We start from the raw sequence: 127,482 nt of genomic DNA on the forward strand, positions 1-127,482 counted from the left end.
ATATATTGTTTTTCAAGTCTATATTGTCATGAGATTTTATTGTTGATTGGCCTACTTTTGTATGTAAAAATAAATAAAATTAAAGGCGTAAATGTATAGCCTACACTTAAAAAAACAATTCATACAAAATATCTTGACAAAAGTTATTGAGTCATCCAAAGTTGCTGTAGCTAGCTACATGCTATGGTAGCCTTCGGCTCTGAACAGCATCGCCCTCCGTGCTCTATGGCGAATCGCTTGCGTGGTGCATTGTGGGTAGTGACGCGACTGAGTTGAGATGTTCTCAACTTTATGCAAATGAGGAGCGATTTTAGCTAGCAATGGCCAATCGCAGTATGTTCTTGTTTTTCGTAACGTAGCAACCATGGTAAACATTTCTAGCTTTCAGTTTTTAAGGCCCCGTCCACACTAGCCCGGATAAATACTGTAGTGAATGATGGGGGTAGTTAGGGGAGCGGTCAAGGGGTGCGCTGACCATTAGGCAAGTGGCTGCACCTGTTGAAGGGAGGGTCGAGAGGTGTATATAAAAGGGAGAAGATTGGTAGGGTTGTTGTTGGTCTGGGAGCCGTTGTGGTGGACATTGCGAATCGACAAACACTGTACGCAATTGGGCGGTGGCGGAGTCCGCAGACCATTCAGGGCTGCCGGCGTGAAGACAGCGAGGGGGGACAGGGCGAGGTTCCAGGCGGGTTAGGGTGACCTAGAGAGCTGGGCTATAGGCGTACCCTTGTCCGCTCCCAGCCTGTGGAGGAGGCTCTCCTGCTGTCTTTGGAGCGACCTCACAAAGCGCAGACCCCAGGGGATGGTCTCGAACCCCCGGAGAGTTGAGTAAAGTGCTTTTAAACTCTATCCCTTGTTCGTGTTATATGTAATTGCTCAGGATTAGTTTTAGGAAGGTCGCCATTGTAAAGCCATATGGCGGCGAGCTAGTGTACTGCGGGAGGCAACTGCGCTCCCGTACAGCAGAGACCCCACCAGCGATCCCGATACACGCCTACCTAGTTCTCTAAAGCAGTGTTTCCCAACCACTGTGCCACAGCAAACTAGTGTGCCGTGAGAGATTGTCAGGTGTGCCGTGGGAAATTATCTAATATCTCTTCGACCCAGGTCCAGACTTAGCCATACAATAGCGTTTGTCATATAGTTTTTGTCTATCAGAAAATAGTCGAAGAGCAAGAGGAACTCATTGAACTGAAACAAGATCGTGGTTTAAAGCTAAACTTTGCTGATGTTCCTTTGGACAGTTTTTGGTTATCTGTTGCCAAGGAGTTCCCCATTTCGGCCAACAAAGCTATTTTGACATTGCTCCCGTTTTCAACTACATATCTGTGTGAGCTGAGCTTCTCAAGCTTGACTGCGATAAAAACTAAAAACAGAGAGAGACTGAGAGCTGTTGAGGAAGAGCTCTGTGTGTGTCTTCCTACCATTACCTCCAGGATTTCCATTTTGTGTTCATCGAAACAGCCCCAGTGTAACGGAGTTAGAACCGTGAAACTCGGTCCTCAGGTATGTAACAGGCCACGCGCGTCAACTGTGAAGGAATGATAACTATACTGCTAATCAATGCTGCTATTTCAATCATTACCTTATATACATATATATTATGTAATGCACTAAAACATGTATCCAATTGTGATCAATTGATTAAATAACGAACATATGCAATCATGCAACACGATGCTTTCTGTGCAAGTAAAGTTGTGCTGAAATGTATCTGTGTAAAGTAAGATCATGCTAAATTGTAACTTTAGTGTGTGGGCAAAAATTCCGATGTCAGGCAAACTGTTTAGGGAGGCGAGTTTGTGATGCTCAGGGACCACAGTGAGCACAATAGGGCCTCTCAGCTCTTGGGAGTAAAAGTGTCAACTTGGGAGATAAGGTAATGTTGGGACAGTAACTCTTCTCTGCTTAAGGACGGGCCAGATCAGCCGGTCTGACCACCTTTGGATATACTCTGTTCTGAAGTCACATTCCCTTGGAGACCCTGTCCCTGTCCCCCTTTCACACTACCCCTCCCCTTGGAGACCCTGCCCCACCTGCATTCCCTTGGAGACCCTGCCCCTGTCCCCCTTCACACTACCCCTTCCCCTTGGAGACCCTGCCCCACCTTCCCCCATACATCATCGACCCTGGCCTGGTCTGCCTCACCCCTTCTCCTGGAGACACGACCCCCCCCCCCCCCCCCCCCCGTTTTGACTTGGAGGCGCAGCTCCCATCTCCCTGTAGGCCATCAGGATGGGGCGATCTACTCCCTTCCCTGGAGCCCCCCCCTCCCTTGGATTACCTCAGACCTGTGGGTCTTGTCTGCCCCCCCTCCCTGAGTAGACCTGTGGGTCTTCTTCGCCTCCTCCCTCTCCGAACATCACCAGATCCTTGGACTGCCCACCTTGTGGCACCATGAACGCCCTGGACATTTAATTGGACTATCACATCCCCACCCTATGGTCTTCTGACCAATCACCCATCAAAGGCACTCCCTCTCTGGGGGGTACAGGACCTGTTTCCCGAGGACAGGGAGACAGAACTTGGTATGGGCAGAACTCTCTCTGATCTCTGTCATGACCACTTTCTCAACAAAGGCCTTTGTTTGTTCTATTCTGAGACTCTGTTTCTGTGAGACAGCTGTTGCATCATCTGATTCATTGTATTAGACTACGAACATCCTGGTGTGGTGTTTTCATTGTGTATCTTGTGATTGCATCATTACTTACATTAAACTACAAGTAACCTGGTCCGATATGTAACCTTGTATTATTCTCCACTACCCAGCTGAACATTCCTTAACACAACGAAAAGCTAGCTTTTCTTTGGCGTAGCTGGTAGTGGTCACGCTTGGCAAGTCGGAGGTTGTGCGTTCGAGCCCATTGAGTGGCGAACAAGCCTTGTTGTGACGGAGCGTGGTTACAGCTATTACATACACGTCACACCAGGTTTCCCACTAAGTATAAATACATTAAAAAAACTTTATTATATGGCAACGACGGTACAAGCTTTCTGATTGGCTAATGGGTAGTCATGCCAGCCGCGTATTGCCCTCCTCAGCGGTCAATACGGCTCCGTATTGCCCTCTGACGTCAGCTGCTAAATGAGCGATGAATCAGCTGCTGAGTTATACTATCCAGATGATGCTGAAAAGATTTGTCATCGAAAGTGAGGATGAAGACTAGACTCTTTTAATCACTTGTGTCGTTATTTTGTGTTGAAATTAAAGCCATTTTAGCAGAACCATGTTGTCCGCTTTCTATCAAAAGTAATGAGTTGCTAGGCAACACATGAAACACAGCGTGAGAAGACTTGAGAGCTAGCTACAATTAGCCTAGAGGTACCATTTATTTTCATTTACAAAATGAAAAGAAGCTAAAAATGCCATTTAATAAACTACTTACTAACCTCGACCATTCGGTCATGCCGGGAAATATCAAACCTCGGCTTTGCCGTATCGACCGAGCGATAGCGAGGGTTGATATTTACCGGCATGACCTCACTCTCGGTTAGTAAGTAGTTAATATTATTAACTATATATATTATAATAAAGGTAAATTAATCTAATATGTACTGTGTTAATGTCATTTTGGTTGGTGATGTGCCTCACGATTTTGTCAATGTAAAAAATGTGCCGCTCAAAAAAGGTTGGGAAACACTGCTCTAAAGTCACTGTTGTAGTTGTCATGGCCAAGTGATCAAAATACAACTTATATACAAAATACACAACTGTTTAATGAACATACACGTTGACATGTGTAAAAACGTCTTTTGCAACTGACATGCACAGTTGAGCCTGCTTGACAGTTGTGTGACGTAGGGTTTATATCATAATTGGGTTATAGTCTTTCCGCAATCGAGCCAGAGAACGTCTAATAAAGGGAGAACACCCACTCTCGGGAAACTTCCGGGTTCTGAACTGGTTGCAGTTCAACTCAAGTTCCATATGAGGGCGCTAACGGTCGAGTGCAGAATGGATGGAGGTCTATGGAGCTATACCCCTCAAAATCCACTTTTGTCAGGATATAATTTTTTGTCTAGTAATTTGAATTCTGAATTCGAAAGGGGAGGCAAAAAAAATACACACCGCTGGGTGTTAGATTTTTTTTTAAAGTTGCCTTTCCGTTTTAAAAAGCCTTTGAAAATGTCATCGACGTCATACACATCGTACGACCAGAGCTACTGCTTGGCGGCAAGCTCTGGTTACTTCCACTTTTCTCTTGAGGCATCGACAACACAGCTGACAGGTTCTCCCTGTCAATAATGCTAATGCTCTGACATTCTGGTTCTGCGTCGGATGCCATCAAGCGGGATCTCTGGTCGTAGTCAGTCCTTCACTAACCAATCAGCATTCGTTAGCAGAATGCTAGCGTGTTATGGGCAACAACAACTTACCCTGTAAGAAATCGAAAGGACATAAGTACTCGTTCATTCAACTTTTGATCTGTAATCCATGTTGATCAAGCAAAAACTACAATCAAATCTGAGATTTATCAATTACAATCAGGCGAAAGAGACAAATTTGGTTGTTTACTCCATAGACTCTTATTCATTTTTCACTCATTCATTTACACGCGATCACTCCCAGTGGAACTCTGGTGGAACTGCAACAAAATTCGGTACAATGGGGCTTAATAGGGAGTGGGCAGGCTCTCCTTGTACAGGCTCTAGCTGTGTCTACTACCGCGCACTTGTGCACTTTGAGCACTTCAAGCACAGACTTTCAATCACTCACAAAACCAGGAGAATTTAGTGCACTGAAAGTACCCGGATGGCGCACTGCAAACGGTCCAAAAAAAACAGTGTACAACAATGGACACTACTCGCCCTAAACGGGCGCCATCTTGGCTACGTAGCAGAAGAGGAAGAGCCCTTTCGGCAGTTTTTTCCACTTGGGGTGGAGAAGCGCATTCATTTAGGCAAGTTTCGCGGGTGTCGCGAGCAGATTTGCGTCCGTCACTTCCGCCAAGTGATTAACGCAAGTGTTCCATTTGAGACAGCACTTATCAACGACGGAGTGCACTGAATATGTAAGTGCACTGTTTTGCAGTGCACAGTATTGCAGTGTACTTCGTAAAGTGCGCGGTAGTAGACACAGCCTCTGATCGAGCTACTCCAGACCCAACTTCCCGACAATTTTTTTTTGTGGGCGGGGCAAAGTTGGGCTGGCAGCCAAGCTCGGTTAGCCTGACGTTGTCATACTCATAATTCTAGTCAGAATATGAGTCTGAAAACTCTCTGTTGGGCTGTGACTATGGAGCGTGTTTCAACCGAACTCACAAATGCCTCTTCGCTCAATTGGATAGACCTACAACCAATCAGAGCAACGTAACATGTTGTTTGCTGAAAACGAATTCAACCCAAGGGGTCTTTCGTGACGTTGTTGATTACGTTACTGTTGATCATCTGTACATCATTATATAAAGCTCGCCCTGGCAATTTCATTGGTCCACCCAGATCCTGGTTTTATATAGTTGTTCCCAATAGGAGACCCTCCAGACCCAACTTCCGACCAAGTTTTTTTGTGGGCGGGGCGAAGTTGGGCTGGCAGCCAGGCTAAAGGCCGATTTATACTTCTGCGTCTCCGTTAACGGACAGACGCACGCACGGAGTCGGACGGAGTCGGACGGACTGGTTGAATTTATACTACTCCGTTGGCTCTGCGTGTTGAAAACAATTCACCGCCAGAACAGTAGATGACGCTGCACTGCGATGCTAGCTAGGTTATCGAAAGGTCGGAGCAGATGAACAAATGAAACATTTCATCAATAAAATAAGCACATTTTCAGCAACTACACTGCCCATTTCTCGTCACATTTTAATTCAGATGCTGATTTACACGTACTGTTTAGCTGAAATAAGAGTTGTAAAAACTTACAACAATGGCGGTCAAAGGATTCTGTTCTCTTGTTGGTCACGGCAACCCCTGACGCAAACGGTTCTTAATAAGGACCAATCATAGCCAAGGGGTATCCGTAAAAAGACGCACGGACAGACGGACAGTCAGGAAAATCAGAAGGCACACACAGAGCTCTGCTGTTCATCCCTCTAAACAGGAACTCTCTCCTCAGGTCCCTGAAGCCGGAACTCTCTCCTCAGGCCCCTTTTTTATGTGTATCCTTCGTATTAGCACCGCCGCTGGATACTGTAGGCTATTTATATTAATAGGCTAACTTACATTGAACTTCGGTTTTAGCATAAGTCAATAGTGTTTAACAGCGGAAATTAGCATTGCGGCTAGCGTTACGTATTGCTAACATTACGAACACGATCACTGGTTTGCCCCTGGCAAGCATAGAAAATAGGTTTGGCAGTTTAGCGCCATCTAGTGGTCATTTTAGAATATCAGATTTTTTCCGTTTGTCAGCACAGCAGCTACAGCTGGCTCGGGTTATTGTTTATTGTTTCCACGGCAACAAGAGCCGGCTCTGAAATAATTCATGCATTCAATATCTATCCTTGTATTTATGGTAAATGTTGCTTCATCAATCACCACCTCAATCATAAAGATGTGTAATAATAGTACTAAACATATATTCCATATTCCAATAACGTAGGATTTAGGGCACATCGTTCGGGAAACTTAGGCTACTGCAGGTAGGCCTATACGTTTACGAGTTTACATATCCGAGAACATAGCTTTATGTATCGTTCATGAAATTCTTCATGTATCACCGGCCAAACTGGCTAGCGAGTTTTTATTAACACCCGCCAAAATGAAATTTAGCCCGCATTTGGTGGGTTGGCGGCCGCGGGTGTTAATTTAGAACCCTGTACATAACGCTAAAAGGGCTGTCGTTTTGTAATAAAACGTTTTTTACACATGTCAACGTGTAGGCCTATTGAACTCAAGCTTGTGTGATGACCCTTACAAAAAATAAGTATATTAAAGTATAGGCTACTATAAGTAGCGTAAGGGGTCCCATTATCGTCCACCTAGCTCTCGACGCTCGTTAGAAATGTTACCAAAATGTCGTTATATTTCAAATTAAAAACGTTATGTCACAGCTTTGTACTTTAATATATAGATACACACCTATATTATAACATTCCGGTTTTGAAATCCAATCAGGATATGCCTAGAAATGTTACTTTCCTGATTTTAGCAGTTAGCCAGGGGGTCCCATTATCGTCCACCCAACCACTTTCAATGGATAAATGTCAGTTTGACGCTGCGGAAGGCAGATGCTACACATCGTTTGAGAGCGTATTTACATACTCAAATCTCAAAGTAAGAAGCTGTAATTTGGTGTGCAGCAATATAAGATGTGTACATATCGATGAGTTACTTTCTTTCGTTGCTGCTGCATATCTTCTTTAAGAAATTAACGGAAGAAACGGTTGTGGACGATAATGGGGCCCCGAACGTTGGAGATTTAGAGTGGACGATAATAGGGCCCTTTACACTAAAATATGGATAGTACACTTTTAGTTCACTTTTGATATACTTTTAAGGAGTATACTCAGAAAATAGTTCACTTTTGATATACTTTTAAGGATACTTAGAAAATAGTTCACTTTTGATGTAGGCTACTTTTAAGTAGCCTATGCTTTGAAAATAGTTTACTTATAATTATCAACTGGAGTATCTATGAAAAAAAACGAAAAAGCTACTTGAGAATTTGAAGGTTTTCTGTCAAACTGACTGAAGAACGAAATAACGATGTAAAATAATGAAGATAGTTTGGCTCATTGGCTAGTCAATTCCCATGATGCAAAGCGGTAAATAGTGTGAAAATGTGCTTATAAGTTTGCTGTTTGTTCGAAATACAAATGTAACGTCATGAATTTCGTTTTTTTAAATGTGTCTGCTTAGAATGTAGTGTTTTGTTGCGTGGTAATTGTCATTGTTTTGCTGGTTAACCATTGTAACCATGAGTTAAATGACTGTTAGAATAGCTCGATTCAATTGTGGATGTCACTCATGCAAGAAGTTGCATAATTCACAATCTGCAGTGTGTTGAGGGCCCGTGAGGCCTATAAGGGTCCCCGTTTTCGCCTGTGACTCCTGATCTGTTGCATCCTAGGGGCCCCTAAACATTTTTAGGGGTTGTAGATTTTTTTTTTAGCAAGTTGTAGAAAAATTTAATGTATTAGGTTTACTACTTGAGGTATTTCCATTAATTGAAAGTGCAACTGAAAGTATTATAATGTATAGTTTGAGGCTCTTCAGGAAGTATACTTCATGAACTGAAAGTGCACTATACAGGTTACTTTAGAGTATTCCAAGGTATACTTTTAAGTACTTTAGGAAGTATACTTTATGAACTGAAAGTGAACTACACAGGCTACTTTACAGTATTCAAAATTAAACCTTGAAATACACTATAAGTGTACTAAATGACCTAAAAAGTGTGCCATTTCAGTTTACTTAGTACAAAAATAGTATATAAATAAGTACACTGCTAGTTTACTTTAAGTAACATGATAATAGTATACTTTTCATACTAAGTATACTTACAAAATAAACTTCAAGTATACTTCTTTTTTGTAAGGGGTGTTGCCGTATCGTTCATTGGTTTCGGATTATATTACAGTAAGTAAAATAGTCCGGTTCAGTACCTAAGTGAACACCATTTTGCTACCATATACCTAGCTATAGCTTAGCTTTGTTTTGCTCCTAGATTCAAACCTAGCCCTTGTAGAGCTAGCTAACTACTTGACTTCTGCCTGACATTTTACAACATTATTTATTGATTAAAGAGTTTCTTGATTGAACAACTTAATGCAAATATTGCTTTTCATTATAGTGGATTATTAGCTACATTGAGCCGTCTTGCTGTATAATGAGGATTGATCATGTTATATGCGAGTAACAGTGAATAATCATATATGCTATTGATGAGGTCAACCCATTAAAGGGGCGATTGATTGCAAAACCGATTTTACCTTGTCATAGTTGAATATCAACAGTTCGGTGGGTAAAATGAACATACAGTAAATATCAAAGTCCATTGACACGTCTTTCCTATGCAAATCTCAAAAAGAAAAAAATGTGGCTGTAAAACGCTTAGCTTTTCATCAAAGCCACCGGTGTGACGTAGGACCGGGGACCGCCCTTTTTGGCTCTGGTCTGTATCTTTGTCACGCCCCAAAATTTACCAGCCCGAGGTAGCGTCTATCTCCGATACTAGTTTGGCTGCGCACTGCTCTGTGTAGGCTACTTATAAGGAATTACAAAGAAGAACGTTTTGAATTATAACAAGGATATTGAAAATGGACCATGGTCGTAAATGCTGTGTTCCAGGCTGTACGGGGAAGGCTAACACTCACAGTCTTCCCAAGGAGCCAAACATTCGACAGGCATGGCTGCTGTTGTCTATGAGAAGATCCCGGTGAAGTTCGACACTCAATCATTCATTTGCTCTGAACATTTCACCCAAGACAGTTTTGACGACCTTGGACAATTTCAAGCAGGATTTGCTAGGAAGCTGAACCTGGAAAGAGGTGCTGTTCCGACCGTATGCTCATTGCAACCGCAAGCTGTAAGGACAGTATTATGTTGTGCTAACAGTTATTAGCAATGCTAATGTGTCCTGTATATAGCATAGGTAGAATGCTAAATACATATATATACACACATCAAATGACTCTAGCTAGACTAGCTGTAGTCGGCATTAGAAGGGAAACTTCCGAAAAAATTGCCAGAAAACGAACAGCAGTCTGGCTTATTGCTAACGCCTGTCTAGATAATCTATTTGAAAGAACTGGAGAAAGGCAGGTGCTAGATACAGGATACGTTAGCATTGCTAGTAACTGTTACTAGTAACACCTAGATTGTAGTAGGCATGTAAACTAGTTTAGCTTGCTAACGCAAGACCATAGGTAGAATGTGTGATAATTTAGCCTAGTTTATTGGCAATGGGGCTAACATTGTTTCATGTTCCTGACTGTGTTTCATTCAAATAAATAACCCGTGTCATGTAAATCTACAATTAACGATGCATGTGTGTCCAGATGTTTGTTAGGTTATTTTTCAGCAAGATATCTAGAGCTAGCTAACTGAAGCCGAGTTGAATCACGATATGGTTTGGTTGCTAAGCCTAATGTTCTACTTGGGTGGCCAAGTCAATCCAGTTTGCTTCAACAACAGAAGTGGAAACAAGTAATGTTATCATTTCAAATGATATGTAGTCAATCTGTTGAAAACAGTGTTGTGTAGACATAATAGATTTATTTTCGCGTTTTTATTTCAAGTCTCCACCTTCGGTGTGTCAGTGAGTGCTGCCATTGGCCGTGTTGCGTTTTTGCTCCCCAGCTTCACTCGTTGAAAACCAACCAATCAGCGCGCAGCTTATCTAAATATTAATGAGCATACCATAAAAGGAGAAAAGCTAGTGTTTTTTCCCGGGAACATTTCAGAGGATCTATCAGGGGGCATAGAAGAGCACCCGGGCCATTTTCAACCCAACCAATGTTTCATACCCTATTTGGAGACCTTAAGGAACAGTGTGAAATACCCCAAAAACCCAGTCAATCACCCCTTTAAATGTGCCTTCTGGGCATAAGAGTGACCAAGGTGAATTGTCTTAGAAATAAAATACTTTTCTTAATGTAATGCAAAAGTAACTTATCGCCTTACTCTCTACAGCAAGTAACCAAGTAGCGTAACTATAGTTACTTTACAAGGAATGTAACTAGTAACTGTAATTAGTTACATTAAAAAGTAACTTTACCCAACACTTGCCATGACAACTACAACAGTGATTTTAGAGAACTAGCTACATCCTACATGAATCTGTTTGAAACGCCCCCGAGTGTGGTGAACTGTGGGAAGGCGAGCGATGGCAAGCGATTCGCATCGCTGCAGTGGACAGCACTGTCAGCCCCTACTGTATGCAGTGTTGTACCTGAACTCGGTTCATTGAACGAAAGTTTATGAACTCCTTCATAATTTTGGTGAACGGGAACTGAACTTGTTGTATTACTGCCTGATGAACGATACTGCGAAAGCGTTCATTCTGGTGTCTGTGAACGGCACGTTCACTCTTTTAATTTCGTTCACTAAGGTGCCAGATTTCTAGAGATTTACAGGCGAAAAACACACCAGGGTTGCAAGTCTGAGAGCGCCGAAGTTGCGTAGAGGCCGAGAGCGGTGTTGCAGACAGATAGAACAAATGGGGGAAGGCTGTCCCTTCAATGCGAATGCAAATCCTGGTTGGAAAATGATAAAACATTGGATATGAAGATGAAATCTGACACATAGTTTTAGCGTTAAACTAATAAAATAATTGCCGTCTGTGGTTCTATATGGGCTTGTGAAATTATAGCTCGCAACAAAAAAATAACTTGAACTAGTTCATTGAATTATTTTGAATTATGAACTATGAACTGAACTAGTTCATTTTAAAATGTGTGGACTATGAACTGAACTAGTTCATGTAGAAAGTTTACTTTCCCAACACTGTATATATGTAAATATACATGCTGTTCAATAGTCTGGACGGGAGATGTTTAGTCATGACGAAGACTTGTGTAGGCAACTCTGTCAACTTCAGTGAATGTTTGGTGAACAGAAAGGTGTGCCTGTGTGTATGCTTCCAAGAGAGGGTCATGCCTTGGGGAATGCTCTGATTTCGACATGCCCCGCCTCACATTCCAAAGGGTCTGAGCGAAAACTGGATTGACCAATTGGGGAGACCCATACGGATGAGGGCGGTTTTAGGTTTATTTGGGATTTTGGAGAAAGGAGGGACTTCCTTCATGACTTCTGTTGGATGCGTTGGATGGCAGCTACTTATGAGGTGACACGTAACTAAAATTAAAGGTGCAATGTAGGCATTGACCGTCAACTCCTTCATTTATTTTCGTACAGTTGTACAAAGCCGTGCACTTGAAATTGCAAACTTAAAGACCAGGATAAACAATTCGACTACTCAACAGTTAGGCTACGTGTGTGAGGTCAGGCGAAAATCTCAGCATAGTCTTTGAAGTAGCAAAAGGAGTTCGTTGATGTGTTTTACATTCACTAAAATGCCTAATCTTCACCAAACATGTTCCTACACTTGGTAGGTGATCATTGCGTTTGATTTGTGTGTGCAATAATGCCACGGGAGTAAAGCGTAACTCGACCGAATTTGGACCTATAAGAAAGTTTACCCAAAGTTTCCGCCGAGGTGACGGGTCTTGCATACTACGCAGGCGGCAAGGAGGGGAAATGGGTAACGGAGTGTGTTCTCGGAGGCAACGGAAAATCTTCCAGTCTCTATTGCTGGTGACTGTGGTCTTCGGGATCATCTACGGGGCGATGGTATCATACGAAATGCACAAACAGTTGAAGAGGACGGAGGCGATGGCACTGAAGTACCAACAGCACCAAGAATCGCTGTCAGCGCAGCTTCAAGGTGATTATTTAGGTTAATTATGTTAGTGGTGAGGGAAATCCGACTTATTCGAGGTTACTGAAATGTCGTTGAACCGTTACAGAGCTCTTTCCAGTGGCTTCGGTTGAGTCTTAGCAGACTGACAACCTTACTACCTTACTGCGCACCCATTGTCTTCGCACAATGGAAGGTGTGGGTTTCTGGCTTTCTTACTTTGAATGGAGGACATCTTCACTGTCAGCCACATACAACATAATTATGTTCCTCCAGGGAGCGGTGATCTATCTTTTTGGTTTACACACACACACACCTGGTGGGTTGACCCATTACTCTGGCATCTGTTGATGTTTCTGAAAATAGTTTCTTACGAGGTGTACAATAGAGTCTGTGTTTCCTTGTTTTCTTTATTCCATATGCTGTACATTACACAATTGGTTCTCATCTCATGCTTAAAAACTCACCAGTGCTTAACCCTTTACTGCCTGGGACAAAATTCTGAACATTCCATATGCTGTTGAAATATGATGTTCATATTAATTTTCATATTTTATGAATTTTCATATTAAATCATACACCTTAACTGTTCATACCATATTGAAGAGGAGAACTAGGGGATTTTTATGATGTAAATAATTATATGATTACTTATGGAAAATCATATTTTATCAAGGTGGTTTTAGGCAGCCATTTTTTACAAAAAACGTTTCCATCCACCATACCTCATCAGACAACTTAATTTTTAACCACTTTAATTACGAGATAGAGAAAAACTTTGAGCAGGTGGAATATCCACAAATCTGTGGGCAATGTAGAACAGAAAACAGATTAGAAATATCTTATTTTGATTAAAAGTTATGACCATTCTAGCGACTAGTGGAGACATAGGGGAAACCGGAATTATCCTCCCCCAAAAGTAGCTAGCGCTATGGCTGGATACTCCTCTCGATAACTAAAAAACGTTGGAGATTCTTCCACGGTAGACCGAATTGGCCAAGAAAGGCATGTACATTTAGCTTACAATGTACATAATCTAGCTAGTTAATGTTGTTTTTCCAAGTTTTTTAGAAATCTGCTCAAATCGAAGCTAAACAATGCTACTACCGTCATAGCTGCCTGTCACAAACAGCCAAGCCGGACACGTCATTCTTTCCTGAAAAAACTCGCGTCACTGCCACAAACAAATTCTTCGTAAGGAAAAAGTTTAGACTTTTAATTGACAATATTGACAACACATATTAAGAAACTTGTCTTTACTCATAATATCGTCTCCGATTTCAATTCGAAGCTGTAAATCTAACACTGTAGGCAATCTCCCATTGTCTCCGCTCTGGCTCCGCCTCGGAAAACAATGGCTGCCGTTGCTGACGATGTATTTTTTCCCCCTCCCAGTAATCCCTTAACCAATGGTATGTGCTTTGAGCTTAACTTGTCATGAGTATCTGGCAGTTTTCAGAAATAAAATCGGTGATTGGACGGCAAAGATATTAAGGCGGGAACCATGGGAATTTTATTTCCCATATTTGAATGGTCCGGCAGGAAAGGGATAAATGTCATGGAAATGGGTATTTACAATGTCACTTCATAGTGCTATATTTAATTTGAGTCACTGAGAAATGTTTACTCATTAACTTACCCGCATACATGGCCTGTATTGCTAAACCTAAGGAGGAGGTGCGTGCGGTAGAAGGGGGGTAACTAGTGCAGACCCCACCTCCCTCTATGGGCATTTGTGACAACTAGGTCAGGCAGTGCTGGTTTCCATCTGTCCATTTGAGTTACTGTATCAAGAAGAATACTGTGTCCATAGACCTGAACACCCTGCTCACCTGAACACCTAGCCCACCTCACCATCTAGCCCACCCCACCACCCATCCAAACCCAACACCCAGCCCAGCCTACCCCAACACGTAGCCCTCCCCAACACCCGGCTCACTACACTTCCTGCTTGCCAATGCTGGTGTGTAGTCCTCCATGCACTCCTATAATGTCCGCCTATCTTCTACTGATCTCACTAGGTTTTGGTCACCAAGCTACAGTTACAACTCTTATATGAAACACATCACACACTCTCTTTCTCTCTCTGACCCACACACACACACTGATTTGTTATCAAGTACAGTGTGTGATCAGACACAAACCTGTCTGCTTCACTAGCCAACCCTGACAGCTCTGTCCCTAGCTCGTCCAGGAAAGGTCACCGCCAGACTGGAGTTCCTTGTTCCCTCCGACCATGCACTTTAGCACCCCTGTAAAAAAAAGAAGGAACAAGCTGTATCGACCACAGGGCACCTAGTCCCTTAAGGCGCTTTAGTTCCAATGCTCGGTGAGGTGTGTGAGGGCTGAGACGGGTGAGGGAACAGGTGTTTGTGTTCAGAAGTGCTGTGTAACTGTAGTATCTGTAGACTTAGTACTGTGTCTTCTTATCTCTCTACTGGTCCTGTGCCCCTTCTCTTCCTCAGTCTCTCTCTCTTTTTAAGGTAATTGTTTTTGGAACAACCCTTACAAAACGGCCATGCAACTGAAACTTAACATTTTCTATTTCAAAAGTAATCCTAATGCAAACGGGTTGGATGGTATGAACGGTATAGAAATATGGGTATGAATTTGCCCTACTGTATTGATTTTGACTTTACCCTGCTGACCGCAGTAGATCCTTCTGAAAAGAAGATTTGCTACAGCCCCATTTACACCAGGCACGGCATACAATTGTTGCACAGAACGCAAACATCACAAGCAATCTTCCGCATCCGCATAACCAGTATTGCAAAGATGGAGAGCATTGTTTTGTTGGCGTCTATCCTCCCGTCTTTAAAAGATACAACTTTGTAGACGTTTACAGAGACTTAAACAAAAAAATGCAGCCAACTTTTTGTAGCCAAAAAGTATAGAAGATAAGAGGCAAAGCTCTGGTGTATATTTGAGAACCGCCACTAGATGGCGAAAAGGTAGCGATGTCGCCATTTTGGACTGTGAGTTACAACAACATCAAAGAGAAGGCTATAGAAGCAATTGCTGCTTCAATAAGAATATAAGATGTTTAAGATGATGATTAACAATGTAAGATCAACTTACCAGGCTCGGATAGCATTCTTTTACCAGACATTTCCTCAGAAATGTATTTGTGCAGTTATTATCTGTAAAACATACTTGGTTTATCCTAGGCTCATAGGTTTTGGCACTGTGTATTTAACTTATTTAAACTGTATTTTTAATAATTGTGTTATAACTCTTTGAGTGCTGTTTTTTTTTTTTATTTGCTACAAAAGTTGTTATAATCCTTATGTCCATAATATGTCATATTGACCATATTCCTTTATCATACCAGTTTTCTATAAATAAAGATGTTCTATTTGATAATATACATCTATTGTTCCAAATTGACATTATGTGGGCAAAAATTGTGCTTGTATATTAGTTTTCAGAACAGAAGGACATGTTGGTGGAAAGTCGAAAGTTTCAAAGGCAGTTTAGAAATGAGAACAAGTAACATTGTAAAAGAATTGTAATATAAATGTAATCCAAAACATTTTATCTCTTTGGAGCCAGTTACTCATAATCAGCTTCCATTTATTTAGATGATCAAAGTTTAGATTTTCTACATTTTTTAATCAAAGAAGTTGAGTTAAATTAATGAATGAAGACTTACGGTTTGGGCCATGAGGGAGTAAGCAGCACGAGAGGAGAGCTCCGGCCTAACTTGATTATAACTTTCCTGAAAATTGTTTAACGCCATAGAACAATAATAACACAACGGATATATAGTCTTAATCTAACCTAATTAACCACGAACATATAATGAGCAGCTCTAGACACAAACAGTCAACGTCACGGACCACCATTGCTAACAAGCTAGCTAACATGGCCTCCCTCGCTGACGAATGCTCCTCCATGAATGACGATGGAATCTCCATGTCCCAGCTGGTGGAGGAGCTGTCCAAGCAACGTGACAGTTTAAGAGACAACATTTCAATTCTCATTCAGGAATCTGTTTGCCCTTTGCAAACTTCCATGAACGCTATCAAAGAGACTGTGGACAACTTTCAAAGCAGCTTGACTGCAATGGAATCCCTAGCAGGGGGATACAGAATACAAAGCTCCTGAATCGCATTGAGGACTTAGAAAACCGCTCTCGCAGATCTAATTTGAGAATTGTCAACATTCCGGAAGACAGTGAAGGGGGCGAGGATCCTGTAGCATTTATGTCAAAGATGCTGATGGAGATTATGGGCAGTGAGGTTTTTGACTCTGCCCCGGCTCTGGAGAGGTCGCATAGAGTGGGAAAAAAGCCGGAGCATTCTGGAAGGTTGCCTCGGCCGTTTGTTGTATGCTTCCAACGGTTCCAGGAAAAGGAACGAGTGCTGCGATGGGCTAGACAACATAAGCTGAAGTACAAGAATTCTACCCTGAGAGTGTACCCAGATTTCAGCGTCAGTCTATCAAGGATATGTGCAGAATTCAACAACGTCAAACAAGCTCTTTACGATAAGGGAATAACGTTCCAGCTAATTTATCCAGCATGCCTGCGAGTCTCTTTCGGAGGAAGTACGCTTAAATTCAACATACCGGAGGAAGCCAAGGCGTTCTACGATCAACAGGTGGTTGTTGAGTGACCCGACGGACTGGTTGCCAGTCACTGGCGACCCAAGTCGGCTTTGAACTTGTTACAAAGTGGCTAGGTGGCTGGCTTGGCTGACAGCTAGCGGCTAGTTCACCACTGTTAACAATCTCAGACTGAGCTGTGCTTGAGGAGGCGTGATGTCTTCTCCAACTGATGATGGCAGTATAGAAGTACCAACATGATCATTTTGAGGCAAATCTGTATTATACCCGGCCTGTGTGCATCCTCTCTCGATCACGACAATTAGTTTGTTTGTTTGGGGTTATTCTAAACTATGACTAACGGTGCTGGCTATAGCTGGCTATGTTATACAGGTATAAGGTCTAGTAATACATTCACGTTACCTACATGTTAAACGTTACTATCGCTACTCAAGTTTACAGTCGGAACAGTCCGTGAGGATGAGGCAAGTGTCAGACGGCAATATTGATTATTTTAAAAAGGTTTGACGTTTAACTTTTAGATGGTCAAAGGTTCTCCCGTAAGTCAACGGTTTAGTTAGGAAAGATGCATCCCCGGAAGATTCAAGATTTAAAGGGGGACCAGCGGTCTGTCTATGTTCCATCCCAACATTGTTTTCAATGTTGGGATGGGTTTACTGATTGACACAACATACTTTTGTGTATTCTGTGTTAAAAGGGGTTTGTATACTGCTAAAGTGGATTTCTGCTCATTTTGTTTGATTATCATTTCAGAGGATTTGTTGACGATCAGTCACCTTTTTGCTATGGGGTGCACACTCCACCCCCTCCCCCTTTTCCCTTTCATAGTGCATGGCTGATGGCACATTATGGTAGGGCAGACATGAGTGTGTCATCCACCCAATGTATAAGTTGGAATTTTAAAGGAATGAATGGGCCAATTAAAAGAGCACACATATTTTCCCACTTTTAATGTAGGAGTAGCATTTTTACAGGAAACTCACTTGACCATAGCGGATCACTTTAGGCTCAGGAAAAACTGGGTTGCACAGACTTTCCATTCTACATTTAACACCAAGGCACGGGGAGCAGCAATATTGGTCCATAAAAATATATAGTTTACGCCTTCCAAAACAATCTTCAATCCTCAAGGACGGTTTATAATAGTGTCAGGTTCCCTCTTTAGTACCCCAGTCGTACTTATCAGTATATATGCTCCTAATTGGGATGATGTTGACTTCATTAACAAACTCACCTCCCTGGTTCCAAATCTTAATTCACATAAACTCATTCTTGCTGGGGATTTGAATACTGTGACTGACCCAGCTATGGATCGTTCCAATCCTAAAACTTTAACACGCTCTAAAATGTTCGCGCACACATAACATTTTAGGGGTATATGCGAGTCAAATAGTTGCACTGTTGAGCCCTGAATTGGCTTATTATTGTCAACAACGGAGACTCGTTACGAAGTTGGGGTGCGCTCACCAGCGGATTGTCCTGCAAAGGCAGCTGGAGTTTGCACCGTTGCGACTCGGACACAGTCGAAGTACTGCATTTTATCTTTATCTGATGCAGGTGCTTTTTCATCGCAGTTGTTTTCCCCCCTTTACAAGAAATTACTTTAGAACATATATTGCACTTTGCTTTGTCTTTATCTTTGGCTTTAATAAAATGTAGCCAAGCCGTTGACCGTTTCGTGCATTCTGCCATCGTAGCTAGCAACAAAATGATAAATGAAGCGAGGTAGGGCGTGAGGCAATTACATTCTTCTATGTTTAGTTTAAAGGCGGTTGACAGGCATTTCAATTGAATTAGTCATTTTATTAGTCAAACATTGTATGTTTGTGCACCAGTGATTTGATTTAAATAACATTAATTGTTTCTTGAGACATAAATCAACGTTACATTATATTACTTGGTCTCGATAGCGGTATCAATAAGCTTGGACCTTATTGATATTTGGGTTTTGAGAAATTTGGAACCGGGTCCTTACAGAACCGGTTCTCGATACCCACCCCTAGTAAAGAAGGTAGAGTATACCGCCATAGTGGAATCAGACCATGCACCAGTGATTCTTGACCTTGTTTTCTCTCAAAATTTGAAACAGCGTAATAACTGGAGACTGAACACAGCTTTACTGGCAGACAAACAGTTTTGTGAATTTGTATCTAAAGCAATTGTTGAGTTTCTGTTATTCAATAGATCAGACTTAATATCACCATCTACTTTATGGGAGACACTGAAAGTTGTTATAAGGGGAGAAATTACGTCATACTCTATATCACGTCACAGAGCGGGACAACAGAGGGAGCAAAAACTTCTTAACTCTATAAGACAAATAGACCACCAGTATTCCACAGCCCCAACTCCGGAACTATATAAAAACAGAATTGCTCTGAAAACCCAGTATGATTTACTATCAACATAAAAATCAGAGAGACACCTCCTGTGGTCAAGAGGGCACTATTATGAGCATGGAAACAACATGATACAATTTTTCAATTATTTCGATATTCCTAAAATAGATGTGGCTGCTAATACTGACTTGGACAAACCCTTGCAACTACAAGAAATCTCTGACTATCCAGAAAATGCAAAATGGTAAAACCCCAGGACCAGACGGCTATCCTGTGGAATTTTACAAGAAAATATAGCTGCAAGCAGCAATGTGGTGGCCAAGCAGGTCAGATGACCCAGAAGAAACTTTCGACATCTAGTGACTGCGGTGTACCTGGTTTCCTTTGCAGTGGCTTACAGTCTCGTTAAACAGAGAATCAGAGACATGACAAGCTTGTCAGCTTTGGCTGGATTTGAACCTCTGACGTTGACGTTTCCAGGACACCAATTTATCCTAGTGAGCTATTCTCAGTGCAGGAAATCACAGATTTCAGTTACTAGGTATAAATATTAGCAGTTTTTCCTGTGGCAAGCGTGGTCAGATTTGGCCCAAGTTTAAACAGCTGTAATTCAGTTATATTTTGACGTGTCACAGTGATTGTGGTCTGAAGATAATCTGTGCCAAATTAGGTGAATTTTTGATATTCACAAAAAAAAGTTATATTTATTCATTCAGAATGGCGGCCACATCAATTCAGCTGGTATCACTATTTAACATGTCAGACACAGGATCGCCCCCTAGCGGTTAGATGACACAACCTTTTGTGGACCTCTTTGGATCAGGATCCCGAACACCTGTACCAAGTTTGATGTCAATTCAGCAAATATTTCCTGAGATAAGATCTCACTTCTTATTTTGGCGGCTTCATCACCGACTTTGATCAGCTTTACCGGAAAAACAGTTTTGAAAATCAAAAACCATGTGAAAACGTTTGTGAGGCTTGATCTGAAGATAATTGGTGCCAAATTTTAGCTTTTTGCAGCGCCACCTAGAGGTGAATCTTCAAAATTGCGGAGAACTATCTATAGAACTGGGTATGATGTCATAGTGCGTTGAACTCGTCTTGATCCAGGGAATCCAACGATACCTCATTTTGGACAATGGGGCATATGGTTCAAAAGTAACATGTGTAAACACACCTTCAATTTTGACCCATTGGTGGCGCTAGATGGTTGGAATGGGAGACATGAAACTTGGTGAAATTGATGAGGGGACTGGTCCCAAATAGTGTGCCAAAATTCACAACTTCTGACCATTTGGTTCTAAGGGCTGCCATAGACTCCCATGGCAGAAGAAGATGTATAATAATAATAATAAGAAGAAGAATACACTTAAGGTGGCTTCGCCGCTTCCTGGCTTGGCCACCAATTCTCATCTCAACTTGCTCCCATTCTTATTGAAATGTTCATCATTCATTGAGTCAATCAAACCTGCCACAGATCAAAGTATGCTCAAAGTATGCTTCAACCCTTGTAGTACAGTCTACCCTCAAAATATGGGCACAATTTAGACAACACTTCAAACTTCTGGACTTTTCTTTGTGTAGCCCCATTTCTAATAACCACCTCTTTTCCTGCAGCCAGATTGGATCATATCTTTGCACGGTGGCACAGAGTTGGTCTTATTCGATGTAGTGACTTTTATATAGATGGTCTTTTTGGCAGCTTTGGTGAGGGTTAGGGCTAACCCTAACCCTTACCAAGAAATGTAAACTACAACGGTCAGATTCCAAACATGGAGTTCAACCTTTCCAGCCTTACTATCAAATTCTGAGTTGGACGGTATATTACGATCTCCTATGCAGCGTAAAAGCCAGATTTCAAATAAATCTAACACAATCTGTTCTTTCCGGGAGATTTCGTTAGATAAAATCTGAACTGATTGGGCTGAAGAACTTGGGATGGAGATATCTGACGCAGCCTGGGACTGTGCTCAGAGTAGAGTTAATGGCACACCCTCATGTGCCCGCCTCAACCTGATGCAGTTTAAGGTCTTTCACCGTATTTATCACACCAAATCAAGACTTTCCAAAATATATTCGGACATTGATGACAGATGTGACTGCTGTAATTCTACTTCAGTGGACATGGCTCATATGTTTTGGTTGTGTCCAAAGTTAAGTGACTTCTGGTCAACTGTTTGTAAAACTTTAAATGAGGCATTTGACACAAATGTGAGGCTGAATGCAGAACTGGCCAATTTTGGTGTATTGGTAAGTGAGGTCTTACTGTCCGCTGATATGAAAAATGCATTTGCTTTTGCCTCTATTGGCTTGTGGAAGGATAGTCCTGGAGTGGAAATCTCCTCGACAACCGACTGAGTCAGTCTGATTTACTGACCGGATGCTATTCCTGAAATTAGAGAAAATTAGATGTTCCTCTAGAGGATCAACTGACAAGTTCCATAACATTTGGAATCCGTTGCTGTTGTACTTTGAAAGGCTTACCACTCTCCCCCCAGATACTATAAGGCCCTAACAACTCTGCCCAGTACGCACAGCTGCGTTGTCAGATGCCTGATGTGAGCTTTACATAGTGGGAATTGCACCCTCTCAACCTAATTCTCTCCCCCTTTCTATTTCATTTTACTAAACATTATTATTTGTATCTATTATTATATATATATACATATATATATATATATATACATATATATATACACATATACACATGTGTGTGTGTGTGTGTGTGTGTGTGTGTGTGTGTGTGTGTGTGTGTGTGTGTGTGTGTGTGTGTGTGTGTGTGTGTGTGTGTGTGTGTGTGTGTGTGTGTGTGTGTGTGTGTGTGTGTATAGAAACAATCCCATCCCACCCACACCACCCATATACTGCCAACACCAAAAAGGTAACAAACAAGTCAAAGTACTTTGACTTGTTTGTTACCTTTTTGGTGTTGGCAGTATATGGGTGGTGTGGGTGGGATGGGATTGTTTCTCATAAAAGGAAAAACAAGTATTCAAGACAATGTACCTACATGAAACGTTCTGTACTGTCTTATAAAAAAAACAAAAAAAAACATGGTTGAGGAAAAAAAAGAATTCACTAACCGTACACAGTTTAAAAAATTATGAATGAATGAAGAAATCATGTAGCCCAGTCATTTTTGTTGTTTATGTAATCAATGAAATTCTGATTCTAACAAAAGTAGCCTACTAAGCAAGTAAATAAAATACGAATATTTATGCAGGCTTTACAGGCCAATATAATAGTTTAACACGTTATTTCGGTAGAGACATTAGATTTTTTCAGTTGTTTACACGCAATTTTTAAAACCGGGTTCTTTTTTTTCAAAATATAATCACAATTATTCAAACACCACACTCAATTTGCATAATTCATAGATTGTTTGCAAAATGACACACTTCAGTCAAAACATACACACTTCAGTCAAAACATATACACATATTTGTGAAAATGCTATTAGTTTTCATTTAACCAACAGTCCTCAATGATCAGACACTATTGCAGCCAGTTTCACACTGCTGTGATAAATAAACATATTTGTAAAAAAACACATTTTAGGAAATAGCATGTGCTAGATTTTTGCATGATTACTGCATGAAGTACATACACTTTGACTCTGAAAAAAAACTACTGTAAAAGCAACAAGAATATTGTAACTATTCATCATCTCTCCGTCTGGCTGGATCAGGCCATTCATCCACATCACAGGCTGTCTTCATTGGCACCGTTGGAAGAATCGCCTCGTGTGACAAATCCACCCCTAAACAGAAGCTGCTTCGATATGATCACAGGCCTGCTCCATGGCCCGAATGAGGGGCAAACGGTCATAGCAAGGTCGTATACCCTCCACTGCCATGCTGAAAAAAATCTATTCTATTGGATTCAGGAAGGGGGGGTATGGGGGAAGGTATAAGACTTCAAATTCAGGGTGCTCATGGAACCAATTCTGGACCAGAGCTGCCCGATTGAAACGACAATGTATTGCATCTGGTCCACTTGGTTTAAAGCTGTGACAATCTCATGCAGTCTTTCAAGAAATGCAAGTATTAGATGGGGTCTATAGGGATTATAGGGTCCCAGATTTGCATGGTGGTGGAAGACCCCATTTTGTGTAATAGCAGCGCAAAGGGTGATGTAACCCCCTCTCTGCCCTGGCGCATTTGTGATTGCCCTGTGTCCAATGACATTTCTCCCTCGTCTTCTTGTTTTCGCAAGGTTAAATCCAGCCTCATCCACGTATATAAATTAATGTTGAATTTCTGCAGCATCCATTTGCAAGACTCTCTGAAACACAGTAAAATACAATAGGATGCTGTTCAATATCTATTGCACAGTATTTTTTGGTGCCAGAATATTATGAGCAGTGCACAATACCACACCATAGTAAGATGAACAATACATACCTCCACGTACTCATTGCGCAGAGTTTCACTCTCTGAATTTCTGTCAAATGGTACTTGATACAGTTGCTTCATGTATATTTGATTTTTCTTGTGGATTCGACCTAATATTGACAGAGAGACTTGTTGGATGTTATTGAAAATATGGTCATCATTGATGATATTGGCTTGTATTTCTCGCAGCCTGATACAATTATTGGTCAAAACTATGTTCACAATGGCGGCCTCTTGTGCACAAGTAAACATAGGGCCCCTTCCACCTTGGTGTCCTCGACCCTCAATCCTATGTTAAAAAAATACACATGCAGCCTGTCAAATGTCACAGTAAACAATATTGATAATAAGTACAGCAAACTTCAGTTTCAATGTACTGTATGGTTAGCTTTTTTACATGTTTTCTCGAAGTGTCCGAATTACTGACGCAGCAATATTTCTGTTGAGATTTGGTTGAACTCTTTGTCCAGCTTCCATCAGTGTCAGGCCATTGGTTGATAACATGGTCAATAAGTGTTGCACGGATTTCTTGCCTCAAATTTGGTCCTCGTCTTCTTTGTTCAGGTTTTATCAACTCTTCAAGTCCTTCTCTACCTCTTCCTCTACCTAGGCCTCTTCCTGTACCTCCTTCTCTTCCTCCTCTACTTAAGCCTCTCCGCCTATCTCCTTCTTCTCCTCTTCCTTTACCTAGGCCTTTTCCTCTCTCCTTCTCCTCTTCCTCTACCTGGGCCTCCTTCTCTACCTCCTTCTCCTCTTCCTTTACCTCCTTCATCTCCTATTTGAGCTTCCCCTCTCATTCTCACTCTTCTTCTTCTTCTAGCTTCTTCTATTTTTGTTGAAGACAGGTGAACTCACCTGCTGCCTTTTATAACACACCTGAGTGTTGCGTTTTCAAATTAGCACATGTGTGCTTCCACACCTGGTGGATGTGATTATCCAATTAGTTCAAGTGTGGTCATTGGTAATCCGGGGCTTTGTAATGACAAGGAAGTAACCTCACAATCTGTGTCTAAGGTGGGAAAATGTGTTTTGTGAGTTTTACTGTGTGTAATGTTTTGCAAAATGGGTGAAGCAGACATTGGCCGCGTTTCCCAGATTCGATCGTTCTTAAGGATTTAAGAAGGCTCTTAAAAAGGGTTCGGCTAAGAAGGAGTGCTAAGATAGGGGTGTTTCCCAGACACGTTCTTAACTGCCTTCTTAAGATCCCGCCAAAGAAGCCTCTTAAGAAGCTCTTAGTGGGAGCTGTCCACCGCCGTGGTGTTGAAACTAAATCAATCGATGCCAGGAAAATCGATTACCCACCACTTTATCAGCGCACGAATCACACACAACACCGTGTAAGGCCGTAATCATAATACATATTGGGGGGACACATCCCCCCCACTATTCAAATCTGGTCAAAATGTCCCCCCCAATATATTGATATAAAAATAAAAATGTGCTACGCTACGACAGGCAACCACGCACGCTGTCCGAAATTATCATAACAAATTTAATTCGTACCCCCCAATGTTGACTCCATGGCTACGGCCTTGAGCCCTATACATGATAGTTGATGTGTGATGGTAGTGGTAGTGGGTTTATTGTTGGGAGTAGTGGATTGGGATCAGTGTGCCATCCACGATACCGACTACCCGGGGGATCCTAGCCATGGCATGAAATCCACTGTGGACCTGGCGGACCTCATCCCGTGTGGTGGGCATTTGGATGTGTCCGGGCATGGCGCAAGATGTCACGGCTGCCACACCCCGTGAAACCGATGCCTTGCTGAGGATGGTGCCGTCCCCCACCACATCCAGGAAGCTCCCCACTGCGTAAAAACGCAACAAGGCCAAGAGCTGCACCTCCGGGTTGAGGGCAAAATTGCAGCGGGTTGCCCTCCGGATGTGTGGGGACTCTAACGTGACGAGGCGTTGGATCTCCATACGGGGAAGCCGGTACTTGGACTGGACAGCCCGGTCCGACAGCACATTCAGTGGGGAGAAGTGCTGAAGCACATAGTTTATAAATGCCTATCTGGCTTCGCGCACGGCGACGCTGTTGATTAGCAGTGAGAATATGCTATATTGCAGCCATGGTGTCTCACTCGCGTGGACTTCAGCAACGCCTTTATATATATACTGGCAGGTGGAGCCTCGCTTGATGAGGTTCCAGCTGAGTTCAATTACACCTGTCATTTTCCCTGATATCTGTGAAATACCACAGGGTTATTGATGTTTTTATATCTAATGTAAACTCATGCAGATGCCAAATGTTTGTGAAAACGTAATGAGTGATAGTAATGATGATTCATTTTATTTATGTAGCTACAGGAACACATGGGCAATTATGTATTTTTATATCGTTATTTTTCTTCTTATGCTATTATTTTTCTTGCGTCAGTGTTCTGCAGCTGTGGGCGCACATTTATCATCACGCATGGTTTTAGTATTCCTTTGTGTCAGATATAACTTTCTCTGACGCGGCTGCAGTGAGCGTTTGGTCGCTAAGAAGACTGTTAAGAGTGGGTCAGGCTGATCTTACATTTCCTTCTTAGTGAAAGATCTTCTTAAGCTAAGAACGACTCTGGGAAACACGTCCTTCTTTCACAGCGCTCTTAAGAGCGCTCCTAAGAAGGTTTCAGCGCTTAAGAGCTTCTTAAGGAATCTGGGAAACGTGGCCATTGTGTGTAATGTTGTTCAAATCTGTGAAGGTGTTTTGCTCGTTGTAGTAGAATTTTGCAAATTTTGTGGACATTTTTATTTTAGTGTGTAAACAATTGAAAAAAACTGAAATATATGGCGATCGAATATTGATAATTTTGTTTGTACATTGATACAGCTATTTGTTGGAGTGATGTTTTACTGGATTCAAAGTCCAAAATGGAGGATGTGTATGGGCGCAGATGTTGCAATGGGACGTTATATTGAGCTTCGCCTCTTGTCTTCTATACTCTTTGGTGTAGCCATGCATATAAAGATGCCGGGTTGGTTTAAATTGTGAAATCTTTAATGTAGGCCTATAGAATTGCAGGGCTCTCAATTCTCATGCATTTCAATGAAAGCAATGGAGTTGACACAACTCTTTCTCACGCTTTCACGCAACACCTCACCTCACGGCAAACTTTAGGAACTTTTCAAACTTAAACATAGTTTATGAAACATGAGAACCCTGGAATTGAGTATTCTGCCATTCAATAATTTATAATAGCTAGCTCACAACAACTATTGAACTAAGTTTTCTGACAATCGCATAAACGTGTTGTTGAAAGCTACATATTAGCTCTCCTTTGGTGGTAGCCTACATCAACTTCCATTTCTGATATCGTAGACTACGAAGCATTGTGAATTCCATTCAATTTCTTGGCTATTATCTTGCAATGACTTCTGGGAAATCAGATACGTTCTCGCTGGCCAAGTCACCAACCGATGCATCCGTTTTTCCGTTCTTGGCTGTTTATCAATCCACGTCTTTTTCCGTTCTTTCGTCCTTGCAAACTCGTTTGACATCTTTCATAGCCTAAGTACGGTTCCAATTCAAAGAACACAATTCACCAAGAACGCCAAAAATACCCAGAAGTGCCTTGATCCGCCCCTTTTATCAAGAATGCATCGGTTGATGACTTGGCCAGCGAGAACCCATCTGATTTCCCAGAAGTCATTGCAAGATAATAGCCAAGAACACACGTCAAATTGTTTTCCGTCCTCGCGGTCTTGCAAGACTGTTCTCGCAAGGACGCTTGGCAAGAACGTTCTTCTCAAGAAAGCAAGTACGTTCTTAGGATTTATAAAACGTGGTTCATGTGTCACAAAACAGTTTCAAACAAAGCCGGGAGATTTAAATGAATGGAAAGGCTCACCGAACCCATTGCAGAGCACCACAAAGATTTTTTGGGGTAACTACTGAACAGAATAATATGCGTATTGGTAGCTGAAGATGCAGGGTTTTTCCTGCATAGAGAAGATTTTGGCGCGCGCCAAAGCTGTTTTCCCGAGCGCCAATGACAAATCCCGAGCGCCAAAGGCAAAAAGAAGAAGAAAAAGCTGTGTTCATCATGCGTGCAATGCATGTCAGCGAATATGTTCTCAACAGAATATGTTTCAAGTAGGTTACAGCCAAATCCTCGTTCTGTTTTGATCAATAGTAGTTGAGTTGATGAGCTTATCTTCTTGTCTGATCAATACGCAACTGTGAGGTGAGAATCGACAGTGGCCACTAAACTGTCGTTCCGCTGCGAGGTCCTGCCCGACGTGCACGAATACACCTGTACAAATGCAAATGAAATTTCCACTCAAAATCCTGGCAAACGTTTGATTTACGATTTCAAACGCAGCCTCCATTGGTGTTCTTAACCTGGAATGATAATATATAGTGCAGTGTTTCCTCTATGGCAACATTTCTGCCGCCACGGTATCAGAAACCAGGCTGTACACAATTTTTGAAATCACGTGTGCAATGCTAGGGGGGACAGACCAAAAATTTCCCATCAGTTTTGCTCTGTTTTTCTTTAAATTCCGTATTTAACCTGACGTAACTTAAACTAATCCGAAGTCAGATTTCAGCTACCTCTATTAGTTTTCTCACAAATCCAGTTTTTAGGTGTGATTTTAGGTAATTTCTTGAAACGTTCCACCGCTTTAAGATTTGAGTTTTGTGGCACCGAGAGGCTGTCAAGCTCCCTTTAAGAACGCCATTGTTCTACGTCACAGAGCTCTGCTTCTCGCCAGGGCGGGAAATATGACTTACATTTGTCCTTTAGCAGATGCTCTTATCAGATTCTCTGTTTGTACATTGCGAGCAAATGCGGTGTCCAGTACTTCGCTATAAATAATTGTTAAATCGAGACCACAAATATGCAAATATTTGTCACGTTTAGCATTACTGCTGTAATGTATAGGTTTGGCCACTTGGGGGTGTATTTAACGTTGAACAGGGTGTTTGTGTGAGCTTGTTGTGACATTTCCCATTATTTTCAAATACCTTGATTTGAACACGTCTTTATTTAATATAAATAATATACTTTATTTATAGGGATATGAAACTTATGGTCCAAAATGTAGTCATTGCCTGTGAAAAAAACCTACAGGTTGATATCTATCAGAGGACAATTGGGAACCTCTGCATCCATGAAGGTTCAGGGGAGCAACTTTTATCTATTACTTCTATACTAGCTATGACAGTTTGGCTTAACAGGGAGTCACCCCATTACAGGGCCCCCTGTCTCATATCACCAAACTGTACTACTTCTAATCCTACCTGTATCTACTTTTATAGACAATGTCCGTTTTAATATTGCAAAGCTAAGTCTGTCCGTGCCGCACAGGCCCACTTGATCAGACAACCCAATGCTAAAACCAAACAAATACTACAACTACTTACCCAATGCAGCTATCAGATATTATGGCAGACCATTTGGCTTAACAGGGAGTCACCCCCTACTGGGGCCCCCTGTCTCATATCACCAAATGGTCCATCATGAATATCCTCAAGCTACCACAAAGCCTGAATATTACATACCGATAGCTAAATGACACACTGCAAAGCTAAGTCTGTCAGTGCCACACAGGCCCACTTGATCAGACAACCCAATGCTAAAACCAAACAAATGACTACTTACCCAATACAGCCTGAATATTTACATACCCATCGCAAGACTACAAACCTATTTATAAATCCTAACCTCATTCTCGTAATAATCTGTGAGTAATGGGTATTCTACCACTGAGCTGGCTACTCTGTCATCTTCCTCCTCTTCATAATCTATTAAGAACCCATCTTTCCCATTAAAACTAACTACTCTGCCTGGCCACCAACATACACTATCGTCCTCACTGCTAATAAACATATGCGCTATTCTTTTCCCTACAAGATCCTCTGCACTAACCGGTATTAATACTAGTTTATTTTCCTGGTATTTGGTCCATAAGGGCAACCAGTACTTTTTTCTATAGCCATCGAATTTTATTTTGAACAAAATGTCATCTTTTGTTCTTTTACAATCTATAACTGTCCCATTAAACCACCTATCTAACCCACGATCTACATACAAATGTTTAACTCTCTTACCAAGTAACTGCTGTGGCATTTCAATACTTGAAGTCTGACTATACTCAACCCTCCCCTCCTATGCCCCAGATCTTGTGCCTTAAGGTGCTGTTTAGCAGCATCCCTCAAAAACTCTACCTTCCTATCAGCAACAAGATCAGCCGGTGCAGCTCCACTCCCTTCATCTAAACTAGTGTCTACAGGCTCGATCGCATTAACTACAACACTCGAGCCTCTTGCCATATTTTGATATATTTAAAATCCCACTATAATTTTTCTGCCCCAACACAAAACGACGGAACTTTAACTGAGCAACTACTGCTAGTATTAAATCTCTCCCTAAATTACTTACCTGTTCATTAACCTCTAACTCGCTTGTCCATAGTCCACCATACTTACCAAGTTCAAGAGTGAGCTGTTGTTTCCTGCGCACTGCTTGAACCTCTCTAACTACCTGCCTATCCTGTTGGTTTCTAAGCACATGCAATCTATCTTCTCTAATTCTATGCATTCTTTCACAGAACATTGCCCTCTGCCATTTTACAGATGTCCGATCTGAGGCTAGAACTACAGCTCTTCTATCTGGATCTAACCCTAACAACCATTCCCAGGACCTATTCTGCTTAAACATGACCATACCCTCTAATGCTATTTTACTTGCCCTGAACTTTGATCTAATCAAATATCCCAAAATCCCTCTCGCATGAAACATTTGTTTTGGGCACTGATCTGAGGACATGATACTGATCTTCAGACACATCATCATACCGTCCATGTTCCAAGTGGTCCGCTACCAACCTACAGCAAACCTTCACTAAACTAGCAAATACAAGTTCTAGAACTTGTTGAGTCATTGCATCAAACTCTTCTGACGTTGACTCCAACAACTTATCTAAGATGGGTCCTCAGTTTACTTGTACCGTCTGTTGTAAGAGTGAGGTTGTCTTCCTCTATCAACCTACTTTTAATCTGCTGCAAGAATACATGTCTCACCGCTAGTGTTACATTTTTACACGTTGACACGCTAGGTAAACGCTCTGTTTCTAATCCTGACACATTTTTAAAAACGTATTACTTCCGTTGCTTTCTTCATACTTACCCCTAATACCAAAGTCAACTCCATTGCGGTCTGCCTAGTTTTATCATTAAAGGGGCAATTGACTGTTTTTTGGGGGTATTTCACACTGTTCCTTAAGGTCTCCAAATAGGGTATGTAACATTGGTTGGGTTGAAAATGGCCCGGGTGCTGTTCTATGCCCACTGACAGATAAAATATTCCCGGGAAAAAACACTAGCTTTTCTCCTTTCTATGGTATGCTCATTAATATTTAGATGAGCTGCGCGCTGATTGGTTGGTTTTCAACGAGTGAAGCTGGGGAGCAAAAACGCAACACGGCCAACAGCAGCACTCGCTGAAACACCGAAGTTGGAGACTTGAAATAAAAACGTGCAAATAAATCTATTGTGTCTACACAACTCTGTTTTCAACAGATGACTATATATCATTTGAAATGATAACATTACTTGTTTCCACTTCTGTTGTTGAAGCAAACTGGATTGACTTGGGTGGGTATACCCAGAACGTTAGGCTACAGTTTAGCAACCAAACCATATCCTGATTTTACTCTGCTTCAGTTAGCTAGCTAGCTCTAAATAACTTGCTGAAAAATAAAATGACCAAGATCTGGACAAACATGCATTTTGAATTGTATATTTACATTACACAGGTTATTTATTTGAATGAAACACAGTCAGGAACGTGAATCAACGTTGGCCCCATTGCCAATAAACTAGGCTAAATTATCACACATTCTACCTATGCTCTTGCGTTAGCAAGCCAAACTTGTTTACATGCCTACAGTCTAGGTGTTACTACTAGTAACAGTTACTAGCAGCAATGCTACCGTATCCTGTATCAAGCACCTGCCTTTCTCCAGTTCTTTCAAATAGATTATCTTTACAGGCGTTAGCAATAAGCCAGACTGCTGTTCTTTTTCTGGCTATTTTTCAGAAGCTTCCCTTCTAATGCCGACTACAGGTAGTCTAGCTAGAGTCATTTGATGTGTGTAGAAACTTATTTAGCATTCTACCTGGTATGCTATATTATACAGGAAACGTTAGCATTGCTAATAACTGTTAGCACAACATCATACTGTCCTTATAGGCGGTTGCAATGAGCATACAGTCGAAACAGCACCTCTTTCCAGGTTCAGCTTCCTAGCAAATCATGCTTGCAATTGTCCAAGGTTGTCTTGGGTGAAATGTTCAGAGCAAATGAATGATTGAGTGTCGAACTTCGCGGGGATCTTCTCATAAGACAACTGCAGCCATGCATGTTGAATGTTTGGCTCCTTGGGAAGACTGTGAGTGTTAGCCTTCCCTATACAGCCTGACACAGCATTTACGACCGTGGTCCATTTTCAATATCCTTGTTATAATTCAAAACGTTCTTCTTTGTAATTCCTTAAGTAGCTTACACAGAGTAGCGCGCAGCTAACCTAGTATGGAGATAGACGCTACCTCGGGCTGGTCTGGATGTAAATTCTGGGGCGTGACAAAGATACAGACCAGAGCCAATAAGAGGGCGATCACCGGTCCTACGTAGGACCGGTAGCTTTGTTGAAAAGCTAGCGTTTTACAGACAAATGTTTTCTTTTTGAGATTTGAATAGGAAAGAGGTGTCAATGGACTTTGATATTCACGGTATGTTCATTTTACCCACTGAACTGTCGTTATTCAACTATGACAAGGTAAAACCGGTTTTGCAGTCAACTGCCCCTTTAAATACACGACCATCTAACGCTTCTGGTCTGATCTTCAGCTTTAACACTTCGATCCTGCCAGTACAGTATTTGGTCATTTAAATCAGTCATTTTGTCCGGTAAAGCTACATCTTTCCTCTTGAGGTTTTTGCTTTCATCTTTTACCCTAAGACCTTTGCATTTGTTGTCTAGTCTCTCTCTCTGTTTTGAGCTCTGCATTTACCTGCTCAAACTCATGTGCTACTTGCAACTTCCCTTTACATTGAGCTTTAAGGTGATCTATTTGAACGTCTTTCCTCTTAATTTTTCTATTTATGTTACGTACGTTGACCAGACTTTGTCTTTCCGTAGATTTGATTAATTTAGCTTGAAGCGATAAAAAAAAAATTCTCAGCCTGGTATATTTTAAGCCCCATTTCTTTACGTTCCTTAGTTAATTTATCTATATACTTCTTGTATATATATATACTACTTCTACTTTTTGGTACTCTATTTTAGTGTTGTTAACTATGCTAACTTGTAATATAAACCAATCACTAAATCACTCGCTTCTGTAACAGCAAAAATGTCATTTTGACTTGTCTCACAGGCATCATGAGACGCGCAGGGTGGAGTTTCTACAACTTCACGCCCATATGGAGGTTGTAGCTCAAACACCTCACCTAGACATGAGTCTTTATCACTAACACTGACTAAATTATTCAATCGTTTTATCAGCTTACTAACAAAAGTATGTATTCTCTTCCATTCTCTTCCGTTATAATCAAAGTCACATTCGTGGAGTTTAAAGTTATTTTTAACTATATTAAACGTTACAAGGTGCGCAGGCATTTTAAATGCTAATTTGTGGCTACGCGTAATAATCTTGATCATGATCCCATTTGTTAATGTTTCTAATGGTAATTTGCCACAAACTCTAAGACTATTTGGATCTAAAATGATACTTAAACTTTTGCAAGTGTGTTGCTCCCCCTCACCTGCGAATGCAATTTCAGTAGTTCTTGTCTTTTTATCTGCCATATAATTTATTTTCTTGCAAAATTGATTGCTGTAAAGAAAGAACGAATATTCGCGCTTTAAAAAAAATAGATTTGCATTTTCTGACAGACAAAAAAGTGAATGATTGGTTCCGATTGGTGCTACGTGACAACAACATTTGCATATGACGACCATGAATCATTTCGGTAGAAAAATGTATTTAAAAAGTCACGAAGAGAGTGGGTTTTATATTACCAATGTTTGTTTTTTGTTCTGCACACTGAAAAGATGCATGTAAAGTCTAAAATATATATTTTTAAACCAGTGACCATGATCAATACTTGCATCCACATACGGATATATATATATATACATATATATATAACAGCTAGCAATTCCTTGCTGTGTGTAAATCAATCGGTGTGAGCATTTGAAGCAGCCTTGTCTGTGTTCAGCGTAGGAGTTTTCGAGGTACACAGGGTCTGACGTCATAGGTTGCAGAATGACTCGGGCCACGCTTTTTACTTAGGGAGAGGTGGCCAAGATGGCGGCTTGAGTACACGCTTCCGTCTAAGCTCTGCACATCAACTTTTTGTAACACGGTGAAAAGTTTACTTTAATAGATGAAAGTTAGTATCCTGCCAGTTTACAGCATCAGGTAGTTAATGTTTGAATCTATATCTAAAAATGTCACACAGAAAGAGAAGCAGCGGATCAAACACCTCGGCTAGCAACGCTAGCATTGCCCAAGTCCAGGAGTCGCGTACTGTAGACTCACGGTGTTCCGTGCACAACTTTTACTCACGGTGTTCCGTACACATCACCTAAAACACGCCAGACAATAAATATTACTGCTGGGCTATGAAGGATTCAAATTGTTTGTGTCTAATCCAATATGTAATGATGGTATTCAATGACACAAATATGTGTTCTAGAAAGAGTGGTCTGGAGTCGCAGAGGTCCGATAATATCAGCTTTAATGCAGCAGTTGGAAATCAACAAGTACAGAGCTCTTGAGCTGTCTACGTTTTCCTACCCGCAACAGAGTTTGGGTTGGTTCACGAAGTCCAACTGGCTATCTGTCCCTGCCCCAGCATATATTATACAGTGCACTTGAAACAGAAATATCAAAAAGGGTTGAGCTTGTTCTCTCATGTATCAGGGAGTTTGTTCTTCCCCACGCATCCCACCTGCTCGGGTGCTGTCTCAGCCCGGATTCAAGGTTGCTTCTGAAATGGAGAGATAACAACACAAAATACAGCCTGTTTCCCACACCCTGTGTGAGACACAATGCTTTAAGCCTGAGCACAGTTCTAAGTTCATAAGACATACATTTAATAAGCACAATACATAACTTTAATACATGCATCCTTTATAAAGTCTTACGAGCATTGTTCCCGTTGCTATATAGTGCACAGTGCCCATGATGCATTTGGTGATTAAGTTGCCACAAATATTAATAACTGGAATTATAGACAGTGCCATGCCCGTGATACAGCTAATGATTATAGTTCTAGAATTGTACTGTAATGTATTATAAATTCTTTAGCTAATTGTGTAATCGATACTGTTACAATGTTAATTTTCTCCCGCTTCCAGCTAAATCAAATTGACATCAGTTGGACATCTTCTGTCAACAAGAGCACAGTAAATAGCGAAGCTCCACCTACCGTCGAATCAAAATGGTGCCGGGAGAGGAATTTGCATAGCAGTTAGCTAGCCGGAGCCATATTTTCGTAAGGGAAACTGCTATCTAAACCTTGTTTTATCAACTTACAAATGTCTACATTAAACAAAAACATATAGAAGTATGTTTTTACGTATCATTTCATACAATTCTGTTGTTTTAAAATGACTTGTTACAGTCTTGATTACGCGATGGTGTAATGCTAGAATCACCGCCAGAAAATTGACCGTCATGACGCGTCTTTTTGAGTGAAACCAATATAAATGTATTAGTATGTATTGAATTACGTCAAACTGATGTTATTTTTATTTGATGCCGATGTATTCCTTTACAATCATTATCAAAACTATCCAATGAGACCATTAATTTTTTAAAATTACCTCAGGAAACGTTAACATAATGGGTGACTGGAAAGTACACCCATGGGCCCCACACCAACCTGACCATCAGAGTGATGGTCAGGTTGGTGTGGGGAGTATGAGGAGAAGGAGCTCAACAAGTATGCCCTGTGGATGGCAGACCATGGATGGCCATCGAGCCAGGCCACCATAAAGGTTTACGCACTGGAGATGGTCAGAGCTTCAGGGAGGGACGTTAAGCATATTAGCCATTCACTGCACGTGATCGCTAGTAAACATTACACTTGCTCTGCCCGTCTATGTTAGCTAGCTTTTAGTGCATTTAAAATGCCCAAGCGAAGCAGTCGAGTGTGGCTGTATTTCACAGCCTCGCAAAATGCAAAAAATGTTTCAAAACGATTACCTGCAAGCACGTCGAATGTATTGATACATGTTGCGACACACCGAATACTTCTTCAAGTAGAGAGATGCACCGTGTTCGACAGCTTGCGGACATCAGTCCCTGGTCCCGGGACAGCCTCCCCAATTTGTTTGCCCTTTCAAATTCATACCTGTGTGTACAGGCCTCTTCGACACTATCTGAGCGAGTTTTCTCCTGTGCAGGACATGCAATAAGTCAGGAGAGGTATCTTGCCAGAGAAGGCAAATATGGTAATTTTTCTGCAAAATAAATACTGAAGTTTGAAGCTGGTTTAGTTAGCATACAAACTCAACATGTATTTTGTTGTTATATGTTAATAGTGTAACTGTTATTTATTGTTAAATTATTGTAGTTGTGTGTTAGGTGACTTAGGTTAACTTATTATAGGCTACTTCAAAACGTTAATATATTGTTACATTTAAATAATTTTCCATTAAATACAAAACTATAAAAGAGCCTTTCTTTGATTACTTTGATTGTTTTTCAACAATCGGTTTAGGAATCGTTTAGGAATCGAAATCATTTTAAAAGTACCGGTTCGGCATTGGAATCGTATAAATCCAAACCCTACCAAACCCTATCTATTGCAGGTCAGAAAAGGGCTATATGGACAGTGGCCTGTGGCTGAAGTGGCTAGGCCACTTTATCAAACATGCCCCCCCAGAGAGGCCTCTGCTCCTTGTGGTGGACCGGGCAGAACCCCACAACAACAGGGAAGCCATCCAGTTCTGCAGGGAGAACATGGAGGTGGTTGTGTGCCTCCCTGCGCACACCACTCACGTGATGCAGCCACTGGATGTGGGGGTGTTTTGTCCTCTGAAGAGGATTTTTGACCGGGATGCTGTCCGCCTTGGCCTGGTGAGGGGGGAAACTTTTCCCCTCTCATTAAAAAGGCTTGGCCTAAGGCAGCCTTCAGGAGGACAGGCCTCTTCCCCTGCAACAGGGAAGTCTATGATAAGACCCAGCTGACCAAAGTCAGACCTGCACCCACCACGGCAACCAACACAGGCCCAGCCCCCGGCCCAGCCCCCACCACGGCGACCACCACCGGCCTTGCCCCCCCTGCAGCAACCCCTTGCTGCCCAACCTGCACCTGCCATCGACCTGCTCAATCCAATCCTTTGGTGCGAGCAGGTCTGGTCTCAGCCAAGTGGGGAGACATTTTAATGCCCCCAGTAATGGCCAACCGCCAAGACCAGCGGCTACCAGTGGTGAGGAGGAGGCCACCACTTGGTGCTCGGGTCGTCACCAGCGACCAGTACAACGAGCTGCTGGTCTGACAGGAGGAAGAGGAGGAGGAAGCTCAGCTTCAGAGGCTGGCAGAAGTGCAGAGGAAGAGGTAGAAGGCGCAGAGGAAGAGGGCAGAGAAGAGAGGCAGATGGCAGTAGTGGAGAAGCTTGGCGTACACTGCGCTGTCTGCCGTGGCCTATCCCCTCCCTAGGGGGATACAAAAGAGTATAGATGCCATCCACGAGTGGGTCCAGTGCAAACTTTGTAAGCTCTGGTTCCACCTCACTTGTTTGGGGATTGTAAGTGTGCCAGCACTAGTACCAGGACTGGTACTAACCCAAGTGCTTCCTCAGTGAGATACAGCACTTTGTATATATGGTTGCTATCTTTGTATATACGTTTGCTATCTTAGTAAATATGTTTGGCTATTTTACCCAGTTCTGTTTAATGTTTTTAAATATGTTCCGCATTTCAACAGTTTAATATTTAATCAGTTTAATCTTTTAAAATCAAGGCATATGGATCAGCGTTCTCGTCGTGCCTCCTGTCAGTACCTGTTTTAATGCAGGGAAGCTAATGGTCCTAATATATTTCTAAACAGTCTATCTCACAGTTCTCTGTTGAAGGCAGGGCTCCAATTAATTTATAATTCTATGTGTATGTGTAGGATATGTAGTTATGCTAGTTTGAGACCACAATAGCTTTGTCCACATATAATTTGTCCATTTCACAACACCTTGTATTTCTAACGCTGAGAAGTAGCCTAGCCTAAGGAATAACTTGTCCCACTCCAATAGTTGATGGATAGCCAATGGTAATCTCACGCCAAACTTTTGAGAAATATTGAGAACCCTGTGACGGACGCTAACTTTCCACCAGCTTTCATGTTGACACTCATATTCAAGGGTAACCTCTAGAATCACAGGAGCTTCCACTGTGTGACCATAAAGTATCCCTGAAAACATGTGTGCTAGCGAATAACTGATACAATCACACAAATACAAGCTCCTATTCCAACTCTCTTGCGATGAAAGAAAGTGTAATGTGTTGCCTTTCAGAAGCAAAAGGAAATCTAAGTGACTTATTTGGTTATTAGAATAATGGGAAATTATGGTCCTACTTACTTAATGCTAATAATGTATATTAGGTTATTATAAATATTATTATTATTATCCATATAATATTATACATATGCTTATTGTGTATATTATATTATGAGTATAAACACTTAAAAATGGTTTGCTGGACTCAATGTTAGTTTCCTTAAGGATCAAAGACTCTTAGACACTTGTTGGTTAGTGGTAGCTAACTGATTTAAATTGTTGTACTTTTCTACAGGTACACTTGCACTTATATCGATTCATGTTGTTTAATTGTAACTCGCTTAACTACATGCTCTTATGGTTCTTCCCTTTGGCACTTATTTTTTGGTTGTTCACAATATGTGCTTCATGTTTTGGCTATACCCGCAGTGTTTTGGGGGCTATCTTGTTGTTATTATCAGTGACCTATGCACTTTGTAAAGCTCTCTCTTGGAAGTCGCTTTGGATAAAAGCTTCTGCTAAATGAATAAATGTAAATGTAAACACATATAAATGTGTCTAACAAGTGTCTTTAAATGTTTTATCGTTGTGGTTGTCAGTTAAACATGTTTCCATCTGTTGGACCCCTGGTGGAAAGAAGCAAACGTTACACCATGAGTTAAATAATACAGCGTGAGCTACTCATGGTGTGCCGAACAAGGCCGGATGTCGCCGTTTTTTTATATTTTGACCTATATTATTGGTTCAACATCATGTCAATCATAGCTCAGAAAGTTGCCAATCATTTTCCGGCAACAACGATGCTATCAGATTAGCTGTAGCCTCATTTTTGACCGTTGCAGCCTCATTTAAAGTCGCCTACGTCCGAGTTGTGCACGGAACACCGTGAGTCTACAGTAACACTGAACAGGAGGCCAATGTCTTGATTGATAATTGCCACAACTACTCATGTCCGAGTGGCACTCTGTCTCTGAAGTCAGTGGCTGTTGAGGATTTCCCCTCCCTGCCTGTTACACCGAACAAGTCTCCGCCATCCAAGAAAAGCATAGTTGAACAGCGCGGTGCTGATTCTGACATTATTGCAACTCTCCACGCTAATCAACACGAGGAGCGACGCCATAGAAAAAATGGTTAATCTGAAGATTGAGGGATTACAAAAGACAATTGACTTTGCCTGTTCAGAAATTAAGGATATGAAAAACAAGGTGACACTCGTGGAAAAGCGCGTGGTTAAGGAGGAGGAGAAAATGGCGATATGCCAAAGAAAAATCGCGGTCCTTACTACTAAGTTACTACAGAAGGTGGAATCTGCGTCTTTATGGAGTTCTCGAATCTGAGAATGTGAGACGGGAGGTTATCAGAATTTGCCAAATGGTGTTACCGGAGGAGAAGGCTAAATTAGCAGATGTAATTGACACTGTACATCGACTCCGCGCTACAAAACCAAACGCTTCATCCTCCAGTTCACCTCACGATTCTACAGGGACGCCACATGGAAAGCAGCAAAAAAGTCAACCTTCCTTCGTGACAACAACTTGCGCTTTGCTGAGGACCTATCAATTGAAGACAGAGAAAGGAGAAATAAACTTTGGCCAGTTGTAGAAACGGCTCGTAAAGAGGGGAAGGCGGCTTACTTCGTTGGAGGGCGTGCATTTATCAATGGTTCCGAAATCGTCCTGCCTTCATAAAGATCTGCTGCACTAACAGGTGTCTGATGTGCAGCGTTTGCTGCTGTTATGACAATCGGTCCTCTCTAGGGCTTCCTTAACGTGTTGCTACTGTTGTTTTGTAATTAGCCTTTTCATGGGATTATGTCGTCAACATTACAAACATTTCTTCTACTCTATTGAGGTCGCACCTTTTGCCAGCTAGTTCAGTCTTAATAATTTTGAGCTGGCCAAATATATATATATATTTTTTGCAAATTGAATTTTAAGCTTTCACACAGTTTTAAGTTTAAATGATGTGCAGAGTTTGGGTTCATTTTCACTCGCCTACTTGATTTGCAACTGCGAACCAACTAGGTCTCAGTAAATTCTTAATTGTTCATATTGTCATTGTCTATAGTCTCGTTGAATGCAAGGGGGTTAAGGAATGTTGTGAAGCGCAAAGCACTTTTTTTATTTGCCAAACAGTTTAAGACAGACTTTTGTATTTTTCAAGAATCTCATTCAATTACCTCTGATGCCAGTTTCTGGAGATCCCAGTGGGGTAATGATCTATGGTTTTGTAATGGCTCTGAGCGCTCTGCTGGAGTCATTATTTTGAAAAATACCATTCTGGTCACTTTCTTTGTCTTGTTGTCAGTAACAACAACACTATCTATATTATTGTCAACATTTATGGGTACAACTCAACACTTAAAAATGACCAATTATTTGACTCTATTGGTAAATGTATTCTTCATTGGCTGGGTAAGTTTCCAGATGCATCACTTTTGATAGGAGAGGACTTTAATGTTGCTCCTATTAGCTCAGTTGACAGATTGCCTCCGGGACAGTCCACTGTGATGAACACACGCTTAAATGAGTTTACAGAACTGCTTGACATTACAGATATTTGGAGGGTTAAATTTCCTAATGATAGATCCTTTACATGGAGCAACAAAACATTCTCTAGGCAGTCGCGTATTGATTTTTGGTTGGTGTCCAAATGTCTTAATAAGGACAATATTTCTGTCAACATCCTTGCCACTCCTCTTACTGACCATAAGGCCATTCACATTAATGTTAAGATTTGTTCCCCTGTTACTGGCAGGGCATCCTACTGGAAACTTAACAGTTCTATACTTAAGCATGAGCTGGCCAGAATGGAAATAAGTAAACAAATCACAAATTTCTGGGACAAAGTTGTCGAGGATAACTCTTACAGAAATAGCTGGGAGCTGTTTAAATATGAGGTTGGGATGTTTCTAAGGAAATATAGTTCTACTCTTGCCAAGGCTAGAAGGGCTGAAGAGGAGGATGTAATTACTGGGATCACTGCTCTTTGTCAAAAGCCTGCTGAAAGTCTCACAGAAGAAAAGGCAAGTTTATCCAATTTACAATTTAGGTTTGATGAAATATACAAAGCAAAGGCAGATGGAGCTTTTATTAGGTCCAAGAAAAGATGGTTAGAGGAAGGTGAACAAAATTCCTCCTACTTTTTTAGATTAGAGAAACATCACTCGAAAAATAATAATATTTAACAACTAAACATTAATGGTGATATTACAGATGATCCTGAATTAATATCTAACCACTGTAGTAGCTTTTATAAAAATCTGTATAGCTCAAAGTTCTGTAGAGAATCCTCTTCTCGCTTCTTAAACTCCTTAGATAATGTGAAGTCAATTGGGCGAGTAGAGAAGGACATGTGTGATGCCCCCATTAATATTCAGGAAGTTGTTGACTCAATTGAGCACCTTAAAAATAACAAGTCCCCTGGGACAGATGGCATAACAGCTGAATTTTACAAAGCTTTTTCTGACCAGTTAGCACCGTTCCTGTTAGAAGTACTCTCAGAAAGCATATCCTGCACTTCACTACCTACCACCATGACTCAAGGTCTAATCACCTTGCTACCTAAACCTAGGAAAGATTTGCTTCTCCTTGATAATTGGCGTCCTATCTGCTTGCTCAACAATGATTACAACATTTTTGCTTCCATCTTTCCTAAGCGTATGAAAGCTGTTCTGGACTTAATTATAGATGAGACTCAATCTGGTTTTATGGTAGATAGGCAGATTTCCAACAATATCCATCTGGTACTAGATCTGGTTGACTACTCAGATCTGATCTCTGAAGACAGCTTCATTCTCTTTCTGGACTTCTATAAAGCTTTTGACACAGTGGAGCACTTATTTATTTTTAAATGCCTTGAGAAATTTGGATTTGGTGAATCTTTTAGTAAATCTATTAAAACCCTTTACACAAATGGCAACTGCTCTATTAAATTACAACACGGCTCATCCCCCAGATTTACTCTGAATAGGGTGCCCAATATCACCTTTTTTATTTTTGCTTGCTACCCAACTTCTTACATAATACAAAATAATACAAAATCCAGTGACTTGCAAGGTATCCATATTGCTGACAGAAATCTTATTATAAGTCAACTTGCAGATGACACAACCCTTTTTCTACAAACTGCTGAACAGATTCCTAGAGCAATTGATTTGATCGATAATTTTTCTAAAGCCTCTGGTCTTTGCCTAAACGTCAAGAAATGTGAATTGTTTGCTCTTAAGGACTGTCAACTGCCCTCCATTTGCAATATCCCAGTGAAAGAAAGTGTTACATATCTTGGAGTTACAATTTCTAAAGGTCAAAAGGACAGATGCTCGTTAAATTTTAATCATATTATTGATAAAACTAAAAGTAAGTTAAATCATTGGTTACAGAGAGATTTATCTCTGAAAGGTCGAGTGTTGCTTACTAAAGCTGAGGGCATTTCTAGGCTTTCTTGTGTTGCCCAGTCCATACATGTCGATGATAAGGTCGGTAAAGAAATTGATCGCTTGTTATTTAACTTCATATGGAAAAACCGCACCCACTATGTAAGAAAATCTGTCATTATGAATACATATGAGTGTGGTGGCCTAAACTTCTTAAGTTTCTCCACTTTGAATAATGTTTTTAAAATTAATTGGGCCAAACATTTCTTAAATAATCCAACTTCAATATGGAACTTTATACCTAATTTTATCTTTTCCCGTTTTGGAGGCTTCAACTTTGTACTACTCTGTAACTATAATATTGATAGGATCCCTGCAAAATTGTCTGCTTTCCATAGACAAGTTCTATTAGCCTGGTCTCTGTTATACAAACACAACTTTTCTCCACATAAATACTTCATCTGGAACAATAAGAATATACTATACAGGAACAAATCTTTATTCATGGAAAACTGGTTTAACAGCAACATCCTATTGGTGAGTCAACTTTTCAATGATGAGGGTGTATTACTAACCATTCAGGATTTTTTGACTCTTTATAATGTTCCGATCACTCCCAGGGAGTATGCTATAGTGTTTGATGCTATCCCGTCTGGAACTCTAATGTTGTTTAAAGGTATACCTAGGCCTCATCTTCATGAGATGCCCTCTCTCAATCCCATTGATTCACCCGTTGGCAAAATTTGTTTTTCTTTACTCCCCAAAAATAATAAGTCTATTCGTGCCCTGTTCCAAAAGAATATTGTTTCTATACCATATGTTCATACCTACTGGAATATGTTTGTTTATAACTTGTGTTGGCGGAAGGTTTGGCTCTTACCTCATAAATACCTATTAGTTAACAAGGTCAGAGAGGTCCTACAAGCTGATCCACAAATTTTACCCTGCAAGTCATTATTTGAAGAAATATAAAAAGGACATTGATTCCAACTGTAGCTTCTGTAGTAAGCATCCAGAAACTGTCTCACATTTGTTTTGGTACTGCTCAAGCGTGAAGAAATTTTGGAAAGATACTTGCAGATTTGTGGTGGATCATATTCTTGCTGAATTTGTATTATTATGGGAGAATGTACTGTTTGATTGTTATGGTTGTGATAAGAATAAGGAAAAAAAAATCTCATAAATTTTGTATTATTGATGGTGAAATATCACATTCATCGATGCAAATTTTCTAATAGAAAACCTCTCTTTGATATTTTACAAAGAATTAGAAATATACATTCAAACTATATTGTATTCCTTTAATGAGAAAGCTGTCAAAACAATTGATGTCTGCACTTTCTATAAGGTCTTTGTATAATTTGTTCTGTCTTGTACCCCCTTGCACTCTTGTATGTGTTTGCATACTCTGTAATTGATTGTATTTCTGCCTTTTATGCAATAAAAAAAAAACGACGCTTTTTACTCTGACATGAGAAGAGTTCAACAAAACATCCAGCAGGTGGTGGTAAACAGTCAAATTGAGATTTGATCACATTAGTTTGGAGATGTTGAAGCATGATATCTCTGTCCCCGTATATATTGACAGCATTGTGGTCAGTTTGGTGACTCTGGATCAAGTTAATATCCACGGAAAAACAGCTGCAGCGAGTGTTTACTACGAGTATAAGTGCGGTCGGGTTTGGACAAGGGTGGCGCACAGCGAATTTACCGGCGCCAGCGTCTTTTTACCGGCTCTAGTAAAGGATAAGCTACCTCTAACTTTTTTTTTTACAATATTTAGCTCGAAAGGTAAGAAGTTAAAGCTTAACATGAAATCAGTAAATCAGCTGGAAACGTGATACAATCATTTTTATCAATATTTGAAGTGGCATTTTATCAGAATGTTAGCTAAAAACCGGTCGGGATTGGACACAGTGACGTTATGTCTTTCGATTTTCTTTAAAATTTGACTGATGATTTCTTTATACGTAACCTTGCTTTTCAGGAAGTGTCAGGGTGGTGCTAACATGCGGGAAAAAGTTACAAGGGAAAAACCAACCTTTTTCTCAACAGAACGTTCAGATTTCAATGCATTCCTATGGGATTTTCATCAACATGTCTTCAACTTAAACGTTTCTCAAAATGTATATGTTTTAAAATTGACTAAATATACCTTCCTTTGAAGAAAACAACCTACTCTTTCATTTAAGATATGTCTCCCGGTGGTGCCGACCTTCTATGAAAGGTAACCAAAGCAGCAAAACGATAAACATTATTTTCATACACTTTCTCAATATGTAGGCTATTGCAACCAACATTTGATAGCATTAAGGGATAGGTGTCTACATGTTAACTGCCATGTTTGTTTTTAATATATCGATAGTAGTCGCTAGTATATAGGGTTAAGAAAAGGACGTGGACCTTAAAACTCCGGTGCCAGATTTGTCATTGGCGTTCTTAGCTACATTCAGGCTAACTTAGCATTAGATTCAATGTGTCTTCTACCGGCGTTCCAAAGTATTTGACAGTTGGTTAGCCTTGGCCAAAAATGACGCGTTCTGTTGTCCTCCCTAGCAATGCATGTCAGAGAACCCTTACAAAAAAGTATACTTCAAGTTTATTTTGTAAGTATACTTAGTATAAAAAGTATACTATTATCATGTTACTTTAAAGTATACTAGCAGTGTACTTATTTATATACTATTTTTGTACTAAGTAAACTGAATTGGCCCACTTTTTAGGTCATTTAGTACACTTTAAAGTACACTTATAGTGTATTTCAAGGTTTACTTTTGAATACTGTAAAGTAGCCTGTGTAGTACACTTTCAGTTCATCAAGTATACTTCCTAAAGTACTTCAAAGTATACTTTGGAATACTCTAAAGTAACCTTTGTAGTGCACTTTCAGTTCATAAAGTATACTTCCTAAAGTACTTACAAGTATACCTTGGAATACTCTAGAGTAACCTGTGTAGTGCACTTTCAGTTCATGAAGTATTCTTCCTAAAGAGCCTCAAAGTATACTTTGCAATACTTTCAAGTGCACTTTCAATTAATGTAAGTACCCCAAGAAGTAAACTTAATAAATTTAGTTTCACTATGACTTACTAATAAATTAAAATGTTTAGGGGACCCTCAGACACCTTAGATCAGATGTTGCGTCACATGGCGAGAACGGGGGCCCTCACAAAGTCACACTGCAGATTTTGAAGGAAGCTACTTACCGCATAGACATCAACGTTCTACGAATCCAGCTCTTCTCATGAAACGTAACAGTCATTTACCTCATGGTTATAATGGTAAACCAGCACAACAATGACAATTACCACGCAACAAAACACTACTCATTATTTCATGTTGTTATTTCGTTCTTCAGTCAGTTTGACAGTAGAACCTTCAAATTCTCAAGTAGCTTTTTCTTTTCTTTTTTTCTTTTCATTAACTCCAATCGATAATTATTAGTATAAAAGTATAGGGCTTCAGAATGTTTTGGCAGTAATTAAGGTTACAGCTTCAGTAGCAAAAAAAGATTCATTGTGCAATTCATAATAGATTTTCATAGACATGAATAATTAGAATGAGATGGATCTATAAAATGTAACCTGTAATGTACTTTAAAATGATTTTGACTGCTTTTGCTGTATAATAATAGAAAACGTACATCTTACTCCAGAAGAAATGTATACCATTTTCTGTTTCTAAGCATACTTCTTAAAAGTATATCAAAAGTGAACTATTTTCAAAGCATACTTAAAAGTATATCAAAAGTGAACTATTTTCATAGCATACTTAAAAGTATATTAAAAGTGAACTATTTTCTAAGTATACTTCTTAAAAGTATATTAAAAGTGACCTATTTTCTGAGCATACTTCTTAAAAGTATATCAAAAGTGAACTAAAAGTGTACTATCCATATTTTAGTATACTTTAATATACTTCTTTTTTGTAAGGGAATATGTTGTCAATAGTATGTTTCAAGTAGGCTACAGCCAAACCCTCATTCTGTTTTGAGCAATAGTAATTGAGTTGATAAGCGTGTCTTCTTGTCTGGTCAATACACAACTGTGAGGTGCGCGAATGTACAGAGTGGCCATTAAACTGTCGTTCCGCTGCGAGGGCCAGCCCGACGTGCACAAATATATGGAGGACCAAACCTGCCATATTTATGAATGAATGAATAAATAAATGTCCACATCCATGCATTTAGACATAAATAAATTAATACATGTACTTATTAATGCACAATTGTCAATCAATATTACCTTATAATTTACATGTAAAATGTATTTATTTGTGTATTAATTTATTTATTCATTTATTTATTCATTCATTCATGTATTCATTCATGTATTCAATCATTTATTCATTCATTTATTCATTCATTCCTGTATTTCTTCTTCTCAATATGTTAATGAGATGTGTCATTTAAAATAGGTAGCCGGTATTTGACACACCATTGGCTAACCGTTATCAACGCTTTGTATTCGATTATGTAGCCTTACATCCATCCTTGCTGTCATGGACAACATGGACAGGCTGGCCAACCTTGTTGACAAAGATTTAATTCACCATATGATATTTGGATAAACAAACATGTTATAAAGATTTTACTACGTTAGTTGTGGGCTATCACTTAACACCCAACTTCACTACGCTGACCGGCCAACCATGTGTTTACCCCGATAAAAATGATATCCGAAATGTAAAATGTAAACATTTTAAAATAAAAAATCCTGATTGTTGATTGTCAAACCAACATATTTGTCCTGTGTGTAAGAGCGAGATAGACGATCTGTCATAGCCTCCAATCAAGCAGAAGAGAAATTTGTGAAGATTGACGACACAAAGTAAATCATCGAAGATGAAAAGTAGCTTAGTCCTAAATGGAGTTGTATGCCCCACAGCACATATTTTACAAAGACTATACGGCAACAAAAGCCAAATGTTGCCATGTAATGTTGGGAATGGGATGCCGTTGCGACGGTAGTTGGAGCAACAAGTTGCCTAAATAGCCTGTAGCCTTTGCCATGTTTATGTACCATGTCAGCTTTACATGTATAAAAGGAAAGCTCAGAGAAGGTGAAAGGCTTGGTGACCAGCGTGGAGAAATGCGCTTCTAATGTGAACAGCATCGTGCCATTCGTAGCGTATTGTGGCGCTCCAGGGCACTTCGCAGCCAGTGTGTCCCAGGCGTTAGCTAGATTGAATCTATGGCTCTGGATTGATTGCAATGTCTGAACATCAGTTTCCACGCCTACTGGCCTCCTCTCGTTATCATATTGGGAACAATGAATGAATGAATTAATAAATGAATAAATACATCTCGTCTCTCGTCATCTTCCGCTTGTCCGGGGATCGGGTCGCGGGGGCAACGACCTAAGCAGGGAGGCCCAGGCTTCCCTCTCCCCGGCCACTTCCACCACCTCTTCCTGGGGGACCCCGAGGCGTTCCCAGGCCAGCCGAGTGACATAGTCCCTCCAGCGTGTCCTGGGTCTTCCCCGGGGCCTCTTCCCAGTGGGACGTCCCCGGAACACCTCACCAGGGAGGCGTCCAGGAGGCATCCTAATCAGATGCCCGAGCCACCTCAGCTGGCTCCTCTCGACGCGGAGGAGCAGCGGTTCTACTCTGAGCCCCTCCCGGATGACCGAGCTTCTCACCCTATCTCTAAGGGAGAGCCCGGACACCCTGCGGAGAAAGCTCATTTCGGCCGCTTGTATTCGCGATCTCGTTCTTTCGGTCACTACCCATAGTTCGTGACCATAGGTGAGGGTAGGAACGTAGATCGACTGGTAAATAGAGAGCTTCGCCTTTCGACTCAGCTCCTTCTTCACCACGACGGACCGATGCAGAGCCCGCATCACTGCGGACGCCGCACCGATCCGCCTGTTGACCTCGCGCTCCATTCTTCCCTCACTCGTGAACAAGACCCCGAGATACTTGAACTCCTCCACTCGGTTCAGGATCTCCTCCCCGACCCAGTCGATAACCATGGCCTCAGATTTGGAGGTGCTGATTCGCATCCCAGCCGCTTCACATTCGGTTGCGAACCGCTCCAGTGAGAGCTGAAGGTCACGGCCCGATGAAGCCAACAGGACCACATCATCTGCAAAAAGCAGCGACCCGATCCTGAGGTCACCAAACCGGACCCCCTCAACACCCTGGCTGTGCCTAGAAATCCTGTCCATATAGGTAATGAACAGAATCGGTGACATAGGGCAGCCCTGGCGGAGTCACCGCCAGGGCTCCTGAGTCCTCGGATGGTGGTCCAGAACCTTTTTGAAGCCGTTCGGAAGTCATTCTCCATGGCCTCGCCGAACTCCTCCCATGCCCGGGTTTTTGCCTCCGCGACCGCCAGAGCCGCGTTCCGCTTGGCCTGCCGGTACACATCAGCTGCCTCAGGAGTCCTACCAGCCAATAAAGCCCGATAGGCCTCCTTCTTCAGCTTGACGGCATCCCTCACCTCCGGAGTCCACCACCGGGTCCGAGATGAATAAATACATGAATAAATAAATGAATATATAAATGAATGAATAAATCAATCAATAAATGAATACATAAATGAATACAAAAATAAATACATACATAAATGTAAAATATATGTAACTATCGATTGAAAATTGTGCATTAATTCATATATATATACGTTTATTTCTGTTTAAATGCATGGATGTGGACATTTATTTATTCATTCATTCATTTGTAAATATGGCAGGTTTGGTCCTCCATACAAATACACCTGTAAATGCAAATGAAATTTCCACTCAAAATGCTGACAAAAGTTTGATTTACAATTTCCAACGCAGCCTCCATTGGTATTCTTAACCTAGAATGATAATATATAGTGCAGTGTTTCTTCTATGGCTAAATTTCTGCCGCCACAGTATCAGAAATCAGGCTGTACAAAATTTTAGGCCGTCTATCAGCAGTGATTGTTAGAGTGCATGTCGGAGAATTGCACGGACACGCGCTTCACACTGCAGTTGAGATTGCGTGTGTGCGTCCTTGAGAACTGTAAGTCGTATAACTTATGTTGTAAGTTCATTTAAGCCTGTTATTGTATAAGTCTATAGTTCTTGCAAATTTAAATCAAGTTAACTGGTGATTATTGTTGTTTGTTAAATTGCACATGTCTGTTGATTCATAGCGATTGCTGCCCTTGCTCAGGTTTGTATTTTAGGTGCATTATTATGCTGAAGTAGTTTTAAATATAGCTGCAAGCAGTGATGTGGGTTCCTCCTCAAAATGGCAAAATATTATAAAAATGTACAATGTAGAAGCAAAACGATTTCATGTTTGGCCAACAACAATAGGCTGAATGGGGATTTGAACTCATGAGCGTAGCCTAAGGTTACAATTCAGTCTCTCTATCCTCTCTTCTACACACCAACTGTTGGCAACCATGAGTGATGTCTGAGAAGTCTTGTGCAGTTGTCCCACGTTGGCAACAAATCAAACTTAACCTACTATATTCAACCGTGTTGGTTAAACAGGACTAACTAGTTCATTCACTGTGTTAATGAAATGCACTCCACGGCTACAAGCTAGCTAACGCTATACACGAGTCATTGACTTAATCATGCAAGCCCAGGTAACGAAACAATTGAGACCCATTCCCTTTTGACTACAATACCTCTGCTGTTAAGACCGTTTAAGAAATGTTGCAACAGGCTACAGTCTGAATCACGGATATAACTCTATTACATAAGTTACAATCGGGGGGTAAATTGGGGTTTGATATATGGGGGGCTCTGTAGTTTCTGGGTTTCGATGGCACATGTGTATGCAAAGCCTACCAAACAGGTATCCTACTCAGTTTAATGACTAACGCAGACTACCTAAAGCACTACCCTTCGAATAACTTTGTATAGTACTACTATGTGCCTCTTTCAATTATATCTTTAACATATAAAACGTTGAGATTGTATCATCTTGCGGAAAAAAACATGAAAAACTGAACCTAACAACAGCTAGGCTAGGCTAGCTCATAACGTTCAGTTCTCGTTCTCGCCAAACAACGGTTAGGGTCTACTGAAATTATTACCAAACTTAACTTTACGCCAGTAGCCTGACAAACTCATTCACTGTTGACTAATATATATATATATATATATATATATATATATATATATATATATAAGTTGTATGCATAATTTGTGATGACTTACTTTGATTTAGTAGTTGCTTCTCTTAGATGCTTGTTTGCCTTCGTACCTCGTGGCAGAAAATAACCGGAAATGACCAGGCTTCACACCTGTTTTTTTTTCACTTAATGATTAAATCATAGACATTCATTATTATGTCTATGGATTTAATGGCCAGACATAGTAAAACAACAAAACGTTATTATTCATCAAATGCATACATTACATTTTTATTTGGCATGTGGCAGCACAGTAAGAAAAAAGGCAGTAAACACATAACTGACAGCACACAAGCCTATAATACCAACAGTAGACTACATAGTAAATGGCAAACCAAAAGGGTAGACAAGCAACAAGTGAAACCAACGATCAATTGTGTTGACTTTCTATAGAGCAAACAAATCATGACTTTTATAGTTGTTCATTACAAAAGGCAATTCACCTTTATATTAACTATAAAATAAACAATTAAACTAACCATTCAAGTAAATTGCATACCTTTGAAAAGACTGACTTATTGTCTGTTCTAAACAAGAAATATTAATATTTCCATCAATCAAGCTGTTGTAGTGAATATATGTAATTTAGTGACTTTCTAGAAAGTTTCTGAGAACTGTAGCCTTGTGTTTTGATACTTTGTGCTAATAATATGAACAAGACACTGATGTGTGCAGGTGGCTACAGCTGTATTTCCATGTATAAAAAGCCTGTCTCTGGAGAATGTTTCATCAGATGCCGACAGACTACCCAATGTACGCTGTGTGTGTCAGGTCCTTTCTGCAAAAAGCTATATTCAATAAATACTTACTATATTCTAGCAGCTTTGGATGTATTCATTCTCAAATGTCCACCGCAATTGTCAATACCCCTGAACCATAGCAACTACCATGAGAGAGCCAGATTTAGCTATTGTGTAGGAATCCCCTCAGAATGAAACATCACCGTTACTATTTTGACTATACAGCTAGTCATACTGTGGTGTACCTGGACACCTGTTTAACTAAATAATCAGTATCACAAAGATTTGAGGCAAGTGGACATTTACATAAATACACCCCTTTCAGCCATTTTGTATTGTACTGTCCGTCTCTGGAGGGCTGGCAGGCAGTGGCAAGCAGAGCCTGCAGGCAGGCAGAGCCTGCAGGCAGGCAGAGCCTGCAGGCAGGCAGAGCCAGCAGGCAGGCAGAGCCTGCAGGCAGGCAGAGCCAGCAGGCAGGCAGAGCCAGCAGGCAGGCAGAGCCAGCAGGCAGGCAGAGCCAGCAGGCAGGCAGAGCCAGCAGGCAGGCAGAGCCAGCAGGCAGGCAGAGCCAGCAGGCAGGCAGAGCCAGCAGGCAGGCAGAGCCAGCAGGCAGGCAGAGCCAGCAGGCAGGCAGAGCCAGCAGGCAGGCAGAGCCAGCAGGCAGGCAGAGCCAGCAGGCAGGCAGAGCCAGCAGGCAGGCAGAGCCAGCAGGCAGGCAGAGCCAGCAGGCAGGCAGAGCCAGCAGGCAGGCAGAGCCAGCAGGCAGGCAGAGCCAGCAGGCAGGCAGAGCAGGCCAGCTGGATGAAGCCTTCCTGGGGTCAGGGCTGAAGAGAAGCTGCCCAGCTAGAGAGGGGTAGTCCAGCAAGAGGTCTGTGTTGCTCACAGCATCCTCTGTTGCATCCTGATAGATCTTTATTTGTCATTGTCACAAGTACAATGAAAGTAAAGTGCTTCCAGTCAGTGCAACATTCATTGGCCTAAAAATCAATGAAATGATAAAATTACTAAAGTACTCAAATAAACAAATATAACTAATAAATCAGAATACATATGCCTGAGACAGTACCATAAACAACACACCCATGTCATACATCCACAGTCATCACATAAAACATAACATGACATTGTGCACATTATTTTTTGGCAGCATTGACAGTGGTTATTGCAGTTGGATAAAAACTGTGTTTGTCCTTACCTTGATTGATCTGTACCGTCTGCCTGACGGCAACATTTCAAGCAGGGAGTGCCCAGGATGTGAAGTGTCTTTTATGATTTTCTGGGCTCTTTTGAGACAACGGGATCTGTGTAGGTCTCCCAGTGCGGGGAGAGGGCAGCCAACAATCTTTTGAGCGGTGTTGATGACCCTCTGGAGCATTTTCCTCTGAGCCACTGTACAGCTGGTATACCAAATGCCTATGCATACTTTCAATGGAGGCTCGGTGAAAGAACACCAGCAGTCTTCGTGTGATGTTACTCCTCAATTCCTGAGTATTCTCAGGAAGGACAGTCTCTGCTGGGCCTTTTTCAGCAACTCAGAGGTGTCCACACTCCAGGATAGGCTGTCCTGTATGTGGACCCCCAGGAAGCGAAAGTCTGCCACCCTCTCCACACTGATCCGGCTGATGGTCAATGGTGTGATCTCCTCTAGTCGATCTCCTGTAGTCTATTATGAGTTATTTTGTCTTTGCAGTGTTAAGGAGAAGGTTGTTGGCCATGCTCCAATTCGACAGCCGCTCCACTTCTTCTCTGTAGGCGGGCTCATCCCCCCCAGAGATAAACCCCGCCACTGTGGTGTCATCTGCAAACTTTACAATGGTGTTACTGTGATGGACAGGGGTGCAGTCGTGTGTGTAGAGGAAGTAGAGCAGGGGACTGAGCACACAGCCCCGGGGGGAGCCAGCTTAATCACTAGCTTGTGTGGGAGGATGTTGTTGAATGCAGAGCTGTAATCCACAAAAAGCATTCGCACATAGCTCCCCTGCTGCTCCAGGTGTGACAGAGCGGCATGGAGTGCTGCCGCCACTGCGTCTCCTGTGGATCTCTTCGCTCTGTAGGCAAACTGGTGGGGGTGAAGGCTGCGGGGCATCCTCTGTTACACTCCGTATTTTTTGTTGAGCAGGCCTCTGCATGACCCTGCAGACCTGTAAAAGTGAAGAAAAGATCCATGTCAGTTGTGACAAATGAAGCTTTTTACATCTACACTTGGCATAAAGTACAGTTTTGACTGTGAAATGCAATGGCATTACTTGAACTTATGGAGACCCGATGAAGTCACTCCAAACATTTGGCTCGATTCCAGGCTCTGGCAAGAGAATTTTGCTCTAAACTGGTCAATATACACATCTGACCAAAGACCAACTCGCCCTTTGCCTGTAAACAGTGATTCTGACTGTTAGAGACCTTAAAATACGCTGACCGAGTGAAACTAGCCTGGCTAACGTAGGTCGCTTTCTCAGGAAAATGACAAATGAAATAGGCTTGTTTTGAAAGATCCTATATACTGGATATCTTCAGCAGACTCTTGTCTACAAAAAGCAGCCCTCCCTGACGTTTTAGGAGTAGAATTGAGTGAACTACAATATCGTTTACACACTGCCAGTGAGTGAGCGAGCAGAGTCTGTCACTGAGGCTAAGTCAAAACAATGTACACCCGGGGACGCAGTCTCAGTCCACTTGCAAGTTTTCCACAAATCACAAAAATAATCGGAGCATCTGGCTAAAAGCACAATTCCCACATCTCCTACAGGCTGCCCTCCTCGACATTTTTGGTGTCGACCGAACTGTGAAATGGTGAACTTATGAACATGACGCGACCAAAACATGGCTGCCGCCTAAGCCTATGCGGTCTTCCTGGCACATAGGCTTATTACAAAGACTTTCACGAGCCAAATCAAAATTCTGAGCCGACAGGTCTGTGGGGAATTGCTTGTTCTCCTAAAAGCTGTCCTCCTCTAGCTTTTTGATGAATTTGCCGAGATACTACATGATTCAGTAATTACACAGAGGGAAAAAGCTAGCTACTTTTCGAGTTCGGTGTCACTTCAAACTCACGATCGGATCTAAAGGTCTCAAAGTGCTCAAACCTAGTGTACTTTCACAAACCCAATCATTGATTCTAGGTTAAAATGTATAAAAATAGGACTTACCAAACGTGGCTGCCTCAAAGCCGGCTATCAGGCGTTTCCAGTTGAAAACAACAATGCCCGCCGAAAAAGAAATTATATTCGTAACGGCGAGCTGCGATTGGAAGCGAAATGAAACAGGAGCTAAAGACCAAGGGTGGGGGCTTGGTCAGCACACCATTTCCAGAAAGAATGTGTGTGCGTCTCGCCAAGCTCGCGCGTGTCAAGTAGTGTGACCACCTGTCCCTATTTGCGCTGTATCGCACAGCATATTTAATATGCAACGTGCGGAACAAGGGGTGAAAATGCTGAGCGTGCAACACAACGCAAAGCGAGACAGGTGGTCACCCTAGTGTCAAGGAGCTGGATGAGCCTGTGACAATTTGGAGTGCGCGCTGTGGAGCCATTCAAATGAATTAAATTATATATAGACTTACCAAGGTGAAATTGTTTGTGGTACTTCAGAGTGATGTCATCTTGAACCTTAATTAGGTTTGAAAAACCATGAGTCAAAATTATATTAGATTTATTGACACAAAGATATTGAGGCAATGTGGACATTTACATAAATACATCCCTTTCAGCCATTTAGTATTGTATTTCTTATTCAATTTGACCATTTATAAAAACATGTACTTTACACATCTGGAACAAATTTCAAGTCGTTTGGATCTATGGTTCATGAGGAGAAGGGTTTTGAAGGTTGTACCAAATTTGGACAGTAAAATAAAATTCATAAGTCTGACAATATGGGTCCTTGAGGCTTTTTTGTTCCCCGTGAACATGAAATAATTCATGTATACCAATTTTCAGGCATTTTGGAGTAATGGGGCGCTGGGGAAATCAAGTAGACTTTGGGCGTGTTTTATAGTGCCACCTATGGGTGCACATGGGCCACTAGCCGTGTGGGAGTAGTGAGGGACCTGTTCATTGGGCCAAATTGGAAAAAATCGGGTCCAGGACTTTTTGAGCTATTGGGCCATTTAGCGGAGAAGAAAAATAATAAGAATAAGAATACTAACAAAAACAATAGGTTTGCTCCTACCGGAGGAACCCTAATTAATGAAAACTGGGTTTATTGTTAATATTTGCTACAGAATGCTTAGCCTATCAAGATCAAATGAAGCAAGCAGTGTACATGCTTCAGAGTGGCCTACCTTAATCAATAGGCTAGGCTACTGACCTTTTACAATAAGTTATTTTGTCAATTATTATTTTGCTAATGTCCTATGCAGAGCCATAGAAAGAAATGGCTCTGGTCCGCCTATCCGCCTATACTTTTCCCGGCACGTATAGCATACAGCCACACTTGGTATCAAATGTATTCACATCTCCAATATGAAAGGTGTACTGTAACTTAATCTCTTCATACATTAGCCAAAAGTACATACCATGACTCTTTGTCATGTGAATTCTAGTGTGCCTCTAAGTGGCTATATTCTAAGATGACACCTGCAGTCTTGCCAGTTCTTGTCCTTTAGCAGTGACTTGGCTTGTCTGTGATCACAAGGCCTATGGATATTAGCTAACAGGGTTTCCCACAGCACTTTGTAGTTAAGGCGGCCGCCTAAGCAACACACGCCTGCCGCCTTAACTACGTTGATGATATTTTTTTATAAACAATATCCACCGTGTTACTCTGTCCTGTTTTCTCCCTATCATTCCAAACCGTGACCAACCCCAGTCTCCCTTCGCTGCAGAACGCATTTGAGGAAAAACTTTGCCCCGCTAAGCCGGCAAACCCCCCCCTCGGTCTGCCGGCAAACCCAACCCTACCACCTTAACTCACAAATTTTCAGCGGGAAACCCTGAGCTAAGCATTAATGATTGCTAACGAGGTAATGACACAAGAGTCCTTTAAAAACATGAAGGCTACATAATTGTTCATTATTTCATCTGTCCTGTGTAATCCTCTCTTTACCTGTTCTGCCCCGTCAACCTGTCCTCTCTTATTTCCCCCAGAAATACAAATTGATCCTTAGAGCAGGCTGTGCTGTCAGCTCTTCAAGAGTTGATTAGTAATGCCTGTCCAGGAGGTGTGACACTCCTTTTTCTATCCCAGATCTGTTTCTCTTCCCTATTACCAGTGGGTGGGGATGATGCATCCATGATGAGGAGAGCTGAAAATGGTGGGGTTTAGAGGAAAAGAAGGAAAGGGCTATGTGCAGAGTTGAGAGGGGAGAGGGGGACAGGTGGAGAAGAGGTGGAGGTAAGTGCTGAGTCTGCATCTCAGTACGATCACAGTGTTGAATTCATCACCTGCTCGTCAATGGAGGAGCATGGCCATCACACACACACATGTTAGACAAATATAAAACAACCACAGTGTATAATCCAAACTGTACTCACATTCTTCGTGTGTGTGTGTGCGTGCGAGTAAACATTTTGGCTCATCATCATGTCTCTGTTTAGCTTAGCACTCCAGATGGCTTTGTAAGAACATCCTCTCATAGTAACTGTCTGTTGTCTGCTCTCTACCCTCCTCCCTCTGTACCTCCTATATTTACCTCCTTCCTTTTGTCTATTCTCCTTCTCCTCTTTCTACCCTCCTCCCTTTTGATCTCCCTCCCTCTCCATCTCCCATTATATCCATCCCTCTTTGCCTCCCCTCAGTGGTGTACGAGCACCGCTCCAGACTAGAGAAGTCACTGCAGAAGGAGAGAGTTGAACACAAGAAGGCCAAAGAGGGTGAGAGACCAGACCTCCATTCCCTCTTTTGTTTACATGGACAATTTAAAGCTGACCTTTTTTTTGTCCCATCAGATTACCTGGTTTATAAGTTGGAGTCTCAGCAGTCTCTGAACAAGGAGAAGGTAGGCAAAAGTCTACCTATGAATGAGTTGAGTTGAGTAGATTTTATTTGGACATGGATGAACCAGATGCATTGTTTACAGTGTGTTAGCATAACGTCTGAAGTCTATGAGGTGATGATTGGCTGTGTGTTGGTGTGTCATGGAGGACGGGTGGAGGTGATGGTTGTCTAACCTGTGTGTTGGTGTGTCACGGAGGTGATGGTTGACTAACCTGTATATTGGTGTGTTATTCAACAGCAAGACGCCAGCAGTAGATTCAACTCCCTCCATGTACAACATCAGATGCTAAAGGTCAGTCACTATGCACGCAGTAGACACTGATAAAAAAAAATCTGATATTTCCGACAATGTTTTATACATAAACACACACACAACCAATTTCGTGCCCGTGTCCCTGCTGTTGCAGAACCAGCACGATGACTTGAAGAAGCAGTACTATGAGCTGCAGGAGCAGCACCAGATCCAGGGAGAAGACCACGGCCGAGCCCTGGAGGAGCACAAGGAGCGCTATGAGAAGCTGCAGCAGACCAAGGACCTGGAGATGTCCAAGCTCAAAGGTACAGGCAGATATAAACAAGTCCTTGGCACAAATCAATTGTTTAGTATCAAAGGCAGTCAAACATGTGACCTCATACAAGGCCTTTGTCTCTCTTTTCAAGCTGTATGTGGTAATGCGCCCAACTTACAAGTTGTTATTTAAAAACACCCATTGAGGTGCAGTAGTCTCTCCCTTGAATGGCTTCCTTGGATGTGTGTTCATGTGTATTATATTCTGGTGCTACCACTGTAGAGAATGTGTACAACCTGCGGGAGGAAAATAAACAGCTAAGGAAAGCTCACCAGGACATCCATATTCAACTGCAGGATGCACGTGTGAGTACCAAGGGCGAGGACTGGACAGTAGGGTTAGTGTGTGTGCCGTATGTACTTATCCATGTATTTCCCATTAACCGTTGCCAACGCTTCATGCCATCCCAGATCCAGCACATGGACCTGAAAGCTGCTCACGACCAGCTGGCACTGACACTGGAAGACCACAAGAGTGCCCTGGCCACTGCTCAGGTAGGGACAAAGAGAGAGAGGAGGGTGTGTCTCAACAGCCTCTTGGGGCCTCCACCCTCACTCACCTGGCTCTTTGAAGAAACATCCGAGAGGGAGGTGGGGCACAGCAGAGACAGACTAGCAGTTGTAACTCATTAGGATTCCTCCGTCAGGAGCAAACCTATTTTTTTTTGTTTGTTTTATTATTAGGATTTTTCCGTCAGGAGGAAACCTGTTGTTTTTGTTTGTACTCTTATTATTAGGTGTGCTTGCTCTTAATGAGGTACCCTGGTGTTATCTTGCATATATATATACACATACACACAGTATATTAGATTGGATCATAACAAGCTTAGAAAATGTTATGTTGGAATATAGCCCGTTTTGTTGTGACTGACTGAAGACGTATTCTTCATCTGACTGCAAATTCAGGTACGGACGTACCATTTTATCCCCATAATTTTTTATTTTTTTTTAAGCTTGTTAGCTATGATCCAATCTAATTTCCCACTGCACAAACTGCATTGAAACAACCTAGATCAGAAACATTGCAGATTCACATTGGACCACCCAGACGGCAACGTTGGTCAGCGTTATCAAGAGATTGATTTGAATGTAAGCACAGGAGTTGGGAAGACGTAATGTTGGACAACTTATGTCTTTGGTACACAAACTTGTCTGTCGTTTAAGCAAGCATAAAACAGAATGACAACAAAATATCAGAAAGGCCCTAACTCCAAACAACCATGTATCCCATGACTCACTGCGTCTTGAAGGGGCAGTGTCCACTTTAAACTTTGAAGTGAATTATGTAGTCCACATCACATTTACAGTAGGGGTGGGAATCTTTTGGTACCTCATGATTCGATTCAAATAAAATCTTGGGGTCACAATTAGATTTTTGAAATATGTGAATTGCTTGAAGATTGAATCGCGATTCATATGTGAATCTATTTTTTTTTCCCACCCCTAATTAACAGCACATTAATTCATTAACATGTAAATCAAATTTAGCATAATAGTTCATAGTAGCAAGAAGCAACGGGGTGTGTGCAACGGACACTGTACTCATTATGATTCATCAATCATGACTCACTGACTCATTACTTACTTTTAATGAATTAAATAATAAAGGACTTTGTATGAAAGAGTTGTCTGGATGTTGTGTGGAGGTTGTCTGAAGGTTGCTTTGTGGTTATTTTGCTTCTAGATGCAGGTAGATGAGTTCAAGAAGCTGAAGGAGAACTTAAACAGAATGCCCAGACAACACGCTGACCATAACCATCCTCAACAACAAAGTCAGCCTGCAGTCTTATTGGACCAGGCCCATGTACAGGACCCCCCCCCACCCCAGCAGGAAGCCCTATTGGCTGAGACACACAAGGAAGAATATGCCCATGAAGATGATCACCTAGATACACAATCAAAAGTATGGCAGTCTCTGATGAAGTTGTCTTGTTTTTAGTGGTGTCAAACAATTAAAATATTAAATGTAATCGCCGTTAATAATGCGTTAAACTGACAGCAATACTTGTTTTACTTGGGACACAGACACACACCCACAAACAAACAAACACACTAATCATCTATTTCCTTAATCACAGTTGGACCTGCAGGACAACGGGGAGGGACCTAAGATGGATCCCCAGTCTCAGCTGACCATAGCCCACAATGCCTTGCCAGAGAAAGAGGGAGATGTGGAGGGAGAAGGGGAAGCGGAGAGGAGGAGAGAGCTAGCAGAAGAGGAGATGGAGCAGGCAGGGCAGCCCCAGAAGCTGGAGGAGGAGTCTGACCAACCCCAGAATGAGGAGCAGGAGGGGGCGGAGCTAGAGCACGAGCATGAGCTGCCAGATGACAATGCTCTTGACCGTCAGAGACGCCAACCACAACCGGTTAGAACGATAGTAGAATCTCTTAGAACCTTGGTAGAACAAACACAATATGCAAGTGGATGTAGTTGCTGAAATATTGTACTGCTCAGAACCCTACCAATGTTTTCAAACACTCTCTGTTTAGTTTTTAATAACACTTTGAAGATGGTCTCCTGACTCATTTTTGCAAATTTTCCACAGGACCCCCTGGTGGAGCTCCACATTGAGGCCCACCTCCATCAGGATGCCCACTCTGAGGTGGAGCATGTCAAATCAGCCTATGAGCAGCAGCAGGAGCAGCAACGCCTGGAGGCCCAGCGGGCCCAAGAGCAGAGGGCACTGCAGTTGCACCAGGAGGCCCTGCAGGCCCAGAGGGAGAAGGAGCAGAGGGAGAGGGAGCACCGTCTGAAGGAGCAGCAGGAGAAGGAGGCACAGCACAACCAGGAGGCCGACAGACAGGAGCAACTCCTCAGGGAGGAGCACCTCAGGTCAGAAAGGGAAGCAGTCATGTGGGGTTACCTAGTGGCCACGGGGAGTTGAGAAAGATAATGCATACTTTTAGTACTTTTAAGATGGTCTGAGACATTCAATACTGAGGCCTAGAAAATTCCTCCTTCCTGATATGCTGTGGCAGAATTGTGGGATCTCTATAATATTCATGGTATATGGTAAACTAACTAAAATGTGTAAATAGTTGGGGCATTAGAACAAGATGGCGGCATAATGTGATTGCTCCACACAGCCTTACAGAATCATAATATAAATCCCCAAGTTATGTTTAGTAGCTTAACAGTAACCACGTCAAAAACTGCGTCAAACAAGGAGGGTGATATTTTCAAGCAAGCAAAAAGTTTGCAATAGCAGAAAAATTTGACAATAATCGAGAACGAGGAACAAGCTAGTAGGGACCAAGCCATGGCCACCGTGCTAACAGAGCTAAAGACACTTTGTGCGGAATTCGGTGGGTTTGGTTCCAAACTGGACGGAATAGACGGACGGCTCTCCAAGATGGCCAACTTCAAGTTCAAGTTTAAGTATTTTATTTGTCAAGTACACAGAACAACACAAGGTTAGACAGGGCACTGAAATTCTTAAGACAAGACAACGCAAGCACCTGGCATAATATAACATATATGTGTATGGAACATAATATACATCTATGCTGAGCTTAAATAAGTGAAACTTCCTAAATATACAGATAGCAATAAATAATCGACTATACTAACCCTAATACTAAAACTTCCTAAATTACAGATAACAATAAATAGTACACTATACTAACCCTAAATGTACATAAAACCTGTTTCAACCCTATAACCTATTCTAACCCAAGTGGAGTACAGTACAATAGTGCAAATTTGCAGATCAGTGACTAAGTCAATGACCATACAGGAGCCTGGTGGCGAGGTACAGTGAGGTACAGTAGTGCAATGTTACTGCAACCAGTAGCTGAAAGTGACAGTGTATAAGTGACTAGTGTGCAGTAAATCAATGTCCATATCAGTGTCCATTCAGAAGCCTGATGGCCCTTGTGTAGAAACTGTTGTCCAGTCTGCGTGTGCGCGACCGGATGCTGCGTTAACGCCTGCCAGAAGGCAACGGGGTAAAGAGACTGAAGGATGTGTGGGAACAGTCTCTTAAAATCCTGCTGGCTTTCCTTAGGCAACGTGTGTGGTAGGTGTCCTGTAGGGCTGGTAGCTTCCTGCCGATGATGAACTCAGCAGAACGGACCACACTTCGTAGGGCCTTGCGGTCCCTGTTTGTGCAGCTCCCATACCACACTGTAATACAACCAGTCAGAATGCTCTTGATAGTGCATCTGTAAAAGTTAGTGAGGATGACTGCATCCATACCAAATTTCTCAGGAAGAAGAGGCGCTTAGGGGCCGCTTCGACCAACTTGTCTGTGTGAACAGACCAGATGAGGTCGTTGCTGATGTTCACCCCGAGGAACTTGAAGCGGCTGACCTTCTCCACTTCAGAGCCGTTGATGAGTAGGGGTGCATGCTCCTCCTCCTGCCGCCTCCTATAGTCCACAATCATCTCCTTGGTCTTGCTGATGTTGAGAGAGAGATTATTGTCCTGACTCCATGATGTCAGGGTGTCAACCTCCTCTCTGTAGACTGACTCGTCACTGTCAGAGATGAGGCCCACGATGGTTGTGTCGTCAGCAAACTTAACAAGGAGGTTGGAGCTGTGCGTTGCCACACAGTCGTGAGTGAACAAGTAGAACAGGAGAGGGCTGAGCACACAGCCCTGGGGGGTGCCTGTGTTGGTGATCAGTACGGATGAGGTGCGGTCACCAATTCTCACCACCTGTGGAGTCCCCGTCAGGAAGTGGAAGATCCACTTGCAGAGGGAGGTGCTTAGTCCCAGGTCCACAAGCTTGGAGACCTGTCTGGAGGGGATGATGGTGTTGAATGCAGAGCTGTTGTCAATGAATCCAGGTGGGAGAGAGCGGTGTGCATAGTCAGAGTGATGGCATTGCCTGTAAACCTGTTAGACCGGTATGCAAACTGCATAGGGTCCAGGGTGGGGGGCAGCGAGGAGCAGATGAATGATTTGACGAGCCGCTCGAAGCACTTCATGATGACAGAGGTCAGTGCTATTGGGCAATAGTCGTTCAAACATGTGACCTTGGTGTTCTTGGGCACAGGGATAATGGTGCTCTAAAGCAGGTGGGGAGTACAGACAGGTTAAGGGAGAGGTTGAAGATGTCACTGAAGACCCCTGCCAGCTGGTCAGCGCAGCCCCTGAGGGCCCTACCTGATATGCCGTCTGGGCCAGGTGCCTTGTGAGGGTTGTTCTTCTTAACCCTTGTGTTCTCCTCGGGTCATTCTGACCCATCAGTCATTGTGACCCACCTTCGTTCGCGACAACTTTACCGCATACAAAAACATGGTGAAGCATTTTCTTTTAACCGTTGGGCTGTCTCAGACCCCCCACATTGCGAAGGTTAAAAGAAAATAATTTGTATTTGCTTTTGTATTGGGTAAAATTGGGTAAACACAACGATGGTTCGTTATGAACCTTTTGGTCATGTGACCCGAAGGCAGCACAAGGGTTAAAGCACTGCCTCACCTCGGCTACAGTTAGTGTAGGCACACCACTGTCTTGGCCTTCAGGTAGCTCCACTTCAGGGGGGTCACTGTCCCTCTCAAAGCGAGCGTAGAAGGAGTTCAGCCCTTTTCGCGGCTTTGATGGCCTTCAGAAGGTCGTATCTGGCCTTCCTGTACTCATCAGGGTCCCCAGAGTTAAAGGTGACAGTGCAGGCTCTCAGGTTGGCCCGGACCACGGCATCAACCCAGGGCTTCTGATTTGGGAAAGACCGGACAACCGTCTTCGGGACAATGTCATCAATGCAGTGCTGGATGTAGCTGGAGACAGTGTCTGAGTATTCGTTAATGTCCCCATCTGCTGCCTCCTTGAACATCAGCCAGTCAGTGGCGTCAAAGCAGTCCTGGAGGGTCGCCACACACTCGTCACTCCATAGGTGAATTGACCTCTCAACCGGTCTGACCTGTTTTAGCTTTTGTTCATATGCGGGGAGGAGAAGAATGGAGGTGTGATCAGCCTTCCCAAAAGCAGGGCGGGGAAGGGGTTTGTAACTGCCCTTGAATGTTGTATAACAATGGTCAAGGATCTGGTCTCCACGTGTGAAGAAGTCAATGTGCTGATAGTACTTGGGCAGGACTTTCTTTATGTTAGCTCTGTTGAAATCACCAACAACAATGAAGGCTGCCTCTGGGTGCACATTTTCCAGACCATTGATAATCCCATACAGTTCATCCAAAGCAGCGGCCTTGTCTACCTTAGGGGCGATGTAGACTGCACTCATGACGACCGCAGTGAATTCCCGAGGTAGATAGAAGGGTCTGATTTTTACAGTTAGCAGTTCAAGGACCGGAGAGCAGTGAGATGCTAGTACCGCTACATCCGTAGCCCAGAAAGAGTTAACCATAACACAGACCCCTTCGCCCCTGCACTTCCCTGAATCAGCTGTTCTGTCCTGGCGGTATATGGTGAATCCCAACGGTGTAACCGCTGCATCGGAGATCTCCGGAGACAGCCAGGTCTCGACGAACGCCAGTACACAGCAGTTCCTGATGTCCCGTTGGAACTTGACACGAGCGTTAAGTTCATCCATTTTGTTGTCGATGGACTGAGCGTTAGCTAGTAAGATGGTTGGAAAAGCAGGTTTGAAGCACCGTTTCCGAGTTGGAACAAGAACTCCAGCACGCCGGCCTCGTTTCTTCTTCTTCTGTCTCGCAGGTAAACAGAGCGGCGGAACAAAAAAGGGCCAGCTGCAGTCCGAGCTCGCACTCCGAAAAGTGGAATTAAAGTTCGTAAAATAATCCTTGCCAAGTGACAACTTAATGTCCAGAAGTGTCTGCCGGTCGTACTGAATAAACGACAATATAACATTGACAAAACAAGCAACAAACACTAAAATGACAAACAAAAAGCTAGGTTTTTGCGGAGCTGTCGTCGGCGCGGCCATCTCTTAGGCGCACCGGATGTCTCCCAACTTAGTTGAGGCTCTAGAAAATAACATGAATGAGGTGAAGCGGGACAAAGCATCCAATATTGCACGGTTGGAGAAAGCCAAAACACGCATCATGTCAACGGAAGACAAGTTGGAGAACACCATGACGGGCCTGAATAAAGCTTCAAGGCGGATCACGTATCTTGAATCTAAAGTTGAAGACTTGGAAAATCGCAGCCGGAGGAAAAATCTATGAATGTTTGGACTCAGAGAGGGGGTAGAGGGAAACCGACAACTGTTGGACTTTTTGCAGGAGATGTTGCCGGGCTGGTTGGGTACTGATAAATCCATCATGCTGGAAAGAGCTCAACACCTGTGTTACGTCCCAACTGGTTCCCAATTTAACTGGTTCCCCAGCTGTGCGTGCACCTATCAGTCTGCCTCTATCACCAGATTCGTCACAAATTCACAAACATATTACTGGCGACTAACCCAGACAATACGATCAAAATACGCGTAACACAACATGGAAACATTCGTTTCCTATGCGATTTCGTGTAGCCTATTGCTGAGTGTTTCTTCGCTATATCTTTTGAAATCAATTCATTTCATAATTGTATATTCTGAACAAATGGTGGTTGTGGTTAATATGGCTATTGCCTTGAGACAACTCCAAATACGTGATGAGTAGCCTACATTCTGGTAGTGTCTACGGTAACTAGTTGATTCAGAAGAACCAAAACAACTTGTTGCCTGAAGGCCAACGTGGTTAATAAGTCTGTGACTGAATTCATTGATCACCCACGTGCTTCAGTAGCTCACGGTGCAATGCACGGGATTGTCACTTTGCATCTGTTTTTGCTCGCGGGATCGAATATCTCTCGAATCTTTTATTTGCTTAGCTTCCATTTATTGTGGTGTGAATGGCTGTAATGTAGTGCTCAGTACATTTGTTCAGAATATACAATTATGAAATGAATTGATTTCAAAAGATATAGCGAAGAAACACAAATACGTGCATAGTAAGCCTACATTCGGGTAGTGTCTATGGGAACCAGTTGAATCAGAAGAAGCCAATTCAAAATGTTACCTGAAGGCCAACGAAGTTAAGAAATACCTAACGATTCAGCGACATTTGTGAGCTGATATAGCTCGTGGTGTTAATCAATGGATACTAGTACGAACATGTTTTTACTCTAGTGCGATCGAATCCCACTTCATGCGAGTCTGCAAATGTTTTATTTTGTCACCATTTATTTTGTCGCGAATGGTAGCCTAATGTAGTGCGCACGTAGCCTATAGGCCTACTTTCATATTTGGCGCAGCAAATATGAGATCCGACTTGAAAATCGCCAGTAATATGTTTGTGAATTTGTGACGAATCTGGTGAAAGAGAAAGACTGATAGGTGCACGCACAGCTGGGGAACCAGTTAAATTGGGAACCAGTTGGGACTTAACACCGGCAAAGCCGAACAAAGACAGGGCAGTCCTCATTCTCTTTCTGAAGTTCCAGGACCGGGAATTTGTTTTCAGCTGCTCTAAAATGCGTGACATCAAACACAATGGAAGCAAACTGTCCTTCGCCTAAGACTTCTCCGCTGAGACAACGCAGTCAAGAAGCTGTTTATGAATGCTGGCTCCTTCCGAGGGTTTCAACAAAATCCATGCAGGATGAGATTACTCCACAACGGCAAGATTCATCTCCTCTCGTCACCGGAGGATGCAGAGTAATGTCATCGCGGGATTTGAGGACATGGGTTTGTTTACAGATTCAGATTCAGCTGATGTCTTTCGAAGAGGTACTGCACTAACTAATGTTTACATGTACATGTATGCATTTAGCAGACGCTTTTATCCAAAGTGACTTCCAAGAGAGAGCTTTACAAAAGAGCATAGGTCACTGATCATAACAACGAGGTAGCTCCCTTACAAAAAAGAAGTATATTAAAGTATACCATAAGTATACTAAAATATAGATAGTACACTTTTAGTTCACGTTTGATATACTTTTAAGAAGTATGCTTAGAAAATAGTTCACTTTTAATATACTTTTAAGTAGTATACTTAGAACATAGTTTACTTTTAATATACTTTTAAGTATGCTTTGAAAATAGTTCACTTTTGTATACTGCAAAGTAGCCTGTGAAGTGCACTTTCAGTTCATCAAGTATACTTCCTCAAGTACTTCAAAGTATACTTTGGAATACTCTTAAGTAGCCTGTGTAGTGCACTTTCAGTTCATCAAGTATACTTCCTCAAGTACTTCAAAGTATACTTTGGAATACCCTAAAGTAGCCTGTGTAGTGCACTTTCAGTTCATCAAGTATATTTCCTCAAGTACTTCAAAGTATACTTTGGAATACTCTTAAGTAGCCTGTGTAGTGCACTTTCAGTTCATCAAGTATACTTCCTCAAGTACTTCAAAGTATACTTTGGAATACTCTAAAGTAGCCTGTGTAGTGCACTTTTAGTTCATCAAATATACTTCCTAAAGAACCTCAAAGTATACTTTGCAATACTTTCAAGTGCACTTTCATTTAATGTATGTACGTCAACAAGTAAGCTTCTAAATGTAATTTTACCATTATTTACTAATGTATTAAAATGTTTATGGGCCCCTCAAACGCCTCAGCTCTTGAGTCACTTGGCGGGAACGGGGGCCTTCATAATAGTTTACTGCAGATTCGTAGCTCTTCACTACGTACTTTTAAGAAGTATGCTTAGAAACAGAAAATGGTATACATTTTTTTCTGGAGTAGGATGTATGTTTTCTATTATTATACAGCAAAAAGTCAAAATAATTTTGAAGTACATTATTATATGGCAACGACGGTACGAGCATTCTGATTGGCTAATGGGTAGTCATGCCAGACGCGTATTGCCCTCCTCAGCGGTCAATACGGCTCCGTATTGCCCTCTGACGTCAGCTGCTAAATGAGCGACGAGTCAGCTGCTGAGTTTTACTATCCAGATGATGTTGAAAAGATTTGTCATCGAAAGTGAGGATGAAGACTAGACTCTTTTAATCACTTGTGTCGTTATTTTGTGTTGAAATTAAAGCCATTTTAGCAGAACCATGTTGTCCGCTTTCTATCAAAAGTAATGAGTTGCTAGGCAACACATGAAACACAGCGTGAGAATACTTGAAAGCTAGCTACAATTAGCCTAGAGGTACCATTTATTTTTGTTTACAAAATGAAAAGAAGCTAAAAATGCCATATAATAAACTACTTACTAACCTCGACCGTTCGGTCATGCCGGGAAATATCAAACCTCGGCTTTGCCGTATCAACCCCCGCTATATCGCTCGGTCGATACGTTCCAGCCTCAGTTTGATATTTCCCGGCATGAACTCACTCTTGGTTAGTAAGTAGTTATTACAGGTTACATTTTTTTGATCCATCTCATTCTAAATATTCATGTCTATGAAAATCTAATGCGTTGCACATTGAATCTTTTTTTGCTACTGAAGCTGTAACCTTAATTACTGCTAAAACATTCTGAAACCCTATACTCTTATACAAATAATTATCAATTGGAGTATTAATGGAAAAAAACGAAAAAGCTACTTGAGAATTTGAAGGTTATACTGTCAAACTGACTGAAGAATGAAATAACAACGTGAAATAATGGAGATAGTGTGGCTGATTGGCTAGTCAATTCCCATGATGCAAGGCGGTAAATAGTGTTAAAATTTGCTGATAAGTTTGCCGTTTGTTCGAAATACAAATGTAACTTCATGAATTTTGATTTTTAAATGTGTGTGCTTAGAATGTAGAGTTTTGTTGCGTGGTAATTGTCATTGTTGTGCTGGTTTACCATTGTAACCATGAGTTAAATGACTGTTACATTTGACAAGAACAGCTGGATTCTAGTAAAGTTATTGAGTATGCAGTGAAGAGCTACAAATCTGCCGTTAACTATTATGAGGGCCCTGTTCTCGCCAAGTGACTCAAGATCTGAGGCGTTTGAGGGGCCCATAAACATTAAAATACATTAGTAAATAATAGTAAAATTACATTTAGAAGTTTACTTGTTGACGTACATACATTAAATCAAAGTGCACTTGAAAATTAAGTATACTTTGAGGTTCTTTAGGAAGTATACTTCATGAACTCAAAGTGCACTACACAGGCTACTTTAGAGTATATTCCAAAGTATACTTTGAAGTACTTGAGGAAGTATACTTGATGAACTGAAAGTGCACTACACAGGCTACTTTGCAGTATTCAAAAGTAAACCTTGAAATACACTACAAGTGTACTTTAAAGTGTACTAAATGACCTAAAAAGTGGGCCAATTCAGTTCACTTAGTACAAAAAAAGTATATAAATAAGTACACTGCTAGTATACTTTAAGTAACATGATAATAGTATACTTTTTAATACTAAGTAAACTTACAAAATAAACTTGAAGTATACTTCTTTTTTGTAAGGGCCCAAACATGGCAAGCAGCCAAAACATGAAGCATACATTGTGAAAAACCAAAGAAGTGCCAAAGGGAAGAATCATAAGAGCATGCAGTTAAACAAGTTACAATTAAACAACATGAAACCCAAAAGGTGCAAGAGTGTACCTGTAGAACAATTAACAGTAAAATATTTCACAGCGATTACAGTTCAAATCCGTTATAACTAACCAACAAGAACAACAAATCTCTCAATAAGAGTCATTGTGAACCTGGAGGAAACTAACATCAGGTCCTGCCAAGTATTCCTAAGTGCTGTTGTACTCGCAGAACAAGTGCGTCTTGAGTCTTTTCTTGAAGGTGGGGAGACAGTCAGTGTCCCTGATGGAGGTGGGGAGCTGATTCCACCATTGGGGGGCCAGACAGGAGAAGAGCTTGTGTTGGGACCGGGCACTCTTGAGCGGTGGGACCACCAGGCGGTTGTCAGAAGAAGACCGTAGGTGGTGGTGTAAGGCTGGAGGAGAGACTTGATGTAGTCGGGTGCAGCCCCGTTCACTGCTCGGAAGGTCAGTACCAGAGTCTTGAATCTGATACGTTGAAAGCACAGACCTGTTGAAGAAGTCTGTGCTCTCAGTTCCATGAACAGGTGACCTTACTCTATTCAGTAGACATAAGGACCTACATTATATAAGGAGCCTGGGAATCATTTTGTTTCTTTGATTATGGTTATCCGACCTGACTAGCAAGAGGTCGCTTGTTTACTTTCATTTATAGATATGGTGCACGAGGTTGCTATAGTTTAATTTAACCCAATTATTTCCAAGGCTCCACTTTAAACTTTATGGACACTAACATGGATAGAAGACGTGGGTTTATTTACATGTCGGGTTAACCAGCTGATGCCTTTTGGTGGGTCATTACCGTAAATATTGGAGAAAAGGACTAGGGAAGTTTGGACTGTACTTTCTGATTAGTGTTCGTTTTGACTGCATGGTTTGTGGACTTCATTTATGGTTTGCTTGGGATAGGTTTGCCAGTGAAGCTACTCCTCAGTTATATGGATCGGCATCAAGTCCTACAAGTGTTATAGGTTTTGGAGGGAGATGGAGAGAAGGGGGATTGGAATGGTTCAGGGGTCCACATTGTTGTGGGACATGGGGGTTGTTCTATCAACGTTGATTAAGGAAAAGCGAGACTTAATTCGACAAGTCTTGCTTACTTCAGCGAGTGTCACGTTAAGGGGCTTATTCTAGTTCTAGCTACGAAACCAAGGTAACTTATACTTCTGAACTAGCCTGCTCCGTGTCAGGCTAAAAGTCGAGCTAAATTAAGATGTGTTGCAAATAATTTCAACAGGCAGAAACACAATCTCAAAAGAAAGTTCAGTCGAGTAAATTCCTGTGCGCAAAGCACCTTAGTCCGTGTTCGGAAACATAAGTGCAGACTTTTTGAAGTGCAGACATGTATGAATTTACGTGTTCCCCAAGGGTCTTCAGAGACAGAAGTAATGCTTCCCTGACCAGTATCTGTGGAAGAGGTTTTTTTAGATTTTTTAGGTGTTTTAGATTTTATTGTCATTCTTAAAAAAAAATATATATATATATATATATATACACTTTAGCAACTCTTAAGGATGGCAACGAACACATAAGAGCAGCTTACCATCCGTAGTAGAAATCAACTATAATGGTAGAAAGGAGGGTAGTAGACTGCGGTCTATGTAGGTTGGCCTAGACCAGGGTTTTCCAATCCTGGTCCTCGAGGGCCGCTGTCCTGCATGTTTTAGATGTTTCCCTGCTCCAGCACACCTGATTTAAATGAATGGTCATTACCCGGCTTCCACAGAGCTTCAACAACCCATTCATTTGAAACAGGTGTGCTAGAGCAGGGAAACATCTCAAACATGCAGGACAGCGGCCCTCGAAGACCAGGATTGGAGAACCCTGGCCTAGACGACGTAGTCTGCTGCAATCACACACAAGGACGCAAACTCACTGTAGCCAAGCCTTGACCACTGTTCAGTATGTCTGCATCTGTGTGTCTTTGCATGTGGGACATTCTTGAACAGGGTTGGTGAGTTGCTCCAAAGCAGTACCTGAATATTATTAGTTTTCCAGGTAATCTCGAAACGCAAAGAATCAAGGAGACTTTTTATTCAATTGTATTAAGTATTTTCATTGTTTATAGTAGTGTATATGTTGACAAGCCTCTATTACTTCATCCTCTCCTTCTGGTTTCCCTAATGTTATAGGTGCAATATACTGTTGCCATGGGTGTATCCAGGCCCACTGGAAGACTTGGGGTGACTGCCTGGTGCCCCCAGGGTTGAAAAAGCATTGCTAAAATGCCGTCTAGAGTGGAAAAAATTAGGCCAAGTGCCCTACTGTCTCCCATTCACATTGAAATATGCTTGAGTGGCCAGGATGCCCCTTAACGCAATAAATGATGGTTTTCCCTCCAGTGTTGTAGTACTTGAGATCGGTCTTGGTTTCAAGGTCGGTCTCAAGACCACATTTTGAAGGTCTTGTCTCGGAATCGACAGCATTTTTACTCAGGATTTTATTTCAAGACCGGTCAAGACCACAACTGCGGGAATATGACTAAATTGCCTGTACATTGTTTAATTTCTTTGTTAATATTGTTATTGGATGTAATAAGTCACACTTCAAATGCAACCAATAAATTAACTAATTTGAAATTACCCACCACCCCTCCTCGCACCCCAAAAGTGAATGAGGAAGATAGGCAAAACTGTGGCTGTCTGAAGTTGTTGGCCCAATCAGCTATAATTAGATTTGGTTAACTGTACCACAAAGAGTTTACAATGACGTCCAAAAGAAAACACTACCTTGTGCACGCTTGCAACTAGCTGTACATGTCATACTTTTCGACAACCAGTCGCGAGCATAGATTTATATGGTCGCCAGCGTGTGAGCTAAGGCATTACAGTGGCAGAATGGGGTACAAGTCCAATAAGAATCAGAGACATGATGCAAACTTCACGGGAATGTATGCTGTTACTGTATAGTATTCCTTTCACTTTGTTTTTAGAAATAGCCTATAAGGCTAAATATAGGGCTATTCTAGATGGAACTCATCAAATATGTTGCTTTTTTTCTTCGTGATACGAGTATGATTTCCAACGCATTGTATCGGATGAAATAAACTGTTAACCTGAACACCTAGCTCCGTTGTTATTCTCGCCAGGCAAAGAAAGCTTAATAGTTATTTTGGTAACCGAAATCTTCCATAATGCAGACTTCTAACGTTGTAAACAGTAACGGACGACGTGCAGGTTAACGGAGTGAAGCAACATTGACGCGCAAACAACCGTGTAAACTCGCCTTGTCTCCCCCTACTCCATGGCGAGTTACATTGGGTGGGGGGGGGGGGGGGGAGTGAAGCTCGCGAAAGCTCGCCTCCGCACCACATTTCGCGCAAAGGTTTTTGAAAAAGAACAGAACCACATAACTCAAGCCATTTCTCCCTGTGCTCATTCAATATAAGTCTATGGCTTATTCAGCTCAATATAAATCGGCTATCGGCCAATGTGAACTTTTGTGCTCGTGCCCTGTTAGTATCCGCGAACACATTTGAAGGCAACTTTTATTGACGTCGGCAAATAAATGGGCTGCTAGTTTACCCATTTCGGATTCGTTTCAAACTTAGCGAAAATCAGGAACAATTATTCTATGAAAAAGCTAGTAGTATGAGCCAGGTTTGAGAATCAAACAAAATTTTTTGGGGGAGATAGTTTAGTAAATTTTGACTGGAATTAATAGAATAAAAACAACCGGAAGAGTCGGTAGTCAAACACGAAATGCAATACCACCTACATCCACTGGGGCCGTTGCTTCAAGCCGAGGGGTGGGGGCTTGGTGGTGTGCTGTCTTTGTCAAATCATGGCACACCTCATACTGTAGGATCAAAACGGTAAAATCTAGGATTTTTTGTCTTCATGTGTGTGGTCTCTCACAGTTTGAAGATCTTATAAGATCACAAAAATTGTTTAGTGTGTCCCCAGCATTAGTTAGCCTATGTTATGTAGATTTGGTAGGCCTACAATTTGCGAATTTAAACGGTCAACAATGTTTTGCCATATTGTATCCCTGTAAGTATTGTATGTTGCACTGTTAATTGCTGCAGTATTATAATTTTTCGGGATAACAAGGTTTTTTAATAAAAAATTCCAGTTACCCTGCTGCTGAAAATAACACCGCTCTGCTGGTTTATGCTCTGCTTTTTGCGACATAACTCTCATTTTTGACAATCGCCTGATCTGGGCTTATCCTTATTCACTGGACAATACCATTGCAGATTGTTAAAGCTATCCAAGACCTAGGTGGAAGATATGTTATCGTCCAATGCAATCCTATCAATTATATGGAACCTAGTGAGTATTTATGGTCCCAATGAGGATAACCCCAACTTCTTCAAGAATATCTTTCTTGACTTATCTACTTATCTATGAGCGGATTGTTTATTTTAAGAGGGGACTTCAATTGTGCTTTAAATCCAACAATAGATCATTCAACGGGCTGTGACACGGGTAAAACTCAAACCAGGGCTCTCAAGTGTCACGCATTGAGCGTGACAGTACTTACATTTCAGTCTTTTGTCACGCCCTCCCGCTACACATTGTATTTCTCACGCAGAAAAAATGTAATATGCCGCAGAACCCAACCAAAATTCCTCTGGCCGCGCCACTCACTGTGGAACCGGCAGGAATCAAGCGTCTCCCCTGGAGTTCTTAGTCGAGCCTGCCACTTATCAGCCAATCAAAAAAAAGGAAGGGTCTACACAATAGCCAATCGGAAATAGCAGCATTGTATCTGGGTAAGATTTAATGGAAAAAAACCAATGGAAAAAAAGCGTATCCTGTAATTTTTCATGTGATTCTGCCACAACGTCTTCCGAAAGTTTTGTTCACCTACAGAGCAAACCAGTGGAGCTCGAGCATCACTTTGAGCACAGAGTAGGCTCAGTCATGATCTCCTGTTTTAATATTACAACAAATTCACAACTTGTTTGACACAAACAATGACAACTTGACTGCTGTTAGAAAATGTTTCCCAGAGAATTAGCATCAGTTTTTCATGAGTGTCTGTAACTTAACCAACAGTTTTACAGCCTGTTCACTGACAACACCTGTTCAGAACAAGTAGTTCATAGACGTAGCTGGTGTGTATCGGTGAAACTCACTCCTCGGGTATGTAACAGGCCACCCACGTCGTCGGATTACTAGCTTTTTGTTGGCATAGTTGGTAGCGGTGGCATTTGGGATGTCAGAGGTGGCGCCCAAGGCAAGATTTATCCCTAGCATGTTTTGTGGGACTTTAGTATCTCATGAAAAAGAATCATCCAAAGACAGGTTAGAAGCATGGAAAGCCGATATTGGAGAGGATATACTTAAGGATGACTGGGAAATGGCATGCTTAAAGGCACAGCAAAATACAATTAATACAAGATTGAAACTGCTCCACTATAAATAGCTAATACAAACGTATATCACTCCAGTAAAGTTGAATAAAATGGTGGGTAGGAATGTTCCCCTTTATGCGAAACTTTGTATCATGGGTATATACCCTGGAAATTTGGTTGTCAATTCTACACAATCAATACTGATTAGGATTCCTCCGTCAGGAGGAACCCTATTGGAATTGTTGGTATTATTATTAGGGTTCCTCCGATAGGAGGGAACATATTGTTTTTGTTAGTATTCTTATTATTAGGGTTCTTCCGGTAGGAGGGAACCTATCGTTTTTGTTAAAATTCTTATTATTATTATTAGGGTTCCTCCGGTAGGAAGGAACCTGTGTTTTTCTTAGTATTCTTCTTCTTAATTTTCTTCTCCTTGCGCCTCAATGTCCCTGGTCATAATTTTTCTAATTTGGCACATTGATACTACATCCAAGTGGGTACCCCCACACCAAATATGGGCCACATTGGACCATAGGGGGCACCACAGGCCATGCCCAAAAGTCTAATTTTTAAAGTGATGGCTTTTCCACCCCATTGCTCCAATTCTTCTGAAACTTGGTGTGCATGCTTCATGACCCATAAGGTCCGCCATGATGGATTTTCCTATACAGTGATAATTTTGGAAAACCTTAAAAATTCCTCTTCTCTTGAACCAAAGGTCTAATTGACTTGACATTTTGTACAGATATGTATCATTGACGTATTTAAAAACGTTACTTAAGGCAATTGAATCAAATACAAAATGCTTAAAGGGGTGTATTTATGTCAATGTCCACATTGCCTCAATATGTTTGTGTCACTAAATCAAATGTATTTTTGAAGAATGGTTCAAACCTAATAGGCTTTAAGGTGACACGCCCCAGAAGTACCATGCAAAGTTTCACCTTGATATGTCAAATATGACTGAATTACAGCAGTTTAACTTGGACCAAATCTGACAATGGCTCCTTTTTTTTTCTTTTTTTTTTTTTTGACAGAACGGTTTCTAGTCTTCCTGTCAATCCACTTTTATTTGTGTACTTTCTTTGTGTGGAGATACCCAATAAAGTATTTTTTAATTATTTTGGCTTGCTAGCTAATGTCCTATGCAGAGCCAGAGAGAGATGGCTCTGGTCCTATGTATGATACTTATCCCGGAGCCTAAAACATGTATGTACCCTCACTTGGTAATAGTATCAATGTATTCACATCTCGAATATGAAAGCTGTACTGTAACTTAATCTCTTCATGCCTTTTATGTATTACCATTGAAAGTAACTTGCATACAAGTCATTTGTTGTACATACATCATTATTAAATCTTGCCCTACTGTCAAAGTCATAACTGACTTTGTAGTACATTGTTTAATTTAGCAAGATATGTTATTGCTAGCTAGCATGACAATTCTCAGTACTAACAATGTTAAATGTACTAGACTACTACTGCCATTCGACTGTAATAAGATTTAAAAAAAGATTGAACATGGTGCAAATTTAACTTATTACCTTCAAACAGAGTTGTCATACAGCTGTTTCTCAATGACGCAGCTGATTTGTTTGGAACATTTCTGCAGCTATATTGGAAAAATTGAGTCAGGCAATGGAGTTGACACAACTCTTTCGCTCTGTGCTGTGGTTTACAAAGGAGGAGGAGCCAGTACGAGAACATGGACAATGACATCGCCCAGGGAGAGGATGACCCCCATGCAGATGAGGAGGAAGGTGAGGGACGGAGAGAAAGATACTCACACCTCCTTTGTACTGTTCCAACTTTAGACTCCTAAAAAGGCTACTGTGTGTGTGTGTGTGTTCAATCGTGCAGAGAAGGACACACATTTGCAACCTGAGGAAGGAGATGAGAAGCATGATGAAGAGGGGCATCGAGTAGCAGCACATCAGGAGGTTAGATTATTCATTCTTCTATCTATCCAAACCCTTACTCATCCATCTAGCCATCCAAACCCTTACTCATCTATCCCTCCAAAGCCTCACACATCTATTCATCTATCCATTCAAACTCTTACTCATCCATACAAACCCTTACTCATCTAGCCATACATCGAGCCATACAAACCCTTACTCTTCCATCCATCCATATATCCATACAAACCCTTACTTATCCATACAAACCTCAACTCATCCATTGATCCATCCAAAATCTTACCAGTGTTTCCCACATAATTAGATTATATTTTTGGTGGTAGGCAGGGGTGGAGCCAGACGTTGTAAACATTAGGGGCTTAGCCCAAACCTTGGACCTTGTATTGGTTTGATGTGAGTGTACATTGAGACTTCAAGTCATGCAACCGGGCAGAGCGTTCAATTTCATTTTTGTTGCATTAATTTGAGCGCAAAATAGTTTTTGGAGCTTTATGTAATACAAACATTATGTTGGACTCATATTGTAATATTTGCCAAATGTAGTTAACTATGAATATTATTATATTTAACTTGAATGTATCAGTTTTGGACAAATTTGTGCAAAGAATTATGATACAAAGGCCCAATCCCAATGTCCCCTCCCTAAGCCCTGAACTGTCACATAGGGTATGTAACAGTGGTTTGGCTGAAAATGGCCCGGGTGCTGTTCTCTGCCCCCTGATGCAACCCTGTGAAATAGCCCCAGAATGAAATGCTAGGTTTTCTCATTTTATGGTATGCTCATGAATATATAGATGAGCTGCGCGCTTGGTCGGTTTACAGTGAGTCCACATTCTGTGTTTGATATGATGCTAGTTACGGAGATAATGCGAGCGCGCAAAATTTTGGGGCCTTTATTTGCGTGCATAATAGTTTTTGGAGCATAAACAAAATATGTAAAATAAACAGCCATTTTTCAATTGGTGAAACCTTGTCTAGTGAAGGTGATGTATTATGATGTATTATACTTAAATTTTCAGCCCCACCGTTACGTTTCTTAGCATGGTTTTCCAAATTAATTATAAACATTTAAAACTGAAAGCATGCAGCCAAGGAGCTCTCCACCTTTTATTACTCATTTAAAAACTATTTGATCAATTGAATATAAAAGCAACATAGAATGGACAGTAAAGTAACATCTAGCTGGCGTCAGTTATTTCAAATACATGGATAATGTTTAACAGTAAAATCTAAATTTAGTTTGCACCTAACATATTTGAGTGTGCAAAAATTAGCAATAACGTCAGCTAGTTCGAGGTGTATGCATATGTAACAAAGTTGATAACTATACTAAATGGAAGGAATAGGCCAATTGATCAGAAGAAATTAGATGCGAACAAGAGGTAGCAGCAATACTGAGTTGCAATATGTATTGTGATTTTTTTACTTGAAGACAAAGAAACGGTCTTACATGCGTTAATAGGACAATCTCCTACAGATATCAATACAATCAATTACTTTCTGGGTGCACCCTTTGACTCTAATAACATCCGTATTACACAATTTGGATCACACAGAAACATAAAACAATATTCATAAATGTTGATTCCAGCTCAATTAAATTATACCAAAGAAAACAAATCACCACCATTGGTGGTTTCAGAATCAGCTTGTTACCAGTCCAATATGAAAGAAGAGAATAGTTCGTCCTCAAAATGAAGGCTCCAAATCTTCCAGCTTTATCCTCGTGGGTTGGCTCGCCATCCAATTCAACGTATCCCAACAAAAAACCTGACCTAGATGTGTGGCAAGGTCAGAGTATACAAAACAATTTATATTTTGCTATTAATTTTGTCTTCCTTCAAACAAAATAACCTTTTAGCCAGAGCGGAACTTTTAACACAATGCCTATGCTAACCAACATTATATCGGCCATGAGCTATGCGCCAAAGCCCTGTTTTCATGAGATATGAAAAAAATAAAATAAAGCTAGCGCCTATTTTGAGCAGGCTCTTTAGCATTTTAAACCCTTGTATAACAGTCTGAACTAACCTACAAGATTTCACAACTAAACCTTGTAATCATTTTAATAAAGAACGAACATCAACTTGTGTGTGCATTGTGATATTCATGCTAGCATCGTAGTTCAACGAGTGAAGCTTACCAAGACGGTCAAAAGTGTGCAATTGCTGTTTCCCAATGCCGATGGTTCCAGGCTCTAAAAGATCAGTCTCTAATAATAATAATATGTTTGTTATTATTACTTAGTTTGAGCACTTTGATTTAGTTTATAATCGTTTTCTCTTTTTTCCTTTAACATACATCCAGCTCTTTGAAGGAAATCTTCCGGTTTTTTTCTCCTAGGGTTTTCCCCCCGCTCTTTTCCAAGGGCGACCCTCAATATAGGTGTCATTTAATTGGCCCAAACCCCCAACCCATCTCAATCTGATAGGTTAACTCCACAGTCAGTTAAGACTAACATCCGTTTAACATTAACCCTTTAGTTTCCCTGCGTTACACACTCCCCCCTTGAAGTCATGCACGTCCCTGTGCATGTTGGAAGTGGCTGAACTGTCACTACTCCTGGTAAGTCATTTGAAAAAGTATCAGTGTACTCCAATGAATTTATAAGGGCCGTACTTAGTCCATGGAACAAAGACTGTACTACAGAGATCAATGGATTCCCATATCGGGAATATGCAAGTCGATCAGGCTGCATTCTCTGCCGAGTAGACCGTCTGACAGAAGCTTCAGAAGTATTCTCTGTTTGATTTGTAGCAAGTTCTATAGCATCCTGAAGTCCAGCAGAAGTTCCTTCTCCACTCTCTCTGTCTTCCAGGGAAGTAATGGAGTTGTCTCCATCAGGAGTAGCATTAGGTGGGTCACTTTCTTGGGAAATAACAACAGGCAATCCAACATCCGGTGTGTCATCAAGCAAGTCATCACATGGAACTCCTAAGTTGTTGGCATCGTTGGGGAAAACGAAAACGGCAGGATCAATCATAGAATCATCCATCTCTTTGCCCGGACTGGAAATGTCATGAACAGTAGGGAACTGTACAGGTTCAGCAACAGATGGATATTCCAACCAACAGGTGGGGTCTTCATCTTCGCCATCCGATCGAGATTCCTCATCAAAGGCCTTTACACCTGGATTCAAACGTGTCTTGGGTCTGGAGGCAGGTTTTGCCAAGACCGGTTGCGAAACTTCTGGAATAGGCAAAAACCCACAGGGAAGCAAGAGGTCTCTATGCAGAGTACGAAGAGGTCCGTTCTTAGTATCACTCCGGACAGTGTATACAGGGAGATCAGGTGTTTTCTTCACAACCACATAGCTTTCAGGTTCCCATTTATCAGCTAACTTATGCTTCCCACGAAGGCGAACATTTCTAACCAACACTCGGTCACCAACCTCCAGCCTAGAAGCAGTAATATCTTTGTCGAATCGGGCTTTATTTCTTACAGCACTCTTTAGTGCTTGGCGTGTCGCTATCTGGTAACTCTGCTCCAATTGTGACCTCAGATCCCGGACATACTGAGAATGAGATCTCTGCACATTGTCATTGATGGGCAAGTTGAAAGCTAAGTCAACAGGCAACCTGGGTTGACGTCCGAACATTAACTCGTATGGGCTGAATCCTGTGACTTCATTTATTGTGCAATTATAAGCATGTACCAATGGCTTTCCAATGAGTTTTGTCTTGTTCCTTCAATGTGCCAAGCATATCGAGCAGGGTCCTGTTGAAACGTTCGACTGGATTGCCCCTTGGGTGGTATGGAGTGGTTCTTGTCTTCTGAATACCTGAAATGTCACAGAGTTCTTTGATGGTGCGGGACTCGAAGTCTGGTCCTTGATCACTATGCAGACGTTCCGGGAACCCATAGTGCACAATGAAATTGTCCCACAAACACTTTGCAACAGTTCTTGCTTTTTGATTTGCTGTCGGGATTGCTACAGCATATTTAGTGAAGTGATCGGTGATTACCAAAACATCTTTTGTGTTGCTTCGATCTGGTTCTATTGACAAGAAATCCATGCAGACCAGCTGCAAGGGTCTAGTTACTTGTATATTGACCAAGGGTGCCGCCTTTTCAGGTAATGTCTTTCTATGTACACAACGGTCACAAGTCTTAACCTTCTGTTCTACTGCAGCTGCCATTTGTGGCCAGTTGAACCTGGACCGTACCAGATCAAGAGTTCTCTCGATACCCATATGTCCCATACTGTCATGTAACTCTCTTAACACCATAGGTCGAAGCACTTCAGGCAGCACTAACTGATAAACAGTCAAGTCTTTATCTTGGCGTCTCCTGTAAAGGACTTGATTTTTAAATTCCAGACGATTCCATTCTCGCAATAGAAAGGAAAGTTCAGGAAGCTCCTGTCGTACTGTCGGTGGAGGCTTTTCTCCCAACTCCATGTGGGCTATTACTTCCTTGAGGACAGGATCAGATCTTTGTTCGTTTGCCAGGTCTGCTTCTGTCAGTTGGGGTAGGGTTGATACCCCACCCTGCTCACCTTCCTCTCCGTAACTATCAGGCACTGCATCTGGGTATAGTGCGAGTGATTCAACCAAGGTGATACTGCCATCCACCGTCTGATGAACAAGGTGCCCCTCACAAATAGCTTTGATTACATCATCACAGATAGAATGAGGGCTCCCTAAATCCGCTAAATGATACTGGGTGAATTGATAAATCCTCTCCTGCTCTTTCTGGGATGAGTGGTCATTTAACAATTCCCCATGAGGTCGTCTTGAGAGACCATCAGCATCCAAGTTTTGTCTACCTGCCCTATACTGTAGTTTAAAAGAGAAGGTGGAAAGTGCTGCTAACCATCTATAGCTAGTGGCATCAAGTCTTGCTGTTGTGAGGATGTAAGTCAAAGGGTTACTATCTGTTACGACAGTGAACTCATTACCATAAAGATAATCCCTAAACTTTTCAGTCACACTCCATTTAAGCGCTAAGAACTCAAGTTTATGAGCCGGATAGCGGGACTCACTGTGTGATAGTCCTCTACTGGCAAAAGCGATGGCACGCATTTGCCCCCTCTGTTCCTGATATAACGCAGCTCCCAACCCTGTAGTGCTAGCATCCGTATGAAGGATGTACGGTAGTTTAGGATTTGCAAAACCTAGGACAGGCGCCGTAGTAAGCTTGTCAATAATGGACTCAAATGCCTGCTGGCAGGCAATTGACCAACGACCCTTAAAGGGCTCCTTTGGGTGGAAATATTCATCTTTTCCTTCCTTTATTTTGCAATTTTTGCGAAGGGGGGGGTAACCTGAGGTTAGGTCATTTAGTGGCTTCACTATTCTAGAGTAATCCTTGATAAATCGGCGGTAGTAGCCAGAGAAGCCAAGGAAGGATCTTAACTCCTTAAGGTTTTTTGGACTTGGCCAGGTTTTTAGTGTCTGGATCTTTTCTGGGTCGGTTTCTACACCTTTGTCTGACACAATGTGCCCAAGGTATCGGACAGAAGTCTGGAAAAACTTACATTTTTCTACGGACAGCTTTAATCCATACTCCTTGAGACGAGCAAGCACATGTAACAGCCGGGTCTCATGTTCCTCTAGAGTTTCGGAGAACACTATCAAGTCATCCAAGAAAACAAGTACTTCCTTAAGGTTAATATCACCCATGCATTTCTCCATTAACCTTTGAAAAGTACTTGGGGCATTGGTCACTCCCTGAGGCATGCGATTAAATTCCCAAAACCCCAGAGGGCAAACAAATGCAGTCTTGGGCTTGTCGGACTCTTCTACTTCTAGCTGGTAATACCCAGACTTTAAATCAAGTACAGTAAACCACTTGGAGCCTGTTAGGGCTGAGAATGTCTCTCTTTTAGGTTTGGCAAAGCATATGCATCTTTCACAGTTTGGAGATTTAATTTCCGATAGTCTATGCACAATCTGACATCGCCATTCTTCTTCCTGACTATCACTATTGGTGATGAAAAAGGGGATTCCGATTCACGGATCACTCCACTTTCCAAAAGCTCGCGGAGATGTTTACGTACGGCTTCCAGATCTTGTGGATGAATTGGCCGGGCCCTGTGTTTGAATGGAGTCTCATCATTTAGGTGGATGTGATGTTTTACTTTGTGCGTATGCCCAAAATCTAGGTCATGCTGTGCAAAGACCTCAGGCATTGCAATGAGCTTCTCAGTAATACGCTCCTTCCACTGTAAGGGCAACGGAGACTCACCAAAATCGAGGTTAAGCTTTGGCTCTTGAACTGGTACATACTCATTATCTGAAGAGTACGGCCTGGATACTGAGTGTTCTTGAGACAGTACTCTCTCAACGGCATGGAGCTCAGCTATGACGCATCTTGGCAGTATGGTGACATCATGCTTTGATTCATTCGTAAGCACCACTGGTAACTGGTAAGGACATTTGCTTGGAAGAGGAAGAAAGCAACTTTTCACAAGTACCCCACCAGGTAAGGAGGACACGGAGGGATGCTCCATTACAACCCAATTGTCTGCAGGTTGGCCATGCACACTGGCAGATCCTTTCAGGATGAGGGACTGGCCTGCAGACATCACTCTAGGAACCTTATCTGTTAATCTAACCCAGCCGAGATTACTATCTGTACTTTGCTTATGCCTCAGTTCAAGTATTTTTAGAACTGCCCTGTAGCCAAAAGGGAATGGCTGGTGGTTGGAGGATTTGACTTTTGAGTATTGTTCAAAAAGAACATCCAGAGTGTTTGTACCTATTAACACTACAGATTTGTGGTGAGACTTTATGTCAGGTACAATCAAAGCTAAAGTAGTTACTTCAATACTTTTCTCAAGAAACTCTTCAGGGAAAGTAAAAGTTATCTCAACATAGCCTTCATAAGGCACAGATTGTCCATTAGCACCCTCTACTTCCAGTAAGTTGTTAAGAGACTTAATAGGTTGTTCTGACAAATGCTTTTTGTAAAATGACATGGGGATTGTAGTTACCTGTGAGCCAGTATCTAATAAACAATCACATTGGTTCCCTGCTATATTGACTTGTGCAGTACATTTTGTCCCTATTAACCCTCTAGGTAGTTTAGGAGTCTGCTGTTTAGTTCGCTGACATTTTTTTAAGACATGATTGGTTGAGTTGGGACAGTGGTAATTTGTTTCAGTCCCTATCTGTCCCATGATAGGAACTGATTCTAGTTTAAAGTGACATTTGAAGCACTGTTTTGAGATTCCCACATAAGTTGTTTCTCCCTCAACTGCTTACGTTTAGCGGCGACCAATGCAGGATTTGCCTCGTCTTCACAAGAAGATGCGATGTGACCATCCTCACCACATGAAAAACAATACCAGGGTCTAGGTTTACTTGTTTGTTTACCATGTGTAGCTGCTAGTGTCTCAGCACCCGGTTTACCTGCTTTCTTCTGTTCATTTGTTGGAGGTTTTTCTGATGTTCCTTTCTTTAGAGCGTTCTTTGAAGTTTGGCGTTTAGTAGTCAATGTTGCTAGCTGGCTCTGAAGTTCTGCTATTTTCCTCCTTAACTCTTGAGTCTCAGTGGCAAGTGATTGCATGTCTGGTTCTACTTCTTCCATTTCACTGGAGACCCATGCTCTCTGGGAATGTGCCAGTACCCGCTGTTTAGATAAACCAAGATGTTGCTTCATGCGTGTAGCTTTTGCAGAATACTTATCATCTTCTGTGCGAAGCAATAGTAATAGCTCAGCGAACGAAGGCGGACATTTTCGTTTTTGTTCCAGTTGTAGATCCGCAATAATGTTGTTATCCCAACAGCCCCTGCAAAATTGCTTGATAAGATGTCGATCTGTTTCTTTAGGGTCAATGCCGCCTCGTTTGATGGTCATGTTCAGTGCCACTTGAAATCTGTAAAGGTACAGAGAAGGTTTCTCCCCAGCATCCTGTAGAGTACTCATGAACTTGGCAAATAGTTCATCGCCATCCTCCACAGCACCAAAAGTTGAGTCTAAAAGCTGGAGGTACGCTGAGGGTGGGGCTTCTGGGCTCAAATGTTTTATGACATCTGCAGCCGGTGGCAAAAGGCTATCTAGCATTCTCCTAGTCCTATGCAAGTCAGACACAGCAGGATCTTTTAGAATTAGCTCAACACTAGAGCGCCAGGTATCATAATCAGCTTCGTTGCTAGGTCGGGGACTCTTGCCAGAAAAAACTCTTAGTCTCAATGGTGCATGCACCTGGGATGTAGCATCTCCACTTCTTACTATGTGTTCAACCACCAGTCTCTGGACTTGAGGTGGATTAAGAACCTTTGCACTGAATCCTGGTGGTTCATTTGTGCCTGCAGAGAAAGGTTGTGATGGTTGGGCAGCTGTGGTTTCAGCCAATGGGTGAGACGATGCTTCAGGGCGGATTTCGCTTTCTTCTTCTTCAGTATCTGCTGAAGTCACGGATGCACTCATCTGAGTCAGCATCTCCTTGAAAACTGATTCAAAATGTATTCCGCTAAGTTTAGCTATGTCTCTTAATCCATCTAGATAAGATCGGGTGACACTTTTCCCTACTTGTTGTGCGTAAACGCTTGATAGGGTCCTCATAAGATATTTGATACTTGGATCACTCGATGGTGTATATTCATAAGGCAACAGTGACTCTAAGGATTCTAAAGCTATTCCACTGGTAAACTCAATTATTAGGTCTTGATAGAATTCTGATTTAGGGTCTTTTATGTAAACTGATCTAGCAATAGAGCCATGTTTTTTCAGAACATCAAATAATTCCTCATCTTTATCCGTTTGTGTTAGACCACTGACTATCAGTGAGTTTGAGCAGGCTCTTTAGCATTTTAAACCCTTGTATAACAGTCTGAACTAACCTACAAGATTTCACAACTAAACCTTGTAATCATTTTAATAAAGAACGAACATCAACTTGTGTGTGCATTGTGATATTCATGCTAGCATCGTAGTTCAACGAGTGAAGCTTACCAAGACGGTCAAAAGTGTGCAATTGCTGTTTCCCAATGCCGATGGTTCCAGGCTCTAAAAGATCAGTCTCTAATAATAATAATATGTTTGTTATTATTACTTAGTTTGAGCACTTTGATTTAGTTTATAATCGTTTTCTCTTTTTTCCTTTAACAAACATCCAGCTCTTTGAAGGAAATCTTCCGTTTTTTTTCTCCTAGGGTTTTCCCCCCGCTCTTTTCCAAGGGCGACCCTCAATATAGGTGTCATTTAATTGGCCCAAACCCCCAACCCATCTCAATCTGATAGGTTAACTCCACAGTCAGTTAAGACTAACATCCGTTTAACATTAACCCTTTAGTTTCCCTGCGTTACACATAGGCTAAGTTAGCAGCACATTTCCCGTAATTAAACATGGACTTACCTGAAAGTGATGCACGGGAATCATCTCGCAGTTTATTTCTTTTTCTGCCCCTGACTCCTGTTGACTTTTTGAGGCCATTTTCGAAAAGTTTACCTAGCCTACTGTCAAAGTTCGTCAGGCCACTGAGAAAGGAAAGGGCACCCACGGCGAGCTTGGAAAGTTGTGTGTATTTGTTTTTTTGTGGGGGGCTGTTTTGTGATATACATGCCTAAAAGGTGCGTAATATTTATATAGACCTACTGAAATAATATCGGCATTATAATTATAACTATGATGATTTTTCAGTTGGCAATTTTTTGGTGCCCCCTCAGACTAGGGTGCCCTAACAGTTGAAGTATGAATCTTCGTCTTTGCTCCAGATAGACATGTCAACAATATGTTCGCGCTTAACACAATATATTTGCCATCATGTCATGAATGTTTTTACGAAATATCAAATCTGTTTTAAAATAACGGGAATAAACTATATTAACAACATTTCATGTACAGTGCCCTCCAAAAGTATTGGAACAGTGAGGCGAATTCCTTTATTTTTGCTGTAGACTGAAAACATTTGGGCTTGACATCAAATAATGAACGTGAGACTAGAGATCAACATTTCAGCTTTTATTTCCATGTATTTACATCAAGATCTGATGCACAAGTAAGAAACTAGAACCTTTTGTTTAAATCCACCCATTTGTCATGTGAGCAAAAGTATTGGAACAGATATACTTAGAACATATTTAAGTGAATAAGACTTAATATTTAGTTGCAAATCCTTTGCTTTCAATAACTGCAGCAAGTCTGTGACCCATTGACGTCACCAAACTTTTGCATTCTTCCTTTTTGATGCTTTCCCAAGCTTTCACTGCAGCCTCTTTCAGTTGTTGTTTGTTTTGTGGGGTTCCTCCCTTCAGTCTCCTCTTAAGCAGGTAAAATGCATGCTCTATAGCAGGGGTTTTCAAAGTGTAAGACAGTGAGCCTCCCTTGAGAGAACATCAAGTCACCGGGGCCTCCCCCATTTTAACGGGGTCATAGAATGATTTTTTTGGGGGTATTTCACACTGTTCCTTAAGGTCTCCGAATAGGGTATGTAACATTGGTTGGGCTGAAAATGTCCCGGGTGCTGTTCTATGCGCCCTAATGCACCCTGTGAAATAGCTCTGGAATAAAACAAGAGGGTTTCTTCTTTCTATGGTATGCTCATGAATATATAGATGAGCTGCGTGCTGATTGGTTGGTTTACAACCAGTGAAGCTGCAGAGCATAACCCAACATAACTCACTGAAACATCGAAGGTGGCGACTTGAAATAAAAACGTACAAATAAATCTATTGTGTCTGCACAACACAGTTTTCAACAGATTGACTAGACATAATTTGAAATGACAACGTTAGTTGTTTCCACTTCTGTTGTCGAGCAAATGGGATCAACATAGGCAGTGCCGCCGCTCCCGCCACTCGCATTGCGCGTAGGGCACCAAGTGCTGAGGGGGCACCAAAAATAGCCTAATGAAAAATCATCATAGTCATAATAATTATAATGCAGATATTATTTTAGTATAGAAATAGTATGCTCTTTTTAGGCATGCATATCACAAAACAGCCAGAACAAGAGATATATTTAATTGCTCAAGAAAGTAACGATGGTGCCCCCCCCCCCCAAAAAAAAAAAAACACTTGACTTTATCATGTACCAAAAATACATGGCACTCCTTTCCCTGCAGAGAAGTGTTGAGCACATTTATCTTTTCAAAGATATCAGACAAATAGGCTAACCTTGTCACCCAGTTCATGTCCTCCATGTGTTTCACCAACGGAGAGTTGTTTTAGGCGAGAAATAGGAGGACTTCCTCACGCAAGTCACACAGGCGGGTGAGGACCTTGCCCCGGGACAAGAGGCGATGAGAAATGCGCACCCGAACCTAAGACCTAGTCAAGGTTTTGATGTGAGGTGAAATCGTAACTTCACATTAATGCGAGCGTGCATGGTGCGCGAGCAACATTTTTTGCATTAATTTCAGTGCAATTTTTTTTTTTGCTTTATGTAGCCTAGCTTAATATGAACATTAAGTTGGACTCATATTCTTATATTTTCCGGAAATTACAACCCAAATGTTTACCTGAAAGATTCAGGGCTTTTGAGAAAACATATTTTTCCCACCCTTGCAGGAACCTAGATTTATGAAGTGACAGATCTTTCTTTTTTTACCTGGCTTTTTCAGTTCCTCCTGGCATCTTTTTCCCTTCTATTTTATTCTTCTCTTATCAGCTTAATCTAGCTAACTCCCTCCACAACAATAAATGATGGTTTATTTTTGGAGTTAGATTAGTTTCAGCTTGTCCCTGATTAACAAGCAATATTTCACCTACATGCTACCAGACGACATTGCTCGTGATCTGAAGGAGACGATGTGCGTTATTATGGCAGGTTGTTGAAGTCCACAGACACGTTAATGTGATTGGCTAAAATTGAAAGAGAGGATCTGATAGACTGCAGAGAATATACTTTAGAAAAAATGCATTTGTGAATCTAAGCGCGTCAGGAAAGTTCCAAAAATCCACACCAACGAATGCAGGGATTTGTAACTCGTGTTTTCCAATTTGTAACTCGTGTTCTCCGATTTGTAACTTGTGTTTGTCAGGTTGCAAACAAATGTAATGGGGGTCATTTATTTGTGAATCGTGTTACATTTGTGAATCACGAAATACATTTGTGAATCGTGTTACGTTTGTTTGAATCGTGTTAGGTTTGTTTGAATCGTGTTACGTTTGTTTGAATCGTGTTACATTTGTTTGTTTGAATTATGAAACTAATCTAACTCCATATTTATTGTCTCCATGGCAAACACTTGGTACAGGCACTTGTGTTTGAGAAAGAGAGCATGCGCGACAACTGAAAACTGCACTTTTTAATGCACGGTGTGATAATGTGCTTATTTAGATTAAAACCTAGTGTAGCCCATTAGCTTACTTATCAGTCACACAGTAACTTAACATATTTAACACATATCCTTTCATTCGGTGTGTGAAAAAAACAAAGAGAAAGCAGCCGATTTTATAAGCGGGCAGAGCGGCCCACTGTGAATTCTCCCGATGGCCTGAAAACTATTAATAAACAAGCAATATTTTGGGGGGTGCTATCGGGGTGCTTTGGTCTTTCTTGGGGGTGCTGAAGCACCTGCTAGCCCCTCCCTAGCGCTGCCCGTTTCGCCGATGCTGTGGGGCTTACCCGCCTTTGCAATAGGCCTACGTAATGCAACGAGATATGATGCCTCAGTTAGGGTTAGCCTCTTTACAGACCACACATTGTGGCTTTTGAACATCGTATGGCCCTATCCAAGAAAATCCCAACTTTATATATACCTAGTCATATTTTCTGCGCTTTCTGCTGGGTTCAGACATTTTCTATCGGCAAAGTTGCTGTCACCGCTAGCTAAAGATGTTTTGTGTCAAGTATACTTCACATGCTGTCCAGACTGAGAGAATGATTAAATGACATTAAAATATGTATATTCCATATATCTACCAAATTATAATTTTCCAGAAAGCATATTTTTTTCAATAATAAAAAATATATATACTTGCCGCCTCCCCTGAAACTCTTTGGCGCGCCTCCCCTAAAACTATTTGGCGCCCCCCAGGGGAGGCGCGCCCCACACTTTGAAAACCCCTGCTCTATAGGGTTTAAGTCTGGAGATTGACTTGGCAAGTCTAATACCTTCCATTTCTTGCCCCTGATGAACTCCTTTGTTGTTTTGGCAGTGTGTTTTGGGTCGTTATCTTGCTGCATGATGAAGGCTCTGCCAATCAGTTTGGTTGCATCTTTCCTTAAATTGGCAGACAAAATGTTTCTGTAGACTTCCGAGTTCATTTTGCTGCTGCCATCATGTGTTACATCCTCAATGAAGATTAATGAGCCCGTCCCAGAAGAAGCCATGCAAGCCCAAGCCATGACATTACCTCCACCGTGTTTCACAGATGAGCTTGTGTGTTTGGGATCATGAGCAGTTCCTTTCTTTCTCCAAACTTTAGCCTTTCCATCACTTTGGTAAAAGTGAATCTTTGTCTCATCAGTCCATAAAACTTTGTCCCAGAATTTTTGAGGTTCATCTCTGTACTTTTTGGCAAATTCCAGCCTGACCTTCCTATTCTTCTTGCTAATGAGTGGTTTGCATCTTCTGGTGTAGCCCTTGTACTTTTGTTCATGAAGTCTTCTGCAAACAGTAGATAGTGATACCTTCACTCCTGCCCTTTGGAGGTTGTTGCTGATCTCACTAACAGTTGTTTTAGGGTCTTTCTTTACAGCTCTCACAATGTTTCTGTCATCAACTGCTGATGTTTTCCTTGGTCTACCTGTTCGACGTCTGTTACTTAGTACACCAGTAGTTTTCTTCTTTTTCAGGACATTCCAAATGGTTGTACTGGCTATGGCCAATGTTTCTGCAATGGCTCTGATTGATTTTCCATCTTCTCTAAGACTCACAATTGCTTGTTTTTCATCCAAAGACAGCTCTCTGGTTTTCATGTTGTTTTCACCTCTGAATACAGTCTGCATAGACAAAACCTATCTTACCCAATCTGAACCTGAGTGTAGACATTCAGTGGTATTTATTGATTGAATAACGTATGTAATAGGACACACCTGGGCAACAAAACACACCTGTCAGTCACATGTTCCAATGCTTTTGCTCACGTGACAAATGGGTGGGTTCTAACAAAAAGGTGATATTTTCTAATTTGTGCATCAGATCCTGATGTAAATACCTGGAAATAAAAGCTGAAACGTTGATCTCTGGTTTCACATTCATCGTTTGATGTCAAGCCCAAATGTTTTCAGTCTACAGCAAAAATAAAGGAATTGGCCTCACTGTTCCAATACTTTTGGAGGGCACTGTATGTGTGACAACCATATGCTAAACTTGCTACAACAAGGCAGGCAACTCAAGCAATTTTTCCCTGTGCTCATTCAATATAAGTGTATGGCTCATTCAGCTCAATGTAAATCAGCTATCGGACAATGTGAACTTTTGTGCTTGTGCCCTGTTGGTATCCGCAAGCACATTTGCAGGCAACTTTTACTGACGTAGACAAATAAATGGGGTGCTAGTTTACCCATTTCGGATTGGTGTCAAACATAGCAAAAATCTGGAAAAAGTATTCTGTGAAAAAGCTAGTAATATGAGCCAGGTTCGAGAATCAAACAAAAATTATTGGGGGAGATAGTTTTGTAAATGTTGACTGGAGTTAATAGAATAAAACATTTACATTTACATGTATTCATTTAGCAGACACTTTTATCCAAAGCGACTTCCAAGAGAGAGCTTTACAAAGTGCATAGGTCACTGATAATAACAACAAGATAGCCTCAAAGCATTGCGGGTAGCCAAAAACAAGAAGCACACATTATGAACAACCAAAAAATAAGTGCTAAAGGGAAGAAACCATAAGAGCATGTAGTTAAGCAAGTTACAATTTAAACAACAATAATCTATAAGTGCAAGTGTACCTGTAGGACAGCAATAAAAATAGGATTAAGTAAAATAGAATACAACAGTCAAAATCAGCTACCACTAACCAACAAGCGCAACAGTCTAAGCAAGAGTCATTGTGATCCTTGAGGAAACTAGCTTTGGGTTCAGCAAACCATTCCTCAGTACTGTTGTACTCCCGGAACAAGTGCGTCTTGAGCCTTCTCTTAAAGGTGGAGAGACAGTCTGTGTCTCTGATGGAGGTGGGGATTTGATTCCACCACTGGGGGGCCAGGCAGGAGAACAGCTTGTGTTGGGACCGGGCGGTCTTGAGCGGTGGGACCACCAGGCGGTTGTCAGAAGAAGACCGTAGGTGGCGGGTGGGGGTGTAAGGCTGCAGGAGAGACTTGATGTAGTCGGGTGCAGTCCCATTCACTGCTCGGAAGGTCAGTACCAGGGTCTTGAATCTGATGCGGGCCGGGGAGCGGGGTAATGTGGGAGCGTCTGGATAGATTGTAGACCAGGCGGGCCGCTGCGTTCTGAATCCTCTGAAGAAGGCGGGTTGCGCATGCTGGGAGACCAGCGAAAAACGACCGAAAGAGTCGAAACCTAACCGTAAATGCAATACCACCTACATCCACCGCCGTTGCTTCAAGCCAAGGGGTGGGGGCTTGGTATTGACAGGGAGAGCCTCCCCTGTCAGCTGTGTTGTCGATGCCTCGAGAGAAAAGTGGCAGCAACCAGAGCTTGCCGTCAAGCAGCATCTCGGGCCGTACAATGTGTATGATGTCAATTACATTTTAAAAGGCTTTTTAAAACAGAAAGGCGACTTTTAAAAAATCTATCCCCCAGCGGTGAGTATTTTTTTTGCCCCCCCCTTTCAAATTCAGAATTCAGATTACTAGACAAAAAATTATATCCTGAGAAAAGTGGATTTTTAGGGGTATATATATATATATATATATATATATATATTAGTGCTGTCAAACAATTAAAATATTTAATCGCATTAATGTCATAGTTAACTCGCGATTAATCACAATTAATCGCATTTTTATCTATTCTAAATGTCCCTTTATTTCTTTTTGTTCCATTCTTTTTTCAAATTTTAATGCTCTTATCAACATGGAAAAGTGGTTTGGATTGCTTTGTGCAAATATTTTTTTTTATTGAAAACAACATTGCAATCGCCTGGCTTTGACGAGGGGGCGGAGAATTCGCATCAGCTTTGTGCTTGGCCATCAAGTGGTATTTCAGACTGGATGTGCTGCGATGATAGCTCAGTTTACAACAACAAAAAACACAGATCACTTTGGTCTTGTCAATGGAACCATTTGGCAACTTTTTTAAAGTAAACTTTCCATTCAGAATCTTATTGGCATCCATTTCAGCGTCTCACGCTCGCCATCCACTCAAAATGTAACGTTAGCCAACTATCAGAGAATGTCTAATATCCGTAAACAGGCTCTGCTACTACTCTTTAGCCGGCTCGCAAGCCAAACAAGTGTGTGGCGTGCCTGTTGTTTTGTTTCCAGTCTAGCTAGATCCGGTGTGGTGTTGTAGTTTTTCTAACGTCGGTAGTTGTTGCAACAGCATGTGAAAAAAACTACAAAGTTTGCTAGGCCAAAAAGAGCGTTATTCGCGCGATAAAAAAATTGACGCCGTTAATTTGGGTTTGTGTTAACGCCTTTAATAACACGTTAAACTGACAGCACTAATATAAATGAATATGTAACAACTGTACAGAATTTATCGTCTCAAACTGTTAGAAAATAATATTTGGGCTTATTTGTATTTTTTCGATGAAAGCCATTGCTCCCGTATTCGAAACTACGCTATCTGCATTGCAGAACGGCAATAATTCCGTTCAACCACAAGGATCGTTAAGATTACGATGTGGAATTAGCTATAAAACTGTTAGTTATGCCATATTCGTAGTTGCCAGCAGATGTCGCCGTAGAGCAGCAGTTTCAGGACCGCAGTTTCAGGACCGCAGTTTTAGGACCCTGACAGCGCCACCTAGCAAATTGAAAGGCAGTGTCACTAGACACAAGATATTTGAATGGTTTGCAAGGCAAGAAACAAGGAAAACTCATGTGATGATGTTTGATGACACAATTATATAGAAAGGTATAATAGAAAGGTATAATATTTGAAAATATGTTCTTATAATATAGAAAGGTATAATATTTGAAAATATGTTCGAATAATAAATATTGGATGATTAAATAAATTAAAATCACAAAAAAATTGAAAACACTTGCATATTTCATAGATGTCAAGATCGAGTGTAATTTGATAAAATTAAGTAAGCAAATTAAGGAAGATAAAATAGTCTAAAGAAAATGTGGAAAATATATCACTGTGATAAAAAGAATTAGGCCTAAGCAAATTAAGGAAGCTAAAATAGCCTAAAGAAAAGGTGGAAAATATATCAATGTGGACAGATGTGTGATGTCTGGAGTGGCCTTAAAAGTTTTCTGGGACTACAGAGAACAGTACACAGTACAGTGCAGTATCCCTGCAACATGAGCCTTAAGGATTGTGGCACCTTTGCAGATACTCTGAACTCGTTCTAGAGGGCTTCACCAAATAGCCAAAGTCAACAAAGCATTATGTCTTGATAACATCAGTAATAACAAGCTCCTGGAGACCTGCTACAAACAACTGGCCCTGTCTTCTGTGAACTGTTCAACTGGTCCTTAGAGGAGCTGGAACACACAGTTCCAGCTCTTTGGAAGACCTCTGCCATCTGCCTTGTTCCAAAGAACAGCAGACCCAGGCTTCCTAATTACTTCCAACATGTAGCTCTTACATCAGTGGTGATGAAGAGTTTTGAATATCTGATACTTTTGAAACTACAAGAAACAATCCAGAACCTGGCAGATCAACTCCAGTTTGCCTATATGAAATGTGGAAGTCTCGATGATGCAGCCCTTACTTTCCTGCATCATGCACTCCCATCTGGAAAAACTAAAAGCACATGCTAGGCTTGTGTTTGTGGAATATGTCTAGTGCCTTTTAACAGAATGTAACCACATCTGTTGGGAATACAACTACTAAACATGAGTAAATCCTTGATTCATACTGCAGATAATTAAATTCCACACACACACAGGGTTCTGTCAAAATACTTATGCAATGTACTTATTCTGTGATTCATTTCATTATTTAATTTTATGCTCTATTATACATAAATATCAAAGTTATCTGAGTAAATACAAGTTTAACTCTATTCTGTTATACTTTAATTTATTTAATGTCATCATCACAAAAAAAACATTTTCTTTGAGTAATGTGGGATGGTGTGGAGGATCCACCGCTTCCTTCTCTGCTGCTGGTGGTGAACCTCTATGGTGGATGGGCTGCATGAGGATGCTTCCTTTGGTGTTGATGGGTATGCTAGATGATGTTTTGTATTGGACATGACTCAAAACATTCATTGATCAGTGGATCAGATCATCTTTCATATTCCTGTTAATACTGCACATGCCTGTGTGCATGCTACATTTTGGATATGTCTGACACCACAAAGTTCTGGAAAAGTGAAGTTCTATTCTATTTGCTGTGGCTTTTGCAGTCACTCAATCTCAACCACAAATGTGTAATGTTAGAGAGGCAAGACACAAGGTTGACTCCCAGGGCAGATTCAAGATTTAGTTGTTTATTTTGAATAGTTGTCAAACAATGACAATCACCCCTCCATATCACTCCATCCCCTCCATATCACTCCATGTAGACCTCCATCTAGACCTCCATACAACTTAATCCTTCAATGAGAGATAGAAGCAAGAAAAACAAATATGACATTAAAACAAAAAAAAAACATTATGGATATTTGACTTTTCCTGACCTTTCAATATTCAAACCCCATATTGTGATGTCAGTAACAACACTACTTACGAGTTGAATGGTCTCCCTTCAGTGCGCAATTGTTTTGATATCCCCCTATCAAACTCCTCCATTTCACTGAAATAGTACAGACAATATTACTTCTAGGTAAGCATAAATATCAGTTACCCTAGCCAGTGTCGCCGCTAACCATTTTGGTGCCCTACGCATAATTCCTTTATGATGCCCCCCACCACCACCACCACCACCACCACAGCTGCCCTGTCAATGCATCCACATTCTGTGTTTGATATGATGCTGGTTACGGAGTTAATGCGAGCGCGCAAGCGAAATTTTGGGGCCTTTATTTGAGTGCATGATGTATTTTTGTCTCTTAATTTTTCAGCCCCACCCTTACGTTTCTTAGCATGGTTTTCCAAATTACTTATAAACATTTAAAACTGAAAGCATGCAGCCAAGGAGCTCTCCACATGTATTACTCATTTTAAAACTATTTGATCAATCGAATATAAAAGCATCATAGAATGTACAGTAAAGTAACATCTAGCTGGCGTCAGTTATTTCAAATGCATAGATAATGTTTAACAGTAAAATCTAAATTTTATAACATAACATATTTGGGTGTGCTAAAATTAGCAATAACGTCAGCTAGTTCGAGGTGTATGCATAGGCTAACTATGAGTTAGCAGCATATTTCCCGTATTTAACAATAATTAATATGGACTTACCTGAAAGTGATGCACGGGCATCATCTTGCAGTTTATTTCCTTTTCTGCCCCTGACTCCTGTCTTTTTGAGGCCATTTTCGAAAAGTTTACCTGGCCTACTGTCAAAGTTCGTCAGGCCACTGAGATAGAAAAGGGCACCCACGGCGAGCTTGGAAAGTTGAGTGTGTATTAGTTTTGGGCACCATCGTAACGTTTTTTGAGCAATTAAATATATCTCTTGTTTTGCCTGTTTTGTGATAAACATGCCTAAAAGGTGCGTAATATTTATATAGGCCTACTGAAATAATATCGGCATTATAATTATAATAACTATCATGATTTTTCTGTTGGCAAATTTTTTGTGCCCCCTCAGGACCTGGTGCCCTACGCACAGCGCGTAGTGCGCCTTATGGGAGCGGCGGCACTGACCCTAACAAAGTAGTGTACATTAATTAGCATTACTTAAGTCGTTGATAATAAAGGTATTAATAGTAGATTATAAAGTTGTATGGCATTGTGCAGAAAATGTACATTCTCTACTTACCTCCAATGATAAACTGGTCCAGAGATGAAGAACCTTTCTGCATCCTGCAGGGACAGATTCCTCAGCATACTCAGGCCGTAGCCTATATGATGGCCTACAAAAATGATATGGTTAATTTTTAAGACAGTAGGGTGTAGATTTCGTTTAGCTGACAGATCAAATCTACTTGCTTTTAACCTATCATTATTTTGAAGTTTTATTAATGTGCTGGCTTTATCATAAGACACCTACAGTAGTTGGGCTTGCCAAAATCGCACTATGGTTTCAATAAAACAAAACAAATAGTCGAAAAGTTCGTACAGTATTCCATAAAATTATCATAAGTGAACAGATACTTGTACCAGAATTTTTTTGAACGTTAACTTAAATATGTTGAACAATACTTGATTTACATAAGCTACGTTGCACTACTGTTTCATTAAACAAACAGAGTAACAATTTACAGTTTGTTTTTAAGGAAGCTAACGTCACTGTGTCCAATCCCAACCGGTTCTTAGCTAACATTCTGATAAAATGCCACTTCAAATATCAATAAAAAAGATTGTATCACGTTTTCAGCTGATTTACTGATTTCACGTTAAGCTTTAACTTCTTACCTTTCAAACTAAATATTGTAAAAAAAATTGATGTAGCTTATCCTTTACTAGAGCCGGTAAAAAGACGCTGGCGCCGGTAAATTTGCCGTGCGCTACCCTTGTCCAAACCCAACCGCACTTATCCTCGTAGTAAACACTCGCCGCTGCTGTTTTTCCGGGGATATTAACTTGATCCAGGGTCACCAAACTGGCCATAATGTTGTCAATATATCCGGGGACAATAAGATATCACACTTCAACATCTCAAAACTATGCGATAAAATCTCAATTTGACTGTTTACCACCACCTGCTGGATGTTTTGTTGAACTCTTCTCATGTCAGAGTAGAGATAGTCGCCCGAGCGTCGCCCAAGTGGTCTTTCGGCTTTCTCTCATCAATGTAACTTTCCTAAATTATTTAGACATGTAAACGTCCATATATGTTTATGAAATTTGACACGTAGATTGTTTGGTATGCTTAAAATAATATTACTTACACTTTGCTAGCAATTGCAAAAGAAAATGGTCGCAAAAGACCGGAAACTGGGTGTTTCGGTGGTCAGGTTTGGACAATAGTAGTTTACAGCGGTCGGAATTGGACACAGTGACGCTATGTGTTTAGAGCAAGCTAGCTAGTGCTATAACTACTGAATATTAGATTTAGCTAATCACAAGTAGTTTGTTTGACGTTGGAAACCACTCCAGTGTCTTGAAATGATTTCGACAGCAAAGTTGAAGTTAGCTAGCTAACATTGTCCAATTCAAGACACCAGAATTGTTTCATACATAACCATACGCAATTCACAATAGCTACTTAAACTCTGATTCTAGTCCATCTTATTTTGAGCCGTAATCCTACAATATTAGCTACGAGGGTCCTCGAACTGCGTTCCTGAAACTGCAGCTCTCCGGGCTCTCCGGCTCTGCAGGTACCCCCTACTCAATGTTTCACTTGTCTCTGTGTTTCGAAAATCCTTGATTTGCCCATCACTACCATTAGCATCCTCATATGGAACTAGAGTGGAACAGCAATCAGTTCAGAATCCGGAAGTTTCCCAAGAGTGGGAGTTCTCCCCATATTAGACATTCTCTGCTGACATTCTGGTTCTGCTTCGGGTGCCATCAAGCGGGATCTCTGGTCGTAGTCAGTCCTTCACTAACCAATCAGCATTCGTTAGCAGAATGCTAGCGCATTATGGGCAACAACGACTTACCCTGTAAGAAATCGAAAGGACATAAGTACTCGTTCATTCAACTTTTGACCTGTAATCCATGTTGAACATGCAAAAACTACAATCAAATCTGAGATTTATCAACGACAACTAGGCAAAAGAGACAAATGTAGCCGTTTAGCTCCATAGACTCCCATTAATTTTGCACTCGACCGCAATCATTTCCAGTGGAACACTGGTGGAACTGCAACAAAATTCGGTACAATGAGGCTTAATCTGGTTGTGCCCTTGCCGATGCACCCAATGAGAGCGCACGTAGCATTGTAATATAAACATGATGTCATGAAAATGACAACCCAAATTTTTACCTAAAATATTTGGGGCTTTAGAGAGAACATTCGGGGCTCAAACCCCAGAAGCCACCCCCCCAACCCTAACCCATGAACCAAGGGTCAAGACTAAACCAATTCCCCGTAGTGGTGTGCAGACTGGTTTTATATGAATGATTTTAGCAGAAAATAATTTAACTATATATCTGTGAAACTCTATATTCCCAGTATTATTAATAAATGATGGTTAATTTGGTTGCATTTTGTAGTGTGACAGATTTTGCTGAGACCTGAGTTCAATGTGACCTGCAAATGAGAGATAGAGTGATCGTGCGAATGTCACTATTCAGATTTTTTTTTTGTGCGGGCGCCCTGTGCCCCCCCACCCCCCACCCCTTAGTGGCTGCCCATCCATCAATCCATCGAAACACTTCCTCGTCTATCCATCCATCTATCTAAGCCCTTACTCATCCATTCATCCAGCCTTATTCTCATACATTCATTCATCCAAATCCTTACTCATACATCCATCTATCTCTCCTTACACACACACACACACACACACACTCTTCCAACCCCCAGTGACAATTCCTAAAGCCATGGTCTCCCACTGATCTCCCCTCCCCGTCACTGTCTCCCTCCCTCCTGTGCTGCAGGGGGCAGTAGAGGGGGAGGTGGACCCCGAGGACGACCCTAACAACCAAGGGGAGGATGAATTTGAGGAGGCAGAGGAGCAGCAGCCACAGCACAGAGCAGGGGATGAGGAGGAGGAGGAGGAGGAAGAGGGGGATCTGCCCAAACACACAGACACACACCCCAACCAGCCTGCTGTAGATGAGGAACTGGTGGTGTGGGAGGAGGGAAAAAGTCACAAGAAAGTTGGGGTCAGTTGAAAAGAAGAGTGGGGGGTTAAGTGAAGAGAGATATTTGGAGCGGAAAAGGGTTCGGTTGGAAGGAAGAACACAAGGATATAGTAGTGGTAGTGGTAACGTACATGTGTGTGTGTGTGTGTGTGTGTGTGTTGCAGATGGCGGTTAACCCAGACCAGCAAGAAGATACTCTGGATGAGCAGGAGGAGGGCGAGGATGAGGTGTGTGCCCAGACACACACACACACAAACACACACAGCTGTGATTCTGATCGATACCCTAATATCTGCCCATAGGTGCTGGAGGATCTGGCTGGTGCTCAGAAGAGAGAAGACGAGGTAGAGGAGGAAGAGGAGGAAGGAGACCCCTACAATGAAGAGAACCTTGAACAGGTGTGCAGGCACACGTGCACGCTTGTTTTCCCTGTAACTGTAGCCTGTCTGGCATGTCCCAGCAGTTGAATGCAGGAATCAGGTGTCGCACCTATGAGAGTATCTGTTTACCTGTGGGCTTTATTCACCACTCCTATGGGTACTGGAGAGAGGAGAGAAAGATGTGTAGAAAGAGAGAGAGCGCTCCTCCCCCTTCAGAGCGATTGAGCACTCTTAACACTGCTCAATGTTCTGCAACTTTTCTTTAATGCTGCACACATTGTTCATTCTATCAAGGTTCCACCTTCCCCAGCAACACTCAGGTGAGGGCTTCAACCCAGGATCGGTTTGTTCCGAGCAGATGTTTTATTCAGGTTTTAAGTTCCACCATAAAATTATCGTTCCAGTTGGAACCAAATGAATGAATGTGCTGTGTGATGTGCGAGTATGTATATTTTGGATGCAATAAGTATGGATTTTGGGGCAGGTAGGATGCCCCTATGGTAGAATAAAATGATAAAGGGTCCTGTACGGTGGCCCAGTGTGCAAGAAAAAGAAAGTCCCTTCTAGGGTGCTATACCAGTGTAGTAGTGGAGTGCCTCCACTTGCTCGTATTTAATATTGATGTCCCTGCCTAAGCTGATATCAAACCTATGTCCCTGAACTGTACATATAGCGGGTTAAGCAATGGAAGATTGAATTGTGCATTGTATTGCACACTGTGCATTTTATACGCAGCAAGAAAAAAAAGTTATGAGCGGTTGTAATTAGGCCTGTGCCCCAGTACAGCTTTATGTCGAGCAACGCCCCTGTGTCCCACCCTATGCAGCTGGTGCCCTTGTTATTTTTTTTGCCCCTGCCCCTCAGATAGCTTGCCACTGCTCCTCTGGTTGCAGAAGGTTAGAGAGACCACACCACATTCCACTTTCACAATATCACTGCCTGCCGCCGTTAAGTTCAAGTCTATCCCAGGGCTCGACGCTAACCTTTTTTTGCAGGAGCACATGTGTGAAAAACTTTAGGAGCACAGACAAAAATGTAGGGGCACAGTCAGTTTCGGTTTAATAAAAAAAAAATATTGCATCATTATTAGACTATTGAATGAATTACACAAAATTGACCGGTTACTTATTTATTCATTAGATATTAATTTATTACTTTTTTGTTTTCATTGTAACATTGTTTCAAACTGACTGGCTTGGCCAAGCTTTGGCCAAGCATGGGCGTCTTGATCTTTTTCCAGCTGACAGACAGTTTTCAGCACATTTAGAGGCATCAAACATTTCCAGGCAGGGCCCCTATGTACTGATCTGAATGAGGTCCTCTGTGGTGGATGGCTTCAAACTACTCATTAATGGGAAATGTATTTTATGTTGTATTTGGATCGGTGTTCATGAAGGGCTCTCCTGGTTTTCAGCATGCCTTGCGGCAGGACAGAAGGGGATTCAATAATAATAAGTGTTGGGAAGGATACTTTCAAAACGTATTTCATTACAGAATACAGATTAGCCCAAAAAGGTATTTTGTAACATGTTATGCTATTCAATCTGAGTAATTTATTCAGATTACTTGGATTACTTCCAGATTGAATTGCATTTTATAAATGCAGGAATGCAGCCATCAAATCCTGCTTACTAAACTGCGTTTCCCGATAACAATGGATCTAAGTTGTTACGGTCTAAAGGCCGAAATATGCTACTCCGACTCAGTTTACGGATGGGCGGGCAGACGGATACGGACGGATACAATACCCTTTTTCGTTTATGGTTCTCCGTAGGCTGCGGGTGCTGAAAACAATTCACCGCCAGAAGAGCAGGTGGCAAACCGGTAATGATGTCGTTAGCGGACCAATCACAGCTAAAGGGGTAACTGTAACTATCCGAAATTAGGATATATATTTAGGAAATTCAGGAGGTGCACATTGGGCTCTCCGAGGGCTCTCGGAGAGTGCATTCCATGTAGACAAAGGCGTTCCCATGTAACGTTTTTTTGGAAAACAGAGTACCCTAAAGGCCGATTTATACTACTCCGACTCCGTTACTGAGAGACAGACGGACGGAGTTGGACGGATTAGTTGAATTTATAGTACTCCAGTCTGTGGGTGCTGAAAACAATTCACCGCCAGAAGAGTAGGTGTCGCTGCACTGTGATGCTTGCTAGGTTATTGAAAAGTCGGAGCGAATTTACAAATTAGCCGTTTCATCATTAAAATAAGAACATTTTCAGCAACTACACTGCCCATTTCTCGTCACATTTTAATTGAGATGCTGATTTACATGTACTGTTTAGCTGAAATATGAATTGTAAAAACTTAAAGCAATAACGCTCAAAGGATTTCTTTCATCTTTTTGGTCACGACAACCCCGCCCCCACCCCTGACGCAAGCGGTTCTTAATTAAGCATTCTAAAACTGGTTGTTCCCATCCTTGATTGTGATTGGCTATATTGCATTCCATGCCGTTGTAAAATCCAGCACAACCTCACAGGTTGTCCTCATTCTTTAACATTCCATATTACTGCGCATCGAATATTTCAAATTGAAAAGACGGTAAAGATTACCATCTGGCTGTTGCGTGGCAACGATTTATGTAGGAACTATAGCCTACTTTGTAGTAGCAGAAGAATTAAGGTTAATTATTAAACTATTTAGTTTCTAATTGTTTTTATTGATGAAACCATATCAAATATTTGTAGTAACAGTTTTAGAAAAGCAATAAGCCCCGCGAGTCAGGTAAGGGGGTTTTCGGCACTCCGCTTCGTGTCGTGCCTAACAACTCCCCTTACCTGTTCTAAAATCAGCGTAAACCACGGCCTCTTGGGGCTTATTGCTTAAATAAGGTACTCAAGCCGATTGACGATAAAGTACTGCCTCGAGTACCTTATTGCTTTTATAATACGCTTACCAGTGAAACAATTATAAATAGTAAATAAATATTAAGCTGCCTTTCAGCATAAAATAGTTATAGCCAACAAACGTTGTGTATCGCATTTCAGTAGCCGAGAGAAAACAGTCCCGTACGTGTGGTTGTTGCTATGCAACGGACCAACGGCATTGTGAACTTCACGTTTCTTAGCCTAGCTAGATCTTGCACCATCTCATTCATTCTCAATGCTCATTTTATAAAAGTTGCCTTTAAAATAACAACGACAATGGGACACTTTCAATAAAATAATATTTAAGTTAAACATTAGGCCTAAACATTCTAAATCAATCATAAATGTTTCGTAGGCACTGGGTATATGCTAGCTAGCTAGCCTACATATGCTGTAAACTAGTTGTGACTTGAGTGACTTGGGACTCGATAGACTAACATTAGGCTGTTGTTAAGGTTAGCTCATGTTGATTTGGATATCTTCATTAATTGTGCATCCGTGGAAACGTCGTTTTAAGAAGCCAAGACCAGGTCATGTAATTGCGTGGCTACGAAGCTAAAATTAAATAAGTGGATATCTAGTTAGCAACTTATGGCTAGATCTGAGCTTCCGTCCAACGTTTCAGTAGCTAGACCAGCTGGTTAGCATTGATAGCACGGGACAGTGCAATATTGTTGCTCAAAAATTAACAGAATGTTGCTAGTCTAACCAATAATATTCTTGCCAACCAATAAACTGCTGAACACCAGTACTTGTAGTCTTTTTCTTTGGCAACCTTTTAGTTATTCTGAGTGCGCACTAATATGGAACATTCCCCTTTTAAAGTAAATGTAAAAAGGCGTACAGTACTTAATCGCTCAATAATGCCCCCCCTGGAACTCCCTCTCAACCAATCAGAATGCTTGATTACATCCACCCGTATTATAATACAGACCAATCACAGCCAAGGGGTATCCGTAAAATGAAATACTAGCAGACGGATAGTCAGGAAAATCGAGTAGGGGGTACCTGCAGAGCCGCAGACCCCGGAGACCCTGGATAGCCGGAGAGCTGCAGTTTCAGCTGTCAGGATCCTAGAACTGCGGTCCTGAAACTGCGGTCCTGAAACTGCAGCTTTCCGGCTCTCCGGGGCCTCCTGGGTCTCCGGCTCTGCAGGTTCATACTTATTGCTCTGAGGGGCTCGGAGAGGGCGTTTCACATCGGAGAGGGCGTTCCCTGTGTCAGTCTCCGTGAAAACGGAGTAGTATAATTCGGCCTTTAAGAACTACTTGAGAGTGGATGAGAGGCATGCTTGGGCCAACCATGGTATGTAAGTTTGCATCCCCCGTGCATGTGATGGCCATGCATTGGCTTAGCCAATAGCATTGTAGAAGGAAAGAACGAGAGGAAAAGATAAGTATCGTAATGTATCCATTGATTTCAACAATGTAACTGTATTCTAAATACCAACTATTTAAATTGTAACTGTAACGGAATACAGTTACTCATAATTTGTATTCTGAATACGTAACGCCGGTACATGTATTCCTTAACTCCCCAACACTGATAATAATGTTTTGAGCATTTTTGGGTTCCATCATCTCCATCATCATCATCTCTTTTTACGTGACTACAATAGGCTAAAACCATAGACTGTATGTTTATGCTTAAAACTCGTTTGTACCTGTGCGCCCAAATACTTTTCCACGCTCGCACACTGTAAAGCCCTGTATCCAAATATGTGATTTACGTTCAGAGAAAGATGGAAAGTATACTCTGCACCAAAGTTCTAAGCAGATAATATTTACGTTTGTTGTACTAAATAAAATTTAAAAAATACAATGGTATTAACCCGTTACTATTATTTCAAATAAACATTTATGTTCCAGGACATAAAAAATATATAAAGTTTCTGATTTTGTTCCAAGTAAAATACCAATTTTTTCTGGTTTTAGTTTTTGTTCCTTGAACCTGTGCAAAGGCTTGCGAGTGGTGGTTCCTACATGTGTACTGATGGGTAGACTGATAGGTCCAATCTGTAGATTAAATGCGAGTCAAATCTGTTTAATGATAATATGATGTAATAAATCAGAGTTGGTTGGACTGATGGAGAAAAACGATAGCAAGAACATAATGTAGACTCACACTGTATTTCTTCTGATCTTTAGGATGAAGTGAAGGAGCAAGCCGAGAAGGAGGCGGAGCACCGTAAAGAAACCGAGAACAACGATGAGGATAACTATGAAGAGGAGGAGGAGGAGGTTGTTGTTGGTCGGGGCAAGCACACCAATCGCAGGGCAGAGATGTAAGACAGACAGGGATGTTGACCAAAAGCTGTATTTTTTCATTACCCTTGGGACCTATCAGAGGCCTGGTTTTACACTCGTCCAGAAAGGAGTAAACAATCAGCCACTTGATGTTCTGAACAGAGCAATGGGAAGGATCTACCTGGAAACTGGATTGTTCTCCTGTTTAAGTAGGACCGGAACTGATGAACTTCTTTAAAGGGGATGCACAGGTCTCTCCAGACTCAAAGGAAAAATGTATTTTCTGTTCATCTATATATATATATATCTGTTTGTCTTTCTGTCTGTAAGAATGTAATATTAGTGTTTTGATGTAAAAAAGAGGGTTTGTGTGGCCACAAATACACAACATAGTTGCTGAGCTTTTTATACTTGTTTTTTATGCAAATGTTTTCTACTCAAAGTTTTCTACTATCTTTCACATTCCAATCAAAGGAAAATGTTTCATTTATTTATTGCTATCCCAATATTGACAATGTTTAAGGGTGGAAGATATCTTTTTTTTTTGTCAGAGGAATTTTAGCTCATAGAAAAGGTTTGGATAATGCTTTGACATGGTGTCATAAATGTATATCCCCATTGAAAATCCCAATCTGACAAAAATACACAATCACGTTTCGTTTAAGGGTTTCAATTCTGTGCTTTGCAGTCAGGTAAGGAGTCCATGCCAGTGTACTAAATGGAGTGTGCCCTAGCACTCTTTTACCAAATGTTGAAAGACTATGACATCAAATAAGCGAGTCTCGTGACCCTCAGCCAGAATCTTAAGCACTATTTCAGGTTTTTCATCTCGTTATGTCACAAATCATTTCATTGATGAATTACCAGGCATAAATCAATTGAATGTCTTAATTTACAAGAGACAAAATCCATCTTGAGAACCTGTTTAATATTTGCTCACATCTCCATTAATATTCACATACTATAGGCTCTCAATCTTACATTTACATTTAGTCACTTAGCAGACGCTCTTATCCAGAGCGACTTACAGTAAGTACAGGGACATTCTCCCAGAGGCAAGTGGGGTGAAGTGCCTTGCCCAAGGACACAACATAATTTTCCACGGCCAGGAATCAAACCGGCAACCTTCTGATTAATAGCCCAACTCTCTAACCGCTCAGCCATCTGACCCCCCACTATCTTTTAACCAGATTGTGTACAGTTACAGACCTATTCTCATATCCTAATCAAACAGAACAGACTACATTGGACAGGTCACCATGTTAAACTGTGGAATGATTAATATGTTTCATGTGTGTGTAGGTGCACTGGTAGAACTGGCAAGTACAGCTGGAATGTAGCTATATGGTTAATGAGCAGCTGGAGGAGGCAATGGCGCAAAAGAGACACTCCTTTACAACCCAGAGAACAGCTTTTACTTTATCTGAATGCAGGGAGATGACTGCTGTGTCAGGGCATACACACACAGTCATTAAGTTATCAAACAGGACATTTGTGTATGCTATGGGTTGTTACAGTATGGTGTAAACTATCCCTTTGTGTTAACAGCATCTGTGTTTGATCAGGTTTCAGGTGCATGTGACATCAACACCATTATTAAGAGAATACAGTGATGCATATTAATTAATGAACAACTGTTGTCAAGATGGGACGATCTTAATGTGACCCCCACCTCTGTGTCCATGTGAGAGAGAGGGAGCATTTCTGTCTGCCCTGTGCCCATTTACCTGTCATTCAAAAGCTGTTGTCAGTATGAGAGTACAGAGACACAAACAAGATAAACTAAAGCCTTGGAAAGATAACCCATAACACTGCCAGGTGTACAGGGGTCGCTGCTGTATGGCACACATACTGGATGTCTATACTACCTTCTGTGCTAGTAGGACAGCGTTACTATGTAACTAATGTCTGAAGATATGTCTCAAACACAATTAAGTTTTGACAAAAATATACAAAACCAGTTTTAACAAACCAATGAGACAAGACACAGGAAATGATTTTCCATGAGGTAGTTTACTGTAAATGTTTTATTAAAATATTGTCTGCCCTGAGTTTTTAACTTGGTAGGTAAAACAGCAACCCTTGTGTTCAGGACTGCTTCTGATGGGCTAGTGTCTGTTACAAAATGTTACACATCCTGGTGTTTTCTGGAAGTTGGAGTCTGGGAGTCATACAGTCTTCTGGCAGCTTTGGGATTCCATCCAGAACTTGAAGTTTTGGCAAGGAGGAGAAAACACTGAGGAGGAACACATGGCGGTTTAAGCCTGAGAAGACCTCTACCTCCATCCACCCTTTTCTCTTTTCATTTGTCACTTACCGATCCCTTTCTTTTTTCACTCTCCTCCTAACTCTGCATCCATCCATTTAAAATTCAAGTGTGTTTGTAAGAACAGTGTGTGTGTGTGTGTGTGTGTGTGTGTGTGTGTGTGTGTGTGTGTGTGTGTGTCCACTGCGTTCCATCAAGTGTTCTCTCACCATGTGCGGTAGTCCGGTGCGAAGGTTACTGGGTTGCGTGTGAGGGTGAGGGACCGGAGTGGTGTGGCCCCCAACGCCCCCAGTCCTCCCAACGTGACGATGGCATTCTCCGACAGACACAGGTGCTCCACGGCTGGAAGCTTTGGCAGCTGCCGCACACTTGTCAGATGGTTCCTGTGAAGGTTCAGGCTTCTGCATCTGGCCCAGGGTAACACACAGATGCCAAGAGGGAATTGTGGTTAGGTTATCCCTTTAAAGAACACATAATGTTGTTTGGAAGAAAGCTTTGGTTAAAGTAGTTCATTGCTGGTGTGTGGGATGTTGGAGGGGGTATCAAGAGTTCCAGGCAACATGGCACTGGAACTTTTAGGGCTCTTGTTATAATAATGAAAGTGTTCGGGTTAGTTGTGGGTAATGTAGTACCTTGGCAGTCGTATAGAACTCAGGTCAGTGAGGGCATTGTTGACCAGCTGTAGTTCCTCCACGCGGATCAGCCGGTGCAGGATCCTGAGGAAGTTCTCCTGCTGGTAGGGGTCTCCTAGGTCCTGGTAGGACAGGTTCAGGTCCTGGGAAGGGCAGGGGTGTAGTGGGAGGGGTGTTTTCATATCCTATTAAACAGAGACGTTCACACATGCACACGCACACAGTTCTACGATATGCATGCCCAGGCACGAGTCACTAAACACACCCGTGTGTAAGCACAGGCACACATTTTGCACTCACACATACTTCATAGGATGCAAAGAAAAGAGAACTTGGTATAAATGGGCCGTCTTACTAAGCAGTTCTCCCAGTTCTCCTGTAGTCTCTCTGCCCATCTCTGCCCTTCCTCTCTTCTTCTATGCCTCCCTCTCTTCAATGGGACATCGTCAAAACCCTCTCTTAGGAACAGCTCCTCCTCTGAAGGCCCTGTTTGATGACATCACCCACCTGCCTCCATAAGCTGTGCAGCTGTGTTGAATACATTTAGAGTGTATATTTACTGTATGGCTGTTGTAGAAACACTGATGCACTTGTCTGCACTGATGCAGAAGGTCAAAGGTCACACCCTGACTCTGACCTTCTCTGACCCTGGGGCTGGTGAGCTGGTCTCCGGTGACATCACTCTCTTGGAGGCGGTGCCACGACACAAACCTGAACCGACTGGATGGAAGCTGGAATAGGGCAGGAAAGAAGGGAGGAGACGAGGAGGTGTATGAAGGGAAGAAAAGGCAATAAAGGAGAGAGGAGGTGGAGGAGAAGAATGTGTAATAGTTTAGTGTAGGGATTGTTGAGTGATTTCAATCACTTATTGTCCTTCATCCTCCTTTATCTACTTCTTCACCTTAATCCATTTTTTTTTTACCTCCTCATCATCCCCTCTTTCTACCTCCTCACCTTTGTCTAGCACGCTCTCCTTCCATCACCCTAATCCCCTTCTTCCTCTGACCCTATGTTACTGTAATCCTAGCCTGTCCCTCTGTCACCCTATATGTCCATGGGTGACCACCCATAAATGACCCTGGACACTACCAGTGGTGGCCTCGAGTGTTAACTGACATCCGAGCTGGGTCCTACTGCACATGCTCACAAAGAGCAGTTGAGGAGAGGTTGAAGGGTTTCTGGAAGGTGGAAAGGGACTGAAAAGTATGGGGGGAATATAAACCATTAGAAGAGGGAGGAGGGTATAAAAGTGGAGGTAAGAATAGGGGGATCTGAGAATGTTGGGGACAATGGGTTACTTCATTAAGGGGTCAACAGGGTGTTTAGTTTGGGGAAGGCTGACTGAAGGTCAGAAGGATCATATTTAACGTGTTTGTGTGTCTGTATTGGGGTTGATCTTGGGTACTCACAGGGGTTGTTACGATTCCTGAGTCGGGACTCTGGTCCACGGAGAGAGGTGTCTGTGTGACGCTGAACTCAGAGAACTGGGAGGAGTGGGACTTGAGAAAGCTGCCACTGCTCGTGTTCACTCCTGAGGAACTGAATGAGGGAGGAAGAATGAGAGGGGGAGGAACAGCAAGGAGGGAGAGACAGGATGAGAGGGAGGGATGTGGGTGGGAAGGGGACATAAGGATTCAAAAAGTAAGATGCAGGGAGGGAGAAAAGCAGGGAGGTGGAAAGGAGCTAAATTAGCCTAGTGCTATGTAGTACTCTTCTACTACAACATTCCAACAAGGACAGGACAACACAAAACGAAAGTAACAAACCCCTAATGCATGACTTAATTTCATGATTTGTTCTGCTCATGTGGGGAGATTATCTTGATGCGTGAAGAGTGCCATTTGAATTACTTATAATTTGATAAAATGCTTTTAAAAGGAGGTTCGGTTTGTTGTAACGGGGGTTCGGTTTGTTGTAACGGACCCCCTCGCGTTTATCTGCCTCGCTGAAACTCAGACCCGCTGTTGTCCGGTTTGGGTTACAGTGAACTCTGCCTTGCGCACTGGATTAATGCCGTCGCCATAACAGCGGACACTTGAGCGCGTGCCATTAGTTTGTAGTAGGTGCAAAGAGGAGAGTTTGGACAGTTATAGCCTAATTAATATAGTCAGTCTTTTTGCATTTGTTTGTATAATTTATTTACTACGGAAAAGGTTTTCTATTCCTAAGACTAACTTTTGATCCATACATACCCTGTTCGCATGGTATAAAACAGCAAGAAAATGCTGACGCTTAAAATCTATTGTCTGCCAACAACAAGGCCAAGTGAACGTACAGTAGTAGTTAAAAAAAAACTACAGCAGAATGCATTGTCCTAATGTCTTTGCTTACCTTTCTGACATGTCCCAATATAGAAACTTCCCTTGGCCTTTAAGACATAATGTGCGAGACGATGTAATTTTACAATTCCCGGGTTCCCCATGGGCACAACTAGATCCGTTTTAACGACAAGGCAAGAACAAGCTATGGTCAGCTCGTTCTGAGGCAGTCTCGCTCGTGTGTCAATTCCCAAACAACGGAACTGTAGAGGCAGGTCACCGGGGACAAGCGCTCGTTGCTGAGCAACGTCTATAGCCACTGTGTCACCGAGTTTGCTTGACGTCAGGTGCGGATCTAGAAAAGTATTCATGGGGTGGCAAGAGATTTTGAGGGGAGGCACCACGTGGCAGAATTGTGTGAGATAAAAAAAATAAAAAATTAAAGGCTGTGCAACATGTAGCCTATGCATAGTCAGTGAACACTCTAACATGAATTTGAGGATTACAAGTCCCATGACCAAAAACCTATCGACGTTTGAAGATTTATTTTGAATAAAGAAAGATTTTTTAATAACCTGAGATTAAAATGAACAAAATAAATGTTGTGCAGCATGAATGCATACATCTTCAACAGTTTAACATGATTTTGACAATCCGCGTTGTTTAGGGAGCTGCAAAACACACCCCCTAATATGAGTAGGCCTACATCCCCCAAATGAAAATACTCCCCCCGTATACGAGGGAACTCCCCCCAAATCGGATGACTTGTTCACCTCCCCCCAATACAAAAACACGCTCCCCCAAATGGAAAACGACATTACATTAACTCAAAAACGCATTACATTAACTCTAAACGAAAAGGGTAGGTACTACACTTCAGCTGATTGGATGCAGTAGGCTAACTAACAAGAAATATGAAATTGATCGACAGAAGTACAAAATGCAATCGCCTGGCAGAGTTACGTGCACCAGGACATTTGTTTGGCTATCGAAGAATGTAGCAAATTAGTATGCTACTTAGGCAAAAGTATTTAAGACAAAAACATTATTAGCCCACATCAAGTGCAATTAACCATGGCCTTCTTCAGTGTTTTCAATTTTATCCGACAATTTTCAATTGCTGCCACGTTCTTTTTTGGCCTATTATTCTTAATCTCCTGTTGAGAATATCGGCCATGGGCTAGCCTACTGTCAGAACGGTTTCAGACAGCTCATCAAATTACGCAAATGATTAATAGGCCTAAATGCATATATATATATATATATATATATTAAGTAGATTTGGTAGGTCTACAATTTACGCATTTTAACGGTCGTAATTGTTTGACAAGTTGCCTCCCTTGCCATGTTAATTGCGGCAACATTGCCCTTTTTGGGGACAACTCCCAAAAAATCTATTTACGCTGCTGAAACAACTTTTTATTGATTTATATTAATTCAAGCATAAGAGGTACAAAGCTGAAAAGACATGGCAGGCATAGCCTGAAACTGCTGAATTTTTTGATAACAGTTTTAATAGCTGAAGATTTGAAGGTGCTGAGAGGTGTCGTGGAAGAAATAGAAGAAGTTGAATAAAGATTCAAAGAACAATACTTGGAATGCTGAAGCAGCATTCCAACAATAACCCGACGTTCCTAATGTCCCTGGGGATTTAGCTAAAGTCAGTTACGTTTATTACAACTCCCAAATATAATGATCTTCATTAGGCCGGTAAGTTTACCTCGCTGATCCCCTCTGGGTTAAATGCGTTCTTATTCAAGTTTTCCCCAACTCAGTCATTCATTTAAGATGCAATCTTGTGTTTAAGGTATTAGGCTAATCATGTTTCAAAGAGAAACGATTATGGATCTTGATTTAATGCAGTTGGCAATGGCATATTATACAACATACTGTAATCCAACACGTAGACATAAATGACATTTGTTCTGTGATTATAGAATATTAGATAGAGAAAATATTGTAAAAACAAGATTGTGTCCTAAAGAATGGTTAAACAGTGACCAAGCTAAGATAAATAAGTATTCACTATGACATTTTACTTATGCAGGTGGCACTGAAAGATTCCAGTCCTGTGGAGCAGCTTCATCACAGCTGCACATGTGTTGCTAGGGGGAGGGGGGGGGGGGCAGGAGCTGACAGGAGTGAATCAAGTAATGTGACCATGTTCATTCAACAATTATTCATGAATATTGTAGGAGTGAAATGTATTACTGTTTTCTGCAGTGACAGGAAATACAGTGGTGTTGCTGCCACCACCCACTGTGCCATACAGAGGTAAGAGTGAAACTAATAGTCATACGCTAGTATGTATGCCATATGTGGTTGCTGAATATTAATAAAATATACAATTTACTTTCTCAAGTGGAGGTCCTAGATCAGGGGTCACTAAATGGCGGACCGCGGTCCGAGTCCGGACCCAGGAAGCTCCCTTTAGCCGATATATTATTAGCCAATGGAATAAATTTATTTTGACGGAACATTTCCATTTTAACCAGCACATTTTTTATAGCCTTTACGCTATTTATTATGTCTATGGTTTTCCTACTAGATGTGGTTTCTTAGCCTGGCTGCCAGCCCAACTTCTCCCCGCCCACAAAAAAATGTGGTCGGGTAGTTGGGTCTGGAGGGTCTCCTATTGGGAAACAACTACAGAAAACCAGAATCTGGGCGTACCAATGAAATTGCCAGGGCGGGCTTTATACGATGATGGACAGATGATCAACAGTAACGTAATCACCCACGTCACAAAAGAGCGCTTAAGTTGAATTTGTTTTGAACAAACAACATATTACGTTGCTCTGATTGGTTGTAGGTCTATCCAATTGAGCGAAGAGGCATTTGTTTTCCAGGCTCGTTTGAAACACGCCCCGTAGTCAAAGTCCAACGGAGAGTTCTCAGACTCATATTCTGACTAGAAATATGAGTATGACAACGTCAGGCTAGTGGTTTCTATCTTCTGTGTCCAATCCAAAGATCCAATCAGGAGCTGTAATAGCTATCACCATGACAACTCACTCACTCTACGTTGGCCGCAAACTCTGAGGGTCACGCAGGTTGTGTGTGTCATTCGCAAAAACACAGGCTAATCGATTTGCTAACGGTAGCTAGCCTACCAGTTCTTCCTTAGCAAAAATAATGGCGTGGCAAACCCCAGTGAAAAGTTGATTCCGAAAAATTGCAATTTTCAGAGAGAATGGACTGACAAGAACGCATTTGTGTTGCCGGTGGGGAGCACAAAACTGATGTGTTTAATCTGAAATGAGACGGTTGCCCTTGTCAAACGTGGTATAGCTAACGTGATACGTCACTAATAGACACTGAGCATAATTACCCCCAGAACTCTAGGTTACTGTGCCTAAACCTAAGTAAATTTTGAATCGGAGTCATTGGGAGAGGTAATGGCCAGAAAAATAAACCATGGTCCGTTCCGGACCCTCGACTGAATGGAAATTTGGTGAGTGGACCTTTTGAGTTTCTAATTGAGTACCCCTGTCCTAGATGATCAGGAAACTGTCTGCCTGCTCATTTTGGGGGTACACTTTTGAGTTTTATATGCAACACAGATGGTGAGAGTGTGTGAACGTGTGGCTGTGATTGAAGTGTCTGTAATTACTTACTAATGGTGATTGTCTCAACATAAGACACAATTCCTTAAAGTCCATATGGCAGGTTAACCACCACTGTTGATTAATGGGTACATAAAGCACTCAAGATATGTATATTATTCAAGAAAACTCAAAATGTTGTTTAAGACCAGTTTTTGACGGTTTTTGTGTTAGCATTAGCATATTAGCGCAATTAGGCGATGACGTCACGTTGGGGAGTCGTGGAGGAGAGTAGCCTCAGTCTAGTACTAGAACTATGGCGATCTACTGGGATGAAGAAGAGGTGGCAAGAACGACTAATGTATATGATGGCGGCAGCCGTATCATTTTGAACCAAGTCGACCCTATGGCCGTCAAAGCCAATTAAATATATTGTTCATTGTACCGAGGAGAATGAGTGGAGAGTTGATAAAGTGTCCTGGTGAGTTGCTATCATTTAGCAACGCAGCAACGACATCTGGAGCTCGTCTATGAACAGCAGTGCACATATACTATTTATTTTGACTGTCAGTGAATAGCACCGAGTGGAAGTCAACGTTTTCTTTATATCTAGTGATCATTCAGGGCCTGACATTAACTTTTTGAGGCACTACACTAAGTAGCCTACATATTTTCCACTTTTTCATGCACAGGTCATGTCTGGGTAAAGATTGTGCCTTTGACCAACAAAGATGAGCTGTAATAATACAAATGATAACAATTGAGGTGTTATAAAAAATCGTATTTGTTACATTAAACATTTACACAATTTCTGCAGAATAAAACACTTTCTGTTATGTACTGTATTGCATTTTCGTCCCAATATCTCTAGCTACAGACCGTGCAGCTAATTTGATGCCTAACACTTGAACGGGGGCTTATTACTTGAAAGAGGAATTATTTACTGCATCTTCTCAGTTACATTATATGTGCTTTTAAATGCTGTGACTTGCTAAAGTAGGCAAATGGCTAGAACATAACATTTTATAATAATTTCAGTCAATCAAACAGCTGCAAGACCCAGTGAAATTAGCATCAATGTCTATAGCATCGCTAAAGAGGAGAGAGGGTATAATTTCTGGGGAATTGTAGTGTGTGCTTGCTTGCGTCAGTTGCAAATGGGTCAGTTTATTATGAAACAAGCCGAACCCCGTTTGATACATACAAGCTATTTTAACAACGTTGTCACCGGCAGTATTTTTCGGATGGAATCGCGATTCAAACAGTGTACCAACTACTAACTGAAAATATGGCCGCAAACACGTAAATTAAGCTGGACATTTATTTAGTGGGAAATTGCAAATTCAAAAGAAGTTTGCTGGAAGCGATCATTATCAGTAAATAAGCCAAAAGCGACCATTTCTGTCGGTCTCAGTCGAACAAGCTACAGTAGCCTAGCTGCTGTTGCTAGCCAAACTTTATTGAATGTGCTGGAAATGAAAACGTTTCTTTTGACAGAAAAGCCTGCCCAGCTAACACATGACGTTGCGGCAACGTTGCCAGTAGGTGCTCAGTTGGTAGCCCGCGACGTTACCTTCTGGCAACGTCGTGGCAACGTTGTGGCAACGTTATAAAGGGAATGTTGCCAGTTGGTCCCATGGACAACGTTGCTAAGACGTCGTACCTTGGTCGGCTGGTTACGTTATTTTTAGACCTGTGGGCAACGTTGCCGCGACGTCGTCCCTTGGTCGGCTGGTTACGTTATTTTTAGACCTGTGGACAACGTTGCCGCGACGTCGTACCTTGGTCGGCTGGTTACGTTATTTTTAGGTCCGTGGGCAACGTTGCCGCGACGTCGTACCTAGGTCGGCTGGTAACGTCATTTTGAGGTCCGTGGGCAACGTTGTCGCGACGTCGTACCTTGGTCGGCTGGTAACGTCATTTTTAGGTCCGTGGGCAACGTTGCCGCGACGTTGTACCTTGGTCGGCTGGTTACGTTATTTTTTGGTCCCATGGACAACGTTGCGGCAACGTCCTACCTTGGTCGGCTGGTAACGTCATTTCTAGGTCCGTGGGCAACGTTGCCGCGACATTGTACCTTGGTCGGTTGGATACATTCATTTTGGTACCATGGGAATTGCTCTTTGGTCGCAGGACAACGGATCTCGAGTGCAGTGGTTTATCATGGAGAGATCACACTGGATTGCTCTCAGACACTTTTGTAATTTAGCCATAGTCTACATGAATTTCAATCACACAATATTAAATGTAGCACCCAGCACGTATAAATGTAGACAATGTATGTAATACATGTGCAGCTCAGCCCCAGCATGGTCATCAATTTTCTCATATGCAGGAACATAGCTTTAATAAATAAAAGACTGAATTTTGAATATAATTCTTAGCCTTAGGCCTATATTAAAATATAAGTATTTCATTCTATACATGTACAAAAGCAATCAATGTGTGATGTGTAACATGATTAAGCAAACATTCTTTGTCCAGCACACCAAAGCTGTATGACACACAATGCAAATCTGAGCTGCAATAATTTTGTAATACAAAATTGTTAAATGTGACCAAAAGGCAAGCGATTCTCAAGTTGTATTTCCAAAGACATGAGTCATCACAGAATATTACAATTCTTCCTTAGCAAACCTAGGTTTGCTCAGTCTTCCCCAGAGCAACAACTTTGCGCATGCCCATTTCAACGCATCTCTGAAACTGGGATTTCAGAGAAGAGTTTGCAACTGAACGCATGGATTTCAACTGTAAATTAGCTACTTCAAAGGTGAGTTTCTTTACAGAAATAGATTTAAATATATAAACATATTTTCTGAAATCGGATGGAGGATGCTATTACGTATAGGTTTGAAATTTAGGCTATTAAGCCTGGTTATCTGTTTCAGATTAACATTGTTTACGTTAGGATTTCGCTAGCTACTAGCTAGTAGTACAGCTAGTATAATGTACTGTAGAGTTATGCTAAACCCTCCAGAAAGTTAAATACTGAAAATACATACAAAGTTTAGCGTCTCACAAATCACCCACAAAAGAATCAGTAAAATAAACGTTCAGAACTAGAAAAAACCTTGTCCGAAAATAGTTTATTTAGCCCTGGAAGACTGGAGCTAGCGCGTGGCTGATCCAATAGGGTCCAAATGCAGTGCCCCCTCCTCAGGGCCCTTTAAACCGGAACTCTCTCCTCAGGCCCCTAGAGCCGGAACTCTCTCCTCAGGCCCCTTTTTTCATGTGTATCCGAGGTATTAGCGCCACCGCTGGTCGGAGGATACTGTAGGCTATTTATATTAATAGGCTACCTTACATTGAACTTCGGTTTTAGCATAAGTCAATAATGTTTAAAAAAGCGGAAATTAGCATTGCGGCTAGCGTTACGTATTGCTAACATTACAAACATGATCACTGTTCTAACCCTGGCAAGCATAGAAAATAGGTTTGGCAGTTTAGCGTCATCTAGTGGTCATTATAGAATATCACATTTTTTCCGTTGGTCATTTGCAGCAGCAACAGCTGGCTCGTGTTACTGTTTATTGTTTCCACGGCAACAAGAGCCGGCTCTGAAATAATTCATTTTTTAACGTTGATAATACAAACAACACTACTCTCCTAATCTGAAATCAATATCCATCCTTGTATTTATGTTAAATGTTGCTTCATCAATTACCACTTCAATCATAAAGATGTGTAATAGCACTAAACATATATTCCATATTCCAATAACGTAGGATTACGGTGTTCATGGGAAACTTAGGCTACTGCAGGGGGATAAATTAACAATAACCATGCCGAGAACATAGCCTTATGTATCGTTGATGAAATGCCTCATTTAGGCTATCACCGGCCAAACTGGCTAGCGAGTTTTTATTATGAAAATGAAATTTAGCCCGCATTTGGAGGGTGTTAATTTAGAACTCTGTACCTAACGCTAGCCGCAATGCTAATTTCCGCTTTGTTAAACACTATTGACTTATGCTAAAACCGAAGTTCAATGTAAGTTAGCCTATTAATATAAATAGCCTACAGTATCCTCCGACCAGCGGTGGCACTAATACCTCGGATACACATGAAAAAAGGGGCCTGAGGAGAGAGTTCCGTCTTCAGGGGCCTGAGGAGAGAGCACTGCATTTGGACCCTTCTCGGCTGATCACGTTTTGATCAGTCGGCACAGCAATGGCGTCTATAAAAGTATCATGTCACTAATTCTTCCAATTTGTACATGCCATCTGTTTTTGGATACGTTTATTCGTTTTGACCTTAAGATGCGTGAGTTTTTCCGACGCTTCCACGAGTGAGTTTTTCCCAAAACGGCAGCTAGGTAGCTGTTATTAGCTTCCGTATAGCAACCTAGCACAATACTCGTAGCAATGCTCCAACCTGCTAGTGTTACTTGTTAGCCTACTAATTGTAAATTTTGAAGCCATACTATAGGCTATAGTATAGCATTTGTCACATTGTTGGAAAATAGTAGGTTGTAATGTTCAGAATCACACATGTGCGACGCTACGCTGTGTGGGGCCCTGCTTTCGAACGATCACACATGTGCGATGCTGATCCTTTTATATTTATATCAAAATGCTAATACTATGTACTTAAACTACATTCCACTTTCATTTCTGTACAGAGTATCCTACCACCGTCACACGGCCTAGCACTGTGTCCCTGGGAAATTATGGTAAAGTAATGAATGACCGTTTTTAACAGTGACAATAATTGTATGAACCATGGCAACCTTAAAGGCTATGTTTTGAAGCAAAAGCATGACTTAAAACTTTTGCATCACCAAACTCCTAGGTGTCAACTCTGGTCTGGTAGAGGAGAACCCATATGGGGTCCAGGAAAACAGCTGGCAGCCAGGCAAGTGCAAATATAAGACACTCAAAGCTTCTCAATAGCATTGCCAACTCATTGTAAGGCATACTTAAGTTGTTCTGATCGTGGCAGGGGGATACATATTTGTCAAAACAACAAATGTTGTCTTACAAATGCTTTGTATACAGCCATTCAAGGTAACATGTGTTATTTACATAAATGTTACAGCTAATCTAGAAGAACCACAGTGTATGCCAATCATGTTAACTCTTGTAAACTTGTTTTCTTGTCTTTACTGACACACATTACAGGTTATGTTCCAGAAGATGGAGACATTGGAGGAGAACCAGCGAGAGGCTCTCCTATTCAGGCGACGACAGGGCAAACATGCTGAAGAGGTGCCAGTGATGGACCTACAGGTGGCCCAAACACAGGCTGTACCCCAAGACCTTGAGGAGCGCCTTAAGGTGCTGGAGTTCCGAAAGAGTGGTAGGTGTTTTGAGATGTTGTGAACTATGGCTTACACGTAGTGTTCAACGTTCAAATTGGTGCTAACAATAAGTTCATGACTTCTAATTGCAGATTCTGTGATGAAGTGGAAGACAGGACTAGGAGAGAAGGCTGTGGAGCTCCTCACAGCGTAGACACTCAAACACGCCCCGGCAGCCCATTCAAAACAAGCCAGGTGAATGAATGATGATGGCAGCTTCCCAGTCCAACCTTTCACATGACTATGTGACCAAAAACTAGAATCCCATAATATTTTTTTGATGATGTATATTATTCTAGATGTGATTTTTTAAAATGACTTGTATAGCCCCTTTCATACGTGCAATTATGTTGATAGGACACTAACTTATTTTGTGCTTCATTGTCAGGGCCAAAAGACAGGACCTGTAGCGGGGACTGGCAGAAGATGTTCATTCACACAATAAAATGACTGAATGTTACATGGAAATGCTGCCTTGTTTATGATTAGCTTGAGTTAGGCAACACACCACACAAACATAGTCCTCCTGAAGTTGGCTATGTAGCCTATTATACAAGAACAAGTAGCATTTGAGGCAAAAGAGGTCTGCATATGAACCGCCCCAATACACGCAAAAGAACTGAGAAATATAGGTTACTAATTAACGTCGCAGTTACGGACTGGCAACGTCGGAAAATTACGTTGGTAGGAGGTTGCGGTTACGGACTGGCAACGTCGGAAAATAACGTTGCTAGGAGGTCGCGGTTACGGACTGGCAACGTCACAAAACAACGTTGCAAGGAGGTCGCGGTTTCCGACTGGCATCGTCGGAAAATAACGTTGCGACGACATCGCGGTTACGGACTGGCAACGTCGGAAAGTTACGTTGCTAGGAGGTTGCGGTTACGGACTGGCAACGTCGGAAAATAACGTTGCCACGACGTTGCGGTTACGGACTGGCAACGTCACAAGATGACGTTTCGGCAACCTACTGGCGCCCCACAGATGCACGGTCCCGCAACGTCGCCAAAGACGTTGCGGCAACGTATGTTCGGTCAACGAGTGACGTTGCGGCAACGTAAGGAAAACGTAACTGTGTTAGCTGGGTGTGGCATTGAAGACAGTGACACACCACACTAGCTTGAGTTTAAATACATTATTTAATGTGACATTACTTACTGTACATGCAAGTCTTGAATTTCTTAAATGTATGATGCTGCCACTACAAGGCAAGATACGATACTACCATTGTAGAACTACTTACTGTGCAACAGTCTATCCAGCCTATACATCCAAACAAGTCGTATCTACTGCGTCGTCTCAGTTACACTATCAGGGCTTGTAAACACTGTGACTTGCTAAACAAACAGCTGCAAGAACCAGTGAAATGTTATATATTGCCACTGCTAGCAAACTAACGTTAGCTAGCATCGCTAACGACATTGGCTAACTCAACTTCGGTAGGCTATCCTCAGTATTTGCAAGTTGGCTAGTGCAAGTAAAATAGCTTTTTATTTTTTATTTTTTTTACTTGTCCTTAACCACTTAGTTACCTCTAGTACTAGTAGCGTTAGTACAGTAGAAGACATCATGCTAGCTATGGGCTAGCTATGGCTAACTTGCCAGTCCCACCTGTAAAATCCCCCCAAGATCATCGCTAATTAAATATTTTCCCCGACGTTGTAAACACATTTCCGAGATGTCCCACGTTTTGATGGTACAAGCATAGCCCATATTAGACATCCTCTGGTAGGCTACTAGCCTAGTAGTGTTTATTTCCAATGGATTTCAATGGTCTCAAAGGCATTGAAGCAATGGTCTCAAAGTAGTCTGTTGTCTCCCCAACGTGACGTCATGCAATGCATTGTGGGGGAAAGAAGAATCATTGCAAAAAGTTGCTACTTTTTTGTATTATATTAAATTTTGTGACACCCTACAACATGAAATACAATGGATAACAGTTTAAATGTTTATTACCAACAACCAAATAGCGCAAATTCGTTGGAACAACATGCCATATGGCCATATGGCCTTTAAAGTGCTCATTTCAAATATGACTCAATTGATTAAATGCTATGGTGTTAAACTCAGCAGGAAGAGGAACTTCTTCCTCCCCCTGAGACTATAGGGCCTCCACTTCAAGAAAAAGACACAAGGTATAAGCAATGAACCTTGAAACACAGTAGTCAAATGGACACCTTCAACTTTGTCTAAGTGTGCCTTGGAAAGGGACATTGGGCCTCATTCACCAATATCTTTCTAAGTTGTTTCTTAAATTTGTTCTTAAGAAAGTTCATAAGAAAAATCTACGTGTGATTCATGAAGCGTTCTTAAACAGCAGAATTGTTCGCAGGTGTATTCTTAGACTGATGAATCCCAATATTTCTTAAGTTGAAAGCTCGTGCCCTGTTGCTCCTATTTAGCATAGGTAAACTCCCCGTTAATTTCCCATAAAAGGGCATGGTATTGTAGGACCGTGTGCACACTCAGAGAAATGTCAAAACGACGTGGTAAAAACAGTGGAGGCCTCGACAAAAGACAGAAAAACGTAATAATAATTCGTGGAGGTACAGCTGCAAGAAGTTAGCGATAAACGACACATCATATTTACGTAATAGCGTCGGCTGTGGATACAAATCAGTAAATAAAACTGATGCATGGTATGCAATAACTCATGCAGTGAACGCTGTATCTGGAGAAGTGCGCAGAACTGATGAAGTAAAAAAATAAATGGTTTAACTTAAATCTGAATTCTTAAGCAAAAAAACGGCCTGTTTTTTTGACTGTTACAAATATCCATGAGGACTGCTCGTTAGCCTTAAGCGTTCCAACAGGGAGCCTACTCGTCGCTCACTGCAAATAAATCTGTATGGTCAAGGAAGATGTGATCCCTCCTCAGGGAACGATCTGCAACATTTTGCAGCAGCAATAAATAAACCATTGAGTGGTGTAGTCCTAGTGTATGGAATAAGCCTACTTTGGGTCTATAAATACAGTGAAAAGTCACTTATTATTTGATGGCAAAGTTCCCTGTTAACATAATTGATTTGAATTGAAGGCAAAGCAAGGCTAGTTTACAGTTTTTTGAATGACCCATCTCAGAGTAGCTTTATAGAATGTACGGTTACTGTATTGAAAAAAAAAAAAAGACATAACATAATTGCTGCAGTAAAGGCTTCATTTGCAACAGGACAAGAAATATGCAATATAGCTTCCATTTACATTATTACCCGAGTTCTGGCCCTTCTCTGAGCGCCACCACACATTCTAACTCCTCTCCCTCTCCCTTGTCCCTCTCCCTTGTTCTGGTACTTGTCTTCCTCTCCCTTGTCCTGGTACTTGTCTTCCTCTCCGTTGTCCTGGTACTTGTCTTCCTCTCCCTTGTCCTGGTACCTGTCTTCCTCTCCCTTGTCCTGGTAATTGTCTTCCTCTCCCTTGTCCTGGTACTTGTCTTCCTCTCGCTTGCCCTTGTCCCACTCCTCTTACTTGTCCTGGTACTTGTCTTTCTCTCCCTTGTCCTGGTATTTGTCTCCCTCTCCCTTGTCCCACTCCTCTCCCTTGTCCTGGTACTTGTCTTCCTCTCCCTTGTGCAGGCATTACTGTATTCTTACTTTCTTTTGTTGCTCTATATTCAGGGTTCTTGCAGGTTTCAGTATGTCAAATTTAAGACCTTTTTAAGACATTTTAAGACCATAAAGATTTAAATTTAAGACCTACACAAGGCATTACCCCAAAAATATTTAAATCAAAAGACATTCTGAAAAAAACATGTAATTTCTATGAATGGAATTCATTAAAAAAAAGCATAAATTTAATTTACAGATAAAGCAATCACATTAGTAACCGAATTGAATATTTTTGGGGCAAAGTTTGCAGCAAGCCTCGTACCTGGAGCTGGGTACTGCTTGTAACCAGGGTTGCCAGGTCTGTGTGACAAAACCAGCCCAATGGCCAATAAAACCAGCCCAAAAACCAGCCCAATATCAGAACTCAAAATATGCCCCTGCCAAACCATATACATTGTTTTTAAAGTCCCACAGCATTGCTATCATTGCGGAAATTGCTGTGATCTAGCCATAGGTGCGTTCGACTTCATGCAGCGCCGGCGCCGTCTGCGGCACTGCATGAAGTCGGTGCATGTTGAACGCAACTCATGTCTTGTTGAAAGTAAACTTTCCCATTTTCCACACGTAGCCAAATTTTAACAAACTCTGACATAGACGTATTTCGCATGCAGGTATTGCAGTTATCACGGGATTTGTAGTTTTATCACTGCGTAACACCAATAGGCTATCCTCCAGAAAGAAATACAACACACCGAACCAACGTTCGGTGGGCAGCGTTCTGCTGGTTTTGTTTGTAGCAAAGACTCGCTTTGTAGGCCACGACTCAATATTTTTTTGCTACCTTGTAATAACTTTCTGCAGCCTGCGTTTCTGGAAATTAACGAGGGTAAAACCTTTTTAAGACCTGACTAAATGAAATTTAAGACCTTGGATGAAAATATGGACGTTTTTAAGACGTTTTAAGGCATATAAGTCAAACTCCGGTCCTCGAGGGCCGCTGTCCTGCATGTTTTACATGTTTCCCTGATCCATCTCACCTGATTCGAATGAATGGTCGTTTTAACAACCCATTTAATTGAATCAGGTGTGTTGGAGCAGGGAAACATCTAAAACATGCAGGACAGTTTGACACCCATGTTTTAAGGCCTTAAATTTAAAGTTCTGAATTTAAGATTTAATTTAAGACTTTTTAAGACCCTGTATATTGTTCTTTTCCCACACCAGATCAGCCCAAAGAGGTTATCTTTACTGTCTATACCATATGGTCATGCAATTGAAAGAACCTCAACACCTGAGTGTTTCGTAGTTGGGAATCAGCTGTGATGTACAGTATTTGCATAACTTAAGCTGTTTCTCAGTAGCAATAGAATAAAATACAGGGGATATATTTCTGTTTCAATTCATAAAATAAACAGCTGTTCACTTTGATTTTAGCCAATAATTTAGGTTTTGAACATGATGTTATCTGTTGGCAGTGTGAAAGCATTGGTAAATTGGGCAGTAAAAATCGATTGTTTTGGTCTTGGTTGAGCTTGTGTGTAAAAGAAGTTCAAGCATTAAAAATGTGTGTTTACTCTATGCATTTTGTGTCAAAACAACAAGAAATGTGTTAATTGTACAGCCTACACAGACGGATGTTGTACTCACTGTGTTAAGAGTTTAGGAAACTTGTTAAAAGGTATTGAAAAAACTTTCATAGCGATTGTAAAATACTGTATTTATATAGGCCTAGCACAATTCATACACAATGGAAATTCCAAGTGCATTACAAATGAGCAGAATTGTAAGTGTAGTGTGTATTTATTAAAACAAACACAAAAAAGTGTAAAATTATGAAAATTATTAGTTGGAAAATTATAAAGGAGAGAAATTTTAAATTAGAACGGACGAAAAAGGTATAACTATTTCTTTTGCGCAAACATGTCAGCTCTCAATTGTGCGTAAGAGTGCTCTTTGGTGTGCGTAAATTCTGTTCTTACCTAAGAACAAATCCCAAATAAGAAAACATTGGTGAATGCCAGAATCTTCGTGAAAACTGCGTAAGTGGGGTTTGAAGAACATTTGGTTAATGAGGCCCATTGTTCTTTATTTATTTCAGGTTGGAGCAGACAATGTGAGGGCCCTGTATAAAAGAACCCTGGAGCTCAATTATAAGAGGCTTTTACAAAAAAAAACTAGGCTGGAGACTGGAATATGAGAAGAGATAGTACATGACTGAATGACACTAAACTTAGTTAGTTACACTTACATATTTTTCTGTGTTCCTAGGGAAGGGAGAATACATGAGGATGTATTTGTTAAACTTTTTTCTACGTTTTGGTCTTTTTATACCTTTTTGTGGCTTTCTTGTTGTGCCTTTTGAATCTTTTCTGGGGTTTTTCACCACTTCTCTCTTTCAATGTCCTATTTATTATTTTTGAAAAATGCTATAAAAGTGAATGAAAAATCAAAATTCAATGAAAGTGAAATTATCATTTATGTATCACTTGTGAAGAGCTTTGTACAGATGCCCATTGTTCTTTTTGGTTTGAAAGGTTTTGGTTGAAAGAAACTCCAATTTCTGATATGGAAATTATTAGAAAATTGGTCAAAGCAACCCAAGCACAAAAGCGTTAAGGGGAGACACCCTAGTGAATAAGGATAACATACCAACATGAAACCTCCCCAGTTGATAACTAATAGTAGGTCAAATATTGTTTTTATTACTAGTTTCCTGTGAATATGTTTAAATGAGAAAATGATTAAGTCATAAAATATGATATAATTTGCATACATTTCCAGAACGGAAATCAGAACATTGAGTGAAAAACCTTGTTTCATTTTGTCAATATATCAGTCCAAAGTTTTTACAAAGGGCTCTTTGGATATCTCTTTTTCATCACTCCATTAATCAGAATATGGTGGCAACAGCCTTTAAAGAAAATCCGTTGCAAATTGTGCGGTAGACCATGTTCTTGCTCAGGTTCTCCGCATCACCCACACTATAAAAGTACCCATAGCGAAATAACAAAACACTATGCATACAGTCTGTGGGACTGTGAGTGCACAGCTTCAATGTGTTGCATTGGCAACATACGGCTCAAGAAGCTGGCAATATACGTAATTCCCTCTGCTAAGAACCTGTATCTTTCGGAAAGATTCTCATGAGGGAATGCAAAAGCGTTTTGTCAGTCTGTACAGTAAATGTTCTGGCTCCTCTGAGCGCACCTCTCACTGTCCGCGCACCAAGCTCCACAGGATCTTCTATGAGCGGTGACGACATTATTGTCAAGAATGAGTTAGTGGGCGGGGTTTTTATACCGGTTGATCTCTGATCTCAAACTTAACCTGCTCCCGACTAGGTTAGCCCTTCAGCATGTGTTACCATGGCGATCTACCCCGGTAACAAGTGATCCAACGTTGTAGTACAGAAAACCGAAGTTACCTCGCTAACACCAAATCTTGATTCGTAGTACGGACCCCTAGTGTTCCAGGTTAGATTAGTTTTGTGTGTGGTAGATTGGGACAGGTTAGGGGTGGGTACTTTGTTTGTCTTTTTGCTTTGGTACTGTCCAGCCCCTTTTACAAACATACCACTGTGTTGTTATTATCGTTTACTGTGGCGAATAAAGCCCTGCTTTATTGGTTTGCTATTAGACGTTATTTGTGTTTTGCTCGCACACATCTGGGGGTCTTTGGGCTGTGGGGTCCCCCTCCTACTGAAGGTAGATCATAACAAATGGGGGCTCGTCCGGGATCTTGGCACCCCGCTGCTCGGACTCCTGAGTAAAGGTGTGGGGGTAGGCTGTGAGTAGGACTAGCCAGGTCGGGAGGTTGTGTTGTTTGGTTTGTGTGGTGTTCTGTTGGTCTGCATATTCTTGTTCGTGGTCGGGATGGCGGCGTCCGCCAGTGAAACGTTCCTTAAAGACCCTTCGTTGGGGTTGTTGTTAAGACTGCGGAAGGCAGAGTTGATCACAGTAGCCGGCTACTACAACTTAGCTGTGGAGGAAAATGTCTGGTGACATGGCTGACATTTTTTTAATGGTAAAGACCCATTTACTAAGAGGAGGACCCAGACAGTGCGGCCCCATTCTCTCTTGATCCCGCTGATTCAATGGAGGTCGCTAGGCTAAGGCTCAAGATGGCTCGTCTTGAGGCAGACCTGAAAGATAAAGACGAGAAACGCAGGTATGACTTTGAACTAGAGGTGAAGTGCAGACAAATAGAGGCGGAGACTTAGGTCTGTATTAGGAAAATGGAGCTGGAGGCTGGCTTGGGTGTGCTACCTCCACCTAGTGAGCTCACTTTGATGTAAGCAAAAACATTCTGCTAGTACCGCCGTTCAGAGAAGCGGAGGTAGACAGCTACTTCTCCGCCTTTGAACGCGTGGCAGCAACGTTAAAGTGGCCTACGGAGGTGTGGCCCTTGCTGCTACAGTGCCGGCTGTCCGGTAAGGCTCAGGAGGTGGTGGCCTCCCTGTCATTGCAGGACAGGCTCAGTTACGAGGTAGTGAAACAGACTGTTTTACGTGCTTATGAGCTGGTTCCTGAAGCGAACAGGCAGCTTTTCAGGGGCCACAAAAAAACACCAACCAGGACCTTTGTTGAATTTGCACGGGATAAGGAGTCTCTCTTTGATAAATGGTGCCTTGCTATCAAGCCCCAAACCCTAGCAGACGTAATACTTTTGGAGGACTTCAAAAACCATTTACCGGACCGCATTGTGGTCCATTTAAATGAGCAGAAAGTGGTGCCATAGCGCAGGCAGCTATATTGGCGGACGAGTACACCTTAACCCATAAAACTGTGTTTTCTGCGTTTCGTTCTGAGGGCAGGCCCGCAGCATCACCGCACAACAATCGTCTTCTACCCGCTGAAACAACTCGTAAGGAAGACAACAGGGAATGTTTTTACTGTCGCCGTGTGGGGCATGTCGTTGCTGACTGCCCTATGCTTAAAACAAACCAAGGTCGCCTGGGGTTGGTGCAGTCGGTGGGTCGGTTGACTGAACCCTTTTTAAGTCGTAGACCGAAGTCTTCCAAACGTCCCAGGACTGCATCCAAATTCTTTAAATGATGCATACGGTCCTGGCCCGTGATAAGAATGTCATCCAGGTAGCAGTGAACATTCGAAAGACCCTGGAGGACATGGTCCATGGCCCTCTGGAAAATTGCTGGTGATGACGTGATCCCCAAAGCAAGTCTGTTGTAGCAGAACAGTCTCTTGGATGTTGCAATGGTA

At 41.6% G+C, this 127,482-nt stretch overlaps 2 protein-coding genes and 3 long non-coding RNA genes across 15 annotated transcripts; 2 read left to right on the forward strand and 3 right to left on the reverse strand.

Moving 5' to 3' along the window:
• Positions 1-11,695: 11,695 nt before the first annotated feature.
• Positions 11,696-105,382, forward strand: golim4a (golgi integral membrane protein 4a). Of its 4 annotated transcripts, none has more exons than XM_084673708.1 (16): positions 11,696-12,326; positions 57,078-57,152; positions 57,228-57,277; positions 57,515-57,568; positions 57,684-57,834; positions 58,068-58,150; positions 58,256-58,339; positions 59,529-59,747; positions 59,923-60,210; positions 60,391-60,677; positions 76,188-76,264; positions 76,365-76,444; positions 99,015-99,242; positions 99,386-99,448; positions 99,524-99,619; positions 104,620-105,382. In XM_084673708.1, the coding sequence occupies exons 1-16, from the start codon at positions 12,140-12,142 to the stop codon at positions 104,758-104,760; spliced, it is 2,163 nt and encodes a 720-aa protein (XP_084529834.1). In that variant the 5' UTR covers positions 11,696-12,139; the 3' UTR covers positions 104,761-105,382. The 4 variants fall into 4 exon arrangements, with proteins under 4 accessions (XP_084529834.1, XP_084529836.1, XP_084529837.1 ...); XM_084673709.1 differs by lacking the exon at positions 11,696-12,326 and adding an exon at positions 56,137-56,673; XM_084673710.1 differs by lacking the exon at positions 99,015-99,242.
• LOC146256958 (uncharacterized) lies at positions 52,124-54,660 on the reverse strand. Of its 2 annotated transcripts, none has more exons than XR_014729892.1 (3): positions 54,489-54,660; positions 52,538-53,483; positions 52,124-52,319 (listed from the first exon to the last, which is right to left on the reverse strand). It is a non-coding gene; the product is annotated as an uncharacterized LOC146256958 (long non-coding RNA). The 2 variants fall into 2 exon arrangements; XR_014729893.1 differs by having other exon boundaries at positions 53,589-54,660.
• LOC146256959 (uncharacterized) lies at positions 94,679-97,099 on the reverse strand. 2 transcript variants are annotated; one of them, XR_014729890.1, is made up of 3 exons: positions 96,283-97,099; positions 95,083-95,148; positions 94,679-94,949 (listed from the first exon to the last, which is right to left on the reverse strand). It is a non-coding gene; the product is annotated as an uncharacterized LOC146256959 (long non-coding RNA). The 2 variants fall into 2 exon arrangements; XR_014729891.1 differs by having other exon boundaries at positions 95,760-97,099.
• Positions 105,383-106,727: 1,345 nt separating the features above from the next.
• LOC146256960 (uncharacterized) lies at positions 106,728-110,170 on the reverse strand. 3 transcript variants are annotated; one of them, XM_084673714.1, is made up of 7 exons: positions 109,948-110,170; positions 109,026-109,147; positions 108,254-108,347; positions 107,972-108,102; positions 107,617-107,759; positions 107,194-107,391; positions 106,728-106,954 (listed from the first exon to the last, which is right to left on the reverse strand). In XM_084673714.1, exons 1-7 carry the CDS (start codon positions 110,036-110,038, stop codon positions 106,837-106,839), a joined length of 897 nt encoding a protein of 298 aa, XP_084529840.1. In that variant the 5' UTR covers positions 110,039-110,170; the 3' UTR covers positions 106,728-106,836. The 3 variants fall into 3 exon arrangements, with proteins under 3 accessions (XP_084529840.1, XP_084529839.1, XP_084529838.1); XM_084673713.1 differs by having other exon boundaries at positions 109,026-109,155; positions 109,948-110,105; XM_084673712.1 differs by having other exon boundaries at positions 107,617-107,801; positions 109,026-109,155; positions 109,948-110,105.
• Positions 110,171-116,118: 5,948 nt separating this feature from the next.
• On the forward strand, positions 116,119-119,186 carry LOC146256961 (uncharacterized). 4 transcript variants are annotated; one of them, XR_014729998.1, is made up of 6 exons: positions 116,119-116,189; positions 118,041-118,091; positions 118,211-118,273; positions 118,540-118,717; positions 118,811-118,913; positions 119,107-119,186. It is a non-coding gene; the product is annotated as an uncharacterized LOC146256961 (long non-coding RNA). The 4 variants fall into 4 exon arrangements; XR_014729997.1 differs by lacking the exon at positions 116,119-116,189 and adding an exon at positions 117,523-117,734; XR_014729996.1 differs by lacking the exon at positions 116,119-116,189 and adding an exon at positions 117,523-117,707.
• Positions 119,187-127,482: the final 8,296 nt, after the last annotated feature.

This window comes from Hypomesus nipponensis, chromosome 15 (genome assembly GCF_054491055.1).
Source record: "Hypomesus nipponensis isolate SF chromosome 15, ASM5449105v1, whole genome shotgun sequence".
Classification (NCBI taxonomy): Eukaryota; Metazoa; Chordata; class Actinopteri; order Osmeriformes; family Osmeridae; genus Hypomesus; species Hypomesus nipponensis.

Excerpts from the sequence above, each read along its gene's own strand:
- LOC146256960 (XM_084673714.1), bottom strand. The coding sequence starts at position 110,038 with ATGGGGAACCCGGGAATTGTAAAATTACATCGTCTCGCACATTATGTC. Across the intron at positions 109,148-109,947 it reads TATTGGGACATGTCAGAAAG|GAGTGAACACGAGCAGTGGC; the intron begins GTAAGCAAAGAC and ends TCAGTTCCTCAG. Across the intron at positions 106,955-107,193 it reads GCACCGGACTACCGCACATG|TGTTTTCTCCTCCTTGCCAA; the intron begins GTGAGAGAACAC and ends GTTCCTCCTCAG.
- golim4a (XM_084673708.1), top strand. The coding sequence starts at position 12,140 with ATGGGTAACGGAGTGTGTTCTCGGAGGCAACGGAAAATCTTCCAGTCT. Across the intron at positions 58,340-59,528 it reads GTGCCCTGGCCACTGCTCAG|ATGCAGGTAGATGAGTTCAA; the intron begins GTAGGGACAAAG and ends TTTTGCTTCTAG. Across the intron at positions 99,449-99,523 it reads AGGAGGAGGGCGAGGATGAG|GTGCTGGAGGATCTGGCTGG; the intron begins GTGTGTGCCCAG and ends ATCTGCCCATAG.